The sequence below is a fragment of the Phytophthora cinnamomi genome, assembly GCF_018691715.1.
Source record: "Phytophthora cinnamomi strain GKB4 chromosome Unknown Contig3, whole genome shotgun sequence".
NCBI lineage: Eukaryota > Oomycota > Peronosporomycetes > Peronosporales > Peronosporaceae > Phytophthora > Phytophthora cinnamomi.
The window spans coordinates 983,943-1,122,238 of NW_027150936.1; the positions used below are offsets into that span (position 1 = coordinate 983,943).

Consider the following 138,296-nt stretch of genomic DNA (forward strand, 5'->3'; position numbering starts at 1 on the left):
AGAGCATCATGGGGAATCATCGCTTGGACTACCACTCGAGTCCCAGAGCTGGGGTCAGCACTCTTGGACTGGGCCACAGCTCCAAACTGATTTTCGAGCTCGTCCTGAGAAGAGTCACTTGAGCAGGAGTCGTCTGACTCAGATCCGCTATCATCTGGGCCATCTGGCGGCGACGTCCGAGATTTCTGACTTCGGCAAGCCACTGAGCCTGACTTCATCTCACACCTGGTCTCAGATTTAGCCTCAGAAGTCTTGGTTCTGGTTGAAGTCTGAGACTTCCCAGCTGAACTTGTCTTGCTTTGACTGGCTTTTACCAATTGTTGCACAATACTCGCCAGCTGAGCGAGCTGGGCCGTCACAGAGTCTCCAGGGGTCTGAGATGTGACCGGGATGGCTGGGATAATCTGAGCTGGGGTCTCAGACTGAGATCGACAAAGAGCAGTTTGGCGAAGTTGGTCTTGAGCCGCTTGGAAGCGGTGAATTTTCTCTTCTTGGATTGCCACTGCCTTCTTGTGTTCGATCTGAGCTTGGGCATATTTCTCATTCATCATTCTCAGCTCAGATTCGTATTCGGCTCGAATGCGGCTCGCTTCAGCTTCCTCAGCTTTCTTCCGCTCAGCCTGCCGAGCTCGATCCTCAGCTTCCCTAAGACTTTGTTGCACACCCAAGAGATACCGAGCTCGGGTTTCATCTTCCTTGCGTTTCTGAGATTCCTCCTCAGCCCTCTGCTTGGCCAACCGCTCAAGTGCTTCCAACTGAAGTTGTTGCTCTGACTTCTGAGATGTGGGAGCTGAGTTTAAACTTGTTCGGGGAATGTACTGCTGAGAGTGGGGATCAATCGTCTCAGCTCCTTGCTCCACCAGTAAAGTTCTCAGCTCAGCCTCGAGCTCAGCTCGTCTTGCCTGAGCCGCTGCAATTCTGGCTTCCGCCTCAGCTCGGACTCGGACTATCACTCGTTGATACAAATTTTCCAGTTCAGTGTCAGTCACAGGAGGCTGAGCAATTTCCGGAAAAGCATATTGCGCAGTCTGACGAATTTCCCAAGTCGGCTTCACGGTTGGGGTCACAGTTCTCTGAGGTTCCGCGTCATTCATGCCGCTGAGAGCGTTCTTCTCAGATTCTGGTGTGCCAGGCAAACACACTTGCGAGGGGTTCACGTCCCTGGCCGTCCCAGTCTCAGACCGAGCTGAGGCCGAAGTAGTCTGGGGTGTAACTGAGACCATTACAGCTGGGAAATCACTCCGCGCGGCTGAGGTCACAGATCCCATCATCACCGTTGCACTTGAAGTGGGTCCAAACGTTCCAGCTCCAACACCATAATCTGAGAAGGGCATCAGAGACGATCCCGAGGAACTTAATCCAGACATGTCCGTCCCTTGGTCATTCCCAGCCATGGAGGCATCAGAACCAGCTTTTGTACCAACCACACTTGGAACTGTGCCCGATCTTGCACTTCGCATAGCATCCGAATCACTCCCAGACCCGTGCCAGGATAGCAGAGATGTTGAGGGGATCGAAGAATCTGAGCGCGACGAGGGCAGTGGAGTCTCAGCCGGTTCATGGCTCAGCTGGGGTTTCTTGCGAATTGGTTCGTCATCCAAGCTCGAAGCTGGGCTTCTCGGCCGAAGACCAGTCAGCTGAAGACGCATTACCACTTCTGGGCTAAGGAAAAGCTGGACATCCTCACCCATAGCCACATCTCCATCTCGATCAACTGGGAATCCGAGTTGGGTCTCAGATCCCTGAGCGGCAGACTGGGTCTGAAGAGAATCTGAGGTTTGTCGAACATAGTATGCTGTAGTACCAACCACAGATTTCCAAGTCGCCAGCTCAATGCCGAGGAAATGAGCAATTCGCTCGATCTCAACTCGGACCCGAGAATCTGGGACCCCAGACACTTCATCCAAGCTGGGCCAAGCTGGGACTCGGTTCACAAATTCATACCCAGCTTCCCAGAGCATAGTCTGCAACAGCGCCACACAGGCAATCGGCGGAAGCAATTTCAGCGAAACTTTCACAGCTCTCAGGTCTGAGATGACTGGGAGTCGACGTCGCTCAGCTCGAAACACTTTCAGCCACCTAGCGGAGGGAGACCGGGTCACAAAAAACAAGTGTCGACCGGTCGACTCAGCAGCTTTGATGGATCCCCACAGGTCGTAACCACCGTGACACGGGTTGTACGCGATGTCGACCGGGTGAACAGTCTCAGCTGGGACTCCCATCCACATCTCAAACTGGGATCGCGCATAGCTCAGCATTTCTTCGTCAGTCATCTCTGGGAGTGGGGCCAAAGCCCAAGTCTCAGCTTCTCCCTCAGGCACACCTTACAATCTGCGAGTGATTCTCTGCTCAGGCCACAGAGTACTTGACCAAGCACCGCCACCACTTGCATGGCTGGGAAGTGTGACACCAGGCGCATAACTCAGCCTTGTAGGGGTCGTCCCAGCCCCAGAAACACTTTTCGTTCTCAGATGTAGCTCGCGCTTACCCAAAAGGCTGAGCGCACCACCATCGGCTTGGCCACTTGGATTACTCCCAGTAGTTGGCTCCGGGCTGGGACTCGACGCTTGAGCAGTGGTCATCTCAGCTGAGAAACCTCCTCGATGTGTCGAACTGTGACTCGCTAGGGGTAATCCCAGACCTGGACCATCATTTCTCGGAACATCTTCCCTTGGATCCGAATCTCGACCAGTCTTAGCTTACTTCTTCACAGGCGAGCTGGGCGGCGGCTCGGCATCCTCAGTTTTGGGCGCAACTTCAGGTTCAGCACTCATCTCAGCTTCTTTCTCAGCAGATACGCTCAGATCATCACTTCCTGGGACCCTTTCCGACTTCCTGGACCTGGGCGTCCCAGCATTTTCCGTCATCACTTCAGCCGGCAAACCAGCAACTCTGAGACGTCGCCGAAGCGAAGACTCAGGCATCGCACCACTTGTCTTGGAAACTTTCTAATCGGGAGCAGTCGACATGACTTGCACACGTTCGTCACCAAAGTCGTTTCCTGATCCGGGCACGCGCACCAGCTGTGGCGATGCGGGCTCCAAAATCAGGGAATAGCCTCGCGTCTAGACCTCGATCTCAGACCACTCAACTCAGAATCTGAGATTAGATCTCAGATCCCAAGCTGGGTGAGGCGTGTGTTCCTCACTGTTGCAATCCCTTGACTTGGTTCTTCCTAAGGCTACGCTGTGGCCCAGACTTGCGTCGGTCACATCAGCTGCCTCCGAACTCGACAGTTCCCAGATGCCCCCAGACGAAGCTTGCTCCTTGCTTGGAAGGCCCTTGTACGCACGTGCTGAGTCCGTTGTGCCCGTTTTCTTGAATATAAACACGTTCACTCCACACACACTTAGTCCACTTCTCTTCTCAGGCCCTTGGACTCTGGGCCTTAACAGCCTCCTCCTTGCTCAGCGACTCCGGCTTCGAGTCGCTTCCAGTCACGACACTTCCTCCGGCGGCTCAGACTGAGAGCCACACAACGGTCTTCACTCGCCCCTCAGACCAGAAGTGGCCCCGAGAGTTGGCTCGGTCTGAGCCTGCCTTGATCCAGGGTTCTTGCTCTGCACCCTGGGACTTCCGCGCACCACGCCTTGATGTAGGCGACACAGCGAAGCTGGGAACCACTATCCCAGACTATTCGCGCCACACGGATACCACTAGCAACCCCACAAACCACTATCCCAGGTGTTGCTCTGCCGAAACCTCAGAGCGGAGCACCTTCCGCCCGAAAATATGAAGCACCGCCAGGAAACCAGCCAACCAGCACGAAAACCCATCAAAACCAATGTCCCGCGTGTGGAAATACAACAACGAAGGCAAACCGGGCCGAAACACGAAAAGGCTTGGTTGTTGAACTTGAATTTATTTGGAGTTAGCTGAGCTTGACCGTAGAACACTCGTAGCGACTCCACTTGACCTTGCGCGCGCCGCCGGCGGCAGGGACTTGGTCCCTGTGTAGCAACACGCCCGTTGGCGCAAGACGAACTCCGCAGCTTGCGGTCTTCGGGGCAAAACAAACTCTGATTATTATCATGCACATGCACATACAAAGGGCCTATCAAGTAAGGTGCAAACATCTCCTGGGTACACCTTGAACAAGGGTGAGACACCCACTAAGTTACTGGCTTGGCGGCGCCCGTGAATGCGCGTCGCTGTCTTGGCGCCCTTCCATTGGCCTGTCTGTGTCAGTCATCACTTGATTACACTGATTACACCTGGGTGCAAATCAGTGATACCCTGATTACGCCAGGATCTTGTGGCCGGGATTGGGCGGACTTGGTCTGTCATCACCTGATTACACTGATTACTCTGGGTACAAATCAGGTGTAATCAGGATGACGCCAAGATTCTGTGGCTCCCGTTGGCCCAAATCCATTGGCGACTGGTCAGGCCGAATCTTGTGTGCCCGACACCACGGGCCGAAAAGCCACAACGGGGCGACCCTTCAGAGCGACCTTCCAAGCGGCAACCGCCAACTCCAAAGAGCAACTACCGCAGCTCCCAGACCGGCAATGTAGCCATCGCTTGTGTACCCACTTCATATGCGAGACCATGAAGTCGCACTTCAGGCCCTGCAGGCACGCCGTAGGCTTTTAGTCACGTCCTAGGCTCGGAGCGTCAGCTGTCTTTCACCAGTTGCCACTTATCCTCACGAACATCGTGCATCCAGACACCAACTTGCGCCCACAATCACCGTGTCTCAGTTTTGGCACAAGTTGAGGGACTGCCGGGCTGAAAACCTGAGCTGGGAGCAAAAATACGATGTTGATTCCATATCCCGGCTGTCCAACCGATTTGACATGTCTCAATTCTGGCTTGAATTCTGGGACTCTGAGGCTGGGAATCTGAGCTGGGGGCAAAATTACGATGTTGACTCCATATCTCAGCTGTGGCACCCCAGAGCCGAGATGAAATCAGACGCCGCACGCCACGCCCTCTTCCCAGACCCCAGACTGCACATCTCAGGGTCTGGTCCACAGGCAAACCTCAGACCGAACTCCAAATCACCAAGTCTCAGACTTTTGCCACCGCTCTCAGGTCTCAGAACTCCGGGCATTCCAAGCTGTGAGGTCACCAATCTGAGACCTGGGGTCTGAGCCTTAAGCAACCATGGGGCTTCAAATCACAGACCTAGAAGGCCAGGGCTCAGCTTTTCGCCCAGAGTCCGATTCAAGGCCTGGAACCTCAGATCTGTGGCCGCTAGAGCGATTCTCAGACCTCAGACTCCAGACCGAATTCAAATCTCAGACCTGGGGATCTGGGGTCGCCGCAACTCGATGTTCGCAGAGTTCAGTTTCCAGATGTAGCCAGCACAACTTGAAGTATGTGCAAAAACCAAACTTGGGTCAAGAAATATCCACGTTTCAAGTGACATGTGGCCGGTACGTGGTAGGGTTTGGGCTTCTGACTGATGTGTCCTGGCCAAGAATTGGATCGGACCTCGTCACATGTGCCAGGACACTGTCCTGGGGACAGCACGAGCAGTCGAAGAGCGCCGCGACACACGAGCACGACGACGAGCAGCGCCTCCTCCTGATCCATCAAACAGCGGTGCTTAAAGCAGCACCGACGACTCCAACATGAGCGCACGACTTGAACACCGACGACGGCCCGGAATTGACGATGGTGGCGATGACCCCATCAACGAGAGCTCCAGCAGTGACGAGCGTTCACAAAGTAGTGATGGCGAGAGGGCACAGTGACGACGAGCATCACGTCGAGATGAAGAACGTCGGCAACACCACCGGTGAGAGCGCAGAGCGAGGAAAAAGAGCGTAAAATATTTGGGACTGCCGGCTTTCACTCCATCGCCAAAGATTTCTGTTTACACATGGTTTGACCGGGTCGAGTTGACCTGGCTTTGAAATGTGCAGAGGAATCTTGACGAGACAAGTGGACTTATAAGTCATTCTATTTCATCTTGGGAAAAGTTGAAGGAAAGCGCAGCCAAGTAGTGGGTCGACATGGACTGCCGCTTGCCTGATCCCAAACGCACCTGGACGAATCTAAAGAACAATCTCCTCAGGCGCTACGGTACAAAACTAGATCCGTCTGCGGCGGGGAGGAGCAGTGCGGTGGGGCGGGGAACCAAAATTCTGCCGCGATCGCAATGCATTACTCAAGATAATACATCGGAAGAGTGTCCAGGTCACAAGAGTGGTGTCACAGAAGCCAGCGGCCCAATCCCTAGTATATTTGTTCAGGATCGACGATATCGATCTTCACAGGGATGACGCTAATCTTGAAGATGGACACCGAATCTCAGTCCCACTGATGACGCAAACACCATAGAGAGAGTCAGCAGACGGTCAGAGAGCCAGTAATAGCGCGACAAGATTAGCGGCGTAGGAGAACAAACAGGGCTAGTACTAAAACATGGTAACACATTAAACAGTGTTTATTTTTCCTTCTTCATCACAAGAGATCTTCGCCTTCGCGCTACCAGGCACGTGATATACTTTGGCCCACCCGACGTTCCGCCAAGTCAGCGACGCCTCCAAGATCGAATCACCCCGGACGCCAGGATTGCTTGGCCCAGCATCCGTCAACCCTCCCACCGCTAGGGGAAGCGGCAAGCCAGGAAAGGCAAGACAAGGTCACACACCGACCACAAGGCAACCCCAGGCCAAGATCAACATCGGCCTACGAGTCTCGATCCAGGCAACCCAAGATCAGCGACTCGACCCTACACCGGCACAGCGCGTAGAAGTATCCCCGCTGCTGCCACAAGTTCCCGCTGTCCGCCAGACAGTCCAAGACTCGACCGCAAGCGCGTCTTCCGAGATCACCCGAAGAGCGATCCAGTCCACCGACGGGTACACAAGGTGAGGATCAACAACTTCACGGAAGATCGGAGCACCCCTCCGTTTGTCGGTAGTTCGGACGCCGTGTGCAAGAGGAACCCGCGATCTGCAAATTTCGCGGAGACGTAGATCTGCGCAAACCCAAGCACGAGGTGGCGGTAACGATGAAAAACGTCGGGCAGATCCCAGAGAACGTCGGGCAAGTCGTGGAGAATGTGAGTCAGTCGGAGACTATGGTTCGGTCAGAGATTGTGGTCAGGAGGAAGCCGGAGGTGGGAACGTTGATGCAACAAATGCATACGAACGCGGCACGGCGAGGTGATATGAAAGCCGCGATCTCCGTGGCGACGGTGCGCCCAGCAATTGTAGCAGCAGGGTATGTGCATGCCAAGGACGCGACCGAGCCATCGCATGACGCGACAAAAAAAGTACGCGCAACTGGGGAAATGTGAGGACGACTGCGGGTGATGAACGGATCGCACTAGTACACCTAGCACAGAAGCAGGGGCAGCGGCAGCAAGTGATACGAGCCCTCGCGAAATGATGTGCGCAAGCTGAATAATCATAACGACAGTGTTGCGTAGCGATGGAGCTAGAAGAGCGGAGGCAGAAAGCTGATCAAGCCCTATAAGAGCTGGAAGAACGGCGACAGCAGCTTAGTGACCTGCAATGAAAATATGCGAGTAAGCCTGGTTCAGCGGCGTCATTACTGTGCTGATGAAGCATCGGCTGCTAGTGGTGATGTGGAGGAATGTGTGGAAGCCGATGATGGTTTACCGACTGCCACTGTGTTGGTGTCTAATGAGCGGAAGTGCATCGAGTTGGATAGTTGTGCCAGGTACGTGGTAGCAGGTACTGAGTGTATGCGATATGGCGACAGAGGCAGTCGTAGAGCACCCGTGGAGTTTGTGGAGGGCATCGGAGGATTTCAGCTTGACGTGATCGATGTTTGGCACTTTGCGTTCCGTAGTGTCTTTAATGAACTTATTGAGATATACGCGTGCATTGTGTCTGGATGTACGAATGATTTTCTAGTGGGTGTGGAATTCGTGTAGACGCTCGGCGCCATGGATTTTCACAAGAGTGAAGTACTCTGCAGAGAGGGCGACCGGTCTGTAATACCGTTCATCATATGAAACGGCGAGGGTAGTGTACGAATGGCAGCAGTAAGAATGGTTCGCAAAACGGAGCTTGAAGGTTGTACAGTGACGCCAATAGCACTGGTGGTCCCTGCTGCAGACGGCGAGAGAGGGGTGTTTGTGCCAACTAAATACACGGGAGCAATTATGATGGCGGCCATCATGACTACCTGTGGAGGTCGGACGCGTGGGTCCCAGCTGTCAATGCACATGATAATCCAGTGAAGCTACCGAGTACAACGGAGTTGGGCACATGGATTCCTATTGATAACGAAACAACAATTTTAAGTGTGAGTGATGACTTGGATTCTGATCGTCTACAATAGTGGCTCGATTATTTGGGTGACACCATGACGTCACTAGAGCACGAAAACGAGTTGCACGTAGGAGAGCCAAGTGCAAGAGCTATGATCATCGGACTACTGCAATGGTATTGCAAACTGACAATAGCCACAGGTGGCTGCCCTCCGGCAACTGCTTTAGATGTTCAGCACCATATTGATAGTGGCAATACGGCGCCGGTAATGATGAGTGACGACGCAACCCCGAGTCAGAGGATACGATCATTGAAGAGAATGCCGAGAAGATGTTGAGGGTAGGAGTCATCGAAGAGGGAGACGGAGCCTGGGGTTTCCCCGTGGTTTTGGCCAGGAAGAAAGATGGTGAAGTGCGCTTCTGTGTAGTTTATCGTGCCTTGAACAATGTCACCAAAATGGACGTGCGTCCGCTGCCCAGAATCGATGCGACAGTCGATGCGTTGGTTGGAGCACTATGGTTCACTACACTAGATTTGCGTGCAGGATATGTGCAGATCATGGTTGCGCCAGGCGATCGGGGTAAAACTTCGTTCTATACGAAGTGTGGTCTATATCGTTGTACTCGCATGTCTTTCGGTATTACAAATGCACCATCGACTTTTCAGCGCCTTATGAATTATTTACTACGTTGCCTAACTTGGAAGACATGCATCGTATATTTGGTTGACATCGTGGTGTTTGCGCGTGAGAGTATTGAAAATCACATATTGGAGTTAGCTAGTATGCTACAACGACTCGAGACCACTGGTTTCACTTTGAAACTTGCGAAGTGTTCTTTTGCAGCCAGAACCATTGAATATTTGGGTCATGGACTGAGTTGTGAAGAGGTCGGTTCATTGCAGAGATTCGTGATAGCCGTGCATAATTTCCCGAGACCTACGAATGCTACGGAAGTGAAGCGATTCACACATCTAGCTAGTTATTATCATAGATTTGTGAATGGCTTTGGATCCATCATGGAGCCTCTGACGAAATTGTTGCGTGAGAGTGCTGAGTGGATATGGAGCAACGAGAAGGAGACTGCACTCAATGAGATCACATATATTTTGATAACAAAACCACTACTGGCTTATCCCGACTTCTGATTATCTTTATGTGTTTTCACGGATGCTGGTAAGATTGGCCTAGAAGCATGTTTGATGCAGGACCAAGGGGAAGGGTTACGACCTACTGCGTATGCGAGCAAAGTGAACTCGGCGACAGAGACCAACTACAGCATTACGGGAGTGTTTCGCAGTTGTTTGGGCTATAAAATACTTCCGTCTTTATCTGTATGGTCGACGCTTTACGATAGCCACGGACCATTCTGCGCTACGATGGCTCATGCAAACTCCCAACTTAACTGGTAAATTACATCGATGGGCTTTTTAACGCTTCAGGAGTACGGGTGTGATGTCGAATATCATCCAGGATGTACCAATTATTACCGATGCTCTGTCAAGAGCGCCAGCCGTAGTTCTGACAGATGTGGGTTGACGTCGACGATGGAGGCGACAAGTAACTGCAGCGGCTGAGCGAAAGGAGGATGAAGGTGTTGCCCCAGCGCGTCCGCGCGTTGGAGGAGAGGCTACTCGTCGCCGAGGCCAAGGCTTCCGCTTTTGCCGAGGCTTCTGTCGAGGCTTCGGGTCAGCCGAGCTAGGTGGTTCGTGCTGCAGGTACGGCTTCAGCCGTCCGAAGTAAAAGGTCGGATGGAGGCGCATGCTAGACGGTATGTCTAGTGTGTAAGCGTTGCCGTGCCGTGCCAATATAGTGAACGGTCAGATAAAGAGCAGAGCAAGCCTACTTGCTCCGAGGTCCGAAACGGCATGTTTAGGCGGATTTTGAATAGCTAACAGAACCAATGAACTAACTTTGAATTCATTTGTGCTGCCTCTGCCCACATTGTCAGCGTTCAGCTTCTCTTGATCAACAGAAGTTGCTATTGCATCTTGGACAAACCGAATCACGGCTTGTCTTGTATTGATGAAGTCGATTGCATCCGAGCTGAAGTCATTCAGCTCGCTATCCGCTAGAGGACCGGCCTCGGCACGGTTCTTTGCGGTGTCGGCGCCCTGCGCCGACTCGTGGTCCTTGGTCTTGTTCCTTGTGGAGTCTGTGCCCTGCACAGATTCCTTCTCCTTGTTCTGGGTGTGGGCGCCCTGCGCTGACACTTGGTTCTTCATGCCAAGGTCTGTGCCCTGCGCAGACTCATGCGTTCTATTCTTTGTTGTTGCAGCTGACACTGTGCAAATGTCAGCGGCTTTGTGCGGCTGTTGCATTGCAGTCGTAGATCCTCCCCCACTTAAAGTGGGAGCCACCACTCCGAGTAAACTCGGCAGTCGTGGATGCCATATGGCATTCACATAAAACGGCGTGTGGCCGGTCGAGGCATGCACCGAGTTGTTGATGCGAATTCCGCCATCGACAAACAATCGTTCCAGTATTGGAACGAGTGAGCGTAGCTCTTCAGAATGTCGACGAGCACGTGATTCACGTGCTCGGTTTGGCCGTCCGTCTGCGGATGGTCCGCAGTCGACATTGAAAGCTGGCTCCCAAGATGTGTAAACACTTCTTGCCACAGGTGCGCTGTGAAGCGCGGGTCTCTGTCCGACACGATGTCGGTCGGCATACCATGGTGTTTGAACACCATGTCGACGAACAGACGGGCCGTCTGTTTCGCGGTTACTTCTGCCGGCACCGCAGCAAGATGTACCATCTTGCTGAAGCGGTCGACGAAGACCACAACACCGGTATTCCCTCCGCTGTCCGGGGGAAGACCAAAGATGAAGTCCAATGACATGGACTTCCAACACTCTGACGGAGTCGGTAGTGATTGCAATGGAGCCTGCGTGAATGGCGCAGGCTTCACGCGTTATCATACCTCGCAAGCACGGACGTACTTGCGCACCCACTTGTACTGGTGGTGCCAGTAGAAGTCACACGTGAGAAGAACGTATGTCTTCTCACGTCCGAGAAGTCCCGCAGTCGGGGCATCGTGGTACTCGTACATAATCCTGAGTCGCAGATCATGGTCACGGATCGCGTTGTCGTAGCCAACTGGACCTACATGTCAAAACACCGCTTCGACGCCATTCTTACTGACAGCGACTGCGAGAACGACAAGCGCATCACCCACGTCTACAATCCGGGTAATCAAGTCATGATCATAGTGCCAAAATCGTTTCGGTCGAAGACGAAACGTGTCGTCGACGGCCCTTATCCGATTCGCCATGTTCGCGAGAACAGGACCGTCACAGTGGACAAAGTCTCCACACAGCAGCAAGTCAGCATCCGCCGAATTTTCCCGTGCTAGCTAAAACAATTCATAGAGAGAGTATGACACGACTGCGAGTGGATGGTTGCCATCAACTGACCATCCACTAAGCCATCCACTGAGTAATGGCAACCCATGGACTACGTGAGGGAACCCCACGAATGATGCTAGGTAACGACTAGAAGAACTGGTTCTAGCAGCACGAGGATAAGTTAAATTCATTCTCACATTTACCTCTTTCCCCACAAGTCCCTCTCAAGCAAGGCATCGCGGACCAGATAAGCCCCTCTGCAAGCCACGGTCGTGTCAGACTGCACGTAGGCTCATCAACATACTGCCCAGACTCGTGATCACGATCAAGGCCATCTGACATCGTCGCCAAACTACTGGACGTCGGTGGTAGCGAGTCGACAAGAGCTACCGTCGTCTGTAACGCATCAGCTTGGTGGTCGTGGTCCACAGCAGACCTCAATACACTAGAGTCCTCAACTCGACCTGGATATTCGAGGCGGTCTGCGAGACCGCCGCGACTTGGGCCTTCTGGTTCGCCAGCTCCTGTTTCAGGGCGGCGAACTCAGCGCCCTGCAGACGCTCCACGACGGTCACCCGGTCGTGGAGAGGCGCATACTGATCAGCCCGGGGCTGATCATACCCGGGGCGTGTTCCCACCCCCGCCACCGCCGATCCGTGACGCCCGCGGCTCAACCCGCTGGATTGTTGAGCGGATTGTTGACCATAGTACCCCGAAAACGAACCCTCAAGGGGCTCGTTTTCGTATTCGTTGGAGAGGATTTCCTCCCCATCGAGATACATGGGAGCCGCGGAACGTATTACTGGAGGACGTTCCGGAAATGGTGAGGGCGTACGAAGAGCAGTACGCACTGGCGTGGCAGAAGTAGAAGGAACGCTGCGGTCATCACTAGCGCCCGAACCCTCACGTGCTAAGAATTTAGCACGGAGCTCTTTGAGACTCTCGGGCACACGGAATGACGTGTACCCGTTCAGGTCGCGGTCGCTCAAGCGGACCGCGCCTGGGAAGCACTTCGCGCACTGAAAGCCCTCGGGCACAGCGCACGGTACATTAGCCTCCTCCGCAGCAGCAACGTGGAGTTGCTCCAACTTTCCACGCTTCGAGTACGTCTCGAAGCGATCACGCGCTTGCTCAATCCGATCACGGTAAGCACTCGGCCTCTTGTTGAAATTATCAACAAAGGCGTTCCAACTTTGACAAAGTGCCTGCCATTCGGGCACTTTGCTGCGAGAAGAGGTCTTCTTGCTTTGAAACCATCGGAGCTCATGAAAGAGTCCGATGTAGTAATCGCGCCTTTGATGCGTTTCCGCATCAAAGTGCAGCTCGGCAGCCATGACGTCATCTTTGATGGCGCTGCATACGTACAGCGGCACCTCATTCGGAGGTGCCGAGTTCCCATACCGGTCCGTGATCTCGGACGCGGACGGCATCCGCGGATCGCGCGCTGCAGGCGCAGCGCGCGGAGAGCCTTGAGCTTTGAAATCACGCGCTGCAGCAGCAGCGCGCGGAGAACTGAGAGCCCCAGCGGAAGCGAGTGGGGTATCACTCTCAGTTCGCAAACGCTTCGAACTCGAAGCGTCCGATTCTTCCCCTTCACGCGGGCGAATGTTCTTAGCGTAGGGTCGAGCGACTCGCTCGACACTCTGAGTCTCTTGGCTTTGAGGACGAGTCCTTTTCGTCCTCCATGTCTTCATTGTCGTCGACTTCGACGACGACGTCGCCATACTTCGCTTTCTGGCGCTCGAAGTAGTCATCGATGGAGAGATGACTCTCCATCGCCTTCGGGTTCTTCTTCTCTTGGGCCGTGCTCATCGTTGAATGAGCGCGGATTTCTTCTCCAAACGCGGAGAATTGACGAATGGTCAATTCAGAGATTGACGTGCGGGACCCCGCGCGTCTAACCTTAAGGGGGGAGGGGGGGGGGGGGGGGTAACGGGGTTACACGCACAAGTGGCTACAAGCCACTTGTGAGTAAACAGTTTTAGCAGACTTAGGAGGAAGATCAATTTACAAATAATACAGTTCTCATTTTAACTAAACTAAAGTAACTTGGAGTCTTTATTTGATTTACATTATACTTGTGTACTCAAGTATAATTAAGGCAAGATATTACTAAGTACTTACGCTTCCTCATACACGTAGCGCAACGTGTAAGCAAAAGTATTGAGTCAAGTTACACCCACTACAATTTCCAATCGCTCTGCCGAAAGATTCAAGCTGCCATCCGTGACTTGCACTTGGCGTATTTGCGGTAGCTTTCTGGTTTCATTTTCGTTCACTCTTAAGCAGATCATTATGTGAGATCGAAGTCAGATAACCCGGTAAAAAACCTTTATCATGACACTATTTAATCATTACGCTATTTAACCGAAATGTCCTATATTATCTTGTGGGCAGGTTGAAAGACCTCGCGAGCGATGCGGCCTCGACAGAGGACTCGAGACGCGCTACTGTCTATTGAGCACGAGGTCGTTGAAGTTGCTGGGTTGACATTGTGCAGGTTGATGTGGCGCGAAGGTTGCGCCAACTGGAGTGACGCGTCACGCAGTTACGGTCACGCAATTAATCCCACGCCTAGAATAAACCAAACCATGTGGTTTGGTTCGGTAAACAAAACAAACCAAAATTACCAATGAACCAGGTTCGAAACGGTTTCGTGGTTTGGTTCGAAGTGGTTTGAACCGAGTGAGACACTGCAAACCAAAGCAAACCACTTGGGTAAAACCTCGATTTGAAACTGTTCACGATGCGGCTCTTATCGAGAAGTGCCGCGCTGCACAGCCGAAAGGCCAAGCGTCGTTGAAGACTGGAGCCGCTGTCAAAGACGAAAGCTGCATCAGGGTGAGATGCTCACCGCCTTCGGGAATGCAAATCCTGCCATCCAGGAGGTGCAAGCGAATAAGCCAACCTTGCTACCGATACCAACCGCAGGTTCTAATTCTTCGGGTATGCCACTTCCTTCGGCGCGGCCTTTGATTAGAGCCCGCCCGGAGTACAGAGAACCATATTGACCAACCAGACAGCGGAAAAGGCAAACTATCGGTTGCAGCTGAAGCTCAACTCCAAACCACGAAAATCCAAACCTCAGGAATGGTTCAAGAGCGTTGGTCTGGTAACGTTCAAACCAAAGTAACGGCTAGAATTGGTTCAAAGGTCGTGAAATATAACTTCGAACCAATAGTTTGCACTTTGGTTGGTTTGGTTTGTTCAAGGCGTGATTAATCCATCGGGACTGCCCCCCTCTCATTCTTCCCACTAGGGGCCCTCATTCTCCGGGTGTTCCCAGTATTAATACATGCGTTTTCTGTCACAATCGTGTACTGCAGACGGATGAAGTCGGCGTTTTCTCCGTGCCACGTCTTCAGTACACACACATGGAGAATAAAATAGTGACGAATACGATGCTCTCCCAACCAAACCAATCCGTTATTGCCAAACGCCGAGATCCCCGACTTGTCAGCCAAACATTGTTTTGTCTTGTAAGTAATAGTTGGGAAGACTTCGCTATTGGGAACAACCCTCCGCCGTTCCACGACTGCGCTACCAATTCGGTTCATCTCGACTTATTACGCTTTGCACATCTCTCTTCGTCGCTATATTACTTGAACCTGAGAAGTATACTTAGTATGCAGTCCTTTTTTCTTTCGCTCTAAACTCCAGGCAACATCACTTGGGTTTGCAAAAAGCAGCGAACTTTTGGTGGGCCACACTGTTGCAACTGAGTACCGCTTTTCATCAATTTACCTAACGCATCCATTCCTTCAGTAGCAAGAACGAAAGCCTTTTATCTGCCTCTACGATGGTATATCGACTGGTCCAGCAGCATATTTTCTACCGTCTCCACAATCAGCGTCATGTTGGCAGATACGGCACCAGCCACAAAGTCCACGAGAGATGTTGTTCTGGAGTCGTGCCGCAATTTTGAGCCAGTGGGTTTAGGTGCGATCATGTAGCATGTTGAGACACGCGTGAATGTGTCCTTTTCGCTGGCTGCTGCATCTTGGACGTGGTCGTGGGGCTTTATCAGGACATACCCCTTCTCCAGGAAATACATACCTCTTACAGGTCGTTTCTCAAACTCAAGTGGCTCGATAAATGCGCGCCATACGATAACGATCCGACCTTCCTCCACGTACCGACGTAGAATCTGCTGGTCGTAGAATGTCGCGGTTGCATTGGTCCTGGCGTCCCGCATTTCTAGTCCGAACTTCTCCGTGATCGTGTTGTTTCCCTCATTGTCGCTAGCGTTTTGACCCTTGTAGTTGTGCCATCGGCCCCACCACGAATCACCCACCGCAGTTATATCAAACGGCATGATTTTGCTGTAAGAGAGATTCACTTGCATGTCGCTCGCGTCGTCTCCCAGCCCGCGTGTCGGGAAAGAGGGACAATCCTTGCCAAGAACAGTCTCGATCTCGCGATAGGAGGCGTCCACGCCAGCCAGGAGCTCCTCGAAAATCCTGTTCGTCACCTGTGATTGAAACCCTGGTGGAATTTTGACACGCCGTGTGGGTCGATCGCAGTCCGATAACTCCATGCCTTGCTGTGCTAGACGCTTGCGAACCATTTTCTCAATACTCTTGGCCACTTGCTTCCCCTTCTCGCACTTTTTCTTCAGCAAAGCGTTGTCCCGTTCCGCCTTCAGTCGTCGCTCAAGTTGTCGATTGCAGATTTCTTCCCACACCATGGGTGTCTTCCTCGTTCGACCCCTCACCAGACTCAACTCTCGACCTGTTCGACAGTTCTCCCGCTCCTGCATCGACAACAACTGCTGCAGTTTCAGCTCCATCTCTGCTGCCTCTTTGCGTAGATGAATGATCTCGAACCTTCGCCCGTTGCGGGCCTTGTTTGGATCGTAGCCGAGCTGTTTCTTTACGTTCGTCTTGGTCGTCTTCCGCTTCTTGGAATTCCGAGAAATGGATACATTTCCCGCTCCCTCGCCGTCAAAATGGTCGGTTCCAAGCTGCAATTGGCGTGACAACGTAGCCAGCGTCGTGGCCGCACTGGGCGACAACGGCGTGACGGTCTCCATTGCGTCCTCGCCAAAGTCTCCGATATTCTCCAGCAGGAGACTAGGGTCCCACTCATCCTCCGTCAGCGCGGGCAGTGAGGAAGTGACGGCGGCCGATGGGGTGGCAGGTTGGCCCTGAGTGGAAGCGCTGGAGTCGTTCAGCGCCTCGTCCAGGAAGGCCAGCGCCGCTGCGAAGGACTCGTACGAGTCGCGGCCGTGGGGCTGCAGAGCCATGGGGAAACTGGCTGTGCAGGTCACTCACTACCTGATGACAACTTTTCCGTACTTAAGAGAGGTCAGAGCACGGATTGGATAGTCTATTCCGCATGTAATTTACCCAGGCTGCAAGTTGCAATGTGCATGAACACGCCACTTGAACGCAAAGCCTACTGAGTCGAAAGCGCTAACACTCGCAGTTGCAATCTGCCTAGTCCAGTCAACCTGTTGTCTAGGTAAAATGCAAACATATAATGCTGAATACAATGAAGTCAGTGGTTTTCCTCAACGTTGGAGCTGCGCAGTTTAAACTACAAGTAAGCTGATACAGCTAAATCGTGCTTGAGCAGTGATTTACTTGTCTAGGTACAACGATTCGTCAAACTACAACGACGAGTTATAAGACGGATAGAGCTCAGAATCTTTAAAAGCGTCAATACATTTATGTACAGATTTCGCCCTCACTTATGATAACCTTAGAGGTATTAGAGGCATTTATAATACTAGTAATAGAACATCTCAGTCGCGTTGCTCCGCTAAGTTGTTTAAAGGGCCGACGACCTACAGCGAAGGCTCTTCTACAGGCCAACATCCCCGTTTTTTTTATAATGATAAACGACTCCCGTCGACTCACAATAGAGAAGTCCTATTGTATAATTCTCGGATTTTATCCAGAGTCCTTAGGCGGATGCCCATTATTCTCAAATCGCAATACCTGATGAATATGATTCGTTCGGTTCGGTTCGACAGGCGCTTGACGGGACTGTGATGTTGAATTGCCTGTGCTCTAATCAAATTATGCTGGTGTGTTGACCCATCCAGTTATTATTAAGTTTAAAAAAACATTATTTCAAATAGCTTGTACTCAAGTATTGTACCTGTGACAGGTAATTTACCTGATCACCCAAGCGACATCCGCGGATTTTTTCCGCGTTCAGGCAACATGCAGTCCTCGTGGAGATGAGGGGTGGTCGCCTCCGTTCATTAAGATATTATACTGGGAACACCCGAAGAATGGGGGGGGGGAGTCCCAACGAATTAATTGTGTGATCGCAACTGCGTGACGCGTATCTTGGATCAACCTTCGTGCCACACTATCCAGGCTAGTGTGGAACGAAGGTTGAACCTCTTCAGAAATGTGGCACGCATGATTTTCGTGGGCGGCCATGGCGTTCTGGGAATTTCCCCATTGTTGTAGTATGGACACGATATGTGCATGTACCGGTAAAAATACCTTCAAAAGCACTTTAAGATTTTGGATCGGACATGGTAGAGGAAGGAATAGCAGAGAAATAGAACGGCGGGAGACTGCGTGGTGGTGTCGAAGAAGAGGTATTGGAGGAGGAAGGATACCCGGAGGTGCTTCTGTATTAGCTGTCAAAAGACGGAGTGAGGACTGATGGTCCCTGGTGGATGAGATAATCCACCTTATTCTGCAACTAAATACGTGGTCGACGTTGTACGGGACAGCTCTATGAGCGAGTCCCATGTTCTCTTGCTAGCGTTCGAGATGCTTAACTTTAACAGCCTCCAACATTGAGGAACGTTCGTTGCTTGCTAGGTTTGCAGATTGCTTAGCTTTAGGCAGTATTATTGCGACCTTAGCCCTTGGCGTGAGCAATTTGTACCTTCGCCGTTGGTGATCTTCTACCCTGTGGAGCTTATTTCGCCTGCAGGGTGATACTTAGTATGCCAAAAGTTGTTGTGCTAAATGTTTGGTCCTTTAGTGTGGGCTAGTCACGAATCCTTCTTGTGAAGGAGAAAACCTGTTCACCGATTATGTATGCTCTAAAGTGTTGTGCGTATTGCTCGAGATCGCAGATATTTGTTTTGCGAGTTTACCTGGCTAGCCAGGAAAACCTTTTTGTTCAATGACGAACTTTGTTCGCGGTTGTTAGCATGTACTATATTTTGTAGGTGTGTATTGCATGCATTCACCTTTTTGTTTGTATCGTTGCGGTTTTGAGTGGCTACTCAGGAAAACCCTTTTTTTCTCGTTGGGATAAAACCTGTTCGCTGGGCGTACTTTATTCGAACGTTTTGCTCGAGGTTAAAAAACTGTTTTGCTCCTGGCTTTGTTTGTGCCTCATCTCGGTAACTTATTTTACTATCGATTCTCTCCGTTGTTGAGAGGACTTGGCCATCTCAACAGGTAGCTTATGAGCCTACCAGTTTCCTCAATCTGGTCAAAGTGTTACATCTTCAAGGCTTTGAGCCTCCCAGTCTCTTTTGACTAACAATTGTAACATAGTATCGTTGACAATGTGATTTAATTTTCAGCGTATATACTCGGAGAAATGCGGGGTCAATACACAACGAAGTTGCTTTGCTTGAATATGTCGAAGAATAATTTTCAGCGGGAACGGCATTTCCTCTATCACGGTCCCTAGGTTGGCGAGCGTCATAGATTCTGTTACCACGAATGAAGCCACCGTTAATGACGCTGACATTAGCGTTAAGGTCACAGCGAAGTGCACCAGCAACCAAGTTTCCCATCTTACACTCGCCCGAACGTAGCGCGACTGATTTAATTGACTGCGGGAGCCCCAACAATGACAGCACGCGGTTATTATCTTCCTCGCTCTCGTCTGCCAGCATTCACATGTACTTGGAAACGATTTCCTGACACTCCAGCTTCGGGGGGACATCTTGATCTGCAATCATGCTCCACTTAGATGAGAATGCCACTGGATCTTGGAGGTTTGATTTCAACTTGGAGAGTCGAAACTCGTTCTGGCCAGACTTGTGGATTAGCGTGTTGCTTTCAAACAGAGTGAAGGGCTCGTGGTAATGGCCTCTGAGCACAAAGTTGATAGATTTGAGTTGGCGAGCCAGTTGTCGGTCCTGCTCGCCCGTCAAATGCGTCAGCGCAATTATACAATCAGCTCCATCCCGAATCAACTTGTCGACACAGCGTGTCGAGGTCCTGAATATGTCTTCAAACACCACTCTGTCTTCACGGTTGGAAATCTGCGCCATTTCCTGAGAACTCCGAAAATCCCGAGCTTGAGGCCACCGCTCAGCTCGATCACCTCCGAATCGACGACGCCACGAATTGGCTCGGTCGTTGTATGGTGAAGCAGATTAGACCCCAACCACTTGAAACTGGATTCCTTCATTCGTTCATGCAGCGGTGGACATGCCAAAATCAAACTCATGGTTGCCCAGTACCACGTACTCGATGCCGAGGTGGTTCATCAGCTCGATCATGTGCGCGCTACTATCATTCAGCCAGCAGAAGTAAATCAATATGTTAGCAGCAACAGGAAATCTTTGTGGAATAGCAATATAAAGCTGTTACCCTCTGCACCTCACACCAATCTGAGAGCCGACAAGGAGTCCCCATTCAGCGTAGCCAGAAGTGTCGAGTTGGGAGGAACGGCAGCTCGTTCACGCTCCAGAAGCGTTGCGAACTCGGCGATTCCTGTGAGCAGCAACATTAGCGGTGTAATTAACATTGGTTAAATCTTCAAACGGTTGTACTATCGCCCGTGTTTGTTAGGGTACATGTCGTAGATGTCGTTGACTGTGAGCACGACGACCGTAGCACCACGATATCCATCTTCTTCTGGCAACAGGTAAGGAAGGTATCCGACCGGACACTATGCGGCCACCGTGTATCCTTGATCTCAAAACCCGAAGTGGCTATTCACAGCCTTCAAAGCGAAATGATAGGATGAGTGCTGAGCTTCGCGAGTCTACCAGTAGACAAAAAACACAACAGCTCCTTCCTAACACCTTGAACCAAGCTCATGCACTGAACAATGGAATGCGATTTAACGTGTTTGTGAGATTAGCCTAAGACTCAGCGAAGCATCTATGGTGTCTACAGCTCCTTCAGCATCCAGCAGACCTTAATGTGCTCGTCCAGAAACACCTCATCGTCCATGCGGTGGTACCCGCATTTCTCGTAGAAGCCCTGCTTGCTGAGTTGCGCCAACAGAATGAACGAGTCCACTCTCCCGTCGACGGCATTCTCCACGACGTCCATCAGCACCTTACCGAAACCTTTGCCACGGCACTCTGGCAGCAACGCCACTCGTCCGATGCGAGCCTGGCGCGTTTTGTCGTCCACCATGCAGCGCGCGACGGCGACGACCTTGTCCTGGTCGTCCGTGTCGAATCCGATGAAGTGGATGGTGGAGTCTTCGTCGTCGTGTTGGTCGATCTGAAGGCTGTGGGTGTGACCTTCTTCGTCGCAGAAAACTCGAAGACGGAGAGCGTATGCAAGTTTCTTGTCTTCGGGCTTGGTAGCGATGGTGACTTTGAGCGGCATCGTTTGCATCTATGTAGTGTGAATTGAATTGGAAAATGGGAATGGGATCGAGTTAAAGAGAGTGACGTACATATACGCAGCGGTGGTGCCGTGGGGATAGAGCTGCACCACTGTGCGTCATAGCTCCAGTCTGGAGTCCAGTTGCCGCTCATCCTATCACACGTCGAGATTGACGCGAAACAAACCTCATCCTATCATCACACGTGTAGGGATAGTGCAAATGCCCGCATAATCCGTGCCTGTACGCAATGACTCGCTCCTCCATTGCTGCATCCCCTCTCACGATGGCCGCCAACAACAAGGGGCAGCAACGCAGAGCACCTCGAATGATCTTCAAAGACCCCGGTACGTAGACTAGCTGTAGTTGATGTGTGGACTGAAACGCTGATTTAGTTTGTTTGAGGTAGATGATTTCACTCGGAAGATAAAGAAGTTCGCTCGAGATGGAGCGGATCAACTGCTGGTGATCTCCGACTTCGATCGCACACTTACTCCATACTACAAACCGTGCGGCGATCCGAACGAGCCGCTAGTTCAGGAGAGCAGTAGTCACCAGGTGCTGCTTACCAGCAGCTTGTTGCCACCGACGGTCGCTGAAGAGGACGCGAAGTTGTTCGCACGCTACTACCCTGTGGAGATCTCTCCGACGCTATCGCTGGAGGAGAAGCTGCCGCTTATGGAGGAGTGGTGGACGAGCATAAATTATCTACTAGTTGAGAGCAAGGTCGCGCTGACACAAGTGAAGGAAGCTGTCGAGTCTAGCCATCTCAGCTTCCGACGCGGATTCAATCAACTGACCACCCTGCTACACGACCGTCAAGTACCTACGCTTGTCTTCTCCGCGGGACTCTACGACGTGATCCACGTTGCCCCCGAGAAAGAGTTTGCTGCTAAGCGAGGGTGTGGCGAAGGCATCCACACCGGCAGCCGAGTGTATACACCTGCCAACATCCACGTGGTGTCCAACATGATGCACTTCGACGCTCGAGGAACAGTCGAGAGCTTCCGCGGGAGGACTGTCCACCCACTCACCCAGGCGGCGTGTTCGCTCTTGGACTCGCCCTTTTGGACAGAACAGCACCTTGACCAACGCCGCAACATCTTGTTGCTCGGTGATTCTCGAGGCGACGTGCGCATGACGGAAGGCTTGGATGCTCACGAAATCATTAGAGTGGGCTTTCTCAATGTGCATGTGGAGGAAGCGCTGGACGAGTACCTCGATCTCTACGACGTTGTTCTCACTAACGATGCTAGCCTCATTCCTGTCGGGCTGTTGGTCGAGCAGATCATGAATGGACCAAAATCGGATAGCTAGCAGCAGACATATAACTACAATTTCCATGTTGTTTTGGAGTTTTCATTGCATTAGAGACCTTGTGCAACTAGTGAGGGCTAGGCTAGTCTTGTATCTCCCCGCAATAGCGGGGACGACCTTGCCGGACCTCCATCCGTGTGCTGAAGACAATACAGCCACTGGCTGCCAGTCGCCGAATTGCGTTTACCGGTAGTCAGAAGAAGCTTGGATGGAGGGGACTGAAGCAGCGGAGGAGGCCATATCGTGGGTTTGCTGCTACGCCATGGCCATGGGTGCGCGCGGAGCTCAAGTAGGACCGAGAGCTTAACCTGCTGCTGGTTGAAAGCCAATTTGATGCATGTTATCGAATGCCAGCCTCTGCTGTCGTGCGATTGGAGGTCTCGCTCGCCCCATTGCTCAGTTGCGGTCATGTTGCTGCGTGGCTGATAGGAGAGTTTGAGAATGTGCACGACAACTCCAGTATTGTCTCCAGTCGTTTGCAGCATTCAATCAGATTAGGGGTCAATGTGGTTCATTTGGTTAAGGTCAAAGGCATGAAGATGCCTTGCCTTGCTTGAGAGACAAGGTGCCGAGTGGCAACCCCTATAAGGGATGGTGGGTGGGTTGAATTCCTACAACTACGCCGATATGGCAGACGTGGTGCTGGACGCAACGCTGGTGAAACGCCCACAGCACTTGTACGGCGGCGCGGTCGTGAGGACTTGATTCCCGCGTCGACGTAACTCCAAATGAACCACGACAGGAAGGGGGGCCAAGATTCCTGGTCCAGGATCGGCATTGGCCAGCCCACCTACCCATTTTCTGCACAACTAGATGTTGGGTCTTCAATTTGAGGACTTGGTCGTAATGTCTTCATTCTGCTTCAAACATCTTTCCCAGCTTCGTCCGCTTGCTCATTCCGCCTTGCTTCAACACTGCACTCACTTCGCGTGGAAAACTACCTTTGCAGCATTCAATCAGATTAGGGGTCAATGTGGTTCATTTGGTTAAGGTCAAAGGCATGAAGATGCCTTGCCTTGCTTGAGAGGCAAGGTGCCGAGTGGCAACCCCCGAAATGGCCATACCCAAATGACCTACATTGACCTCGTTGAATCTGACCCAACTAAGTAGGTATACTGATTGTGCTCGTGGCCGATAGGCGTACCGAGTGCTCGACTGTATGGTCGAGCGGAGCGTAAGCTCGATGGCATTACGGCAGCGTCAGGGCCGCTCACCAGGTGTACCGAGTGCTCGACTGTATGGTCGGGCGGAGCGTATGCTCGAAGGCATTACCCGGCAGCGTCAGGGCCGCTCACCAGGTGTACCGAGTGCTCGACTGTATGGTCGAGCGGAGCGTAAGCTCGAAGGCATTACCCGGCAGCGTCAGGGCCGCTCACCAGGTGTACCGAGTGCTCGACTGTATGGTCGAGCGGAGCGTAAGCTCGAAGGCATTACCCGGCAGCGTCAGGGCCGCTCACCAGGTGTACCGAGTGCTCGACTGTATGGTCGGGCGGAGCGTATGCTCGAAGGCATTACCCGGCAGCGTCAGGGCCGCTCACCAGGCAAACCGAAAACTGGCTGTTGCGCACTTTGGTTGTCGTCGGTGGAGTGTTGCGGCTACGTATCCAATGGCTGGGTGCTTGTGTGGAGAAGTGAGAAGCCCCCGAAGAAATGTAAATCGAGCTTCGTAGTGGGTGTACCGCACCGTGCGCATAAATGACGGAGAAGGACTTCCCGACATTGTACTTGGTCATGGCGCCGACGTTCCAGTTTCCCGTCTCTCAGCTTGCTGGCGTCGCGGACCATGACATGGATCTGAGTCTTGTACTGCTTCTGGTGCTCCTGGTGCTTCTAGTGCTTCTTCTGGTGCTTCTTCCGGTGCGCTTTCTTGTGCGTCTTCTTGTGCTTCGTTTGGCGCTTCGTCTTGTGCTTGGTTTGCGAGTTGCCGCACGACCAGCCGACCGTGACGTGGTCCACGGAGCCCTCCTTGAGCGTGCAAGCCGAGACGTCATCCACACGGTCCGTCGTCACCTTGGGGACCAACATGGAGCCGCGCCGAAACCAGTGGCACGGCTCTATGCCGAGCTCCAAACGAAAGCATCCGTGCCTTGGGAACATCCACCAGGAAGCAGAGCGAGGGCGTAGCGGCCACCGCGGCGTCCACCACGAGCAGCTCGCTCCCGTGCCGTACGTGGTTCAGCAGGATAGACGAGAGCACGTAGCGATGGGCTCCGATTGCCTCCTACAACTACGCCGATATGGCAGACGTGGTGCTGGACGCAACGCTGGTGAAACGCCCACAGCACTTGTACGGCGGCGCGGTCGTGAGGACTTGATTCCCGCGTCGACGTAACTCCAAATGAACCACGACAGGAAGGGGGGCCAAGATTCCTGGTCCAGGATCGGCATTGGCCAGCCCACCTACCCATTTTCTGCACAACTAGATGTTGGGTCTTCAATTTGAGGACTTGGTCGTAATGTCTTCATTCTGCTTCAAAACATCTTTTCCCCAGCTTCGTCCGCTTGCTCATTCCGCCTTGCTTCAACACTGCACTCACTTCGCGTGGAAAACTACCATTTCTAGCTATTGTGTCCTCTCAATATGCAGTAAAGAGCTTTGTGTCGACACGTATTTTGTGTATCCCGTGCCTCTACCAGTATGTGGAATTGACTGTGAACAATTCGAGGTTTAGGTTAATTTTCGTCAAGTGCTCCCTCCCGCAAAAGATTAGAGCCGCCCGCCCAGACTCAATGTAACAGAATTTGGATTTGTTGAGGTGCACTGACTCATCTCATCATCGAGATTGCGCGTATTCGACTGTAAGTACCGTACGCGAAGATTCCGAAACCACTCGTTCACTTCCACTTTGGCGCATTCAACGAGAGGAACACTGGAATTTCGAGATGGTGTCTGCATTCATCACGACGATCAAGGTCCTGACGCTGATCGCGCAAATCGCACAACGACTCAGTCCAGTGCCGGATTTGTATCGAGTTCACAAGCAGCGCCATACCGGCGTCATGGCTTTCATGCCGCTTGTTGCACTGTTGCTGTGCAATCACGTCTGGTGCGTCCGCCTTGGAATCAGTCGTGTCTAAACTATCTTTCACTTACAGTACCTTCGCTGCCAGGTTGGTCTACGCCTACACGGTGAAGAACATTTTCCCGCTGTTCTCTGTGTGTATTTTCGGCGACGTCGTGTTGGCGATCTACATCGCCATCTACGCGAGATGGTGTCCAGACAGAAAATACGTAGTGAAGTGCATCGTAATGGGGGCGGTACCGTTTGTATTGGTCACTATATACGCCATTTTAGTCGCGTGCGGGACGATCCCCCAGTCGAGACACCAACTGGGCGTAGTGCTTGGTTACTTGGCCGACGTGACAACGCTCGCCTTGTTCATGTCGCCGTTCGAGAAGGTCAAGCTTGTAATCCAGACCAAATCATCAGCTGCGATCCCAGTGCTGCTCTGCGCCATTATCTTCGTCAATAGTTCGCTTTGGCTCATCAACGGAATCGTTGACGACGACCTGTTCATCGTGGTGCCGAATGTCGTGGGGGTCTTGCTGACTGCTATTCAACTTACGCTGTACTTCGTCTACCGTCCTGGAAGAACGGTGTCCTCAGCACATACAGGTGAGAGTGAGCTCGGCATTGTGGTGGAACTGGAATCAGACACCGCCAAACAGGTGCCCACACCGAACGACTCTGCGTTTGTGTCGTTGGTGTCGCCAAAAGCTCCTCTCAAACAATAATGCACGAGCTTAGCATACGGTAACACATGTATGACTTGAAATAATACTTTACTGGCTATTTGGTTCAGCTCTTGTTGGTGCGCACTTATCAGTCGTGTATAAAGACTGAAATGAAACTTCACCTTAAAACGAAACGATAAAGTCTTGTTCTGCAACGCCGCAGGATAACAATCGTTTTTTTCGCTCGTTTACTTGAAGTATAAAGTATCGCAGCGCATTCGTGGTTGTTTCTGATAGTCCTTGAATTCAATAGACCTAAGTCATCTCTGCGGTGTATCCGTGGATATTACATCAACTTCTCATAATAGAAAAGAGAGTGTTACTCTGTAATGAAACCTCACTCAAAAATGAAGGAAAGAAAGTCGCTGCAATTGACTACTAACTAAACCACGCAAACATTAAAACATATAATGAAATGCTGGTGCGGTTGAGATTGTAGGCTTCTTCCCCAACAACTTCCGTCATAAACTTTGCAGTTAGCTGGATGCCATATTTTATGGCTCCTGAAGCAGTCCACAAATTGATGCCAATACAGTCATCGTGCACTCGCACAGAATACAAAGGAAGTCGATCGCCACGACCAATACTCGCGGAGGCGGCTTTGCTTTCAGAAGCCGAGCAGCGAGCAAGAAGTATTTTCACAATCGAAATGTGATCCTTCTCCACAGCACACCTCAATGTATGACTAATATCACATTGCCACAAGTCAGTCGAGCGTAACAGTAGCTTTACAACGTCAATGTGTCCAGTTGCTGCAGCTTCCTGAAGTCCACGACCTAGATGCTCCAAACTGCGACGGTTTACGTATAAGCCGCTGCAGCGTTTCAATGTCTTCTCTTGAGACGACTCGTTGAATTCCAGTGCTCAGACGAGCATAGCATCAATGTGATTTGTTTGGGTACCAGAACTGGAATTGTCGAGCTGAGGATATTCTGTCGGCAGCAGTATAATACCTTCACAATTTCGATGTGGTCACGTGCTGCGGCATTACTTGCGACTCGGAGAATATCGCTGCGCTGGCAGTAGTTGCTTTTACGGAGGAGCTACATCCCTTCCTTGTGGCCTGCCCCAGCGGCTATGGACAGACCCAAAACCGAATGGAAGGCGTTCAGGCGCATCGCAGTTCAGCATCAATAGTACGATGGAGTACCGCCCCTCCACCACGTCGAAATGACCATTCTCTGTCGCGGTATCCACTGCGTCGTCCGAGCAACGTCCAAAGCCTTAGTTATCTTCGAGCGACATCACGACGTCAAAATATCCGTTTACCATAGCTCCATCCATTGCCGCAACCGTGCAGCCTTCACTGCGCGTATCGTGCAGCTACTCCACAATATCAAACCGGCCTCTCTCTGCGGCACCACCTATCGCTTTGTCGGTCCAGCGCCGAGTCTCTCCGTGCGTTTGAACAACAAGTTTCCAGTCGTTGTAAACTGCGGCATCGATCGTTTCAGGCATCAAATAGTCGTTGATTCCTTTACACACGTAGGAAAGTGCTCCAGCCCATTCCGGAAAGACTAAGCCAACGCACAGGAGCTGCGGCTCATCCATCCTAACTTCAGCTAGTTGTAGAACAGTGTGATTGTTCACATGGAATCGAAAGTTGTCGACCTTACGACGATATTCGCGTCAAACCACCAAAAGCCCTCGAGGTACTTCACAATGCCAAACCCATTCCTTCGCGGATGACTCACTCTGATCTTGTAATCCGCTGAAGCGAAAGTGGGGTAGGTGAGATGAGATCCGCCTGTCAAAATTAGGCAGTGTGTGAAGTGAAAGTGCAAAATGCCTAATCCTATTTTTTCAAAATGCCTAATTCCGGAGATGCCTGAAACCACCCCAGCTCGCAGTCTATTCGCGTCGCTGCCTGTTCATTTCGGCGCTCTACACCTCCTAGCACAAATGGGGAAGGCAAAAGGACCAAGGCGAGGGTCTAAGAAGGGTGTCCGTGGAGCTCACCACTAAAGTCACCGGTGCAAATCGCTGTGTCAATTGACACTGCCCTTCCGGGCTATTGACACTGCGACGCATTGCTTCTTCGAGTGTGACCCCGCCTAGGGGTTATGACAGAAGATTTGGGAACCATGGGCTCCAGCTTTTCGATGCTCCCTGGGGTGGAGGCTGTTGATATTCCCGTCCGACCGCAATGCGCATGACGACTAGCGCTATCTTCGTGAGGTTCTTCTCATTTTATGGTGCATCCACACAGCCATTGTATTCCACGCTCTATGATGTCCCGGGACGATATCTAGTTCCATGGTGTGCGTGCGATCAGCCCAATATTCCCCGTTTGAGCTGCCCGTTTCTGCAACACTACCTACACCTCTATCGCTGATCAACCGAGTTCAAGCTTGATAGTGATGAGATCAGGACAGTTTTGCGCCGCCTGGAGTTCCCTGATCCTGTTGATAATGACGTTCAAGTCGTAGTTATGCGTGGGTCGATACATCAGCCTTAGGTTTGATTTAGTTTTCTTTTAGCCAGCACTACGACAAGTCTACCTCCCAGTTAATCAACTTCATTCTTCTTTTTAAAACACTGCTCTTGTGCAAATATCACCCCTCTGGAGCAGCGACAAAAATGGATCCCCAAAGCGATTCTTATGGGCAACCGTGCCCAAACTGCATCGAATTACGCTGCCCTAGTACTAGATACGATGGAAAGCATTGGGGGAAAGTCGCTGTTGTGCAAGCTCATTGAGATCACAAGTGATTGCGCAGCCACAATGCTAGGCTGCCGACAGGAATTTGCTGTTCGGATTCGGCAGGCTTGTGAGTGCGATGTAGGCACGGGTATGTCGATAAATTTGTGCGGCAGCCACCAGCTCAATCTTTCTGTTGGCGCATTTTTAGACGGACTAGACGATCTGGTTGGATTTCGTTCCTGCCTCAGTTCTGAGATATCATTTACCAGGACTCAGTATTCTGTCAAGTCTACTGTTGGTCTTGGCCCTACTTACGCTACGTCACGCTGGGAATCGATCCACGACTCCTGTCAGTTTTTGAACGAGCACTACGAATCATTGCTAATGATGCAAACCGAGAAGAAGCGTCCTCACTCGTCTGAATCGTGGTTGCTGTGTTTGTTTATAGTGGCGGATATGACCCAGCATTTTCGTCATTTCCGCTCCATGTAGTACGAGGACATTACCATGCGGGGCCAATACTCTCAACTCTCCAACCTTGTAAATGCACTACAGCTCAAATATGAATCAGACGGCCGTCCCAGCCATTGACAAAGAACGAATCAAGATGCATCTACGCGGAGCATCGTTTTCCTCGCTACAGTTCTGTGATGTGCTGGAGGTGTCTGCACAACAAGCTCTAATTGATGGGATGAACTGAGCAATAGAGGCGTTTCTTGATGCGGACTGCGAGGGCAATTACAGTTTGCTGTTCGCATTTGTCGCTGGAGTGGCGGCGATATTGCCCGGCACTCACTCAGATGAGAGTGAATTCACCGTCTTGAAGTAAGTCAAGAACCCGCAGAGAACATCTCTAGCCAACTATTCAATGGAAGGCCAACTCCAGTCGCTGCAGTACTTCTTTTTGCTCGATCTAGACGGACGCGTCGCTAGGACTAAGACAATTCACTTGAATAATGTATACCATATGTATGTCTAATTTGGATTTTGAGCCGTTTGTATCCAACTACCTAATCAGACTTTTCCAGAATGCCTATTTGAGGTCAAATTAGGTAGGTAGATAGATATTTCTGCCTAGTTTTGAGAGGCCTGCTCATCCGATCTGGTGTTTGGACGAGGGGCTCATCTTGAAGTGGCTCTCAGATTCACATGGCCACTAGCAGATTCTCATCAGCGCCGATGCATCGCCAGTTCCTGCGCTCTAGTCTTCGTTCGCTGCTCGCCGGGCGCTTGCCACTCCATAATTCAATCGGCGCCGTCTCGACAAGATCCTTTTCATCTGCAATGGCCTCGAAACTGCGCTTCGACGGGACGTACACGGCTTTGGTGACGCCGTTCACAGCCGACGGGTCTGCTGTGGACTATGCGAGTCTGGAGAAGCTGGTGGAGTGGCAGATCCAGCAAGGCATCGACGGACTCGTGCCAGTGAGTTGCAAGCGATCAGTTCATTGACGGCCTCAATTGCTGACGGAGTTTGTGCTGGTTGAGTAGATGGGGTCCACGGGTGAGAACACGCTCGTGTCGGACGAGGAGCGCCTGAAGGTGATCGAGACCGTCGTCAAGTGCGCCAACGGCCGAGTGCCCGTGATCGCAGGCACCGGTGCATTGTCTACGGAGGCGGCCGTGAAGCTGGCACAAGAGGCGAAGCAGCTAGGCGCCGACGCTTGTCTGGTCATCGCGCCACCTTACGTGCGCGCTTCGCAGCGAGGACTGTATGAGCACTTCCGCCGAGTGGCGGGTGTGGGGCTGCCCGTCATGATCTACGACAATCCTGGTCGCGCTGGAGTGCCGCTGGAGCTGAAGACCATTGCGGAGCTGGCGAAGGTGCCGGGGATCGCAGCGTTGAAGGACGCCACGGACTCGGTGACGCATGCCGTGGATGTCATGGCACTGTGCGACTTGCCTGTTGTGTGTGGAGCTGACAACCTGGCGCTGCCTATGATGGCTTGTGGAGCGGTGGGTGTCATGAGCATTCTCTCGAATGCGGCGCCGTCCAGAGTGCTCGCGATAACCACGGCGGTTGCACAGGGAGACTTCGCAGCAGCCAGGAAGGCGCACGAGGCTAACGTAAGTCATTTCACATTGATAATTACTCGTTGGGAGGCATTGACGCTAATGTTTGATATGCTTTTGCGTGCTTGCGGCAGGTTCTTCTGGTGAATTCGCTGTCTGTGGAGCCGAACCCGATACCGATCAAGAAGGCGATGGAGTTGCTGGGCCACTGCTCGTCAACTGTGCGTGCACCTTTGACGGAGTGCTCCGCTGAGACGGAAGTGCTGCTCACTCAGCAGCTCAAGGCCAACAAACTGCTGTGATGTTCCACATGAGGTACGTTTTGAGAGGGTTAGCTCGAAGTGGAAAGCGTCTAGCCTTACTCTCCGTTAACAAATGATACGAAAAAGACGCAGTTGCCTGCTCAGCCATGCTACAGAGCGGCAATTTCACATCCGGCTTCGCTGCTGCAGAGCTTCGTCCACAAGCAGGCCTTCAATCATCTCGGCACTGGCCGCGATATTTGCGACGGTAGCGCTCAGCACAAATTCAGTCAGCGCTCCGGTCCTGGCGTCCTTCTTGAGCTTCTGCAGCGATAGATCGGGTTTGATGATATGACAGGTTTTCACGAGGGTGTAGGCTTCATCCTTGTCGGCTGGCGAGACCTCGTGGGGCTTGATGACCACGTACCCTTTCTCGCGGAAGCGAATGCCCGCCAGCTTTTTGTGCGAGAACTCGAGCGGCTCAATGTGCGATTGCCAGACAACGACAACGCGGTCCTCCTCGACGTACCGACGCAGAATCTGCTGCACGTAGAACTTGGCGCTCGTCTTGGCCTTTGAGTCGCTCATTTCCATGCCAAAGTGCTCGACGATGGTGTCGTCCGTACTCTCTAGGCGATAGCAGCTGCCTCGGTTGGGATTAAAGTGATTCCATCGGCGCCACCACGCCTCGCCCGTGGTGTGCATGCTAAAGGGCAGAACCTTGCTGTCAAAGATCTCCAGGAGCATACCGTCCTTGCCGTCACGCATCTGCGCCTTGCGTGAGGAGACGTTCGTGAGCTCGAGGCCGCTGGACTCGAAGACTCGCTCCACGTCGCGGTACGAAGCTTCCACGCCGTCCGCCAGCTCCTCAAAGACCGCAGCATCGACCACCTCACTCCCCGTCCTCGAGACTTGAATGCGTGTCGTGCGTTTGCTGCCAGAAGTCTCGGAGGAGTGCAGATTGGTGCGCGTGTTCAGCAGCTTCTCCAAGCTCCTCGCGACCTGAACCTGCCCCTCCAGCAGCATCTTCAGGTGCGCGTTCTCGCGCTCCGACCTCAATCTGCACTCCAATTGACGGGCACAGGCTTGCTCCCACACGAACGGCGTCCGGTTTTGGTTGCAGGTGATCTGTCTCGTCGAGGCACTGGAGCCGTCTGAGGTCTTGGCGACCTTGAGGCTCTGCAGCTGGTGCAGTTTGGTCTCCAGCTCCTCCGCCTCGCCTCGCAGATAAGTCAGTTCTCGCTTAAGGTCGTCGCGTGCCTTGTTCGGGTTGTAGTTGCGTCGCTTCTTGTGGTTCGGCGACTGGCCCGGAGTCGGAATGGGACTCGCGAGGAGAGGTTGAGTTGCTGAAGTTGTTGATGGGGTGACAGCGGAGATTGGGGGCGACAGAGTAAGCGGTTGCACTGCAACGGGGGCTATTAGATCTGCCGGAACTCGAGGCGAAGACGCGTCCGAGGACTCGTCGGTGAGGAACTCGTCCAGCAGGTGAGACGTCTCCCAGTCGTCGCATTCCAATCGGTGGTCATTGAATTGCTGCGAGTGGGTCGGACTTGAGTCGCCCAACGTCTCGTCGATGAAGGCCAGAGTGACCTGCAGAGATTCGGGTGACTCGGGCTCCAGCGCAAACTCCATGGTGACTTACTTGCTCGCTTCCGTGCCAAACGGAGAATGACAGATCAAGGGTCGTTAGCGCACGCACCTGTGGAAACTGAACACTGAAATAATATCTTCTTTTCCATTTTATTAATTTATCAAGATTATATAGTTGGTTTCAACAACTATTGTATAAACTGATATAATTGATTTACAGAATCGATTATATATATAGATTTTTAATGTCTTGAGGCAGCGTGAGGCACGGAAAACGCATGCTGATGCCACCGATTCATCCGAAGAAAACACGAGGAGAGCACGTCTCGATGCGATAGAAGCTTGTGACGATCCGGTGAATACGGGGTGCCATGCGCTGCTGTTCAGTCCAGCCAGACGAAGGAGGATAGGGTTCTCATCAGCTTTTGGTTTTGATGAGCTTTTTGTATCAATTTTGACTTCCTGGTTACTATCCCAGGAAGTCAAAAGCCCAATGTCGCTTCAAGATCAACAAGTATGACCAGCATTAGCTCCCTGCCACGTACTTGTCACTTTCAAATCTGCATTCGACTTGACACGTACACTTCAATTACAATAACTCACTGCGTTCGACGCGATGACTCTGCTGGTGACCTGCGTGAAGACCCCCGAGGACTGGGAGAAGGCCCGGGCCATCCGCCTGCAGGTGTTCATCCACGAGCAACACTTCGAGGAGGAGGGCGAGTTCGACGCGGATGACGTGCATCCGTCGGCGCTGCACTTCATCGGCACGGACGTGGAGCAGAACAAGGTGGTGGCTGTAGCCCGCGTGGTGGTCGACGACGCCAAGCGTAAAGCCAAGCTCAGCCGCGTGGCGGTGCTATCCGAGTGCCGGGGCAAGCGCTACGGCGTGGCGCTCATGGACGCCGTGGAGGACTACATCCGCGACCGCGTGGACCTATTCATCCTGGCAGCACTGATCGAGAAAAAGGGTTTCTACGAGAAGTGCGGCTACCGCTGCATCGACGATGAGATCTTCGTGGACGAGGGCGCCAAGCAGTGCTGGATGACCAAGGCCGCCCATCCGCTAGCCGAGTCCAACTCGGCGTAGCGAGAGAGAGAGAGGATAGAGTGAACCCAGTCAATATGAACTGCATGAAGAAATAAAAATCCTTACACTTGACTCCGTCGATTGTTGAGTGACGTAAGATTCAGGCACAGACCTCATCGCTGCAGGTGCCAATTCAAAATTCAGCAGTCGTGGACACTGGGGAATCAACAGCTCCAAGAGCTGATCATGGCCCAGCGTTGCGTTGGACATGAATGGAGAAAATGCAGGCCGTTGAACCTTTTACTTCCTTGCAGACGGCTCTCCGGTGCCTACACCTGTGCGTGGAGGATCCACCCCTGGATCGACTAAGCACCCTGCAACGCTGAAATGCGCAGCCATCGGTGCTCCCACATACTGTAACGACGTGAGGGTTGCAATCACTTCGTCACACTTCTCTGTGACTTGAGACCGTCGAACGGTACCCCTTGACCATTCTTGATCTCGCCACGCGCTACTCGTCGTGCACTTGGCCTGAAACAATGGCGCACCAACTTATGAAGAGGGTGCCGCCCAATTCTGGCGCTTCGCCATGCTCCAAGAGGCGAATGTGGCTGTGGGGCGGCTTGGTCTCCGCTATGGCGCTGGTGTCGTTCCTCAACGTGTTCGAGACGCTGGCCTCGTTCCAATTCGTATCCACGTCGAGTGCCAGCTCCAGCGACAGCGTGCAAGTCGATGGCACCGTCAAGTCTATTAAAGACGAGGCCCTGCAGATGTTCCCCTTTGGGATTCAACACTTCCAGCACGAGGTCCACCACCAAATTCGAGTCGAATACGAAGAGGACGACCAGGTCGACGAAGTTGTGGAGCGCATGGCGCCACCCGTGCAATGGCCGCCTAACAAAGGATCTAAGGACGAGTGTCTCTACGCGAGAGACTACGGGTTGGTGGAACGGTTGGGCAATTCCTCGCGATCATTTTGTGGTGGAGCGAGTGTGAATGGGTCGAGCAGCAACTCGACGTACACGTTCTACCACGTGCCTGAAGCGGGGGTGAGTGCGACCAAGCTGGAGAACTTCGCATTGGATCTACGAGGTGCGGAGATAGCGCAGGATATTGAGAACTTAGCGGATGACGGCGGCGGCCACGACCCAAGGTTCAGATACACGAAGAACTCTGCGTACTGCAGTTGCGCCGAGCCGCAAGACAGAGAACATGGAGCTCCGAATGTCTGGAAAGACTACTTCGCTGGCGGGCCAGGTGGCGAGGATCCGAATTGCGAGGCATCTCAGGACACTGTTGGTGACAAGCTGACATTGACGCGAGCTGTGGTGATGGTGCGCAAGGACGACCATAACCCCTTCTTTCAAATCTCGTCGATTCTCAACGCGTGGATCATGATGAAGACTGTCGGCTGGGAGGGGAATACAACGCAGCTTGTGACACTGGATCGAGCGCTGCCAAGTCCTGTTGATCAGCTGCGGCATGCTCTACTCGGACCTGAGAAACCTGTCATCGGCGGTGAGGTGTTCCAGGATCGTGTTGTGCACTTCAAATCAGCACTCCTGCCTCCGTACGAGGTCACTGGTCCGCTCATGAGCCACCTGAACGACCGCCAGCCGTGCCATGCCAACGCTATGATCGCAGATTTCCGGAATGCATCACTCAAAAGCATGGCGGTGGCTCCGCGCAATGCTAAAACCGATCCTCGGCGCTGCCTTGTCACCATCATATCGCGAAGACCTTACGGTGGGCGCCGGATACAACGTGTATGGCAGAACGAGGACGACATTGTAAACCGCATGCGCGAAGAATACCGTGACGCATATCGCTTCGGCGTGTGCGAGTTCCAGTCTCTCGAGTTCACGAACATGACAATGCACGACCAGATGCGCGTGATGGTGGACAGTGACGTCGTAATTGGGATGCACGGCGCAGGTATGGTCAACGTCATGTGGACTCGGCCCGAGACATTGGTAATCGAGATATTCCCGCGGCAGCGTTATCGATGGGGATATCGTAATTTGTGTCAGTATATTGGCTGCAAGTGGCATGAGTTCCGCGGTGGAAGAGACGTTCGTGTCCACACGTCCGATCCAAACGATATGGACAAGTTCATCACTTATATGCAGTGGAGGAGCTTTTTCGATCCACTTTTTCGCGCAGCCGTGGACAGGCTCGAGAAGAAGGTTGGTGGCACCTAAATCAATGTAGGCCGTAGGCCCTGATGGGGTAAATATGCTGACCGCATTCAAGACTTGCTGTAATATAGACAAAACATCATTTGACCATTACGATGGTGCTATGGTTGGGTATCTGCAGGAGACGTACATGGTACCATCACGGAAGTTGGTTCTCGTCGGTATCAGATTTAAGCCGCTTGCTAGCTGGAGATGATGCCGCGGGGATGCTGCCACCGTTTACCTCGTGCTCGGTGTCTGATTCGGGGAGCACTGTAAATGATCGTGAGTGACTTTTGTTAGGGAAGCTGCATGATACAGCAGGTTTACATACCTGGTAGCTTCCTCACTACTTTTCTTTTGGAAGCTTGCACGTGCTCCGAGACATGTTTGCCATAAATCTGGAGATACCACGAAGTAGATCTTTAGCACTATCGAGTTGACAAAAGGCTCAATACGAGCATAGCTTACTTTAGAAGACGGCGACGGAGGAGGAAGCGTAGTGCTGAATTGGCGGATGTAGCTACGGAAGGCATGCTGCAACAAATTAAAGTACGAGCGAAGTTAGATGGTGTCAGTCCTCGGCAACCAGTAGCGTGTATCAAGATGGCAGTGAATACGTACTTGGATTGCAGCATGAACTTGGGGCGACTTGTTTCGGCTGTACACGCGGATAATTCGCTCTTCGAACTGTTGAATCACAATAATACAACGTTAGTAAGGAGTGTGACGGGCATCGTTGTGGACAGGTAAATACCGTGCATACCTTTTCTGGGAAAAGCAGGCTGACTTCCTCCTTCGGAATGTGAAACTTCGCGTTGAGATCGCTGGACGCGTAGAAGGAGACGTTGTCCACCGGGTTGCGGTCCTTGAAGTTGTAGTTCAGTCGGCCATCAGAGACGATGATGTCTTCAGGGTCCAGAGTCACACCGTCGTACGAAGTTTGGGTAGCCAACTCCTCGCTTGTGAAACGCGGGATACGCGACATCAACTCAGGCGGCAAGAGGTACTCATCAATGAATTCGTACAGCTCGCGGCGGCGCATGCGCTTAAGAAGCGCCCGTGCATCCGCCAATGTGTCCGTCTTGGACGCCTCGATCGACTGAAAAAAAAACACAGGTTAGAAAACAGTTTTTGTGCGAGCACAACCTTCGTAAGTAAAGATACGTACGTGCACGATGTGATCCGTGAGGAATTGAAACTCCTCCGGCGTTTGTGTGGCAGCACAGATGCCCAGCTCCTTGTCGGCAAGAAGCATCGCATCACAAATCATGAACTCAACAGCCTTGCCCTTACGGTGGTTGTAAATCTGCTTGTGCATCTGATAACGCTGCTGGAACATATCGTAGATGTCCAGGTTCACGCTTGTGTGGTAGCAAATCTCGTTGCCGATCACGCGGTTGAACATCGTCAGTCGAGAGAAATCGAACACCTTGCGCAGTCCGAAGAGGTTCAGCATGTCACGCGCCAAGTAGTCGAACTTGTCGACATCAATGCAGTTGCGTCCGTTGGCCACGATCTCGTACAGATACCCACGAGAGTCAACACGCGAGCCCATGTGCGTTCTACAGTACAACCCACAACGATCCCAGTATCATGAGCTCTAAAACTTCCATCTCACCAACCTCCCAAACCTCCACGTACTCTTTCGCTCCGACAATGAGCTGCTGGATGAACCGCACGTCGTCTCTCTCCAGATCAATGTTGTTGTCGTCCACCATGTACTCAATCATCCGCAGCGACATGTCCTCGTGATGGTAAGTCGGCGCGTCCGCACTGCCATACCCGCGCGCCGCAGCCACCCGCGGCATAAATTCGTGCTCGAACACGTGCGAGAACGGCCCGTGGCCCAAGTCGTGCAGAAGTCCCGCCGCACTCTGCGGAACAACACCAAAGCTCCGTCAGCCCTCCGACTTCCCTCCTCCTCCTCTCAGGTGCACCAAGTCTCTCACCAAAAGCCGCGCGTCTCGCTGCGTGAGCTCGAGCTCCGGCTGCTGCTGCCGGAAGCGCTCGACCGTCTGGCCGGACAGGAAGCTCACGCCCAGCGAGTGCTCGAAGCGGTTGTGCGAGGCCCCCGGGAAGACGTAGTAGAGCGTGCCCAGCTGCTTCAGGTCGCGCAGCCGCTGGAACTGCGGCGTGTCCATGAGCGACACGCACAGGCCGTTCACCTTGATGTATCCGTGCACCTGGTCTGCAGCACGATGTGTCACAAGTCTTCAGTCGGCGATATCTCGGCGCCCACGCACTTTCTCCCAGCGTTCGACCCACCATTGAAGAGCTTGGCGCGCGGGTCGTCCGCTGCAGGCCACACGCTGCTCATACTCCACGCGCTCGGTCGGCGAAACCTCTCCTAATGCCACGCCCTTCCCACTGTGTCAATCGACGCGCGAATGGTCCTCGACGTCTACGTATTGAGCCGGTCAGGTCTATGTACGCCACACCACATTCACCCGTCACATGACGTGCACCACACCAGTGACCATCACTCCGATTCCGCAATCTTTCGTCCGACCGCCACAACCAGTATACAAACTTCAAGTCACAAGGCACAAGTCGACATGGCGGGGGGCGACGTCGCGTACGTGCAGCTCCCGGGCGCGACGCTGGGGCTGTACGCGGGCATGGCGCCGCAGGAGCTGCAGCAGCTGGTGCGTGCGGCGCTGCGGCATCGCGGGGGCGAGTGCGCGGGCTTCCAGGTGTCTCCGGAGGCCGCAGAGCCGGCCAAAGGCGCTCGATCCGGCAGGAAGAAGCGCGCGTCCGGCGCGCTGCAGCGGCTCGTGCCGCTCTCGCTGGCCTGCCAGGCGCCGGAGCTGCTGACGGGGCGTGTGGCGCCTCTGTTCGCGCCGGCCGCGGCCCCCGCGCGCGCCGTGGAGCCCCAGGACGACGCGAAGAGGCTGCAGCGGCTGCTGGACGCGCTGCTGAGCGAGCTGCAGCTGTCCGCCTTCGAGGCGGCCGTGCTGCGCGACCTGTGCGAGCAGCAGAGCGCGCGCGTGCTGCGGGAGATGCAGGGGCAGGCGTCGGTGGAGAGCAAGAGGGCGTTTCTGCTGCGGCTGCTGCGCCCCGAGGGCGCTGCGAGGCCCGAGAAGCAGCTGGAGACGCCCGAGAAGAGGGACAAGAAGGAGCAGGGGGAGGACGCGCTGCACGCCGAGCTGGCGGCCAAGAGAGTGGCGGCGATCGGCCGCAGAGTCTTCAGTCCGCAGGTGCAGACGCAGGTGCTGGCGCTGGCGGACGAGACCAGGGCCAACTGGAGGGCGGGGAGCGAGAGCGCGGCCGGGAGCAGGTTTGCAGACACCATGGAGCTGCTGGCGATGGTCGAGAGGCTGCTGGACAAGCACGTGCTGCCCGAGGAGCACGGCGCGCACCTGCTGGAGCTCGTGCTGGGCGAGAACCGCGTGCTGTGGAGCGCGCTGCAGAGCTACAAGAACGACGGAGGCAGCTTGACGGACCTGGAGACCACGGCCAAGCGGCTCGCGGCGCTGGGCTGCGACCCGCCCAAGCCCATCGCCAGCAAGGCGAGGAAGGGGAAGAGTCCGAGGCGGCTGGGGAAGCACAACTCGCCGGCGAAGAAGAGGGTGCGCGACGCAGCAAAGACCACGCCCTCGGCGGTGGCGGTGGTGCGCTCGCTGAACGCGCAGCACATGCTCACGAGCTTGGAGCTGGACATTGTGCAGGCGCTGGTGGCGCAGGAGGACTCGCAGGTGTTGCAGATCTTGAGCAAGTTCGAGCAGAGTGATCACCGTGATGTGGGTGTGCTGCGAGACGCTCTGGTGGGCATCGTCGAGGAGATTACAATGGAGCTGGGCGACGAGGAGAAGGCTGCAGCGGCGTTTGCCCGTGGCCTCGATGACGCTGTTCGTGAAGAGAGCTCGTTCGTTGACAGCGACGACGATAGCGAGTCGTTGGGATGGCAGCGACACGTGGGCTTCTTGCTTGGTCAGTGGCAGGCCCAGCACCACCTAACGCCGGCTGACGCTAATACTCTACGGAGGATGGTGGCGCAGAGACACAATTTGCTGGAGAGTGCGTACGAGGTGTTTGCAGGCGATGGCGACGCTAGTGAACTGCTGGACACGCTCCAGCGAGTGGCCAAGCTGCAGCGACAGATCGAACAAAGTCAGGCAGGCCAAAATGTTCAAAGTGGTGTACCTGTCAGTGATCTAAGCCTCGAGGATATCGTGCGGGAGATGCAGAGACGCGGGGTGCTGCAAGCCGGGGACGCTGCGGGTCTGTTGGTCCTATTCCATGGTGGCAACGAGGCTCTACAAGCTGCGAACGAGGCTTTCATGGCAGACGGAGACGTCCATGAGCTGGAAGAAACGCTGTTACTAGTGGTGAAGCATGCTCGTTTTGCGGGTGACACTGAGGAAGGCAAACCCGCTGATGAGAGCCAGGTGGTGTCGCGGCTTCTTGCGGAGTTTGGACGGAGCGGGCGTCTTGAGCTGTGGCAAATCCAGTTGTTGATGTCGTTGTGTAAGTCGCATGATGCACGCTTGTTCGCTGCAGTGGATGTCTATCACGATGACCAGAACGTGGACGAGCTGATCGATACTCTGGAGATTCTGGTCGAGTTGGCGGCCTGGGAGCGCCACCGCCGTGCGATGGTGCACGATTGGATCGCCCCGTTAGCTCGTAGTGGAAAACTTCCTCGCGGCGGAGCGGAGCGATTGGTGCAGCTCGTGAAAGCTCGTGATGACCGCGTTGTGGCGGCTCTCGTTGTGTTCTTGAGCGACAACAATAAGGAGGAGTTCGTGGACACGCTGGCACGAATCGCATGTCTGGAGGCCATGAAGTTGAAGAACGTCCAGGCGGACGCTGCGCAGGACGAATCGAAGGAGGGGCACTTGGTGTTGGTCATGCTGAAAGAGTTGGAGGAGAAGGGCGTCGTGTCTGAAGAGGAACGAAAAAAGATCGAGGATCTAGTTTGCGGTGGTGAGCCACGAATGTTGGCCGCTATGGACGTTCTGGCAGCGACTCACGACACTGAGGATTTTGTTGATACCGCTCGACGCATCTTGGCTAAGTCTAAAGACGATGCTGATGCAGAAAAGAGCGACAGTGTCGAGGCTCAGGAACCTACGGCAGCTCCATCGAGTATCATAAGGGCCAGTCCTGCGGTCACTACGGGGGAGGAAGAGGGTGTCCCGACTGCGATCGAGGTCGCACAGGATGCCAAATCGGTCTCCCAGAATCCAGAAAATAATGCCGGAGATGATTCCGCTGTGGTGGAGAAGGAGGTAGGAGAGAAGACCGACGAAATGGCCCCGGAGGAAAGGTCACAGATTGCTGAACAAAAGGGCCGCCCACCCGAGCTAGCTGAATCGGAGGAAGCGGGAGAAGAGAACGACGAAGCGGCAGCGGCGAAAGAAGAAGCGACGGAGGAGGAGACGAAGGTTGTTGACAAAGTAGACGTGAGCGAAGAGGAGCAGGAGGAGGATATGGGCAAGGCTGAAAACGAGCCGGCTGAAGAGCAAGAGGAAGAACAAAAGTAATGAATTCTAGTGTGGCACCATTATCTGCACATTTCCTGCACTTTACGGGCGCAGGTGAAGGTGAACAGTAATTCTTTGACGTAGTGCTATGGCTCAAAGACAACTACAGACTTTGAAAGCTGCTCGGGCGACGCGGTAGTTACGGGGATTGCAAGAGGCTACTTTGACGTGGTGAAGTGGCTGAAAGATGACTTGGAAGACGAGCAACAGCAGAGGGGATGTTACTGTCGATGGTAAACTGAGTTGGCCCGAACAATTTCGCGTCGGTTTTGGTCCGCATAAAGCTGCCGCAGCATGTAGCCACGTCGAATTGTAGAGCAACTAATTCTACAAGAAGATCTCCTCAGCTTGCCAATCTCAGAGTTGCGCTCAGGGAATTCGAAGCTCAGGGTGTGTTTAAATGACTCCATGAATTCTACAAGTTACGTCAAGAGGAGATCGAGATCTTGCGCCTACTTTTGAGTGAGCGATGCACTCGGGATCATCAGGAAGCTACGGCTACTGAACACGTTGCCGCTGCGAAGTCTCCCTGTGCAACCGCCTTGGTTATCGCGAGCACTCTGGACGGCGCCGCAATCGAGAGAGTGCTCATGACACCCACCGCTCCACAAGCCATCATAGGCAGCGCCAGGTTGTCAGCTCCGCACACAACAGGCAAGTCACACAGTGCCATGACATCCACGGCATGCGCCACCGAGTCCGTGGCGTCCTTCAACGCTGCGATCCCCGGCACCTTCGCCAATTCCGCAATGGTCTTCGACTCCAGCGGCGCTTCGCCTCTTGTGCCAGCTTCACGGCCGCCTGCGATCACGGGCACTCAGCCGTTGGTTGACGACTATTGTGCTTGACAAGTACCTCGTCGTAATCTGCAGGATTACGCCTTCGACACAAAGCCCCATCACTTTTCGATGAGCATACATGTATTCGTCGTCTTGTGGATTATGCAAAGCAGAGTACTGTAGACTCTGGTCGTTTACTCCGGCTTGGGGAAGATGTCCTTGTACTTGAGCAGGTACTCCTGGTAGCGGGCGGGCTTGCGGCCGGTGAGCTTCTCCACGGTGTCGGACACCGAGTTCATGGAGCCGTTGCCCAGCATCTCGCCGCAGCAAATGGCGTCGCCGATGCACAGCTTCATGGGCAGCTGAGAGAAGTCGCCTGTGGCCATGTCGGTGGGCAGGCCGCGGTCCAGCCACCACTTGGTGAGCTCCTCGTCGGGCATGTCGACGTACTCGCACTTGTAGCCGGACTGCTGGCACATCCACTCCATCAGGTCCTTCTGCTGTACGAGCTCGGGGCCAGTGACGTCGTACACCTTGTTGGGCTCACCGCAGCCGAGGATCAGAGCGGCGAACACGCGGCTGCAGTCCTCGCGAGCCACGTAGGCGCCGGGGACGCCGTGGCTGTTGGACAGCCACTTGTTGCCGCAGAACTTCCACGACGGCGCGAACAGGTTCGGGATGTTGTCCATGTACAACCAGTTACGCTGGATGTTGTACTGCAGACCGGACTCCTTGACGATTTTCTCCACGAAGTGGTGGTCACGCGGCAAGAACGGGATTTCCTCTTCAACATCGGTCTCGCAACCAGCACCGACGAACGACGTGTAACACACACGCTTGACGCCGACGGACTTGGCAGCAGCGCACACGTTGCGGGCCTGGTTACGGCGACCGTCACCGAACAGCCAAGTGGAGATGAAACCCACAGCCTCGGCACCTTCGAACACCTTCTTCATGCCCTCGATGTCGTCGTAGCTGGCAGCCACGACCTCCGCGCCCTTGGCACGCCAGCCAGCGACCACATCTTCGGGGATCGACTTGAGGTTGTAGCTGGTCAATACGAGGTGGTCCTCGGGCTTGAGGATCTCGATGGCGAAGTCGGCGGCGACGCGGCCGAGGTTGCCATCGGAACCGGTGAGGACGAACTTGGTCATGGTGGATAGAGAGAGTGGGGACTCGGAGATTGCTTGCGATGCTTGAAGCAAATTGCAAAGTGAGCGAATGTGGGGTGCACACCGACAGAGACCTCGAAGACCGAGAAGATCGGCGACCAGCGTGGGCTCTCTTCAATCTTCTGGAGACCAATTGAAAGCGTATCGCGAGCATTTCCACGTGGCCGGAGTTGATCAACCGGAATAGATACATATAGTGTGACATTAGCGCGCATAGGCATGGCTGTGCAGGCAAGTCGAGCGCACCCATCAGCGTATTGCACTCGAGCTTTCCAGTGCTTTAGGCCCCTCTTGGTGCGTGTCTAGTCCAAGCGATGCTTCAAGCAGTGCTGGCCTGCAATAGCATCTCGGCAAAGTTCTGTAACAGTTTAAAGGACACTGCTTGTTAGCGTGTCGAGCGATCCAGCCTTAGTTTTCCAAGTCGAAGCTTGTAGCGTCGACGGCTGAGGAGCAGAAGTTGTCGGCACGCTTCGGACTCGCAGGTGTTGCCGTGCAAGAGTGGCACTTGAGACCCAAGCACCAAAAGTTCTGATCAGCAAAGACACGCTCTTCCCACCTGTAGAAATTCTACTAGAATCAACATGAAACCCAGAGTCGCAGTCTAGCTGGAAGACTGGCGCATCAAGGCATAGCGGTGGCTATTGTACCGAGCCTAAACTCGAATCGATCCCTTGCTTCGACTGGAAAATGAGTCTCGGATATGTTCACCTTGACATGCAAACTGGAGGGTATGGCTGGCGACGAGTTCATGAGCTCTGGTGTGTGCTGAAGCGATGGGTAGTCAGGCGGGCGACTGCAACGAGTTGACGCGCCACGGGGTCTCTGACTACGCGCAGCGCCAGATACGGTGCCGATGGCCTATGGTGTCCCTCGCTCAAGAACTACTTTTCTTTGGTCCGCCCTACGGACTCGGAGTCCGGGACTCCATAGCGTGGAGCCCTCGGTTCGACTTGGCTCGTCACCTCAGAGTGACAACTGCTGCAACACCAAGCAGCCAGAAACTCAAGTGCACTCATCAAAACTGAAGACAACGCCGCAAAAACTCGACTGTACTCGGCCGATGAGTGCCACGCACTGTCACATCCCCGGGTTAACCGCCAAGGTGCGCGTGGCACCTATCTAGTCGAGCCAGCAAGGATCCCGCATAACCGACCGACATTAGCATCTCCAAAGCTGCAATGCTGTAGTTCTCTCTTCTCGCTGCGCCATCGGGTCATTTCGTGTTTTGATCTCGAAAGCTCATTCGCGTCAAGTAACTTTCGTGTCTGCCATCGCTATGCGACGTGCCATCTCGCAACTACAACGCCCCACGATGCAACGAGCCTTCTCTCAACTCGCCAAGGGCAAGACTAAAAAGTTCGTGCTCACCGGCGCCGACGGGAACCTTGGCCGCGTGGCCGCCGACTTCATGGTGGATATTGCCAAGCCTGAGGAGCAGGTGGTGATCACCAGCTACGATCTGAATACGCTGCCGGCTGAGTCCATCATATCTGGGCGGATGCTGATGATCCTAGGCCGCCTCTACGCGGAAGCCCTCCGTGATGCAGCAACGCGTGGAATGCGCTGGACGCCGACACCATCAAATCTTGTTGGCGCCACGCCGGATTATGCGTGGACCGGACACAGATTATTGACATAATTAACGAAATCAAGTATTTTGTTCCATCAATGGCAATTTATGCCCTCGAATTGGCTCATACCACTTGAAAGTTGTTATATATCAGGCGTTCCTTATTCACGCCCTCGTCTGTACTCTTTGCTGTCGCGATTTGCCTAATTCACGAATTGGTCATAATCACTCGCGACGAAACGGCACTGCCGTGACGGCAGAAATGGCCGTCGCAGCGAAATGCACAGGTGTTTGCTGGAGTGCAAGGTTACCTTGAAGGTGCTGTGACGTCAGGCGGTGCTTGCTGCCTGTGGGTACGAGTACATGTACTGGTCGGCGGTCATTAGGCCACTTTGCCATTTGCATCCAAGACCTCACCCAACCTACCAAATCCAAGCAACTATGCCCAAGTTCGTCCTGACCGGTGCCGATGGCAACCTTGGCGGCGTCGCCGCTGACTTCGCCGTCGAGATCGCAAAGCCTGAAGACGAGCTTGTGTTCACGAGCTACACTCTGGATAGCATCCCAGCCGATAAGCTGAAGCGCTGGCAGGACAAGGGCGTGAAGGTCGTCGCTGCTAACTACGACGAGCCGGAGACCCTCAAGCCCGTGTTTCAGGGCGCTGAGGCCGTGTCGTTCATTTCGACCTGGTTGATCGGCGACCGCCGTCGCAGCCAAGCCAAGAATGTGATCGATACTGCGAAGGCGTGCGGCGTGAAGCGCATCTGTTATACTTCGTTCGTCGGTGCCGGTTCCACTGCCGAGAACGAGGAGGACATCCCGTTCCTGCCGCGTGACCATCACTTCGTGGAGCAGCAGATCTACGCCTCGGGGCTGCAGTACAGCATCCAGCGCAACTACCTGTACGCCGACAACATCCCCAACTTCTTCGCTCCGTCCTGGAAATTCACAGAGAACCGCTGGCTGACCAACACGAACGGTGCTCGCGGAGCTTACGTGGCTCGGGATGACTGCGGTCGTGTGCAGGCTGCGCTTCTGTTGGGCCGCGGTGAGCCCAACCACGTGTACGACGTGACGGGCCCGGAGGCTGTCTCCCACGAAGAAATCTTCGACTTCATGTGCAACGAGACCGGCTACAAGGCCGAGTTCGTCGACCTGTCGGACGAGGAGCTCAAGAAGTACTGGCTGGGCCGAGGCCTGCCCGTCAACGTCTACGGCGACTTCTCTCAATTGCCCATGAAGCTCTGCATCGGCGACCTGTTGTGTTCCGGCGAGACCGTAGCAAACGGATCCATGAGTCAGACTTCGGATACCGTTGAGAAGCTTACGGGTCGCAAACCTACGCACTGGAAGGACGCCATGCTCAAGTACCGCGACATCTTCCCCAAGCCGGAGTAACTGAGTGGTGCTTACGTATCACCCTGTGTCCGAGCCGCTCGAATGCAAGGTGATACGTGTGAACTCGCTTACGATCCGATTGATGTTCTTCGTGCAAGAAATACACATTAGCATATTGTGGTTGAAATCTGCTCCTTCCAGGTGAAACCCGGTATTCTTTTAAAATGATGTTATCACGAAACTTTTCATAAAGATCACTGGAGTTGTTTTTGTTTGTTTTTGAGTAAGGTACATTGTTGTCACTTAAGGTTCGGCTAACGGCATCCTACAAGATCACTGGAGTTGGCTGGCGGCTCAAGGCTCCTCAAGTAGTCCGCAGAAAATCGATGCCACTAGGTTCACCACGCAGTCATCAGATGCAGAAAAAATCGACCGCCTCGAGCGTCTTCATTTCGTTACGAATCTTCGCTTCTTCATTCCTTTTCTCAAGCGCCATGTTGCGAAGCAGAGACGCGATCTCAGCACCATAATCACCATTGTCAACAACCCTCGCGATGGCAGCGTTGATCCCAGAAGCCGAGCAGACGTCGACAAGTAGTTTCACAATACAAACGTGATCATTCTCCAAAGCACGCCCCAAATCATGACTGAAGTCATATCGCCACAACTCAGCTCGACGCAGTAGTAGCTTCACAACGTGAGTATGTTCACCTGCCGCTGTTTCCTCAAGCCCACGGCCGGGATGATGCAGACTGCACGGCTCGTGCAGAAATAGCCGCAAGGTCTATGAATTGAACTCCAGATGTCATATAACCGACGTCTGAGTTGCCAATTTCTTGAGCGCGAACGCTAACCTGCGTGTGGAGTTGACAAAATGATAACGAGAGGTTATCTACCTAGGGTTAGGTGTTGCTGTATTTAAATGCACTATGGTACGAGGACGCCGTCCCTGGTGTGTGACTGGCCATCGCAGATAGCGGAAAACTTCAAAAGTAATCAAAAATAGTCTACATTCCTGTTTGTGTTGCAAGGGTGCAATGGAGTCACCGAGCCTGCAAGTGGAGCTCGAAGAGAGCGCTAATGCAACTCTAGATCGTTGCCGCGTGGCGAGGCCAACGAACACGGCACGCGCGTACGTGTCGAAGCAGCAAGAGTTTAAAACCTGATGCGATCGAAAGGTTTCCATGAAACTACACGCTATCAAGTTACAGCAGAATAACTACATGTATTTCTACAAGAAGAAGTAGTCGATCGCGACGTTCGAGTAAAAACCTCGACGCGTAAGGTTGGCGTTGCTACGGTGGAGATGTATGTAAACGAAATTTCGGACTTGTATAGTGATCAGCAAAGCCGTGGTGGGAATGCACACTCTCATCCTCGAAACAGTCTTATCAAGGCACTACTGGCTACGCTAAAGCGCGAAAAGCACGGGAAAAACAAGCGTGAGTATGTAGATCGGGGGGTTGGCTCGTTGTTGAACGGGTACTGCACCACAGATGACCTGGTTGCAATTTCGCGTTATTACATGAATCTAAACACTGGAGGTGATTTACGCAACCGAATGAGCCACTTTTTGTGTCATGCATGTTTTTTGAGGGGGGAGTCAGCACGTAATCTCGAGCTACCCGATCTATTCGGCGTGATTCTGGAGCATGAAGGATATACCGACTGCCGCGCACTTGTAATGGATATGGAACAGGGTAAGACAAATCAGTACGGCCGTCGTGAGTTTGGCTCGTGCATCCGGCACCGCAACGTCGAAATTTGTCCGGTTGGTGCACTCGGTCTGTATTTCGTCTTTAGGTGGAATATTCAAAACGAAGCTGTACCAAATTTTCTTGATCCTAAACAATGGTATGACATCAAAGTACTCAAGTCAGGGAAAAGTGTAACAACAGCGCTAATATACCGGGCTCATTATGACGCAACTGTTAAGCTTTCACGGCTCTTGGGATGCACTCGGAGGCCAAGACGCACGCCGCACGAGGATCGTGGTCCAGGATGGCCGAATCAGCTGGAGCAACAGAGTCATAAATTCGAAAGTTAGGGCGTTGGAATGCTGGTGCCATGGAGGGATGCTACCTCACCGCCTTGCCGCGAGATGCAATGCGTTCGCTTGCTGGGTTCTCACTGTTGTCAAGGGATCGCCTCGACCAGCTGCGGTGTACCAGTAAGGTACCGGTGTGACCTTCACTCAGTGGTGCCGCCATCATTCGTGTGATGATGGGACGAGGATTACGGGACGCTGATGATGGGACGAGGATTACGGGACGCTGATGATGGGACGCGTGGGTACAAGATTGTGGGTACAGGATGGGCATCTACGTGGCACTCGCTGATTGGCTGAAGGACCTTCTATCCAGTTAGGAATCCAGTAGAGTGTATCCAGCAGGAATATCCAGTAGGCTTAGAGGCAGCACGCAGTTCGCGAACTAAGGACCTAAATCAATCACTTTGCATTCTGACATCTAGTGCTCAAACGACCTTCCTTTTGGTTATGAGCCCAAGCCCCGTTTTCCCTGCTGAAGACTCCGACTACGCTTTCGCCATGGACGCCGCCTCGACCACGACCTCTCGCATCAACAAGTTCGACGGAACCAACTTCCACACGTGGAAGTTCAAGATGGCGATGGTGCTCGAGGAACGAGACCTGTGGGAAGTGACAAGTGGAGAGATCAAGCTGGAGCACTGCGCCACTACGCTGGACCAAACGACGTTCAAGAGGAAGTCTCGCAAGGCGCTGGCGATCATCTGTCTCGCGATGGAAGATTCGCAGCTGCCGCTAGTCCGGTCGGCGAAGGATGCGTACGATGCATGGTCAAGACTGGAAGGACACTTCGAGAAGAAGAGTTTGGCCAACAAGCTCTTCCTTCGTCGATGTTTCTTCACGACGATGATGGCGGAAGGTGATGATGTGCTGGAGCACATCAACAAGATCAAGACTCTGGCGGAGCAGCTCGACGCAGTAGGCGCTCCGGTCAGCGAGGATGACTTGGTGATCACGCTTCTTGGGAGTCTCAGCGAGTCGTACCAGTTCCTCATCACGGCGTTGGAGTCGAGAGCCGACTCGCTGTCGTGGGAACTCGTGACGGCTCGGCTGCTGCATGAGGACATGAAGCGCAAGGAGCAAGGTGGCGGCGTCGACGGAGCCGCGCACGGTCAGGGCCAAGCGTTCATGACAAGCGACAACGGCAAGCGCAAGGGACGGCAGGCGACCGCCAACAAGGCCAGCGCCTGCCACTACTGTGGGGAGCAAGGACATTGGATCGCCAAGTGTCCTGTGCGAATCCGCGAGAACGCGGAGCGGCAGAGGCCGCAGCGAGCGAACGTCGCGCAGAGTGAGGACGACTCTGGCGACTTCCTCTTCTCGGTTGGTGGTGGGAGCAACACCACCAAGTCGAATGAGGTGTGGCTGGTCGACTCTGGTGCGACGCAGCACATGACCAGTTCCAAGAAGTTCATGAGGAACTACAAGAAGATCTCGCCGGTGGACGTGCATCTCGCGGACGACGGTGTGGTGCAAGCGATCGGGAGAGGCGACATCGTGATGAAGATGCAGACCCCGCGCAGCGTCAAGAAGGGTGTGCTCACGAATGTGTGGCACATTCCCAAGTTGTCGCGCAACCTGTTCTCCGTCGGCAGATTCACCAAGGACATCGGGCCTGTGACGTTCGAGAGCGACGGGTGCTTCACGGAGACGAAGGGTCTCAAGTGGAAGCTCGGCGCTCGCGAAGACAAAGGGCTGTTCAAGATGAGCATGACACCGGTGATGCCTGACGAGGCCAATGTGGCAAGCTCGAAGGATCGCAAAGGGGACACCACGTCGTACCTCTGGCACCTTCGACTTGGTCACATTGGCCATGGCGGTCTAGACGCCATCGTCAAGAAGGGCTGCGGCTCTGGCATCGACATGACGTCGGTGAAGCAGTGGGAGCTGTGCGACGGATGTTCACTCGGCAAGCAAACGCGAGTGAGCTACATGAAGTCGTCTCCAAACCGTGCGAAGCAAGTGCTGGAAGTGGTTCACAGCGATGTGTGCGGCCCCATGCAGACGTCTACGTTTGGTGGCAAGCGCTACTTCGTCACGTTCATCGACGACAAGTCGCACTTCTGTGTGGTGTACTTGATGCGGAACAAGTCGGAGGTGGCCGCCAAGTTCGCTGAGTTCGTTGCGTTGGCTGAAACGCAGACCGGCAAGCGTGTGAAAACGCTCCGGAGCGACAACGGTGGCGAGTACACTTCGCGCGAGATGGCCAAGTTCTGCAGCGACCGTGGTATCGTGCAGAAGTTCACGCCGCCGTACACGTCACAACTGAACGGCGTGGCGGAACGGATGAACCGGACGTTGGTGGAGTGTGCGCGCTGCATGTTGGAGCATGCCGGGTTGTCGAAGGGTTACTGGGGTGAAGCGGTGGTGACAGCCACGTTCCTCCGGAACCGGTGTCCGACACGCGCCATTAGCCACGACAAGTCGCCGCACCAAGTTTGGACGGGAAAGAAGCCACTGCTGGCGAACCTCAAGGTGTTTGGTTGCCACGCGTACGTGCTGGTCCCGAAGGCGAAGCGGTCCAAGTTTGACGCCCGGTCGGTGCGTTGCCGGTTCCTGGGGTACTCGGAGCACGAGAAAGCGTATCGGTTTGAAGAGATCGAGAGCGGTCGCGTGTTGGTGAGCCGCGACGCGCAGTTCATGGAAGACGTCTTCGACGGTGGGAGACGCAAGTATGCTACGAAGGAGGTGGTGATTGGTCTTCCAGATGAAGACGATGAAGATGCCACGGATGAAGAGACTCCGTCCGAATCGGATGAGGACGGCAGTGAGGATGAGGCTGCGCGGAATGAAGACTTCGAACCCGGCAGCAAGCGACACCCGCGGACGCAATCACTAGAAGAAGCCGTGGAGGTGCCGAGGGCCAAGCGATATGCGCCGCAGAATGGACGTTCCACGCTGGATGAGATGTCTGCGGCGGCCCAAGAGAGTCAAGATTTTGAGGCTGCGTACGTCGTGGATTCAGTGGGAGAGATGCCGACTACGTTCAAGTCGGCGATGGAATCCAGCGACGCAGCCAAGTGGAAGGAAGCATGCGACTCGGAGTACGACTCGCTGCTCAAGAACAAGACGTGGGAAGTGGTGCCACTGCCGAAGGGACGCAAGGCCATCGGCAACAGATGGGTGTTTCGCGTGAAGGAGAACCAGGCTGGAGAGGTCGAACGGTTCAAGGCGCGTCTGGTGGCCAAGGGGTTCTCGCAGAAGTACGGCATCGACTACGACGAGACCTTCGCTCCAGTGGCCAAGTTCACGTCGATCCGGGCCGTGCTGAGTTTGGCCGCCAAGTATGGTCTCAAGTTGCATCAGATGGATGTGAAGACGGCGTTCCTGAATGGCGGCTTGGACGAAGAGATCTACATGGTGCAACCGGACGGCTACGTCGATGAAGACCACCCGGACTACGTGTGCAAGCTGAAGCAGTCACTGTACGGGTTGAAACAGTCGCCGCGCATGTGGAACAAGACCATCGACGAGTTCATGCTGAAGCTGGGGTTCACCAAGTGCGAGTCCGACCATTGCGTCTACGTGAAACGCGACGGACACAGCATGATCTTCGTGGTCATCTACGTGGACGACCTGATCCTGGCCAGCAACGACGACGAGCTGATGGAGTCGACCAAGCGCGCACTCAGCAAACGGTTCGAAATGACAGACCTCGGCGAGCTTACGTACTTCCTCGGCATGGAGATCAAGAACGACTTGGAGTCCGGCAAGGTGACGATGCGGCAGACCAAGTCTCTCAAGTCGATCCTGAGCAAGTTCGGCATGCAGGACAGCAAACCCGTGAAGGCGCCGCAGGATCCAGGACTCAAGTTGACCAAGAACATGTGCGAGGGTGGCTGCAAGCATGAAGACACGATGAAGAACGTGCCGTATCTGAGTGCTGTCGGCGCGTTGATGTACCTGATGGTGGCGACGCGTCCGGACCTGGCTGCTGCAGTAGGCGTGCTGAGTCAGTTCGCCGCCGACCCGTGTCCCACACACTGGCAAGCCCTCAAGCGTGTGCTCCGGTATCTGCAAGCCACGCCCACGCATGGCATCGAGTTCTCGAAGGGCGGAGTTGTGTGTGGCTACTCGGACGCAGCCTGGGCTGGTGACATCGAATCGAGAAGAAGTACAAGCGGCTACGCGTTCATGATGAACGGCGGGTGCATCAGCTGGAGGAGCAAGAAGCAGCGGACGGTGGCGCTGTCATCTACAGAGGCGGAGTACATGGCGCTGTCAGAGGCGACGCAGGAGGCGGTGTGGCTCAAGGTGTTTCTGCGCGAGCTCGGCGAAATGGCAAGCGATGAAGCAATCAAGATCTACGAGGACAACCAAGGCTCCATCGCGTTGGTCAAGAACCCGGAGTTCCACAAGCGCACCAAGCACATCGACATTCGCTACCACTTCGTGCGTGAGAAGGTGGAAGACGGTCAGGTGGTGTTGGAGTACTGCTCGACGAAGGACATGCTGCCAACATCATGACGAAGGCGATCACTTCTGTGCAGTTCGAAGTTCTGCGACACAAGCTGGGGATCCAAGGCGCAGCCGACGTCGAGTCGCGTGGGAGTGTTGTCAAGGGATCGCCTCGACCAGCTGCGGTGTACCAGTAAGGTACCGGTGTGACCTTCACTCAGTGGTGCCGCCATCATTCGTGTGATGATGGGACGAGGATTACGGGACGCTGATGATGGGACGCGTGGGTACAAGATTGTGGGTACAGGATGGGCATCTACGTGGCACTCGCTGATTGGCTGAAGGACCTTCTATCCAGTTAGGAATCCAGTAGAGTGTATCCAGCAGGAATATCCAGTAGGCTTAGAGGCAGCACGCAGTTCGCGAACTAAGGACCTAAATCAATCACTTTGCATTCTGACATCTAGTGCTCAAACGACCTTCCTTTTCTCACCAGATCGACGAGCTTTTTCCTGAATCGTGCTTCGCTCGACCCGACAGATATTCTGCGACGAGAGGTCTTTCCGTTCGTAGGGAACTACATGGATGGGTACATCAAACAGTCAGCACCTCATGTTGCAACGGGTGGCTTCTTAGAGCTATTACTGTACCTTCGCACTGTCGTTTTGCAAGACGCCGTGCTGCTTCGTGATGTGCACCCTGCGCACAAGCTGTGGAGTCACCCCTTGTTTCAATCCCGAGATTTCGATGAATTTGCTTCAAAACGGAAGGAGAAGATGATAAAGGAGAAATCGCCCCAGGCAATACATGAGATTGCTTCTGACTTGATGGACTACCTAAATCAACAGCATCAGCAAACGCTAGAACATATTTACAACAAGACAAACGCAATTGGGACATCAATTCGTAGTTTGGCAGGTGAATTCAAGCAACTTACATCAGGCGCCGCTGCCGTTCGACTCACCGTTAACTGGGGAGACACTGACGCATCAAATCCGGTGTCTCAGCCGCCCACCAGTCGACCTCTTCTCCCCGCATCGTATATAATGGTGCGGGCTTTAAAAACGGTTCACCAGGTCTGACAGGAATGGTCGCTTGGAATACAGGGCGGTCTTGCCGGGAGGGAACTCGTAGTACAGCATGGTTCTTCCTGGCGAAACACCGCAGCTGAGAAACGCTTTTACTTTCGACGCAAGCGAATTATTGATCGGGTCCTTGCTATCGTGCAACATCAGAGCGTTAGTCACGAAGAAGCCGTTTGTATGCTTGAAGCACTACGAAATCAATCACAGCTTACCCTGAATGCATTGAGTGATAGCCTAAAGAAAAGTACATAGTCTGTGAAACAAGTTAAATGCCATACATCACAGTGTTAGTAAATGCCCACCCCGCGAATGTCCAACTTACTGGTGCATAATTTACCATGTTGTCGTCGTGGCGCCGCCTCGCACAGGTTGCCGCACTCGCCCGCCGCCTACGCGGGGTCATCACCTCCCTGACGCGGCACCGCCTCGCGCGTCTCACGTGACTTGAGGGCTCCCCAGCCGCTGTCGGATTGCTGAATGCGAGTGGACGATAAGCGCCCCACGGATGGGCTCCAATACCGAGGGGGTATCTCCGGTCCCGACCGGACGCCGTCCTATAGTGAAATCCAGGCAAAGCCAGACGAGCCGACGCAGCTGATATACTTGATTTTGCAATTCGACGAGGTTTTATATAAATAGTTTTTTTTTGTTTTTTGCATGCCATTTGCGAGCACAGGACAACATGGCCAATATGTCACCCTTTCGCTGCTGGGGATCAAATGCTTGGTATCGCGCAGCAGCACTCGAAGGCAGCAGTGCAAGGACATTTGGAAGTACGGGTTCAGCTCGCAGGCGGGGTAGCCGCGAGCCTCGAGTCGCGTTGAGTCGAGTCAGAGTCTCAGCAGCTGATGGATGCCCCGTGCTACAGCGGTATCTGCAGTACGTCCTGGCGGTGGTGCTGGTCTTCTAGAAGAAGAACCCGTGGGAGCAGTGGAGCTTGGTGGCACCATTTGCCGGCAGCATCTCGCTGTTGCTAGTCAGCTTCAGTGTGCGAGGCCGACATCAAGGAGATCGCTCGCACCGGAGTGCTTAACAGTGGGTGCTTGCCTGTAGGCCACAAAATAGACTGACCGGTCAAGCTATTGTAAAATAATCTGACCAGTCAGACTATTGTAAAACAATCTGACCAGTCAGACTAATCTGTATAAGTGGTTACACAAAATAGACTGACCGGTCAGGCTATTGTAAAACAATCTGACCAGTCAGACTAATCTGTATAAGTAGTTACACAAAATAGATTGACCGGTCAGGCTATTGCTATCTGGGACCTGTGCATACTAAAACACCGTGTGCAACGTGCGTGTATTGGTTTACAGATCCTGTGGTATTGAGTAAGTCTGCAGTGTTGTGCTAAACGCCCAGTATGCACCCCGGCGGGTCTGTTCTTATCTGCCGCAGCCGTTCATACTCATACCAGATACCACTATCATCTTGTCAAATCAGGTAGTCTTTTCGTAAAGGCGTTCAACGACATGCCAGACTTGATGAGTTCTAGCTCGAGCTTCTCTCCTGCGATTCATGGGTAATGCTATCACTAGCGGCTATAGCCTTATAATATCGCTTTCAACGTAGGTAGAATCTTGATTCGGTGGGGTTCTGCCGCCAATTAGTGCCTAGGCGCTTGTCGGCTTCAGCTATTGACATCTGACCTCCTATCCCGTCAGTATACTCTCGCCACAATTCTACCACAGGTCGTACAGATCTGCTCAATTTCACAGGTGTACTGCTAGTTTCGCCACAGCGCGCCACACTGCTAGACGGTTGAGTATTAGTACAGATCTCAATATCCGAAGTATCACCACCCTCAATATTTTCCCAACGAAGAACAAGTCGTTTTTTAGAGGTCTCTGATCGAGCCAACTCCAGCCGCCAATGCATCAATTTTTCCGCTCAATGCTTCAAAGTTTTCTTTCAGCACCGCTGCTAGCTGAGGTACGACCGATTCCAGAGTATGAAGTTCAGGTGTAACCATTGAAGATGTTGTTGTTGTCACTTCCCTCCGAAACGAAGCATACTCCACTGAGCTGAACAGGGGATGTTTCCACAAGCGATGGTTCGGATACTTTTCATGTAAGCTAACAGAGTCCAGCAGAAAAATAACCCGCATATGTCTGAGCATCTTGAGGAAAGCACCGGCGGCAATTTCAGTTTTGTCACTGGCAGCAATCAACTCCTCCGACTTTCGACATCAGGAAACACAAGGCGTTGTAGCTCATTACTGGGAACGACACATGCACATGCAGCCAATACGATCCACCTTTCGTAGGGAACCCCGCCAAAGCTCGCATTGCCTTTTTAGGCAACGACGTCAAGTAGCAGCCCTCCATGCGAGTTGCGTTCCATCTGCCAAGGCGGCGAATCTGCTCCTCACTTGCTCCGTAAGTCTCGGCTAGCCTTGCCCCCGACCCACGATTTGCATGCGTCCAAACAGTTGAATTGATACCACAGGCGTCACAGGCTCGTTTAATTCGATTCAGTTGTGTGTTGTACGGCATATCTTTAGTTGTGTTAGATCCATTAATTAGACGAATGTCATACCACTTTTTCCGACACGACACATCTGGAAAGGGCTCCAAATCGATCTGCCACCTCCAAAAAAGATGACACGCCACAGCATTAAGAGGGCATATCAATTCCGTTTTGCATCGCAGTGCTGCACCATACTCGATCCTGCCGTGCTGATTCGTCTCGCCACGATTCAATAGAATAACTAGAGGCGTGCACAGCTGAGGCCCTTCGTCCGGTCGTTCCACTCTTAACATGTCAGGTAGCTCGATAAACCGTCGCGTTTCTACTACGAATGGCCAAGAAAAAAATCTGCTCTGTCGCGAAGGGCATCTCCATCATTGTCCGACATCCAAAAGTCACTTTATTGATTCATATCCTCCACGTTGTAGCCGTCCAAAATGGTTCCCAGACCCCGATCTACATACTGCGTGCGCTTTCGCTCTGTTTCGTTCCGCTTTAAGGTGTCAAATAAATCATGATACGCTTTACCACGCGGGTGAGGATGTGAGTTAGTTTTCAAAGACTGCTGCAGTTTGTACATATCGATCACAGCTTTGGCATACGCTTCAATACTCGCTATTCCCTTGACCATTTTCTCCTTTCTTCCGCTTATTCCCACGAGGAATAATATATGTTTTGAGGAAAGTCACTAGCTTGCCTTCGTAAACCAAAACTACCATCATCATAGTTTTTCATTACGCGCCATTGCTTGATCTCAGATTGCTTAGGCGCATACTGCTTCGTTGTGTTTGACGGACGCGATGCTACATGCTCCAGCACAATGTCAGAAACAACATTCGTAATTTCCTGCGCGTTGGACACCGAGACTCGAGTATGAGCATCCATGAGGTTGACTTGCTTGTTGCGCGTGGTTGGCGTTGAGCGAAAGTGGAAGGGGGAGATTTTGTTTGACAGGAGCGACTATCATTTGAACACGACGCCGATGCAAATACAGAAGGTATTTTGCACGGCTACGCTAAAATCCCCCACAGATCATTGGCCCGGTCGCTGGACGCGGTCCGCCTCGTCGGGAGATACCGTGTGTTATCCGAAGGTACCCACTTCAGATAATCCAATTATCTGAGAGACGGTCCAGAGACGTTATAGAGACAGCAAAATGACGGCGTCCCTCATCCACTTCCGATAATGTTTTGCTGGCAGCAGTAGCTTCGCAATACGTATCGATTTGGCCATTTTCTGTCGCATCATTTGCAGGTCCAATAAGAGCGTCTCATCGCATGGCAGCAAATCTAGCAGCAAAAGTGAAAAATATAACCGTCGAATGCTCAGTTGCTACCAGCGCCAAATAGTTGCAACTCCACCGCACAAACAGCAAACAGTGACTCTTTAGCGCCCGCATCCAGCCCAGAGCCAAAATGGAGGTTAGCGACGAGGAGTTGTAGGCGTGTGGCACCAGCGACGATGATGAGGTCAGGTGCGAATGCTTTATTCTACTCCAAGCACCATCTTACTTGTATTGCCTTCTACGTTCATAGGCTTTCAAGAACTTGCTGGTTGCCCACGCGAAATAGTGCTCTTGCCATCTGAAGCTTTCCAACCCACTTCAAAGTTTCATCCAGCATGGAGGTGCCCCGCCAGTATCGAGCGGCATGGAACTGTGGGCCGTGGTGGACGTCGCGCATTGTGTCCTGTGCTGCTTCGACCTGTCGGCGCTCGATGCCGTCCTGCGCTTCGTCCAGGCGACGCCGGAGCTACACGGCTATCTGCAGGACAGCTCCCTCTGGTCAGAGCTGCTGGCTCTGCACTTCAAAGCCCAGCGCGTCCTGGAGCTGCGCTTCCTGGCGCTGCCTACCCGAGGCTGGGACTGGACTAGAGGCGGCGCGCGTGCGTCGAGGAGGAGTTCCTGTAGTCAAAGGGCGCAGTTTGACCGGGCCGTCAGGTGTTGGAGGGCGACATCGGATACATCAACGACGTGGACGGCCGGCCGATGAACGACATCGCCTTCCCGACTTGACAAACCACTACGTGGGCGCAGCGCAGGGAGTTTTCCGTCACGCGGGCCGCAGTCTTGACGTCCCGTCGTTTCACGGCCGGTAACCCACGGGGTCCGCGGCGGCGACGCCGGCCTTTGACGCCGGCGTGAAGTAGCTCATCCACTGTGTCGGCCCGAGGATCACGGCGCCCAACTGCTTCGAGCTACTGGCCACGACGTACGAGAACGCCATGAGTGCGGTGCTGCACGAGGAGTTAACGTGTGTTGATATCGCCTCGCCATCGAGTCCTGACTCGCGAATTCGAAGTGGATACTGAAAAGTCGCAATCGTTGTTCGAAGATAAGGCGCCCGCGAGTCTAAAGCAATCATTTCATCTGGGACGTTTGTGTCAGGACTCTTGCAAGAAGTGCTGGCAGCAAATGCGGGAGCAAATCGGCTTCGTTTGCTCCCACGAAACGTTTTCGTTTGCTCCTGGACTAGTTAGCTCCTTGCAGTGGAAAGAGTTGGAGGTATTCGAAAATTCTCTGCTGCGGCAGCAATTTGCTCCCGCGGTGGAGATGCTCTAATATCGCAGTGCGGGTAAGCATCGCACAGTAGCTGCACTACTTCTGTGTCACCCGCTTCGGCTGCAGCGCATAGACCCAAACCCAGCGGAATCTGCTCAGTCGCATCGCAGTTTAACATCAGTAGAAGCATGGACAAATCTCCGATTTCTGCTGCTTCGACCAACTCGTCTTCCAGTCATCATCCGGCAAAGCATCCACTCCGCCACTTCGTGATAACCATACGCTATCGCCACATCAACTGTGTGGTTCGACCAAAGTTCAAAGTCACAGTTCTCTTCGAATCACTGCACTACGTCCAAGTGTCCGTTCACCACACCACAGCCCCATCCATCGCCGCATTCGTGCAGCCTTCGCTGCGGGTATCGCCAAACCACTGTAAAATACCAAGTCGACCTCGCCCCGCTGCGCCATCCATCTCTTTCTCAGTCCAGCGGCGAGTCTCACCATGCACTTGATTCAGTCGTTGAAACTGCAGCATAGATCGTCTCCGGCATTAAAAAGTTGCTGACTGTTTTGCACACGTGCCGATAGTGCCTTGATGCGTTCAAGAAAGATGAACTCAATGCACAACAGCTCATCCTAACGTGGACAAAGCCAAAATTGTTGTCCGTGAAAATGTTATCTGTCGCCGTGATGTGATCTCTAAAACTTCAATTCACGGAATACCATCGACGAAATGTCAGCGACGAGTTTTGTATATCAGATAGAATCATAGAGCTTCTACGAATGATAGCCTTCCGCGCCGAAGCCGTAGAGCGAGCAGGGCGCAGCGGCGCCATCGGCCACGCCGGTGGTCAACGTTCGTACCCGTCATTTGGTACATTTAGTGATAGCACGACTCTTCGTTTTTCTATGACTTCGTTAACATCGGATCTTTAATTTAAAAAAATATGACCCGTCCATAGGAATTACCGCTGGAAGCCTTAAAGAGTCTCAATAGCGCTACTTTTAAGATAAAACCGCCCTTGACCCCCAGTACGGATATGCGGTAAATGTGAGTGCACATCGAGCCGCAGCAGGTTAATCACCATGAGAACGACCTTGGCCGTGTAGTGATGCATGTGTGGTGATTTCTTTGCCTACGCGAAGCGAATCAGGTGACCTGATTCAGGTCAAAGAAACGAATGAAAGCAGGAAGCGTTTTCAAGTGCGTGCCTGGCCAGACGTGTCGCCGCTACACATCTGGGATCCTGGGCCAGGAAAATCACGTTGAACCCCGCATCATTTGCAGAGACTGGGACGAAGGGACATTGGACATTTGATCGCCCAAACATGCGGTGCTAACCTAGATTCCCTGTCAGAGTACAGGATCATGTGTGCAGCTGAATTTGCAACTCTATAAAAGTACTAAGCGCATGAACCATGGATAAGCCTCGCTGATCACTCTCATACGCATCGTCAATTGCCCCCTGTGTTACCAGCCTCTGCCATCCACGACACCAGAACGATCTTTTCCCGGAGAGGGAATGGGATTTGAAATGACAAACACGACATGCCTCGTACGCGTGGCCCACGCGCGAGTCTCACTGAATCCCCCACTTTCCAATTTCATTGCCAAGCACCAGCTTCAACTTCGTATCGCACAACCAACACAATGGTCAAGTTCGTTCTCATGGGAGCCGGGGGCAACGTCGGTGGCGCTGCGGCCGATTTCGCCGTCGAAATCGCCAACCCCGAGGACCAGCTCGTGTTCGCGAGCAGCACCCTCGACAAGATTCCAGTTGAGAAGGTTGCGAACTGGCGCAACAAAGGCGTCGAGGTCGTGTCCGCCAGCTACGACGACCTCGACAGCATGCGCAAAGTGTTCGAGGGCGCGGAGGTTGTGGCCACCATCTCGACGTGGCTGATCGGAGACCGTCGCCGCAACCAGATCAAGAACGCGCTCGACGTGGCCAAAAAGATGGGTGTGAAGCGCTTCTGCTACACGTCGGGCGCAGGTGCCGGTGTGGACGCAAAGACCGAGGAGGACATTCCGTACCTGCTGCGCGACCACCACTACATCGAGCAGCTCGTGTACGCGTCGGGACTGCAGTACAACATCCAGCGCAATTGCCTGTACGCCGACAACATCCCCATGTACTTCGCTCCGTCCTGGAAGTTCTGTGGTGACAAGTGGCTGACCAACAGCCACGGCCAGAAGGGCTGCTACGTGTCTCGTGATGACTGCGGCCGCGTCCTGGGTGCTCTGCTGCTTGGCAAGGGCGAACCGAATACGGTGTACGAGATCACTGGCCCCGACGCTGTCTCGCACGAGGAGATCTTCGAGTTCATGAGCACCGAGGTCGGCTACAAGGGCGAGATGGTGGATATGCCGGACGAGGAGCTCCAGAAGTGGTGGCTGGACCGCGGGCTGCCGAAGGACGTGTACGGCGATTTCTCGCAGCTGCCCATGAAGCTCTGCATCGGTGACCTGTTGTGCTCCGGTGAAATGGTTGCAAACGGTTGCATGACTCCAGCATCGGATGCAGTGGAGAAGCTCACGGGTCGTAAGCCCACGAACTGGAAGGACGCCATCATCAAGTACAAGGACATCTTCCCGAGGTCGGACTAAGCGCGGCGAGAGAAGCACGAAGTGTGTATCACGTTTTGTAGTGTCCAAATAAACAGGTCACTCTCCCTTTTACGCGTTGAGCGGGCTTCTGGTAGATTTGATCGATAGCTTACATTCAAACTCACGGTTGGTAGTTGACGTGCAGAGAATCACTGCCAGTTATGAAATCTACATGTAGTTCACCTGACAAAATCCTAACCATTCCGTGATCGCAAGCTTCTCTAGCGCCCTAGAAGTATTGTGGAGTCATACGATCGGACTGAAAGTAAAAAATAAACTGGGAATGCATTCAGTACTAGCAGTTCGAGATGCGCCAGCGACAGCCACCGCTGTAGATGCGCAGGTGAGGGAGATCTGCACCCTTACGGCATGTTTCACCCAACCGAAGGTAAACGGTTGCGCCAACGCAGCTATAGGATACTACGAAGGGTGAGGCAGGGTAAAGGTCAAGTTCGAAATTGATCCAGCAATTCTTCGAATGCCTGCACCAGGACAAGTTCTTGACTCGTTTGCCCCAGATACCAAACACTGTGAACGTTATTGTTGCAATTGCTTGCCTTCCACTGCTGAAAGTAAGAGTTGCGCTTAAGTCTTATGAGTCCAAAAAAACAAGAACTTCCGTTGATGTCCAGAAGCGCACCGCGACCGATGATGGCAGAATCAAACTCAGCAAGCAAGGAATGCCCCCCGAACGTGTGATCCTTCAAGATGATCGCGGTGGACTCTGAAGTTGAAGCACGCTCCACCCGAACGCATTGGGTGGACCTGCCACCGTTCGCATCAGCATTGATGTCGGAAACGGCGCATCAAGTCTAACGCTGGACAAGAATTGCAGCGGATCTTCCTATCCACCTTCTTTCCGAGGTGAAAGGCGCGTTGCGATGGCACTTTTGGGTTCCACCCCGTTATGGGGCGACTCCCCTGGATTGTTAAACGACGCTCCGGTCGAAGAGGTTCCGCCAAAGGCGCTCGTCAGCGGGGCCAAACGCCACCCCAGCTGAGCTCTCTGCAGCTACGTCAATAACGGATTGAACGGATCCGCTGGTCACAACTCGGCCGTGGATATTCTAGAGCGTTCTCCGACGTTTTGGCATGCGCGTAGACCCGCTGACACGACAAAGGACAATGATCTTCTCACGTATCACCCCCTTGAACCCAGCGAGTTCTTAGTGCAGCTACTATGGACACTCGGACATCAGTGCTATCTCCACCACTATCCTTCTTTTTCGTTTGTGCCCACTAAAATCCCAAGCAACGGAGCCATCCGTGGGTGGTTCCCAAGCGATTCATTATGAGATCTGATCAGAACTCACACGTGGAGTGTGATATGCTTGTCAGACGAGTTCAGCCCGAGCTCATGTGCCCCGTTGCGCCGCTTCGGTTGTCGACGTCGGAGCGAGTATCCGGGCATTCTTCGATTTTCGACTGGAGATATCGTCGACAGGCGATCTGTGCCGCTTCCTGGCCCGATATCTCATTCACCACGGGCGCACATAACGGAGTGTAGATCTCGGCCGCAGCTTTCTGGCACCGCTCTGCAATGCAATGCATTGAGTCGTACGGAAGCAAAGACTCTCTTGGGTTCTGGAATGTACTTGCACGAATACGCGCCGCGTGCGTTGCTGTGCCGAGTGTGCGCACGGCAGTCTCCGGATTTTTAAACAATACTACGACTGTGACAAGCAGCAGGGTTTTACTTTTCGCTCGTGTGCAATGTTGACCGCCGAAACGATCTCCGAGGCTGAACGCCTGTCTGGTTGGTCCGCCCTTCAAGTCCTTCGCTGAACTCTTGGAAACCACCGCCGAGTTACTAGTCGACGCGTCAGAAACTGCCCTCACGCGGCTCGAGGAAAGGTCAGCGCGCCTCGACGAAATCAGCGGCTCGGTTGTGGGTCCTGCACCCTCCGCTCTGCGGTTGAAGCCTCGGCCGAAAAGATCGTTTCTCGTCGGCGTGACAGCCGAAACCCGAGAAAAATCCGACAGGGTTCGCCCTTTGCAGGACGCGAGCACTGCGCTCCTCGAGCTGCTTGACTCCGACAGCCTCTATAGCGCTTGACTTATCCAAGCAATCGTTAAATTTGGATGCGCCTTCGGTGCGAGTTGGATGATACCATGAGGACACGGGATCATGGGGGTCTTGCGCTGCGACTATGGTGGTGTGGTATGGTACGCTCGTCTTATTCCGGTCGCGGTTGTTTGCCACCTGATACCGAAGCCATTCCTGCAAAGACTGCGAGCAGATCTCATGGGTAGGAAATGTGACTTACATGACTTGTGCGTCAGCTTTTACAAAGCTGTTCGTGCGGTCGACAATGCGGGGGAACTATTCTTCGTTTTTCGACTGGAGATATTGCACAGAAAGGGTCGCGGATAACAGCGACTCGCCCTCTCTCTCAGCTGCACGTGGCAGCAGCGCAAGCCCTCGAAAGTAATCTCAGAGTGCGCGAAGGAATGCGCGCTCGCGCGTCTTCATCGACACGTGGTGCTCACGGGTGCCGCGTCCGTGTGGCAAAGGCGACGTGCCCATTGAGAGTCCCTAGTAGCTAGGATCCTCCACCCCACGTGTCGTTTAGAGCTTCACCACCAGCGTCAATCGGACGACCACAGTTGCACCTGACTTCAAGTTCAGTTTCGTGCCCCTTCGTGCGCAATGCGCAGTTAATAGCAAAACGGCGCACCTTGGTCCTTCCTGCGCCTTGCGTCGGCCCCAGGCAGCCTGGTCCGCCCTGCAACCGCGCCTTCGTCTTGCAGACTGACCACCGCTCTCGTGTTGCATGGGGATAACGGTCCAGGAGCGCACCAGTCGGCGCGTCAGAAACTGCTCCCTCTGAAAGGGAGGAAGGGCTCCTCTGGGGCGCGGTGGCTGCAGTCCACGCGTTTGGCTGACGAGGGGGATGTTTCTGGGGAGATCCCGCCTGAAAGAGATCGTGTCCACGCTCCTTGCATCGCGCAGTGCCAGCTCGAAAAGCTATCGGACATGGGGCATCGTTTTCTGAGTCCAGGTGGAGAGTGGCTGCACATCGGGTAGGCTGCCTCGTTCTCGCGATTGCCGCCGTGGTGCTGACCCTCTGACGCCACCTAGGCCTGGCGTCGGCAAAAAAGGCCGGCGGCAACGGATGACGCATGTCAAGTGGAATATTCCGTGCTCAGCAACGCCTCTTGAGCCTGTTCGGCCACAAGACAGGCACTAACGCGATGGTAACCTTCCAAGGGGGCAGGAAGCTCTCGGTGAACGCTCGAGTCCCGGGCTCACCCAGCTCACATCCCAATTTCCCCACTCTCCACCAGGAGTACAAACCCCCTACATCACCACCATGATGTCCTTCCGCACATTCCTCCCTCTGTCCCAGCCCAGCTTCGTCGAGATGCCGCAGTTGCTTGGTCTCAAGCCGATCACCAACCCGGGGCTGTCCAAGCCGGTCAACAAGTGCTCTCTCAACTTCATCCTCTCGAGCGAAAAGACCATTGCGAAGCCAGCGATGCTTCCTTCGTTCCCTTGGACGTCGCCGCAGCGAGGGTCTTCAAACAAGACGTTCGCGCCGGTCCTGGCCCCTCCATCGGGTCCGTCCAAGATCGCAAAGCGCCGCCGTCTCCAGAATGTCAGCGTGTCCAACGGCAGCACGAAAGTCTCCGGCAAATCTGAAGTGGTGCTCGCCAACGGCACCGTCGTCAAGAAGGGCAGCAAGTACTGCATGGTCGAAGGCTGCACCAGCCGTGCCAAGCACGCCCGTCGCTGCTGGCGCCACGGCGGCTCTGTCAAGTGCAAAGTCCCGGACTGCGCCAACCGCGCCAAGACCAAGGGTGTGTGCTGGTCGCACGGCGGCGGCACCCTCTGCTCGTTCAGCGGCTGCACCACCATCTCGGTCTCCAACGGCGTCTGCTGGGCTCACGGCGGCGGCAAGCGCTGCGCGATGGAGGGCTGCGCACGTCCGGCATACGAGCGCACCGAGCACCTGTGCACGCTACACTTCGAGGAGAAGCAGTACATCGCCCAGGTGCACAGCAACAACGTTCAATGCCACCAGCACAAGTGCTAATACCCCGAGTCCTTCATGACCGTATCCTGCGGCCGATTTTTGAGGCAGCCCCAAGCTGCTGCCGACAATTTTCAGAACTTGCTTCGAAGCACCTGCATACGTTTTGAACAATTGCACACACACACAGAACTCCGTCGTGAGTACACCCAGAAATTCCACACGTAAACCCCACAGAGCTAAATAATCCAGAGGGATGAATCAATAAAAGTGTGATCGAGTTCAGAGAAATCGTGAATGGCCATTTGGTACTTGTACACACGAGCAGACTGGGTAGCCTTCCACGCGAGCTGGTTAGCGGAGAGCCGCAATCCTCACTTTTAACACGAATAATCTTCCATGAACTCGTGTTCCTTGATGAGCTGAGGTCGCATGCGTATCATTTGCACTCCTCTATTGCTGCATCTCTAAAGTAGACCGTGTGCTCTGGTACTCAGCTGCAGCATTCTGTCGGCAACTTGAAACGAAGACGCAACAGAGCACGTGGGTCACGCAAATAACTGACTGAGACTTACTACGCCTCTCCACGTAAAATTGCTTGCTGCTCCTCAAAAGTGCCAAAGGTTTGGCGGAAAAGTGGGTGGAAGAAGGCCATCCACTCGTCATACGGAATACGCTTGTTCTTGGTGTTTGGCTCCGGGTGGTCGCCGATATCCTCCCCACCACGGAATTCATGCCAGTCGCAGCCAACAAACTGGCACATGTTTCGGTATCCCCAGCGGAATCGCTCCTTGGGGAAGATCTCCAGTATTACCGTCATCGGGCGCGCCCACAGCACGTTGACGAGGCCAGCGCCGTGCATACTAATGATCATGTCGCTTTCGATAGTAGTCTTCATCTGTTCCACCAGCGTCAGGTTCACGTAGTCGATGGATTGGAACTTCACATTCAGGCCCTTGTACTCGAGCCGCATGTTGCTCATCACCTCGTCCTCGTTCACCCACACGCGACTAAGCGTGCGACCGCCGTACGGCCGACGGGTAATCACCGTCACGATCATGGGGCGAATGGTCGTCAATCCGATCTCGCGCTCCACCTCCGGGGTCACGTTCAGCGTCAAAAGCGACTTGGAGCGGAACGTCTTCATCAGCTGCGACTCAAAGCACGGCTCGTCATTATCCAGGTGCTGCATCATCGGGCCGGAAAACTCGTAAGGAGAAACCAACACATCTCCGCGGAAGTGCAAGCGCTTGCCGATAAGCGTCGATCCGTCGATGATCTCGTGGTGCGGCGCCAGAATTTCCTGGTGCAGCGCGTCGATCGGCGACGGGTATCCTCCGTCCAGGTGGATTACGCGGGTCTTGGTGACGTCCCATCCGAGCGCCTGGAGCATAATCCATGCGTTCAGTGCGTTCGAGATCTGGAAGAACGGATTATGGTCGTCACGGCGTGCAATGAGCACCACCGGGTCCTCGAACACGACGGTCTCATTGCCATCGGGGGCCACGAGCGGGTTCTGGACGAAGTCCCAGGGCGAGCGCTTGTTGTTCTCCGGCTTCCGCGGCGAGCAGATGGAGGTCATGGGGATGCCTTCGCCGGGCAGCCCCATGAGCGTCGGGTACCAGATCTGCTCGGCCCTGCGCTCCTTGTCGCCCGGCAGCTTGCGGTAGTGGTTGGCCAGCTCCTCGCACGCGCAGTTGATGAGCCGCGGGTTGAAGTTGAACCGGGGGTCGTGTCTGCCGCCGTCCTCGGCCATGCTCTTGATGGGCGCGTTCACGGCCACGTCCACCAGGTCCAGCATGAGGTTCTGGAAGGTGGTGGCCTTGAGGCCGCCGCCCACGCGGTACGTGGAGACTCTGGTGGCCTGCTGGGCGCTGACGGGGCCCTGCTTCCGCCGGTCCCAGCCGCCCTTGGGGCAGAAGTGCCTGGCAGCCTTCTGCACGGCCGAGATGATGCCCACGTCTCTCTCTGCGTAGCACTTGTTCTTGGTCTCGACGTTGCTGTAGTCGTGCGGGGGCTTGGTGCGCTGCACGACGCGGCGTTTCAGTTGCTCCTGCTTCTTGAGTTGCTCCAGTGTCTGCTGCGCCACCACGGGCGCCGTAGTGGGGGTAGCACTTGGCGCGGAAGTTGCCGTTGCCGCGGCAGTTGCCTTCAAGTTGCCCGAGTTGCCCTCGACGTCATTCGCCGCTGCCTTCGTGTAGCCATTGTGACGCGCGGGCCCGCGCACGCTGAGTCCTGATTGGCTCTTGGCGCTGGTGCCGAAGCTGCTGGTGGCCGCCGACAGGTCCACGACCCGCGCCACCATCGAGAGCGCGCCCAGCAGCAGCAGCACGAGCGCCAGCGTCTGGATCTGGCGCCGGCGAGCGCCGCACGGCGCGGAGGGGGACACGGACACGTCCGTGGAGGGCACCGCGTCGGCCTTGGGCATGGCGGGGGGCGGGGAGAGCGACGGAATGCTGCGCTGCTGGCCGGTCCAAGCCGATGTGTGTGCGTTGGCTCGGAATAGAGGAGGCTGGAATGTGGCGACCGGCGATTGGACGAAAAGGCTTTCGGCGAATCGCCAACGGTGACATGATTAAACGCGACATGACGACGGGTTGATGTGTTCTGCACTGATCCAGCTGGGCCCCTCCCTTCTGGCCGCACCTTGGACCCGGACGTGGTTGGCTGGCGGCCTCGACCTGTTTCTTAGGTAAGTGCGTGTAATACGTAGCGCAGGCTGTTACATGCATTGGCCCGCTGGTTTTGGGAGGCTTGTGTTGGGCGACTTTCGCCGTCGTCGGACGATGGGACGGCTGGCGTCGAGCAGCGAGACGAGAACTGCACTGGGATTTGCACAAATTTTTTGACGGCCGACTTCTTGAGGCTGAGAAGCTTCAGGTGGTCTACGGTTCATAGGTGGATATATTGCATCGTGTGTTGTGCATTGAGCGTCGTCTGTTGAGGCCGTCGTGACGAACTGCAGCTAACATGTACGTACACGTAGCCTAGAATAGCTCGAAGACGAACTCGAGACCGGGTGGTTTAACTTCAACAATCCTGGCATGATGCACACCCTGCTCTAGCGCTGGAGACGCGCTTATATAAGCCAGCAAACGTGTCTTATGTATCCTAACGTTAGTCAGGTCAGAAAGATGACCACAAGCAGACTGCTTGAAGCAGTGCGAATGTCCAAGCAATATATATTATCGGCGAACAACCTACTCGCCGCGCAGTACCGCCTGCTGCTCCTGGAACGCGTCGTACGTGCTGTTGAAAAGCGGCTCGAAAAACACCATCCACTCGTCGTACGGAATCATCTTGCTCTTGGTGTTTGGTATCGGGTTCTCTCCGATGTCCTCACCGCCTCGAAATTGGTGCCAGTCGCAGCCCACAAATTGGCACAAGTTCCGGTACCCCCACCGGAATCGCTCCTTGGGGAAGATCTCTAGTATTACCGTCATCGGGCGCGCCCACAGCACGTTGACGAGGCCAGCGCCGTGCATGCTGATGATCATGTCGCTCTCGACGGTGGTTCTCATCTGCTCGGCCAGCGTCAGGTTCACGTACTCGACAGAGCGGAACTCCACGTTCAAGTGCTGGTACTCGAGCCGGATCCTGTCCATGACCTCGTCTTCGTTCACCCACACGCGCTGCAGAACTCGGCCCCCGTAGGGCCGGCGGGTGATCACTGTCACGATCATCGGACGAATAGCGATAATTCCGATCTCGCGCTCCATTTCCGGGGTGATACCAAGCGTCATTAACGATCGAGATCGAAAAGTCTTGAACAGCTCCGAATCAAAACACGGCTCATCATTATCGAGATGCTGCATCATAGGACCGGATAGCTCAAAAGGAGCGAGCAGTACATCGCCACGGAAGTGAACGCGCTTGCCGATAAGTGTAGAGGCTTCAATGAGCTCGCGGTTTGGTCCCAATAGTCCCTGGTGGAGTGCGTCGATCGGAGACGGGTATCCACTGTCAAAGTGGATAACTTGAGTCTTAGTGATATCCCACCCCAAAGCTTGAAGCATGATCCACGAGTTTAGCGCGTACGAAATTTGAAAGAATGGGTTATGGTCATCTCGACGGGCGATGAGCACCACGGGGTTCTCGAAAACAACAGTCTCGCTGCCGTCAGGTGCCATCGTCGGATTCTTCACAAAGTCCCAGGCCGAGAGAGTGGCGCTGGGGGGCCTATTAGGTGAGCAAATCGAGGTCATGTGAATTGGAACCGAAAAAAGCGATGACTTCCAGATTTGCTCGTCGCGGCGTTCCTTGTCACCCGGCAACTTGCGGTAAAACTCCGCTAGCTCATCGCATGCACAGTTAATAAGCCGCGGGTTAAAGTTGAACCGCGGGTCGTGCTTGCCGCCGTCCTGCGCCATATTCGCGATGGGGGCATGAATCTTCGCGCCGATGAAGTCCAGCATTAGGTTCTGGAACGTGGCGCTCGTGATGCCTCCTCCAACACGAAAAGTCGACACCTTTGTAGCCTTGTTGGGGCTCACGGGCTGCTGCTTGTCGTGGAGCCAACCTCCATTCGCGCAAAACGTTTTGGCAGCATGCTGCACTGCGCCAATAATCCCAATGTCCCGCTCCATGTAGCATTTACCCTTGATGTCTGTGTCGTTGTAGATGTGAGGCGGACGAGTACGCTGCGTGACCCGGGCCTTGAGCTCTTGCTGCCGCTGCAGCCAAAGCGTGTGCTGGGCGTTGATCTGGCGCACGGGGACGTTGAGCTCCTTTGGGGTAACGATGTCAGCGGTGCCTTTGGATAGGTCAACCACGCGTGACACCATGGACAGCGCGGTAACCAGCAGCAACACGAGACCCACCGTCTCCTGCAGGCGTCGGCGGGAGCCGCAGAGCATGACGGTCGGCACTTTGTCCTTGATCATGGTGGTGGCGCAATTGAGACTGGCGTTGAGGTTGTCGGTTCCCGTCGAAACCAACGGGGGGTTGTCGGCGGTTGCTAACCATCCCACAGCGACTAATGCGATCATGCAAAAGTATCAACCGCTCACCAAACTATCCTTGTTGCTTCGCAGAACGGAGGAGACAATGACTTCACATTGCACAATAGCTTTTCCAGGATTCCTGATCGTATCGTGTACTTATAGCACCAAAAACACCCAAGCGGGAACTCGGCCAAGCTTTGACGTCCGTACAGTAGCCCTTGTCTTACACACAATGTGGCAACGCACGATAAGGAGGACTTGCACGCGTACGACAACGATGGCAGCGCGGGGGCAAGCACCAAAGATACTTTTCTGCTTGGTTTCCAGCTAGAGAGATGTATGGCAACGCAGTGCCTACCTAGTACGTACAAGTACCTCATGAAATAGGTGACGGTAACGGTGGGAGCAAAGCTATCAAGCTGCAGCCTTCACTTGATCACATATTGGAAATTGATTTCATACCGCAGTGCGCCGACACAAATTAACTGCGGTGGACGGACAACACATATCAACAAAACAACCGACACTCACGCACTCTAGCAGCAGGTTTTGTCTTCGTGCAGCTCGCCCCGAGCGAACGAAGCAGCATTGACAAGGCCATTGTCGAACCTAACTACTGTACTTGCTATATCCTGACACGTTGCCATCATGGCCTGCACAACAATACCGCCGCTGCATAGGCGTTCACAAATGTTGCATTTGCTAGTTAGGCGCCTATGGCGATGGCAGCTACATATCCAGCAAATTCGAGCCCAGTGGCCGATGTCCATCGTCTGCAACTGCACTTCCCATGCACCCGACGATTTTGCAGCATACCGACTGAAAGCTGATGTTACGCCTTTATTTACGTTCAGCACATGCAAGAGCATTTTAGTTTACTTAATATTTGTATCTTGTAGGTGCTCTTAATTCGGAAGAGTAATAACATTGAATGATGGTTAACCCACAAACGTTCTACCGCAACTTAAACTCGTCATTCGGCAACTTAGGCGCAAGATTACATCTAGAAACGTCGTGTGTTCGCACACAGTTTTTACCGCAAAGAGGCACGAAGAGCTCACAATCGAAACTCTCGCCTTGTGCACACCCCACTTCCACTTGGGCAAGATGCAGCGCACTTCCGCTCTCCTGACACTCTTCCAGCTTCTCCTGGTGGCTGCAACAGTCTCTGCAGTCGTCACCCCCTCGGACATTGCTTCGTCATCGGACTCCTCATCACCTGAGCTGCTGGAGAAGACGTGGACGGTCTCAGGTGCCAACCTCGACAAGCTCCAGCTCCAAGTGGCCGGCAACGTGTTCGTGGACTACGACAGCTCCCTGCAATCCGCCGACGGAGTGGCCGCCAAGGTCGTGATGCGTGCCAGCACGCCGAAGCTGCTGGAAGCAGTGGACGTCACGGACATCGGAGGGGGCAGCGCTGCCGTCGGCGTGGACAGCGGCGTCCGCCTGCACTACAAGAACCAGCGCGCACACGTCGAGGGTCTCGTCACGACGCAGATTTTACTGGGCAAGCCCAACGCACTTCGCTCCATTAGCGCCACTAACACACAGAACGTCGTGCTCGGAGAGAGCGTCGTTGTGAACGACGACAAGGCGGCAATCCTGCATTTCTCCAACCATGGAAGTGGACACATCTTCGTCGAGTCTGCTGCCGACAATGCAATTGACGTGCAGTCGGTCGGCATCGCTGTCTCCGGCGACGGTGGCGTCCAGTTCCAGGCCACGTCGCTGAAGGTTGCTGAAGAGTTGGTGGTTTCGTTGGTCGGATCGGGCCACGTTGCTGTGCTAGCGGAAGAGAGCTTCATTGCCGGCAAGGTCGAGTCTGCTGTCGCAGGGACCGGTAAGGTCTTTGTGCAGACACCGAGTCTTCAGGTCGAGACGCTCGCAACTGAAATTGTGGGAAATGGCAAGGTTTCGTATGCTAGCTCTGGTTCTTGCGGCACTGAAAAGATCCGTCTCGCTGCTGAAGGATCCGTGAACTCGGCGTTCATTGTGTGCAAGAACGCCGATGTGAGTATTCTCGGAACTGGTGAAGTCGTGCTTCAAGCTACAGAACGGCTATCGACGACACTGCTGCTCACCGGATCGGTCAAGTACGTGAACGGACGTCCCAAGTCGATCCAGACATCGGGCCTCGTGCTCGAGAACAGCGTTCAGCCGGCTGAGGCCATCCCTTCTACCCAGTATGCACCTCTCAGTCCGCCCAGCCGAGCTGCCACGAGCGTCTTCCTGACCGTTGAGCCTGCCGCTAATAACGACAGCCCCTACATCCACGTGCGGCCGGTGCTCGAGCCATCCATGACGCTTCAGAGCCTGAGTGCATCGCTGCCTGAGAGCATGAGCGCTCTCGTGCTCTTCGAGGTGGCTCTCGCAGCCATGGCCTTCGTCGCCTTCTCCGCCTTCAAGTTCAAGCAGCGCCGGATCCGCAGCAAGTACCAGTCGCTACTCCCGTGATCAAGCAGAAACGTCCACACACACGCGCTCTACGAATTGTATCGATATGAAGTTTAGCACAAATATAACATGATTTTTTATAATTCTCTCTCAACGTGCTTAGTTTTTGCAGGATTCCTTGCAAGATTCCTTCGCTTTCGTAAGTTGTATATAGCTTTTCCGGCCAAGTCGGCGTAGATATTTTGCTATATCTTGCCAAGCGGGACAACTTCAACTTTTTTAATTCAGGTAGATTTGAAAAATGAGTTGCCTATCAAGCCAGTTCCCTTTTGCACCAATGAAACACCACGATGAACTTGGCGTGGCACACTTTTGGATGAGTGTATCCATAGTTGCATAGACTCTTGTGACTAGAGTCTAGTCTTCATCCTGGACTGCATGGGTCTTTGCAATGGAGATTCTGTCCTCCACGAGTGCGTCGGGCTTGGAGATCAACGCCACCATTGCAGCCAAGTCGAGGGTGCCCCACTGGGCCGTGGTGCAATGCGAGGCCGGCAGCAGCCCATCCTGTGATGCCCAACGGGTGGACGCCGTGCGCGTCCAGGGCAGTCGCGACGTGTTCATCCGCTACGAGGCTCCCGAGGACGATCGCAATGGCAGCAATGATGTCGCGAGAGTGCGAGTCATCAAGGGGAATGTCCACGACCCAAAGGACGTTCTGGTGCGGCTGAGTACCACGGGCGGTCTCCTCACGCTGGACATCACAGCGTCCAAGAAGACGATAGAAGTGGTGCTGCTACAGAAGGACCAATTGCAGCGCGTGGAGAGTCGAGGGTCGGGCGACGTTGTCGTTGAGGGCAATTTATTGGCGACAATGGGCCCGGGATTGTCCATCGCTGTTCTGGGCACTGGCAACTTGTATGCTACGACCACGGAGACCGTGCTGGTGGACACTTTGACGCTGAATTCCAAGGGCGGTGGACTATTGCAAGCGTCCTTCGCAGAGCTCCGAGTGTCCAAGTTGATAGTGGAGTATTACGGGTCCGGGGACGTTGCACTGTTCATTGATTCGGACAGCGATGTGGACAACTTGTCGGTCGTAGCGGAGGGATCGGGCGATGCGTGTCTGAATTGGGCCGCAGCGATGTCAGTGAACCAGTTTGTGGTCGAACAAGTTGGAGCGGGCGACTTGTCGGTCGGGCCACGAGGATCTTGCCAGGCTGCGAAGTATTCGATGCGAGGTTCGGGTCAACTTGATGTGGGAGCTGTGCAGTGCGACAGCGTAGATGTCGATCTGATGAGCAGTGGTGACGTTATCGTGCAAGCTGCCAACTCGCTGGCTGTCGAAGGTTATGGCAATGGAGATGTGAAGTTTGCTGGCCAGCCGCCACATGCGTTCGCTAGCACGGGCTACAGACAATTGAAGCTGATGCCTGTCGAGAGCTCGTATCTTCCGGCAAGTTGCAAGCGCCATAAAACTCCGGCGATCAAGGCTAAATACGCTTCTCTTTCGAGTGGTGTTTTGACGTCGACGAGTCCTCGGAACGTTGGTGTTGAGCTGGACTCGGCCGAGAGCAGCTCATCTATTGCCGTGGGGACCGATGCAGTCGGCTTCGTGTGGAGTGGCATGAATCGAGACAAGGACAGCATCGTCCCGTTGGCTGCAGTTGTGTTTCTCGTGGCGATGGTGCTCCGTTGGTTTAACAACTCTCGCCGTCGAGCACGAGAGGAACAACGCCAGCCCCTACTTCGTGCACAACGGCGCGTATATGTATGAAAAGTGTCGTTGTTATCAAGAAAGCATGCAGCCAGGCGGTCTAGTATGCGAAGAATTATCAATGAATTGAATAAGGCGGACAACTCGCCATGCTTCAGAACTTGCGGTACAGTGCCAAAAATGCAGCAGGCACGGTAAATGCCCTGATCGCACATCAAATCGCAGCTGTTCCTCACAAGTTATTCAGCGGAGACCGTGTCAAGTCTGACTCGTCGAGACGTGCAGCCGCCTCGCTCCACCCCAGTTCGACAATGGACGACATGATTTCCGGCGGCGTAGCTCCGTATTGGACGGTGCATTGCACCCCTGGTTCGAGTCTGTGTGACCAGGACCAAGCTTTCGATATTACTATCACGGGCAGCAACGATGTCGCGCTTCGGTACGAGGCCCTGGACACCGTCGGCGATGGCGACGTGGCTCGAGTCAAGGTCAGAGGCAGCAGCTCTTCGGAACCGCAGAGTGTTGCGGCTCAATTACTGGTAGTCGATGGTCTGCCGGTGCTGCAGATTTCAGCTACGGAAGAGAAGCTCGACGTGGTGCTACTGCGCAAGGAACGCGTGCAGCGTGTGGTCAACCAAGGCTCTGGGGACGTATCAATCGAAGACAGCGTGCTGGTAACAAGTGGGCCGAGCTTGACGATCGGTGCGGTTGGTAGTGGGGATGTCTATCTAACGACTTCGTCGCCAGTCACGGTGGACGAACTTACGCTCAGTTCTCAAGGCAGTGGCCATCTTCAAGGCCTGTTCTCGGAGTTCGACGTCAAGACGCTGACTCTGAAGGTTGTTTCTTCAGGTGGCGCTACTATTCTGGCTGAATCCACAGGTACTGCAGACTCGCTGACGATGACAGTCCAAGGCTCTGGGTCTTTATGCCTCAGTGCAGATGCCTCGTTGGAGACCAACCACGTCAAAATCGACAAGATCGGCAACGGAGGCATCTCGTTGGGACCACGGGGGTCATGTCAGGATGCCGAAGTGTCTATTGGCGGGTCTGGCACCATCGATGCTGGTGGAATCCAATGCCACAAAGTTAACGTTGATCTGCTGGGAAGTGGAAGCGTTATTGTGCAAGCTACTGGTTCGTTGTCGGGTGACGTCTACGGGAGCGGCCACCTGCGTTACTTCGGTGGTGCGCCACGCTCCATCGACAACGTGAACTACATGGGCCTAGTGGTTGCAGCGCCGACATCGCCTTCGTACCACCCATCAGGGTGCAAGGCGAAGTCGTTTCCGTTCCTCGTGTCGGCTACAACTAGCTCTTCGAATCAAGCGGATCGATCTGTGGCCGGCGATGAGTTCGACTATGACTTGACGATCGACCAGAGCAACATTATCTACCTCGCAGGCATTGTTTTCGTCGCGGCGCTGGTTTTGCGATGGTTTAACGAGTCTCGCCGTCGCGCGCGGGAGGAACAACGCCAGCCGCTCATCGGTGCTCAGCGCAGAGTATACGTATAGGTGTAAGCAGCAAGTACTGCAGTTGTTGTTGAGGATAACACTAGGTACTGTGCAGCTTGAACCTCGCTGGCAATTGCTCGTTATCTCGATGTCGCTGGCTTGCTTCCAAGCATTTTCCGGTCGCACTTCCGCCTAGAAAAGCAGGACCGTGTCATTGATCGCGCGATGGCAAGCAGAGCTTGGAAGCACTGGCCTGCGCGTGCTAGACGTGCGTTTGTGGATCAGCACTGCAGGAATGATGGTGTTACCGGCGCTAAAAGCCTGTTTCGAATTGATAAAAGCAGCCATCTCATGTATAAATATGGTTGCTTTACGCTCTTACTTACTTCTTAATTTAGTATCCTCTGAAACTCATTACGGTACCATGTAACTAGCACCGATTCAGGAATGTGTGTACTTCAACTTGCTCCCCTCTTGGCACGCGCAGCACGCTTCACTCGCCACTCACAACGCAATTTACCGCCAGTAGCGCACTCCACCGCCCCCAAGCTCCTGACCCCGCTGTACACCGCTGTGTCGACATGAAACGCGCCTCGCTTTTCACTGCCCTCGCCTTCGCGCTGGCCCAGACTGTCGCTGACGGAGCTTTCTCCGTCACCTCCACGGAGCCGTCGCGTTCCAACGACCTCAACGGAGCCTTCATCGAGAAGGTTTGGACTGTGAGCGGCGAAGACGGTGACGTGCTTGACGACCTCAAGGTCCAAGTCGCAGGCAACGTCTTCGTGGACTACGACGCCTCGCTTCGTGCTGCCGACGGCGGCGTTGCCGCCAAGGTTATCTTGCGCAGCAGCTCACCCGACATGCTTGACCTTGTGGACGTGAGTATCCATGACGCGGAAGGCAGTGGATTCCGCGTCCACTACAAGAACACGAATGCCCGTGTGGTCGGCGGTGTTGTCACGCAGATCATCGTGAGCGACTCGAGTGTGGTTTCGAGCGTGAGTGCCATCCACGCGGACAGTGTCGTGGTGGGCGAGGGAGTTATGGTATTCAATGACCCATCGGCTAGCCTTAACCTCGACGTTAGCAGCGACGCCGAAATCTTCGTGGGATCCCTGACCCAGAACCAGGTTGCGCTGAAGTCCATTGCAATCGCCAGCTCCGGCGATGGCCACATACAGTTCCTGGCCTCTTCGATCCAAGCGGACAATATCGCCGTCAATCTTTCAGGGGACAGCAAGGCGGTCATTGAGGCTACGGACAAGATCACAGTCAACTCGTTGCTCTCATCCATCTCTGGTGATGGCAAGATTTTCGTGGAGACGGCTAATCTCCAGGCCCAGACGCTCTCTGCGACTTTGTCTGGCGATGGAAAGGTGTCGTACTCGTCCGCGGGATCATGTGTGAACGAGGTTATTCGTCTGAGCGGAGACGCCTCTGTCTACGCTGGGTCCATTGTCTGCAAGACCTCGACAGTGCAGACGTCTGGAGACGGCAAAGCCATTGTTCAAACCACGGACACGCTGACGTCGGTGGGCGGCGGATCCGTCAAGTATGTGAACGCGCCACCGCAGCGTATCGTGTCCAGCTCGATTTTCAGGAAGCACAGCAACGTCAAGCCGGCCAAGTACAACAAGGTGAAGACGCGTCGCCCGTCGATCCCGCCCACCAGAGCGCCAACGGACCTCACCATCGTGCTGAAGGCGGCCTGGTTCGGCGATTCCCCTCACGTCAACGTGTACTCTGGTTTTGGAAACACGATTGTCATCGACGGAACGGGGTTCGCGGTCACCGATATTCCAGCGCACCACCACAGTGTCGGACCCTTTGGCGTTTTTGTCGCTGCAGCGTTTGTGGCTGCCATCGCCGCTGTAGCCTTCAAGCTCCGCGAACGCCAGATCCGCGATCAGTACAGCCCGCTGGTGTAAGAATTCAAAATCGAGTCCTAGTTGCATGCAGGTTGTTGCAGCTCAAATACAAATCTCCAGTTATATCGCCTTGTACGGGAAGAATGGCCGATTACCGATTAGTGGTCTTCTCAATTTGCTAAGTAGTAGTGCTATCTTCTTGTCGTTTATTCTATCAGTGTCTGGAATACGATGCTTGTCCGTTGGGCTGAACATGACGCACTCGGAATATATCGTGGTTTCTTCGTTGGAACATATATCGCCTTGTACGAGGTTTCGGTTAATATTAAATTTGCATTGGGATGTGGTCCTAATCGTGTCGCCCTTGCACTAACAGTTTCTTGCATTCGAGCCACGATAAAGTAAAATAAAAAACGCGAGTGTTATGATATACAAACAAACAATTATTGCAATCTCAACAATCGTAAATAGAAAAGGTTGTACATGAAATCTATACCCTCGCTTACGTTTCCTCTGGCGATGCGCATTTCTATTTGTTTGGTCTTGTAATCGCCCTATCTACTTGCTCCATCACAGAGCTGCTAAGCCTAAAAAATGTTGAAAATTTGAATGTGTTGGTCTTATATTCATCATGTCCGATTGTCCTCCAACAAATAAGCCAAAATTTCCCTCGTCTCGCATTGTAAAGCAGCCAGAAAATCAAGAAAAGCTAGCTGATAGCTAACATCGGTTCTCTGGACTTGCGGCTGCTTATTTCTCTGCCAGATAGCAACTGAAGCCGTTCGCAGGGGTCAAAACGTAGCCTGAGGACACTGTTGCCGATTGAGATCTCCGCACAATCAATTATTGTGATTGACAATCTTGGCAATATTACAATAGCAATTATTTTTCCACTGTTGTCCGCAGACACATCTCTGAAAACCAACTACCTCGAAAATTAGAAGGTTGGCAATGGAAATGTTTCGATAAGACCACGAGGTTCGTGACAACACGCTGTGTCGAGTGTTGGTGCGTCTAGCACTATTGACATTGGCGGAATTCCATGCCGGAATCTCAGTGCTGGGATTTTGGCAGCAGAAACATTATCGTGCAAGCTACTAGTTCACTGTCGGGAGTCCCCACCTACGGGGGGGGGGGGGGGGCACCGTTTGGTATCACAGCGTCACTTCATCGTGAAGTCGTAGTTCACGAGGTGCTTGATCCTGAGTTTTCAATCGCTCGACGAAGTATTTTTCTATCCTGCCCAGCTACACGCCTTGAGTACTGGCTGGTTGGTTCCGGTTAAACTCAACACAGTGCCACCACGATTGCCTGTGTCAGACCGCGACACGCCAGCCGTGCGGTCCTTCGGTATACAAAGCCGGTAAACTCGCAGTTCAGTGAAGTTGCACAACTCGCTGCTGAAACGATGCAAACGCCGGCAATCACGCGGCCCGCAATAGTTCACTGGAGACAGCCGACACTCGAAATCTCCGCATTCGCGTCGGCTGCGGACACACAGCATGCCATTGCACCCTCAGTAGCCGCATTCTCTAGGGAGGAGGCCAGCTTACGACCATCGATATGATGGAAGTTGCGTTGACTCATCGTCGCAGTAAATGCCCAAAATTTGAGCATTGCACTAAGCCAGACGGTTTGCCAGCACCAACATTTTGACTATCACCACCACACATGGACGTGCTTCAACACCTCAGCAATCGACAGTAAATTTCCGCCCGACCAGGAGTTGCTACACGGAAGCTGCGAACTCGGCGCTTTGTGCGTCGGCGCCGACTCGGCGGCGAGTTTGAAACCTCAAGATTTGCGCGCAAGTCGAACATGCACCGTCGTCGCTGCGTGGACTTCGGGCTCAGTTGTGGGCATGGAAAACTCGGATTTGAGCGCTGGCTGGCTACAGACAAGTGTGTTTGTGCAGTTCCTCCTCAAGGGACGGTTGGCTGCGGGGGGGGGGCTCTCTAAAACTAAAACTCTATCTCCTGACATGTACATGGTTGATGAGTCAGACTCATCGCGCGTATGAGCCGAGAACGCAACGCGGACGTTCCCATTCCAGACGCGTTCGTTCCACTATCCGAGATCCGCGTCAGGATTCGGAGCTTGCCTGCCTGCCGCAATCGACGATGCTTTCTGCCGAGCAAGCTGTTCTGCTCGCTATGGGTTGTGCGTGGTCGTCTCCGGGGCTCTTCGAGGCGGCATGCCAATGCTTGCATGACCAATCCGGCACTGCGTGGGCTGCAGGTTACTAACGGATACTTTGGCGCGGCTGGCAGCCGAGGGTGCCACGCCGAGCTGTTGTCCACCAAAAAGCCTCTTGCACGGCATACAGAGCCCGAGAATGTTCGCAAACTTTAGTTCGTCCGAGACGACTTGTATGCATCCAGAACTTGGATATGGCATGGTCTAGCGTAGCCAGGGCGAACTCTTGCTGTCGTGCCTCTCATCCTCGCCGAGCCTCGGCTTCAACGCAGATGCAGCTGGTTCTCGCAATTGTACGGTGTGTGCAAGTGCAAGCGTTGGTCATCGCCGTTCAATTGACCGTCTCCACCAAAAACCCTCGAGCCACCCCACAAACTCGGCCACGCCACAGCTCTGCGGGTTGGACTTGATCGCCTCGCACGGTCTCTACCGCGAGTCGCGGTGGCATTCCAGCGGCGCGTGGAGTTCTGTTTCGCTTTTGCGTCTTGCTGCGGACATCATCTGCGCACCAGGGACAGAAGAGAGCATTTTGGTGGAACAGCGTTTTCCACCGAGAACCATGTGTGGCGTCGAGGACACCGAAAACGAAGGTCAGAACTCGGCGGCGAGCTCGCCGCACTCGATCAAAGGCTCGCTGGCCTTCATCCTGGACGACGAAGACTCAACTGGTAAGCGCAGCGCCAGCACAGCCCAATTGGATGCGGTCGAGCCGGCCGACGTCAAACCCAAGAGACCGTCGATCACCGGTCATGCAATCAGCAGTTTGTTGACTCCGACCAACTCGGTCGATGACGAGAACGAAGCCCGTGACGCCACCACACCAACCGCCCCACTTGCTAGAAAGGTATGTATCTTTCTAATGGTTGTGGGGATTTGATGCGATGATATGTTAACGAGTGTTCATGCAATTCACATGTTTGCAGGGGAGCAAGTACTGCATCGTTGAGGGCTGTGTGAGCCGAGCCAAACACGCGCGACGGTGCTGGAAGCATGGTAGGCAAATCGGGTTAAGAGAATCTACAGGTTATGGCGAATTGGCCTCGATGCTGACCCTTGTGTCGTTACTATCCATTACAGGCGGCTCGGTGAAGTGTAAGGTGGCCGGATGTCGGAATCGGGCCAAGACGAAAGGGGTGTGCTGGTCACATGGCGGCGGCACCATCTGCAGCGCCGATCAGTGCACGACTATCGCGGTGTCGAACGGAGTTTGCTGGGCTCACGGTGGAGGTGTGTTACGCCTGACAAGATTCGAAGCGCTGTTCTGGCCAGCCTCGCTAACTAACCACCCCCCTTCCTTTTCTTCTGGTGTCCTGCAGGGAAGCGCTGCGTGACACCGGGGTGCTCTCGACCTGCCTACGAGCGAACAAGGAATATGTGCTCCATGCACTACAACGTGGGCTCGGTAGCTAGTCTCCCCGCAGTGAAGCGGAAGGTATAAATCGACGGAAGTTCGCCACGCAAAAGTGCTTTTAGACTACCTTCGCCTTGCCAGTGCCCAACCACCGGCGCCTAATGTTAAATAACCAGTATTCTACCTCAAGACGTTGCCCGATATGCAGCGATAGCTTCCCGCAAGCACTTCTCTGACTGACGTGAGGTCAAGATGGGCTTGAGTTGTAGTTGATGGATAGTGTGCAAGCTTTCGAGGATGAGAAGTATGCAATCCACGCTTTGCTCGGGCTGGACGCAACATGGAGTGGTGCTGTGTTGCAATGGACTCGACGGCCAAGGACATTATAATCCTTGCTACGACTCGTACAATACATGTACATATTAGATCATGCATTCTCCATCATTGAACGAATCTTCACATTCTGGCAATGCAGCCATTAACCCTGGCTCACCACGAAAGCGATCTGATCTGTTGGATGGTGCGGACGAAGTTGCGCGTTCATCACCTATAAATCCGGTGGTGTGAAGCGCAGCACATCAGCTTCAACAGGTCAAAGCGCACATCTTGGCTGTAACTGGGACCATCGTCACCGAGAAAGATCAATCAAGATGCTCAACTTCAAACAGAGCATCCAACCTAACGTGCGGACCGAGTGAAAGATGGCCGTGAAGTTATCGAGATCTCGTCGTCAAGGCTACGGGGATCCCTACTTCGACGGGTACGGCTTGAGCTTGATCATCTGGTCGATGCTGGCCTCGTCCGCGTTCTCCAAGTGGCCTTGCTGCACCATCTCGTCCAGCGCCACCACCACCTTGGCGTAGTTCGCCAGCAAGCTGGCCTCGGTGAGCTTCTTGTCCAGTTGGGTCGTCAGCACCGCCTGCAATACCGCCATGATCTCGTCCACTACAACACTCCAAAATCACTTTAAGTACCTCAACTTCCACCTTCAACTCAACCTACAGAACGTACAGATGAGTTCGTCGTACTCCTCATTACCCGAGAGCATCAGCCGCAGCTCCCCAACCTGTCGGGCAACCACGAACTGCGACTCGCACACGAGCAATTGGCTCTGCGTCGGGTCCGCGTCTTTTCTGGCTTGTCGGTCGCCCCAGAGGTCCGGCATTTGCTTGCAAATTTGCGCGAGCTGGGCTTCATACGTCTGTCGAGCTTCCAGCGTCAGCTCCGGTTGGAAATACCGCGACAGCAACACGTAGTTGGCCTCGTTACAGCAGATCAAGCTGTGTAGCATGCTAGCAGGAAGGGCTTGCGCTCAGAGGATACTTGAAGTGGCTCGAGGTCTAGTTTCGACCAATGATAAGGAGTAAAATCGATTTTCCAGCCAATGAGTGATCGTGGATCTTGAAACGACGCAACCTTTCGTGTCCACTTTGCGATCTTCCAGCACTCAAGCGCCGGACGACATGGAAGGTGAATATGCTGCGGTGGACTCGACTCACCACCTTCATTGGCGATATTCAAGGCTGAAATATTGATTTCATGTGTGCGGGGTGCATTGATATCGCCCAGAACCGATCAAGCGCCTGGCGCCCAGCGTCACAATCAGCGACTGCGCGTCGGAGGTCTTCTGCACGAGGTTTTCACCCGACGGAAGGCTGCTAGCCGCTGGCTGTGGCGATGGAGCCATTCGAGTCTTCAACGTGCACGATGGCAAGCTGTCGTATACGTTGATGCAACCTCAGAGCAGTTTTGGCTTCGGTCTACCATGCACGGCCATCAGATTCCGCCCGCTCACAAGCGCCACCAAGACCAAGAACGTGCTGCTCGCTGCGAGTACGTAGCTTTGCTGTATAGAATTTGAGTTGGGACTGTTGGTTTCAAGTGTTTGGTTTGTGGTAATTAGATTCGAACGGGTCGGTGGAGCATTGGCACATCACGTCGGGCAAGTGTCTGAACGCCATCAGCAACAACCAGAACCAGTTGTACGCTCTGGACTACCGCGCCGATGGAGCGATGTTCGCCACAGGTGGGAAAGATCATGCCATTCGAGTGTACGACGAAGCTACGAAAGCGGAGGTGGCGTGTATGGACAGCGGCCACGGAACGCTCACTGCAGGCCACTCGAACCGCGTGTTTTCCATCAAGTTCGTCCCTGAGGACGACAACACCATCATCACCGGCGGGTGGGACAACACGCTGCAGATCTGGGACTTGCGCGTCGGCTACTCAGTGCGTGGAATCTACGGCCCTCACGTGGCTGGAGATGCCGTCGACATGAACATGCGCGGAGAAATCCTCACAGGATCCTGGCGCCCTGAAAACCCGCTCGAGATCTGGGATTTCGGATCGGGCAAGCGTATGCTGACTGTGCCCTGGAACCAGAGTGCTCTTCGATCTGAGCCCTGCTTTATATACGCAGCTCAATTCTCAAAGTCGAAGACTGGCCAGCAGCTCATAGCTGCCGGGGGAAGTGGCTCCAACGAGGCCAAGGTTTTCAACCACGACTCTAATAACAGGCTTGTCGGCACGATTGCAGGTCTGAGTCGTGGTGTCTTCTCGCTAGACTTCGCGGCGTTCAACGACAAAATGGTGGTCGCTGGTGCTGATGCGGCCATTCGTATCATCGACATCTACGACCATATTCCAGGAGAAAAGGGCCGTGAACGGCCCACAACACCATCCATCAGGTTCGTTCTCGAGTAATTTCTTGCTACGTTTCGTGTTCTAACTACTTCATGCCTGTTTATCACAACAGAAATGCGTTGATGCCGAACGAAAGCCTGACTCGTTTGGCATCGCCGACTGCGAGCACTGAGATGTTGAAGGGCCCGTCCTCACCGCTACACAAGATGGCAGTAGACGACGACTAAGCCTACAATTTCACGAAGACTGGAACACATTCAAACAGAATAGCCAACAAAGGGAAGATTCAGGACTCGGATGAATTTATCAACAACGCAGTGAACATGTTTCAAAAAGTACATAAGTACAGATCTTCAATTTCAATTGTTCACATGCGTCTTGTAGTTGTCCAAGCACCTTCAGCAACGACGCTCCATCCTACTTCTATTCTTTTTTTGCTAGTATATGCAAGCACCCTGCCTCCATCACTCGCGGCCTTGGGGCTAGTTTCGTTAGATAGATCCGCTGTACAACCGCTGCTCTTCGAGGTCGTCGCCGTGGTGCCTCCGGCCTTGGGGGCCATGCCAGTGGCCAACAGGGTGGCCATTTCGATGGCCGTGGTCGTGGCCATTAGTGAAGCCATTCGTGTGGCCGTTCGTGTAGTTCGTGTATCCGTTGGTGTACCCGGTGACGAGTCCGCTGTGGTCGCTAACTCGGCCGTTCGACGGCGTGTACCGCAGCGGTGTGTGCTCGTTTTCTCGGTCATCGAAGCTTTTCCGGCTGTACGAGTGTCCCTGTGGCGAAAGCGGCATGAGCGCGCCGAAATGACCTGTCAGGTGAGCACGGTGGCCCGGCGTGGTGTGTTCAGGGTCTTCCAGGTCGTCACCATCGCTTTCGCCGTGCTTTGCCAACAGGTAAATGCCCATAATAATAACTGAATCCCACAATCCCACAGATATGCCATTAGTTTCAGGAGTCGGCATGATGCACCACCACCACACACAAGAAAAGCGCAAACTCACAGGCAAGCGCGATAGGCAAGCAAATCCAGTCGAAGAACGAGAAGCGCGTGTACTTTTCGTAGAATACCACGCCGCCAATAACGCTTGACTATAACCGTCAACATAAACAACAAAAACAAGATGTCAGTTTCTGGTTGAAGTGGATCCTTGTCAAAGTCGCAGCCTTGAAGAGAAAAAAAAACGCACCCCGATCCAGAAGCACTGGAACATGGGGAACACACTCAGCGTGTCCCCGGCCATAATGGCGCGGTTCAGCAGGTCCGTCTGCAGCACCAGCGTGCACATCATGCCGCCCATGAACAGGTACGTCGTGAAGTACACGAACTGGTTCTCGCCGCTGAACGTCAGGATCAGCAGAATCGACGCGCACTGCAGCAAAAAGAAAAAATAATAAAAAATAAAACATCAGAGACCCTCTCTACCTGAATAAAAATTCCACCCAACAATACATACCTTGGCCAGCAGCACCGAGAAGGAGCCGAAGATGCCCGAGGCCGTGGCGTACATGAAGGGCAGCAGGCGGTACTTGGACTCGTTGAGCGCCCGGGGCAGCCGCGAGATGGCCTCGATCTGGCCGAAGATGCCGCCCAGCACGGCCGTCATGACGCCCAGGTACACGAGGAAGCCGAGCTGGAAGAACTGCTTCTCCAGCTCCAGCAGCGACATCTGCTCGTCCGGCTCGTTGGCCACCGTGCTGAGCACGACGCCGATGATGATGAGCAGCGTGCCCAGCACGTCCGACCTGGTCAGCACCTGGCCCAGCCACAGGTGCGCGAAGAACACGTTGGCCAGCACCGTGAAGCCGCCGCCCACGGACGCCACCAGCGCCTGCGGGGCGAACCCCAGCGCCTCGAAGTCGCCGATGGCGCCCAGCACCACGAGCACGAGGCCCGTGAGCCACAGCGGCCGCGTGTAGTACGTCTGGCGCTCGAACACGGGCTTGTCCTCCTCCTGCGCCAGATAGAGTATCAGTTATCTCGAGTGCGCACTCTGCGCGATTATAAGCATAGAGAGGGTCAAGACGCACCCGCACGTGCGACAGCTTCTGCACGTTCACGCCCAGGTTCGAGAGCACCGCGGACGCGATGACGATGGCCAGCCCGATCCACTTGCCCTGCACGTTGTCCGCGTCGTCGTCGGCGCCCAGCAGGACGCGCGCCACGCCCGTCATGACCCGCACTGAGGAGAGAGAGGAGAGCTGCGCTCAGGTCTGATGCCGCGGTTTTAGTTATTTATAGGCGAGGGGATCTGAGGCCGGAGGAGGGCCAACGTGATATTTGCGGGAGAGATCGGCGCGCTGATTGGGCGCCGAAGCGGCGTCAAATATCAAAGTGCCTGGTGCCGGCGCTTAGAAGTGGCTTTTAGGCCGTCGAGTTGTGACTTTTGAGCGGCAGATAGTACTCGGGCGATGGTGCTGCTGGTTCTGGGGCTAATACAGTATCCAGGCGCGCGAATTGCTGCTTTGCTACATACGTGGCGCGTAGCGACGAGTGACGACACCAAATCCATAATCAGCCCAGCGGCTCGGCCAATGGGAGCAGAATGTTGCAGTGCGATTGTGCTGGGATGGCCACCATCCCGCCATCATGGCGTGCTGGTGCCTTGCAGACTCTTGTCGAGAGGAAACTGTACATGTATTGCGTCCAACGAGTCCAAGTCGGCGGGGATTGGCGCGGAATTGCAACGTTAGACGCGAAACACGCAAATTTCGCGGTTGGAACACGCGGTTCAGCGTGCGTTGAATTCTTGCGCGGTTTGTTACGGCTAAGTGCACAGATAAGCCCGACGCTTCTTCCATGAGAAATGCTCCGTTGCCACACCATGCGGGGCTGTCGGAATTTCCGACTCGGAAATGAGTGTCGTGGCGTCGCCGTTTACGCCGCTAGAGGGCGGAAGTACACATGCAGAAGATGTTGTCGATTGATCGAAGGCAACTTTCCGCTCTGTCGGCTCGTAGTTGAAGTGGAGAAAGCAACAGTTGCTTTCGGCGAGGAAGTCAGTCAAGGAAAACCGCGTCGTTCAGCCGCCTTCTTCTCGTGCGGCTCTGACTCGCGCTGGTCTTTTTTAAAAGCGAAAAACGAAGAGAAGACTGATCGTCCCCACGACGCTGTCCACTTCAACTTGTTGCCGCGGGTTTAGAAAAACGCGTCTGCTAATTCTATTTTCTGACTTGAGCTGTAAATATTCGTCGAACTTGGCTTTGTTACGTCCGATTATTGTAAATTGGCTGTTCGCTGCAGTAGAATGCACCAAGCGCATTGCCGTACGTACCGCAGTACTTTTCATCAGTAGCGAAGCAAGTGCATGCATTGTGGCCTCCACGTTTGTGTGCTTGCTTCGTGGTGTCGCGTGAGTAACAGACCCAAACTAATCCAGCCGCTTTAACCTTTTTCAGTCTTTCAGCAGTGCTCGAAGCGCCCCACCAATCTCCCAACGCGTCCAGATCAATCTCCAATAAGTATTTGGGAGGTGGAACAAGGAATTAGCCGGTGCTATGACAAGATTTGGTGGGACGCATGCAGCGTCATCCCGACTCAACTCTGGATCCACAGGATCCGAGCAGTGCGTGAGAATGACATCACGGACGAGTACGTCCAAGAAGCCGCTATCTGGAGCAGCGCTCTTAGACAACTCCAAGCCATATCACGACGAGATAAATCACGGTATATCTACAAGTATGCACCGAAAGCTTCGCGGACGAGACACAGATACCATCTCATCAACAGATCGTATCACTGATACGGTCTGTTGATGTTCCTGCGGCGCTGATACCGTATCAGCGCCGCAGGAACTAACGTTGCCCGATCTAGGATTAGTGCAGCGCATGAGAGCTTACCAACTCTGTATCCTCTAGAGTGACAAAGTGAATAGACGCACATTCTCTCTAACTTGTTCAGTCTGAGCGTGTTGAAGTGCAGGGGTATACTTCAATGACACAGACAACAACGCTTATATGTATTGCTGGCTTCAAAACCATGGCCGATATTTCCTTTTACAATAAAGCTCACGCGCGTCCTTGGGTTTGAGCAGTCTCACTTGATGCACTGGCTTGGGTTGTCGACTGCTGCGTTGCCGTGTCAGCTGACGTCGTCACGGGCCAACCACTGGAGAAGTCGAGCTTGTTCCATCCGAATTGCTTCTGGCCGTCCGCGTAGCCGATAGTGGTGTTGACGTAGTGGTAGTACAGGATCGGACCATACGTCGGGTCGTCGTACACACCCTGGCCACCAGGACCGTACACATCGTCGTGCGTCCCCATAACAATGGTGCCGCCTCCTTCAGTGCACAACTTATCGTCCGCATCACGGAAGTCCATGACGCCGGGTTTGGACCGACACACCTTGATCTTGTACTCCTCTCCGTCCGCCGGCTTCTTCGTATCGAACCCACAGCAAACGCCGTTGGAGTAAAACAGGTAATTGTAGTCGCCGTACCTGAACATATTCGCACCTTCGTCGGCGTGGATGCCAGCAGGTTCGTACGCGAGCTTAGCGTACGTGTTGGGGGTCGCAGACGTGGGCGGGTCATCCATCGCCACTTGGAAAATACCTTCCTCGTAGCTACCGAAGATCATGTAGTTTCGGCCGTCTTCCACGAACAAGTTGGGGTCAATGGCATTGTACTCGCTCGAATCGTTGCTCTGCACGCCGGTGGACCCCAGGTCCTCCCACGTGCCAATGTCCATCGTCGTGGAAGTGGCAACACCAACTGCAGCCAGGTTGTGCCCGTCGAAGGCCACAGCGCGAACAGCAGAATAGTACACGTAGTACGTGTCCCCCACGAGGTGCACGTCGGGAGCCCAGGCATCCATCTTGCCGTCCCAGAGTTTGATGCTCGTTCCATCGGGCAGGACGGCACCCTTGTACTCCCACGGACCGGTGATGTCCGGCGCCGAGTGAACCGCGATGCCTCCACCCGTCGAGAAGCGAAAGTACGTGCCGTCGGCGCGGCGGATAATGCTCGGGTCGTGTGTGTTCACGCAGACGCCTGAACACGGTTCCGGGTTGACGTACGCGCCAGTGGCTGCACCGATCAAGGCAAGACCCAGCGTTGCAATAGGGAGGAATTTCGTCATGGAGCCTTTGTGTGGGCGACGGCGAGATTGGAAATGAACTGGACTGGTCGAACAGCAACGAGATGGTGAAGATGGGAAGTTCCGGCGCGGCAAAATGGTAAAGGAGCTGCATTTGCTTCCAGAGAGAGAGTCATCATCATGGTTGTGTTGAGTCAAAAAATTACATCAAAATCGTGCAGCAGCCTGAAGTCTTCAGGCTTGTGTTTTCAAAACACAGTTTTGATACTGTACAAGTTGAACCAAAACACAATTAATCTCAGCTGGAAGATCCGCCTCAAGGACTTGGCACCTTAGTGATCTTGACCAAGACCTCAACTGGTGTTCCTGCATTGAGGTATCAGTGCAGTGAGGTGATAGTTACACCAGGGCTGAATTATAGCACACGGGGAACTGCCGCAGGTGTTTCGTAGCGATATGATGGATAGTCAATGTATCATTTTCTACTTGTAGACGCTTGGTTAAGTAGGGTTTGATACGCTAGGCAACACCGCAATCGCTGGAGATGAGTGCATTTGCTGCATTTGGCTGTATTTCTGAGCAACCTGCAGCTTCTTAAGCCACTCGCGGAGTTGTTCATTGTGCTCGCACTGAAACAAGTACAGGCGAGTAAGGTGGTGCACAGCCAAGCAGCAGTGCGCCGCCAGCCTGGCGTGGGTCTTGATGCCGCGTATTCTAGTCACGGTAGTCCCTGCAACGCTCTCTTCTCCGTCCTCGGAGGAACTGTAGACGGACCCCAGCTTCTTTGCAGCGGCAGCTCGATGAACCGAAGATGTAAGGGGAGCAACTCGAACATCCGTCGCATGTGCCATGTCGACAACATCCGAAGCCAAAGTGACTCCATAATGGCGGTATATCCGTAGGATTCCATCGGCCAGCACACACCAGCGAGCACTTGTATGAAAACTTTCCAAAGTCGACTTCATGTTGAGATACCCGCAATGCGAATGCTGCTCTCCGAACGGGCGAATATGGACATTTACAAGCCATCGAGGCCTTCCTCTACTACGAGCCGTGCCTTCGTGTAGGTCCTTTTCGTCGAGCTCGTCAATGAATCTGGCCGCATTTCCCCCTGCGTCAGCTAGCGACAGTGGTTGATGCTGCGCTGTCTTGGGGAATATTTCAACATGATCCACGAGCTCCAATTCAGTTGCAAGACCTGTTCGCCAGCTATCGCCTGTTTCAAGTAAGCGCAGCACCGCTTGGCCGAGGAAAAATGTATTGGGTCCGTTCTTACTTAGTAAAGTGAAACAAAAGGTGGCGTTGCCGTCCGCTCCAGGCACAAACATCTTCTCGGGCCACACGATTTCGAGTTCCGCTGGCCCAGTTGTTCCCAATGATCCGCCGAGAGCTGTCGGTTTTCGCACGCTGGTTTCAAAACAGAAGAGCTGGGTGTCCTCGTCGTTGCCCGAGACCACAGTGATGTACAAGAAGGGGTTACAAGAAAACCCATTGCCCAGCCGCAGCTCTTCCAGAGAAGAGGAACTACTAATTCCCAGACCGAGGCCTTGCCCAGTGCCAGACGAAAAAATTCCCCGCACACGAAGAGCATCCATAACGTAAGGCTTAAGTCGCATTCGCTGCAGCCGCTCGAAATGTTGACGAGCTTGTCGTCCTCGCAGCATGGCTTGGATTTTGATGATAGAGGCTTTCTTTGTTGCAAATGTAGCGGCATCTCTCATCATTCGCACATATGCAGTTAGAGCATTCGCCAAAACCTGTCGCTGAGCGGCAAGATGTACTGCTCGTGCCTCAGCTGATCGCTCGTCATACTCGACCATTAGATCGTTGTTGCAATGCGAACAAAGCCACGATGAGAACGGCGTACTGGTCGTGCTCGTAGTGGGCACGACGAATGTGAGTTTGGTCTTTTTGTCTTCTCGATCGTACGCAGCTAGATAGCAACGAGCGTGGGCCACAACGTTGCATGTGGCGCACTCGAGCTCACCTCCAGCAAAATTACAGTAGTCACAGCGTGAGGCACGCTGACATCGAGTGGCGTCGAAGGGGAACCGAGTCGGCACAACTTTTGGAGGGGGTTCCAACGCCGATGCCTTGATTTTATCGTGGTAGCTCTTCCTTATGGCCGACTTCGTGGTGTCGGCGAAACTATTTTGTCTGTATTGACGATGGAAAACAATGAGATCGCTGGCCTGACGGCGCAGTAGAGATAAGTTCGAGCCCTCACGAGTCTTTTGAGGAGGCTTCGACCTTCCTTGAGGGTCCATGCTCATCTCGTCCAGTACGGTTTGCAATGACTTGCGTTGCGGGTGTCGGTAAAGCGCCGTGTCTTCAAAGCGTTCGAGCAGCGGTTCGATATCTCCCCGTACTAAGTCACCCTTGGATTCATCTTGAAACTTGGTCGCCCAGTACGACGAGGAGCGTAGCATTCTATCGTGACCAGAAGTAGTGTGGGGCGATTCCAGGGCATCCGATTCATTTTTTGCTGGATTGGATAGCGCTGGTGTCGAAAAAGGCGAGACGGATATTCGTTGCTTGGGCTGAGGGTTGATCGCACTCGTTGGGGTGTTTCCACCGACCTTCACTGGGGGCAGGCGTGGCAGCGAGCTCGACTCACGCATGGCAGCAAAGCGTTCAACGCTTATTGGAAGAGATGGACATGGTACGTATTTAGTGCATCGACTTTAAACCAGCAAATTTCCAAGGATGCAGCACTTGCGAACACCAACGCAGCAGTCTTATCGCTCTAAAAAGAGCGCCATTGCGCTGCATCTTATGCCCTCCTGTCGTTGTTCGAGGAACGGCGTTGGTTGGGATGGAACACCGTGTTTTTCGTATTTCTCTTTTCGTCACACCAAGCACCAAAGCAACCTGTACGCGTTTATTTAGTTCAGCTACCAATACTTACTTGAAGCTTCAAAAGAAGATAACTGTGATCGTCAGATTATTAAATTACATCGCTGTGGCAAGATGTTGCACGCTCCCGTACTACCGGCTCAATCTCACCCGTCTTGTCACAGCACAAGATGCCTCGGAACGGGAAATTAGGCCTCACTCCGCAATTGTACACGTGCTTCTCTAGAGGTTGTCGGAATGCCTGGCCTCCCTGTTTCTAGGAGAAATACTGTCAAGGCTGCCAAACGACTGGTTTCAACATTCAGGAATCGATGGTGGATTTGGGGCGGAATTATGGCATCGGTAGTGCTGATGCTTCTGGGCAATTTCCTTGTCATTAAGGCGAGTTTGAGCTCCTTCGAGCTGGCAAAGACCAAGGGGAAGGCGCGCAGCATCATGCACGGCGACGTCGAAGCCGCTATTGCAAACGTTATTCTGCGGAGTGAAAATTATAGTGACACCGTGACGAACACCACAGTGGAAGCCGACGACCAAGTTGCAACGACCTCCAGCTCGGACCTAGGCACTGCCAGCGCTGTCGCGACAAGAAGTCCGAGGACGATTTACAGGGCAATGCAGGGTGATGTTGATATCGTCATACCAAGCGAGAAGACAACTACACAGACCAGCACAGAGATAAGTTTTGGTCAAGCTACGACAATCCGCGCAGAAGAAAGCAATGATGCACCTACGGTGAAAGCTGTCGGTGTGCCGATAGTTACAAGCGAATCCGGACGAAAGAATTTGTTCATGGCTACGAACGAATCCCGTACGACTTCGCCACCAACCACTACAAATGGGCTTCAGAACGAGGTTTTCGAGGACAAGGACGTCCCAGGACTAAGCAGTGTTTCGTCGCGATCACCTAAGCAGATGTTGCTTGACAAGTGTTTCAACTTGCAGGACTATGGCCTACCGGAAGCTTTGCGTTCCTCATCGAATTCATTTTGCACCACTGGCTCGAACGGCTCTCCATACACGCTTTACCACGTACCTGACACAGAATTTAGGGCCACACAGCTCAAACATTTTATGCTTGACATGCGAGGCGCACAAGTATCTCGAGACATTAACTCTGTGGCGCAAGATGGTGGCGCGCATGACCCAAGATTCAGATACAAGCCGAACGCGGTTTTTTGTAGTTGCGATGATCCTCAAGACGCACCCCATAAAGCGCCAGACATCTGGATGCAACTCCTCGCTGACACCCCTACCAGCAACTACGTTGTGTGCCAGCCTTTTTCGTCGGACGTGCGTGATGACACGCTGATCCTGAACCGCGCGGTGATCTTGACGCGGAAGGACGACCACAATCCATTTTTTCAGATTTCGGGGATTCTCAACGCATGGATCATGATCAAAGTCCTCGGGTGGGAAAGTAGCTCCACACAGCTCGTTACTCTTGATCGAGCACTGCCATCGCCCGTCGACGATCTACGACACGCCATGCTAGCTCCCAATCGCGTCGTTATCGGTGGTGATGAACTTCAAAAACGCGTTTTGCACCTGGAGTCGGCGTTGTTGGCTCCGTATGAAGCGCGAGGGCCGATGATGAGTCACTTGAACGACGTCCAACCCTGCTACGCCAACGAAATGATCAAGGATTTCCGAGATGAGGCTCTCAAAAACATGAATGTCGCTCCACAAAAGACCGACCCCAAGCGATGTTTGATCACCATCATCTCACGAAGACCCTACGGCGGACGAACTGTACAGCGTGTGTGGCAAAATGAGGGAGAAATATTGCACCACATGCGCTCGGAGTACAAAGGCGTCTATCGCTTTGGGGAGTGCGAGTTTCAGTCGCTCGACTTCGTGAACATGACGATGCGTGACCAAATGCAAGTGATGGTGGACAGTGATATTGTGATCGGCATGCACGGCGCCGGAATGGTCAATGTCATGTGGACTCGACCCGAGACTCTTGTTATCGAGATCTTTCCTCGACAACGGTGGCGTTGGGGGTATCGGAATCTGTGCCAATATCTTGGGTGCGCGTGGCGCGAATTTCGCGGCGGGCAGGATATGTTCGTCCGCACAACAGATCCGAACGACATGGACAAGCGTGTTCAGTACAACGAATGGAAGCGGTTTTTTGATCCACTCTTTCGTGCTGCTATTGCAAAACTGGAGCAGAAGGTTGAAGCTGCATAGACCTACTAAGATAGATGACTGAATAGACTTGGGTAGCCCGAAAACTATCAAAGCTGTACATGGGGGTAGGTGTCCACTTTAGATAACAGTCTTCGAGACTTATCGTCAAAATCCTTAGCAAAGCTGAATCTCGATAGAAACACTAGGATCCGACGGCCCGCGATCAGCACAAGTCGCAGTTCCACCAAGGCCGACCACGCTACAAGATACAGCGCCAGCTACCACGATAAATGATAACTTTCTGGTGAAGCTGGTCAACCTTGTCTGGACCGCTCTACATGGTCAGTACGCGCTGAAATCGAACAACGCCGATCCCACTTACCGTTGCTGTAGCCACCGGAGCAATGGATAGACCAATATTACTAGGAATTAGTTCAATCGACTCTTGATTGATTGAAGAGACCAAATGCTTTTTGATCCTTTAGAAGCGTTTCAGACAAATGTTGCTTCCGTGTTCTTCATATTCCTGCTTGGTCACGACTCGTCCAGAAAGCGCGTCAGACTCCACTAGTGAGCAGCAGCCTCTCCATGCAGCGAGTATTGGACTGGAAAATTAAACAACAAGTCGCAAACATTAGCACCATAACATCGGAGACCCAGCTTTAACTAACAGGACAACTGCAACCACCATCAACTTACTCCGATGGCTCGTTCAGTTCGATGTCATAGTCGTCAGGCACCAAGGACCGCAGATCGCGCTCCAGTCGCCGCTTGAAGTTCTTGAACTTTGTGTTGCCACCGACCAGCAAAATATTAGCGTAGAATGCGTCGGAGAGTTCTTCGGGGCACGCCTCAACAGCCTGAACGATCGTCTCCGCGATTCCTGCTTGGTTAAGACCAATATCCGATGGATTGAACAACACCTCCGGCACCGTGATCATCTCGACACCCATTTCCAGAGCCTGTTCATCGTCCGTCGGTCTCGTGGGTTGCTGCTGATCAGCTGATGCTTCTTCTTCCGCCGCTTCTTCCTCCTCCTCCTCCTCCTCCGTGACAACCTCCTCCTCGTCTTCCCGGCAGCGTCCTTCAAATCTACGCACAAAATCGGGTAGAATCCAATGCTTGCGCTCCTGTCGATCGGAGTGATACCGCTTGAGGTCGTTGTCAAAATCCAAGGAGCAGTAGCACAGCGCCTCCTTCAGCTCGTTGATCACCGGCGTGTCGTCCATGACATTCCACTGACGGTACGACACAATCTCCTTCAAATAGTTGGTCAGCAGCTTGCCACCGACATTGATTCGCCTCACGCCGGGCAAATAAACCTTCCTGTCAATGACCGGCACCACATGAGTGAACGAGAAGCCCGAGTCCACCACCAAATGGCAGGACGAGGTCGAAAACCGAAGCGGGTCTTCGTCTACCACCGGTGGAGGCGTCGGCGGGTCTGTCTTGCCCTTCTCGCGTTTCTTCCTTCCAGGACTCCGCTTCACAGGCTTCTTCAGACTCTCCTGGAACTCCCGCTCACTGAACTCCGAGTACGACAACACACAGCTCTCCGCCGCGCTCACTCGTGCGTAGGCCTGGAAGCCCAGCTCCTCGAATACCACCTGGTCCATGCTCTCGTTCACGACTGTAGGCGCCAGCAACGGCGCTGTAACCACGAGCGCGTGCTCGGACGGGTCCACCTTGAGCATCTACAATGGGGCAATGACAAATAACCTCGCGGTTATAGTTTGTAACCCGTTCATATTACAGAGTGTCACTTCAACTTCAACTGTCTTACCTCGGTGGACGTAAACAGGTGCGTCCATAGCTCGGACTCGACGTTCCAGTTGACACAGTACCCCCTGCTCACATGTCGCAGATGTCCGTAACCCGTCAGCGTACCCATATGCGTACCCCTAGTGTAACGTCTGTGTGTAACCTTTGCACTGGTCGAAGGTAGCGTAACTTGGCGCGCTGCCGCTCGAGCTCGCGCAGCTTCTGGCCCATGAAGACCGCCGTCGGGTTGGCAGACGTCGACGCCACATAGTTGGCGAGGATTGACACGGTCGGATCCACGCCCGGAGCCACCACAGACGCCTTGAGCGTCGCGCCGCCGGCGTCCAGTGCCACCACCTTCATTGTGTAACTGAGGGGGTACGCTCATAGGTTACGGATACAGTTACATAATCAGGTGGGGGTACAATGGGGGTACAGTATCCCAATCAAACGGAGACGAGGACGCACAGGACCTGCGGCGGAGACCATGACCGAGCTGGAGGCGCCCGCCACGCGCCATGCCGGCGCCGGCGCGCCGCCAGCTGTCGACCGGGAGAAGGAGTTGTACGTGGCGGTCACATCGCGCCCGCTCTCGCTCTCCAGCTCGCTCTGTAGCGCTCACAACCTTCGTGTCTTGTAGCTTCACCACCTGGCTGCGGCTCATGGAGCGCCTCAAGGACGCGCAGGACCTGACGCAGGCGCTGCAGAGCGTGCTGAGCGCCGCAGACGGCGCCGACGCCAAGCTGCAGGACGCGCGGCACCAGACCAAGTTGCTGAGCGCCAACGACAAGACGCTGTCGGAGCTGGTGGCGCTGCTCAACGACTTCTTCTTCCGGGACATCGCGCCGGCGCTCAAGCGAGCCAAGAGGGCGGGGCAGCAAGTGCAGCAGCAACAGCAGCAGGTGCAGGACCCACTGGACCAGTACCTGGAGCACGGGGAGGAGGGGGCGGCCATGCCGCAGACCTTCGTGGACGACATGAGCGGCTGGGCGGCGCTCGACGCCCCGCAGTCAGAGGAGAATACGCCGGCGCCGACGTCGACGCAGGTGGAGAGCAGGGCTGACGACGTGGCGTCGGACGACGAGATCCCGAGCGACAGGTTCCACGACTTGTTGATCGCCAACAACCTCAAGGTGACGGCCATGCAGGCGCGGGATTACTCGGCGATGGTGCCGCAGCGTGTCGCTCAGCAGCCAGCACCGCCGTTGCCGGCAGATCCCCAGAGGAATGGCGTTGACGCTCGGACGAATGCAAGCCCACTGGCTGCTATGGCGAGGAAAAGCGGCAGGGGGAGCAAGATGGGCAAGCGCGGTCGAGTGGCGCCCCCGCCCATCGTGACTGACCTGCCTCCCCGGTCCGCGTCTGCGCGGTCTACGCCGCGCACGCAGTCGCGGAGCCCGGAAGGAGCAATGAAGAAAGATCGCATTGGAAAACGAGCGGCTGCAGATCTGGTGGCTAAGCAAGTACTGAAGACGCGCATATATGGAAGTGCGAGGGAGTACCTCGTTAGGTGGAAAGGAGTGGCGCAGCCGCTATGGATCTCGCGGCGGAAGGCGCCTCAGCAGGCAAAGCCATTGATTGATCAGTTCGGGGCGCAGTTACGCACTCGGGAAGCTGAGTTGGCACGACGTGCCGCTGCGGACCAGACCCAGGCCCGCAGTGGAAATGCGAAGAGGAAAGCAGCGAGAACGGGGACAAGTCTGCGGCAGCAGACGTCCGGTACTCCCGTCGCTTCGAAGGCGCCGGAGGCTGAGTTCTACACTGTCGACCACATCGTCAACCACCGGACGCATTACAACAAACGCCAATACCTTGTGCGGTGGGAGAACTACGACGCGAGCGATGACACGTGGGAAAACGGCGATAAGTTGCGCGTGGATGTGCCAGACATCGTCGACGCTTACGAAGCGCAACTTGAACATGATCAGACTCACGCTGAGGCACTCCAGTCGGCCATATCGGAGCTAAATCGCGATACCGCTGTGAGATCCAAATCCACATCAAAGAAGCGGGGTCTTGCCGGGGTCTCCGTTGAAGATGCAGCCAAAGACAAGACACAGTCCCTAGACCAAGGAGATGATGACCAAGCCAACGAGAAGCGACGACGTATTGCTACCGAGAAAGAAGTCCAGGGCAACGGTGGTGTTGCTCGTGTGTCCAACCAATTCGACTTGGAGGAGGCGGAACTGGAAGAGTTCAGCGAGGACGAGTTTGCGGACATATTGAAAACTCGACGACGGGTCTGATGTGTCAGCAGTTTTGAGAGGAAGGAGGCTTTGTGTGCGTCGAAATGCTACGTATAATTCTCTGTAAGCTTATCTTCGTTCACAGCGCATGTTGAAGTGTCCATAAAAGGCTACGTTGGTCTGCTTCTCGCGCGAACCTTACGTACAATCGCGTCACTATGCTGTATAGGGTGGAAGCGTCATGCTCCGCTTCGGATTAACCGTCGTTGTCGAAGGGAGCTCACGTTGTGCTGATGAACGGTATCCTGTGATGGTACAACCTGCTGACACCCCAAGAAACGGAACACAATCGTCTGCTTCCTACCCGGAAGCGGCAATTTTTGCTTGAACTCCCCATCGGGGGCAACACCCTCAACTCTTATCGAGGACAACGTTCCTTATAAATATGCTCCCCGAAGCAGAGCAGGTAATTAATTCGCGAGCTATTATTGGCTGGAGCACTTCAACGTCATGTCTTTTCGCGGTAGATGGCTACACTTGAGGCGTGTCACCATGGGCAACGCGGCAGCGGTCCAAAACGTGGCCGAGAGCTCGCGACGACGCTTGATGTTACAGCAATACAACCGCCAGCCGAAGAACGTGCTCATCAGCCACTCGCTAGTCCAGGCCTTTGAGCATCGTCGCCTCCAGAGCCTGCAGCCTCATGTACGCCGCGGCAAACGGTCCCCAGCAGAAATCCACCAAGCCGTGAGCAGTAAGGAGCCGCTGAAGTCACTGCCACTGCACGAGATTTACGACGTGTTGACGTGCGATTTTGGGGTCCAGCTGTCGTTGGAAGAGCTGCCCGTAGTGCTTCGACATTTCGGCTGTCGGCTAGTGGAGTCGCCAACGGCAGCTTCGAGCTCTGGTTCCGGTGAGGACTGGTACTCTGTACAGGAGTTGGTGCGCTATGTAGCACCTCGTCGGATACTTCGGCAAGTCAAACGACCACTTGAATGTCCCCGCAGCGTCGAGTTCTCGTACAATGGCGTGACAATTTGGCAGGCGGCAAAGATGGGCGACTTAACGGCGATTGAAGCTGTTTGCGACGTTCACTTTGATGCCTACCGCGCTCTCGACGACTTTGACAACTCGCCGCTGTACTATGCCAGTTTGTGTGGTCGAGAAGTCGTGGTAGACTTTGTGCTGAGAGCCTACGAGAGGGAAGGCCGCCAGGCCCCTCCGGACGAATTGCTGCGTTGTGTTACCAATGCACTGAACCAGCAAATACGCGGGTTGCTCCAGCAGAAAATAACGCTGGAAGAGGTGCTTCTGGCAAAGGAGGAAGATTCCGACAGCGGTGAGAACGGTGATGATAATGATGCGGCAGGCGGGACATGGTTCGGTCTCATAACTGGCGACGACGAAGAATGAGAAGAAGCGCAGTAGATCAGTATCAGAAGATTGTAACATTTGATTGCATTTTCATTTTTTTGTTCCAGCGATTTTTGGTGTTGCATTGTGCGGGGGATTTCGGGGTGTCTGCGATATATCGACATACAGTATTCAGCCGGCAAGCTGTAGAATCTTTGGTGTTCCTGCTTGTACAGTAGGTGCGATCACGGTGTCCGTGATGTCTGTAGTTCCTTTCCGGATCCCCTTTTCGGGATGTGGTTTCCTTCGTGCACGACGGTTTTCACCTTCATTGTGGTGCACATTATCCATCCTGCTGCGATGATAGCGGTGGCTGCATGTGTCTTGACGGCATCCTGCAGAACATGTGTACATGTAGCCCAGCATCTGTCCCGAGTGTGTAGCCACTCGGGACAGCCGTACAGCTCGAATCACGTTTGCGTAGCTTATCGGTGAGTCCAGACTCCAGACTCAACGAAAGACACAACATGTGGGACACAAACAAATGGCACACATGTGTGACTGTTTACGCGAAACACGTAAATCACCATCACCCCCATCGTGACAAAAGGCACCACGCTTCACCATAAACGCACCGTAAACGAACTGTACATTATCAGGAGGAAAACTGGGCCTATACCTTTTCCAGCAAAACAGCAAAACAATTGAGAGTCCGCCAGACCCAAGCTCATTTCGCATTTTGATCGGGAGGAGCCCAATACCAAAAATTGCTGCTGTCATACGTACGTTCAAGTTGACCACGATGACGTTCTTCACTGTTGCAACGATCAGTTTCATTTTGATCGGTACTGCCACTGGTGCGTTCGTCAGCCCGGGAGCGTGTTCAGGCGTCTGCGTGAACACGCACGACCCGAGCATCATCCGCCGCGCCGACGGTACGTACTTCCGCTTCTCGACGGGTGGAGGCATTGCAGTTCACTCGGCACCGAATATCACGGGCCCGTGGGAGTACAAGGGCGCTGTTCTGCCCGATGGAACGAGCATCAAACTCTGGGACGGCAAGATGGATGCCTGGGCTCCCGACGTGCACCTCGTGGGGGACACGTACTACGTGTACTATTCTGCTGTTCGCGCTGTGGCCTTCGACGGGCACAACCTGGCTGCAGTTGGTGTTGCCACTTCCACGACGATGGACATTGGCACGTGGGAGGACCTGGGGTCCACCGGCGTGCAGAGCAACGATTCGAGCGAGTACAATGCCATTGACCCCAACTTGTTCGTGGAAGACGGCCGAAACTACATGATCTTCGGTAGCTACGAGGAAGGCATTTTCCAAGTAGCAATGGATGACCCGCCCACGTCTGCGACCCCCAACACGTACGCTAAGCTCGCGTACGAACCTGCTGGCATCCACGCCGACGAAGGTGCGAATATGTTCAAGTACGGCGACTTCAATTACCTGTTCTTCTCCCACGGTGTTTGCTGCGGGTTCGATACGAAGAAGCCGGCGGACGGAGAGGAGTACAAGATCAAGGTGTGTCGGTCCAAGCCCGGCGTCATGGACTTCCGTGATGCGGACGACAAGTTGTGCACTGAAGGAGGCGGCACCATTGTTATGGGGACGCACGACGATGTGTACGGTCCTGGTGGCCAGGGTGTGTACGACGACCCGACGTATGGTCCGATCCTGTACTACCACTACGTCAACACCACTATCGGCTACGCGGACGGCCAGAAGCAATTCGGATGGAACAAGCTCGACTTCTCCAGTGGTTGGCCCGTGGCGACTGCGTAACACCACAAAGTGGAAAATTGCCGTAGTTTTATTGCTATGATCACCTGCATGATACATGTATATCTTCACGATACGATGCAGCACTTTCGCACAAATATGAAAACCGAGGATTGATACTTTCACACTTCGAAGAAAAACAACTACTGTACAGTAATAAAACTTTTTAACACTGTCAGCACGGCCCATGATTCAGGGATGGCAAAAAAATACTTGGGAATCTACGACCGAGTATCTTTTGGTCATATTGTCAAGAGTACGCAGTGCGGTTCCGACTCGCATCAACTCCATGAATAATCTCCTTCAGAAGAAATTGTATCGATGGCGACATATTCTTTAGAGGTGATCGATGCCTAGACGTGGTACAAGCGCAATGTCTTGTTCGTTAACGATCTGGATGCAGCATTCGTCAAAAAGGCAAGCTTGCGAAGAGAGCCTGCAGCGTTTACCTTTTATTGACCGGTTCCGTTAGGTAGAACACTTCACAATGTTACCCCTACCTTGCGAGCTGAAGACGAAAACTTCCATTCAAGACCAGCACGGCGATCACGGCACCTGATGATCTATATCATCGTATAATCTGGATAATTCCTGTTCACTTTGCAAGTGCGTCACGACATGTTACTGAAGATTACCTTTTACGGTCTGCATAACGTCTCAACAAAATTAGCCGTGGAATTTTTCTTTGCATTAAACATTAGACGGACGTTTGAGGTGGTTCTTCAACATCGTACATTATTGAGCAAGCAGGTAGCGCTTTGCCAGCTGATTACGCTCAAGTTCTGACCTGTCTACGAGCGTCATTCCGGCTTCAGTCGACAGCTCGAGCCAGTAGAAGTGGCTGCGTGTCGACCCGAGCCAGTGGATGCTCCGCGAGCACGTAGCCTGGAGATAGTTAGCCCGCGGCTCTCATCCCGAGCAGGCAGAGGACGCTGGCACGCGTCTACAGTTACATGGAGGACATTGGAATAGAAGCAAGAGCAAAGAACTTCAGGAGTAGTTTGCATATTGTTTAGTTTTTCTCATTAATCAACTTACCTCTTCGAGAACACCTCGGGTTTCGCTACATAGCAAGTTTTGCGCTTTTCGAAGCGGAAGATTATTAAACGGGTCTTTTGCGGGTCTGGCCCGATATCAGGCAAGGTATGTGCATTTGGCTGGTCTGGTGCTGGTCAGGCAGACCCGCACCAGACCGGAAAAATAGAACACAGTGTATAGCAGAGGTCCGCCAATACAGTATGATATTGAATTGGATCCACTAATAAAAACTGCAATTTTTAGCTAAACAATAATAAAAATTGCCGCAATTTATATTGTATTGGTACAGAAACGGTACAACTCATATCACTTTACAAAGGAATATAGCAGTCGAGATCGCAATTTTCAAGAGACTAGGCTCAATCTAATGGTGCTAGCTGGAAGTTGAACGGCGCCATCAACAGGTTCAGGGAACCCCAGGCGCAAAACTGTCCTGATCCCGTCACTATTAAGATTAAACTCGGTTGATCGGCGATAGAGGTGCTGGTAGTGGTGTCAAGTGAGCAGCTCAAACGGGGAATGTATGGGCTGATCGCCCGCACACGTGGAAATAAATATCGTTCCGGAGGCGCATGGGTGTGTAGATGCGCCATAGAAGGATCTCACCAAAATGGCGCCATTCGTCATGGACATCGCGGTCGTACGGGAAGATCAGCAGCTTCCACCCCAGGGAGCATCGAAAATCTGGAGCCTATGGTTCTGTCACAACACCTGGACGGGGTCACACTCGAAGAAGCAATACGTAGCAGCCTCTATAGCCCGGCAGCCAGGGCGCACACAGTGTTGCGCCAGCGGTGATACTGCACTCAAGTGACCCTGGCCTATAGACTGGAGGTTTATTGGCTAGACTTTCGGTATTTGCCAGTGGGGGCACTTTTTACAAATTTATTGCCAATAATTGGGTCAATTTTATATTGTATTGAGGTGAGTGTAGTCCAGTAATAAAAAAATATATTAAAAAACTGATTATTTATTGTATTGCACTATTTTTTTCGACCTCTGGTGTATAGTACGTAAATACTATTTAAAGGATTAATAATTCTTGATAGTACTCTGGATGATATCACAAGAACCTGTGATAATAAGTGCGTCTTTTCGCAATACAGTATAAGGGGTAAGCGTCGTACTTGTCTTTCGTGGTAAGTATCCAGGCTGGTTTTTGGAGCCGCCATCTCTGTGCAAACTCGTGGTTTGGGTGCATTGAAAGACCAAGAAATCAGGCACGTACTGCACGAGCGATGACCGACGTAGAGGTTGGCTAGCGATCGCCCATTAACGTGGATGAACCGTAGCCGGCGGAGCTTAACAACCGAGAAAACAGTGATCGTTCATTAAAAAATGAGCGACGTCCAAGAACTCTGCCGCTTGAAGACAACCGTATACTGGGGAGGCTACGTGTAGTGGGTCTAACTTGACTCACTACTTCAGCTTACACGTCGCGCGACGTGTATGAGGAAGCGTAAGTACTTAGTAATTACTTAGGTTAATTATATTTGAATACACAAATATAAGTTAACTTTAGACAAGACTCCAAGTAGCTAGTTTAAGGTAAAATGAGAACTGTATTGTTTGTAAATTGATCTTCCTCCTAAATCTGCTAAAACTGTTTATCATCTATGAAAGGGGTTGGCAGCGGCTGGCTGTCAGAGCCCCGCTAATATGCATGTCTCTGATTGGTAGAAAGATGCTGCTTTCTACCAATAGGATCTTTGGGTAAGTGTGGACCACTCATTGTGGTGGCCCACTTCAATGTATCCATAGGTGTGTCTTACACCAAGGTGCGGAAGTATCTAAAACTTTAACAGATATTTATCTGTTAAACCATAAGTGACAAATGTCATGCACAAGTGACAGTTGTCGTGCACAAGTGACTGTTGCCACTTGTGTGTGTAACCCCGTTACACCATCCCCCCTTTAAGGTTAGACGCGCGGGGTCTCCGCACGTCAATTGTAACGGGGTTACACGTACAAGTGGCTGCAAGCCACTTGTGAATTTAACTGATAGGTTATCTGTTAAACGTTTTGGATACTTCCTCACATTGGTGTAAGACACACCGATGGATACATTGAAGTGGACCACCACAGTGAGGTCCACACATACTAAAGATCTATTGGTGAAAGCAGCATCTTCTACCAATCAGAGACATGCATACTCTGAGCCAGCCGCTGTCAACCCTTTCATAGATGATAAACAGTTTACGATTTAGAGAAGATCAATACAAGCAATACAGTTCACTAAACTAGCTACTTGAGTCTTGTCTGCTAACTTATATTTCATACACGTTGCGCAACGTGTAAGCTAAAGTAGTGAGTCAAGTTAGACCCACTACATCAATCTTCTGAATTGACCATTCGTCAATTCTCCGCGTTTGGAGAAGAAATCCGCGCTCATTCAACGATGAGCGCGCCTCAAGAGAAGAAGACTTCTAAGTCGGTGGGGAGTCATCTCTCCATCGAAGATTACTTCGAACGCCAGAAGGCGAAGTATAGCGACGTCGTCGACCTCGGCGACGACGATGAAGACATGGAGGACGAGAAGGACTCGTCCTCAAGGCGCAAAGACTCAGTGTCGAGCGAGTCGCTCGATCCCCACGCTAAAAACATTCGCCCGCGTGAAGGGGATGAATCGGACGCTTCGAGCTCGAAGAGTTCGCGAACTGAGAGTGATACCCCACTCGCTTCCGCTGGGGCTCTCAGTACTCCGCGCGTTGCTGCTGCAGCGCGCGATCCGTGGATGCCGTCCGCGTCCGAGATCACGGACCGGTATGGGAACTCGGTACCTCCGAATGAGGTGCCGCTGTACGTATGCAGCGCCATCAAAGATGACGCTGTGGCTGCCGAGCTGCACTTTGATGCGGAAACGCATCAAAGGCGCGATTATTACATCGGACTCTTTCATGAGCTCCGATGGTTTCAAAGCAAGAAGACATCTTCTCGCAGCAAAGTGCCCGAATGGCAGGCACTTTGTCAAAGTTGGAACGCCTTTGTTGAAAACTTCAACAAGAGGCCGAGTGCTTACCGTGATCGGATTAAGCAAGCGCGTGATCGCTTCGAGACGTACTCGAAGCGTGGAAAGCTGGAGCAACTTCATGTTGCTGCGGAGGAGGCAAATGTGCCGTGCGCTGTGCCCGAGGGCTTTCAGTCCACGAAGTGCTTCTCAGGCGCGGTCCGCTTGAGCGACCGCGACCTGAACGGGTACACGTCGTTCCGTGTGCCCGAGAGTCTCAAAGAGCTCCGTGCTAAGTTCTTAGCACGTGAGGGTTCAAGCGCTAGCGATGACCGCAGCGCTCGTATTACTTCTGCTGCGCCAGCGCGTACTGCTCCTCGTACGCCCTCACCATTTCCGGAACGTCCTCCAGCAAGACGTTCCGCGGCTCCCATGTATCTTGATGGGGAGGAAATCCTCTCCAACAAATACGAAAACGAGCCCCTTGAGGGTTCATTTTCGGGATACTATGGCCAACAATCCGCTCAACAATCCAGCGGGTTGAGCCGCGGGCGTCACGGATCGGCGGTAGCGGGGGTGGGAACACGCCCCGGGTATGATCAGCCCCGGGCTGATCAGTATGCGCCTCTCCACGATCGGATGACCGCCGTGGAGCGTCTGCAGTGCGCTGAGTTCGCCGCCCTGAAGCAGGAGCTGGCGAACCAGAAGGCCCAAGTCGCGGCGGTCTCGCAGACCGCCTCGAATATCCAGGTCGAGCTGGGGACCCAGTTGAAGGGGTTGCTCCAGCACGTCCGCGCGCTGGAGGAGAGGCTGCTCGTCGCCGAGGCCAAGTCCTCCGCTTCTGCCTCGGCTCCTGCCGAGGCTTCGGGTCAGCCGAGCTAGATTGCTCGTGTTGTAGGTATGGCTTCAGCCGTCCGACGTAAAAGGTCGGATGGAGGCGCATGCTAGACGGTATGTCTAGCGTGTATGCGTTACCGTGCCGTGCCAATACAGTGAACGGCCCGATGAAGCGCGGAGCCAGCTTGCTTGCTCCGACATCCGAAACTGCATGTTTAGGCAGGTTTTGTGTAGCTAACAAAACTAATGAACCAACTTAAAATTCATTTGTGTTGCCTCTGCCCACATTGTCTGCGTTCAGCTTCTGTTGGTCAACAGAAGCTGCTATTGTGTCTTGGACAAACCGAATTACGGCTTGTCTTTTGGTGATGAAACTGATTGCATCCGAGCTGAAGTCATTCAGCTCGCTCTCCGCTAGAGGCCCGGCCTCTGCGTGGTTCTTTGCGGTGTCTGCGCCCTGCGCAGACCCGTGGTCGTTGTCCTTGTTGGTGGAGGAGTCTGCGCCCTGCGCAGACTCATGTGGTTTGTCCATTGTTGCAGCTGACACTGTGCAAGTGTCAGCGGTTTTCTGCGGCTGCTGTATTGCAGTCGTAGATCCCCCCCCCACTTAAAGTGGGAGCCATCACTCCGAGTAAACTCGGTAGACGTGGATGCCGCATGGCATTCACGTAGAACGGTGCATGCCCGGTCGAGGCATGTACTGAGTTGTTGATGGCAAACTCTGCCATCGATAAGCACTCGCTCCAGTATTGGAACGAGTGAGCGTAGCTCTTTAAGATGTCGACGAGCACGCGATTCACGCGCTCGGTTTGACCGTCCGTCTGCGGATGAGCCGCAGTCGACATTGAAAGTTGGCTCCCAAGAAGTGTAAACACTTCTTGCCACAGGTGCGCTGTGAAGCGCGGGTCTCTGTCCGACACGATGTCGGACGGCATGCCATGGTGTTTGAACACCATGTCGACGAACAGACGGGCCGTCTGCTTCGCGGTCACCTCTGCCGGCACCGCAGCAAGATGTACCGTCTTGCTGAAGCGGTCTACGAAGACCACAACACCGGTGTTCCCTCCGCTATCCGGGGGAAGACCAAAGATAAAGTCCAAAGACATGGACTTCCAACACTCCGACGGAGTCGGTAGTGATTGTAAAGGAGCCTGCGCGAATGGCGCAGGCTTTACGCGTTGGCATACCTCGCAAGCACGGATGTACTTGCGCACCCACTTATACTGGTGGTGCCAATAGAAGTCTCGCGTGAGAAGGACATATGTCTTCTCACGTCCGAGATGTCACGCAGACGGGACATCGTGATACTCGTACATGATCCTGAGTCGCAGGTCATGGTCGTTTGGCACGACAACGCGATCCGCGTTGTCGTCGACTGCATTGTAAAGAAGCAGTCCGTCGTGCACCCGATATCGGTGTGCACGCGCTCGAAGGTGCTTGGGCAGCTTCTGACGGGACTTGTCAGAAGGCGCTGTGCCATAGGCCAGCAGGAGCTTCGCGTCCGCGTCGTGCGCGTACGCGGCCTTCACATCATCCAACAGAGATGATGCGGGTTTGCTCGATCGCATGGCGTCAATGGCATTGACGTCAGCAGCTTCTGCGTAGTCCGGCCGACGTGATAACGCGTCGGCCACTACATTCAATCTTCCGGGTTTGTATTCGACCCGAAAGTTATACTCCGCAAAGAATGAGAGCCATCTCGCCATTCTTTGTGGTATGTGTGGCGACTTCACTGCGGTGCGCAGTGATGCATGGTCGGTGTAGACCACAAATGGTCTAGTTCCAAGTAGATACACTCGGAACTTTGCGAGTGCGTACTTCATGGCAAGGGGTTCCTTGTCATGTACTGTAACGGTGTTACACGTACAAGTGGCTACAAGCCACTTGTGAATTTAACGGATAGGATATCTGTTAAAGTTTTAGATACTTCCTCACCTTGGTGTAAGACACACCAATGGATACATTGAAGTGGGCCACCACAATGAGTGGTTCACACATACCCAAAAGATCCTATTGGTAGAAAGCAGCATCTTTCTACCAATCAGAGACATGCATATTAGCGGGGCTGTGACAGCCAGCCGCTGTCAACCCCTTTCATAGATGATAAACAGTTTTTAGCGGATTTTAGAGGAAGATCAATTTACAAACAATACAGTTCTCAATTTACCTTAAACTAGCTACTTGGAGTCTTGTCTAAGTTAACTTATATTTGTGTATTCAAATATAATTAACCTAAGTAATTAATAAGTACTTACGCTTCCTCATACACGTTGCGCAACGTGTAAGCTAAAGTATTGAGTCAAGTTAGACCCACTACACCTGGTAGCACTTGTAGTCCGTCCAACGACCGACTGCTTGACGTTCGTACGAGGTGTACGAACGCGGAGCCGAGAACCCCATGAGCACGGAGATGCACATGGAGAGCTCCAACACGCCTGCAACGCATGTTGCACGCGCTGACTGCCCCCACCTGTCTGACCCAGAGTGGGAAGCCCTCCAACGACTGTCAACAGTCATTGGAGAAGCGGCGATAGCTACGATGCTGCGTACGCTATCGCCGACGGAGCAACATGGTGTTGCTCTGGGGTTCATCATGAAGGAGCAGCGTGATGCTGCTTCCTCAGTGACGGCGTCGTCAGGGACGACACCGCGTGCTCAATCATTGAAATTGAGCGTAAGCAATTACGTGGGAAGAGAGGGCGAGCCTCTCCTCCGATGGCTTGTCGAGCTCGACACAGCCATAGCGGCTCGACGCATCGTCGACCCGCTGTCGAAGGTCGCGTTCGCCATGTCCTGCCTTGGCGGACGCGCAAGGAGTTGGGCGTATGGACGCCGACTCTCCGATCCTACGTGCTTCAGCACGTACGAAGTGTTCAAGAGGAGCTCAAACAAGCGTTTGAGCCCCCGCAAAACGAGTTCCGGTCGAGGGCGGAATTCATCGACCTTCAGCAGGGTAAGCATGACGTCCATGCTTACGCGCAGCGTGCACGGTACGTGGTCTCAAATATCGTGACCAATCCATTGACGAGGCGACCAAGGTCGTCACGTTCATGAAAGGACTTAGAGATGGGCCCGTGAAGACCTATCTCTTCCGAGAGTACCCGAGTACTCTCGAAGCTGCAATCACCCTTGCCATGCAAGAAGAGTTTAGCCTGCGGCAGGCTAAACTCCATGTGAACGTACCGAGGCCGCAACCGCGCCCGGTAGTGAGGACGGGAGGTCCGGAGCCAATGGACCTCTCGAACGCAACAACTGCTGGTTACCAGCAGCAGGGAGGTAACGTGCGATGCTTCCGTTGCGGAAGGATCGGTCACTTTGCACGGGAGTGCACAGCTCCCATGCCCCCTGGAGGTGGCCGTCGTGGCGATGCTGGGCATCGCTGCGGACCATCGAAAAACGCGAACATCCAGTAGGCGCGGGGCGCCCTACTGGTAATGCAGTCGCGCGTGCCGACATCAGGCACGCGACACAGAGGACTGCAGCCCCCAGTGAGACCAGCTCTCACTGCAAGAAACAAGATGACAGGCCGAACCTAGTCATCTTGAAGGTTTACTCGAAGAGAGCGAGTGACTCTCTTCGAGCTTTGGTAGATTCAGGCGCGTCGAACAACTTTGTTCGACTACGAAGCCTGTCGAGACTTGACTTCGAGGAAGTAAATGTACCTCGAAGTCTTCTGGAAGTTCGATTGGCAACAGGTACCATCGTGAAGACCGAGAAGCGCGACGTGAACGTGCGCTTCTCGTACAAACAACGAGTGTTTGTCGAACACTTTATCGTCCTGGACCTGGACGATAAGTTCGACGTAGTAATGGGCATGCCGTGGCTTGCACGGCATGATCCGGTGATAGACTGGAAGAAGCGCACGCTCGTGCGCTTCGGCCGCGACAGTGGAACAGAGAGCGATGGCCCTGTTACCGCAGCGCACGCACCAGCAGGTGCGCGCGGCTCACCAGTCGAGCCAGCGCTTAACGCTGCTGTCCCGGAGTGCCCAGGAAGTGCGCGAGGGCGCGCACAAGTGAGATCAACGTCGGCAAGGTTGCCGACGTCAGAAGAAAAAGACGTACTGGTTCCGGGAACCGATACCCAAGTTCAAGCGTGTAAGGGACAGTCCCTGACCCGAAGCGGTCAGGTCGACAACGACGCGTCGGCTCCGGGAGCCAACGCACCCTCGGTCATGAGGGGCTCCGCCAATGAATGGTGTCGAGGTGACGAAGGCGTGTCAACTCCGGGAGTTGACGCTGCAAACAGTGCGGACGGTTGCAAACGTACCGCACTGACGCAATTTGCATGCTGTCGTGCAGCCGGGCTGCACGACGAAGCACCACGCGATCAAGCCGGGCTTGATATCGCGCGCCCGGAGACAGGGTCTGCCGGCGAACAACTGTCCACGGCCGGGCCTGGACCAGAAGAACAACTGTGCGGAGCCGGGCTCCGCACAACAAGAAGACGGCGCAAGCGGAGAACGCTGCGCAAGTCTCGGTCCGGGACCGAGACACAACAAGAGCACTCTGCTGGGCAGACTGCGGCGGTGACGCCGAATGTCAAGACGCTAAGCGTCTTGACGCGCACCGATACTGGATTCCAGTATCGTGAGATGGAACTCGCTAGTCCTCCGACGACGGCGTCGGAGTTGATTTCGCTTCCAGCCATGAGCTGGAAGCGCTTCACACGCGACTTGCACGATGGACGCGTCGAGCAAGTCTGCGTTCTTTCGAACAGCGAAAGAACGGAGAGCGAGAGCGAAGAGCTGAGGCAGCTCTTCATGGGAAGTACCACTGAGCGTGAAGACACTGTCAGTGCGAAGACGAAGCGAGAGCGCTTCGAGGAACAAGGTTGGGACTCGCTGAAGTCGAGTCCCTATTACGAACTGTTGAGGGAGTACAAAGACGTACTCCCGGAAGAGATTCCTGCGGAGCTTCCGCAGGATAAGGGTATTCAGCATGAGATTGATCTCGTGCCGGGCACGAAGTACTGTGTCACGCGGCAGTGGCCACTGCCGCGAGAGCAAGTGAAAGCGATCGACGACTTCTTTGAAAGTCGTCGCAAAGCAGGACAAGTGCGGGAATCGAAGTCCCCGCACAGTGCTCCGACGTTCTGTGTCAAGAAGCCACAGGGCGGATGGCGCATCGTTCATGCCTACAACAAGCTGAACGATGCGACGGTACCGGCGCAGACGCCGATACCGCGAAAAGATGTTATCATCGATTCGATGGCCGGGAGCACCGTTTACAGTGCTCTCGACTTGCGAGATGGATTTTATCAAATCCTAATGCGTGAGAGCGATATCCCTCTCACGGCAGTGAGCACGCCAAGCGGCATGCTCTGGGAATGGCTAGTAATGCCACAGGGGCTTAAGAATGCCCCTGCGACTTTCAACAGGTGCGTGACGCACTTGTTGCGCTCGGTGCGCGACTTCGCACCGAGCTACTTCGATGATGTATTCATCCACAGCCGGGCTGTGGACGGGAAGACCGACGTAGAGATGCACAGGGTGCATCTCCGGAAGCTACTTGAGCTTATGCGAAAGCATAAGCTCTACGCGAACCTGAAGAAGTGTATCTTCGGGGCGAGCGAGATACCCGTCCTCGGGTGTCTCGTAGGGAAGAATGGTGTTCGCCCTGACCCGGAAAAGGTCAGAGTGATCAATGAATGGCCAACGCCTTCAAGTGTCAAGGAACTGAGGCAGTTCCTTGGCTTGGCCACGTACTTGTGCAAGTACGTGGAGGACTACGCGGGCAAGATCCGCCCGCTGTCACAGCTTCTTAAGAAAGAAGCTGTGTGGAATTGGACACCCGATTGCCAAAAGGCATTCGATGCAGTCAAGCGGGGCTTGACTGAGGCGCCGATCTTGGCAGTGGCTGACCAAGATCGCCCATTTCACGTAGTGGGTGACGCATCCGACTTCGCGATCGGATGTGCGTTGATGCAGCACGATCACGAGGGCCGTGATCGTGTCGTCTACTACCAATCGCGTCAGCTGAAGCCAGCTGAGCGCAACTATCCGGTGCATGACAAGGAACTCCTTGCCATGAAGTACGCACTCGCAAAGTTCCGAGTGTATTTGCTTGGGAGTAAACCATTCGTGGTCTACACCGACCATGCATCACTGCGCACCGCAGTGAAGTCGCCACACATACCACAAAGAATGGCGAGATGGCTCTCATTCTTTGCGGAGTATAACTTCCGGGTCGAATACAAACCCGGAAGATTGAATGTAGTGGCCGACGCGTTATCACGTCGGCCGGACTACGCAGAAGCTGTTGACGTCAATGCCATTGATGCCATGCGATCGAGCAAATCCACATCATCTCTGTTGGATGATGTGAAGGCCGCGTACGCGCACGACGCGGACGCGAAGCTCTTGCTGGCCTATGGCACGGCGCCTTCTGACAAGTCCCGTCAGAAGCTGCCCAAGCACCTTCGAGCGCGTGCACACCGATATCGGGTGCACGACGGACTGCTTCTTTACAATGCAGTCGACGACAACGCGGATCGCGTTGTCGTGCCAAACGACCATGACCTGCGACTCAGGATCATGTACGAGTATCATGATGCCCCGACCGCGGGACATCTCGGACGTGAGAAGACATATGTCCTTCTCACGCGAGACTTCTACTGGCACCACCAGTATAAGTGGGTGCGCAAGTACATCCGTGCTTGCGAGGTATGCCAACGCGTAAAGCCTGCGCCATTCGCGCAGGCTCCTTTACAATCACTACCGACTCCGTCGGAGTGTTGGAAGTCCATGTCTTTGGACTTTATCTTTGGTCTTCCCCCGGATAGCGGAGGGAACACCGGTGTTGTGGTCTTCGTAGACCGCTTCAGCAAGACGGTACATCTTGCTGCGGTGCCGGCAGAGGTGACCGCGAAGCAGACGGCCCGTCTGTTCGTCGACATGGTGTTCAAACACCATGGCATGCCGTCCGACATCGTGTCGGACAGAGACCCGCGCTTCACAGCGCACCTGTGGCAAGAAGTGTTTACACTTCTTGGGAGCCAACTTTCAATGTCGACTGCGGATCATCCGCAGACGGACGGTCAAACCGAGCGCGTGAATCGCGTGCTCGTCGACATCTTAAAGAGCTACGCTCACTCGTTCCAATACTGGAGCGAGTGCTTATCGATGGCAGAGTTTGCCATCAACAACTCAGTGCATGCCTCGACCGGGCATACACCGTTCTACGTGAATGCCATGCGGCATCCACGTCTACCGAGTTTACTCGGAGTGATGGCTCCCACTTTAAGTGGGGGAGGATCTACGACTGCAATACAGCAGCCGCAGAAAACCGCTGACACTTGCACAGTGTCAGCTGCAACAATGGACAAACCACATGAGTCTGCGCAGGGCGCAGACTCCTCCACCGACAAGGACAACGACAACGGGTCTGGGCAGGGCGCAGACACCGCAAAGAACCACGCAGAGGCCGGGCCTCTAGCGGAGAGCGAGCTGAATGACTTCAGCTCGGATGCAATCAGTTTCATCACCAAAAGACAAGCCGTGATTCGGTTTGTCCAAGACACAATAGCAGCTTCTGTTGATCAACAGAAGCTGAACGCAGACAATGCGGGCAGAGGCAACACAAATGAATTTAAAGTTGGTTCATTAGTTTTGTTAGCTACACAAAACCTGCCTAGACATGCAGTTTCGGATGTCGGAGCAAGCAAGCTGGCTCCGCGCTTCATCGGGCCGTTCACTGTATTGGCACGGCACGGTAACGCATACACGCTAGACATACCGTCTAGCATGCGCCTCCATCCGACCTTTTACGTCGGACGGCTGAAGCCATACCGGCAGCACGAGCCATCTAGCTCGGCTGACCCGAAGCCTCGGCAGGAGCCGAGGCAGAAGCGGAGGACTTGGCCTCGGCGACGAGCAGCCTCTCCTCCAGCGCGCGGACGTGCTGGAGCAACCCCTTCAACTGGGTCCCCAGCTCGACCTGGATATTCGAGGCGGTCTGCGAGACCGCCGCGACTTAAGCCTTCTGGTTCGCCAGCTCCTGCTTCAGGGCGGCGAACTCAGCGCCTACAGACGCTCCACGGCGGTCATCCGGTCGTGGAGAGGCGCATACTGATCAGCCCGGGGCTGATCATACCCGGGGCGTGTTCCCACCCCCGCTACCGCCGATCCGTGACGCCCGCGGCTCAACCCGCTGGATTGTTGAGCGGATTGTTGGCCATAGTATCCCGAAAATGAACCCTCAAGGGGCTCGTTTTCGTATTTGTTGGAGAGGATTTCCTCCCCATCAAGATACATGGGAGCCGCGGAACGTCTTGCTGGAGGACGTTCCGGAAATGGTGAGGGCGTACGAGGAGCAGTACGCGCTGGCGCAGCAGAAGTAATACGAGCGCTGCGGTCATCGCTAGTGCCTGAACTCTCACGTGCTAAGAACTTAGCACGGAGCTCTTTGAGACTCTCGGGCACACGGAACGACGTGTACCCGTTCAGGTCGCGGTCGCTCAAGCGGACCGCGCCTGGGAAGCACTTCGTGGACTGAAAGCCCTCGGGCACAGCGCACGGCACATTTGCCTCCTCCGCAGCAACATGAAGTTGCTCCAGCTTTCCACGCTTCGAGTACGTCTCGAAGCGATCACGCGCTTGCTTAATCCGATCACGATAAGCACTCGGCCTCTTGTTGAAGTTCTCAACAAAGGCGTTCCAACTTTGACAAAGTGCCTGCCATTTGGGCACTTTGCTGCGAGAAGATGTCTTCTTGCTTTGAAACCATCGGAGCTCATGAAAGAGTCCGATGTAATAATCGCGCCTTTGATGCGTTTCCGCATCAAAGTGCAGCTCGGCAGCCACAGCGTCATCTTTGATGGCGCTGCATACGTACAGCGGCACCTCATTCGGAGGTACCGAGTTCCCATACCGGTCCGTGATCTCGGACGCGGACGGCATCCACGGATCGCGCGCTGCAGGCGCAGCGCGCGGAGAGCCTTGTGCTTTGAAATCACGCGCTGCAGCAGCAACGCGCGGAGTACTGAGAGCCCCAGCGGAAGCGAGTGGGGTATCACTCTCAGTTCGCGAACTCTTCGAGCTCGAAGCGTCCGATTCGTCCCCTTCACGCGGGCGAATGTTTTTAGCGTGGGGATCGAGCGACTCGCTCGACACTGAGTCTTTGCGCCTTGAGGACGAGTCCTTCTCGTCCTCCATGTCTTCATCGTCGTCGCCGAGGTCGACGACGTCGCTATACTTCGCCTTCTAGCGTTCGAAGTAATCATCGATGGAGAGATGACTCCCCACCGACTTAGAAGTCTTCTTCTCTTGAGGCGCGCTCATCGTTGAATGAGCGCGGATTTCTTCTCCAAACGCGGAGAATTGACGAATGGTCAATTCAGAAGATTGACGTGCGGAGACCCCGCGCGTCTAACCTTAAAGGGGGGATGGTGTAACGGGGTTACATGTACAAGTGGCAACAGTCACTTGTGCACGACAACGGTCACAAGTGACAACTGTCACTTGTGCATGACATTTGTCACTTATGGTTTAACAGATAAATATCTGTTAAAAGTTTTAGATACTTCCTCACCTTGGTGTAAGACACACCTATGGATACATTGAAGTAGGCCACCACAATGAGTGGTCCACACCTACCCAAAAGATCCTATTGGTAGAAAGCAGCATCTTTCTACCAATCAGAGACATGCATATTAGCGGGGCTGTGACAGCCAGCCGCTGTTAACCCTTTCATAGATGATAAACAGTTTTTAGCAGATTTTAGAGGAAGATCAATTTACAAGCAATACAGTTCTCATTTTACCTAATCGAAGTCACTTGGAATCCCTTCTTATTTAACTTATATTTGTGTATTCAAATATAATTAACCTAAGTACTTACTAAGTACTTACGCTTCCTCATACACATCGCGCGACGTGTAAGCTAAAGTAGTGAGTCAAGTTAGACCCACTACAACTGGAGTTGACTAGGGATTGGCTTGACACCTGTGAAGTTTGGATTGCGGTCACCCCGCTGAGGTACGCTGAGCTCAGACGTCCCTGATAGTCACCTGTTGATGGCTGGATGCGCGGCAAACAGAGCCGACCTGGTCTCAGCTGAACTCGCTGCGGCTCGGCTGAGAGTCGGCCAGCTTTGGTGGTGGAGGCGCTGAAGTCTCCAAGTCTCAGCTGGAAGAACTGAAGTCCCCGGGTCTCAGCTTGGATCACCGAGACTAGCTGGTCTCAGCTGAAGTCAGTTGGTTTCAGATCTCACTACGCTGAGCTTGGGTGGTCTCAGCAGGAACAGCTGGAATCTGTATGTCTTGGCTCAGATGTTTCAGCGGGATGCGCTTGGGCTCAGCGGACGCTCCGGAGTCTCAGTTTGGCGACCCAGGTCTCAGCTGATGTGGACACTGGTGGACATTTATGATGGGTGTCTCAGTTGGAATCTCGCCTGAGACTATGGGGGCTCAGAGTGACTGATGGGTACACGGTGAATGCGCGCTACTGGAGGGTCGCGTCATCAATGATGACGGACTCATATATCAGCCGGGATGGGACCAGCTGTACCCAGGTTACGACACACTTTCGGCCATTGAGTCACCGGGGATCAGCTACTCATCACTGAAGCTTCGTTGAAGATCTGCTGAACCCATGCCTGACCACGTTGGATTTTGCTGAGTTCGGCCCATTATTGGCTAAAACTCAGGTTGAAGCGCCGAATGCCTTAGGCACACTGGCAGCTCTCAAGATGGTCTGAGCACCCTTGTGGGTGATCTCCGAACGGCCCTGTGCGCCCCCACTTGATAGGTCTTTGTTTGCATGTGTAATAATTGAGTCAGAATCGAATTTGCCCCGAAGGACGCAAGAGGGAGTGTTTCCTTGTGTAAAAGGGTGCTGAGGACCGGTTCCATCAAAACTCAACCCCATATAGTCTTTTTGGGTGTGCCTCGGTGTGAGGAGGAGCTTAATTAGCTATTTTATATTATTACGTGATCTGGACGACATTACCGACACGTATTGCGTATTTTCGGGGAGTAAGTGACTCTCCTGAGGTTTCGGCGGACCACTACGCGGGGACTGAGATAGGCTCAAGTCTTCAGTGTGGTTGCTGAATTTCGCTCATTTTGGAGAGTGGTGCGCGGGCGTCCCTGGGTGCAGAGCGAGAACCCAGACTACGGTCAGGCTCAAACCGAGCCAATTTCTCGGGGCCACTCTAGGTCTGAGGGGCGAGTGAAGACCTGTGGAAGCGGCTCTCAGCTGGGGCCGCCGGAGGAAGTGAAGAAGCTACGGAGACCAGGTCCAAGGTCTCGGAAGAGGTGGACAAGTTACGTGTGGAGTGTCGTGTTTTGTATTAGAGAAAACCTGGGGCAGATTGGGTTGGACACGTGCGAGCTGAGACCTGTTGAGTGGGGAGCAGGTTTCGTTTGGAGAGCGCTGGAGACATCTGAAGTGGGAGCAAGATTGCTGTGGCTGGCTGACGTCTGGGCCCAAAGCGTAGCCCTAGGAAGAACCGTCAAGGGGATCGCAAGGGAGGTGCACACGCTGCGCCTGACCAAGGACCAGAGCTGGGAAGTTTCATCCGAGCCGTTGTTGGGCTCAGCTGAGGTATTTCAGCTGAGACCCCAAGACTCTGAGCCTTCTGAGCTCTAGTCCGACGTTCGGCGGTCTACGTTTATTCAAGGTTCGATCTGGAAAGCCGGGAATTTGCCCGCACCTCGCCACAATACGCGGGGGTGGAATCAGGAGGAAGGGAGCACACCGTCGAAAAACATTCGTTAGCTACTAGTTCTTGTCCTTCAGCAGAGATGTGGGAGTCGAAGTTGCAACAGTACTGCGGATGGGCCTTACGGTTCGTTCCGCTGCAGATGTTTACGTAGAGCTCCCAGACTCGAGCGTCCATCCTGCCGTTTTCCTGTCCAATGCAGACGTGACCACATGTGTACTTCTTGAGCTCCTTTGTCGCGATCGATCACCCTGCCAAAACAACGTTTAATTCTGAATTACACGCCATTAGTCGGATTGTTCAGATAAAATACGTTTTACAAAAGCAAAAGAAAAACCTAACCATCGGACCGGACAGCAATCAACGCTGTTAGCCGGCCGGAATGGCTCTTCAGATTCTTAACCTTGGTAGATCTCCGCCAACCTACCTCGGCCCACGCTCGGCGCCTCGTTCGTCTTGTCTGTCACATAACCCGTGAGGCGTGGTGACCCTTGATGTAGTGGAGCATGTGTGCAATTGATAGCACCTACCAAGCAATATATATATATATATATATATATGTAAGTAAATGAGAAATACACAGCAGTCGAGAATCATTACGTCCTCGGCGCGGCGAGTATCTTTCATGTAGGTCAGCTCTCTTGAAAAGGGATCGATTCGCGCTGGTCCTGGCAGCGCCCTTGCACCCGCGAATAGCCTTCTTGTTCGCATCCCTATCCCGTATTGTTGATCGTGGCACCCCACGCCGGAGTGCAGCCAAAAACGTTGTATTGCATTGGATTGGATACAAATATTTCTCGTCTCGTCTTTTTGCCACATCGGATAGCCCACTTCTAGATATGTTTTCTTTTCTTTTTTTGCGTGGCATGGCGCAATATCAAACACCAGTCGGACCGTATCAAGAGTAAGTTTTGTAGTAGTGTGGTCCACCGTATATCGGGTTGCGATCCCAATTTTGTTCAGAAATACACAATAAAACGATTAGCCACAATTCATCGACTTGCAGTCATCAGGAGCAGACGAGGCTGTAAGCCCAAGTTCTCCTCAGCTGTCCATCAACTAGAGCTACGAAGCGATGCACGAAGATAGACTCGCAACAAAAGAGAGAACTGTGTGGGAAATCATCGCTACTGGACAAACTAACGAACGCTCTGCGAAAGAACGGCTCAAGCGAATGTGGTGCTCCGGTGCATACGTAAGGCGGACTCAACTGTGTCAGATTTGCCCGGGCGACCACGACATGGTTGAAAGACGAGTGTGATGCTCAAGTGTTACATGCGTTGCGTCAACCATACCCAAACGAAACAACAAGCCCAGGTGCGAGAAACAATGGAAGGTCTGGCAGTGCTCAAACCCGGACAGCTGGAGAATCACAACCACAGCAGTAGTACATGCTCGCGGAAGTGCTGGTTGTGGTGGAATCCATTGTGCGGTGATCACTCCGGCAATGCGAATATACTTCGGAGACATGAATGAAACAGGCTTAGCGCCGCTACTGAACGAAGTGCCTATGTGTTAGTATGTTGCTCGTTGCGTCAAGAGCTTGCGGGCTAAGCATGGAGAGAGAAACTCTGTGGACTCGCTAAAAGTGACTAGTGTGCGAATTTCCTTTACAGTCTAGAATAGATGCTAACACAGCGTTTATGTTTGAGACGCTTTAGATGACGACGGATTCCATCGCGTTAGGAACGGGGAAGACGACAATGCGTCGGTGTTAAGCGTATCGACGGTGGGCGTTATCGAAAGGTTGAAAGATTCCCATCAACCGAATATTTTTGCCTTGTTTCATCTCGATCCCACCTTCAAACGCAGCGAGATTGGATATCCTGTTATTACGTGTGGATTTAGCGACTGCTCCCGAAAGTATTATTTGGCAGCAGTGTTTATCGTCAGTCGTTTGACGCACATCGAGGATTCTTCGGTTCTATCTGCTGTACTGAAAGTATATCGAAAACTGTTTTCGCAGTATCCCAAAATTGATGCGATTCTTGCGCGATGCTGAAGATGCTCAGTTCAATGCACTGCAGAATTCCCATCAATTTCAACGCGCCGTATTCTTGATGGGTCTCTTTCGTGTACTATACAACGTGAGGAAGCGAATGTGTCAACAGGATAATGCCGCTGGTGCAATGGTTTACAAGGGCATTATTGCAACGCATTTTCCTGGAAGCCTCTTGGGTTTTATCAAATTCGTGACACTATACTATTTCAGTGGAGGAAAGTTTGGGTTCTCCATGCCTTTGTGAATTACTTCGAGAGGCAGTGGCTGAATGGTCGTTACTGGTGGTGGCAGGTCTTTCACACGCCCACCGGCTACGCGACAACAAATAATCCTTATGAAACATTAACGCTAGCGTTAAAAGACATTTGATGCGGAAGATGTTCGACACCAAGTGGCTACCACGAAAACTTACCGTGGTAAGTGACGATGTAACGTCAGATAACTTCAACCCCACGTCGTCTATCGGCAATCCGCCCTCGACACTGCACACTGCCACCCCAACGCCTCCTATCCTGCGTGTAGCAGGCTGGGGAAACCCGCATACTATGAACATTCAACACGCTGTAGCCCAAGTAAGAACAACACCGCTCCGATTAGGCAGGGTAACCAAACTGGTCAGGTCGCCTTCCTCTAGCCGTCGCTGACTCTCCTCGTTGCTGATGTTCTCTCGGTCTTCCTCATTGTTCACATCGTTGTTCCCCTCAGTATCGCCGCCCTCACTCACGTCGTGTCCCCCGCGATCGCTTCGTTTCGGTTTCTTGGGATGACGGCGATGGTTGTGCTGATGCAGCGCACTTCTTTTCTTGAATGTGATATTAAATATGCCGCAAGCTCCACCTCGGTCAGCCGCTTCCTTCCTCTACGCTTTTGACTTCTCCCTGTCCGGGTTGTTTCTACAGAAGCGGCGGTGGTTGCTCAGATGACGGCGCGAATTGCATACCATCGTACAATATTCGATCATGTACGAGCTAAACACGCCGCTTCTGTAGCATCCAGCATCTGCTGGATGCCGCGGACGCGCACGTAGCAATGCAGCCTAATTTTTCCTTGATAAATTCAGTCACGGCATGCACTTGGTCGCCACGAAAGAGCAAGAAATTGCCTGCATCGATATTCACCGCAACGCATTTGTCCCGATAAATGTATGTGCCGAAGCAGCCGGGGTAGATATAAAAATGGGTGTTTGGTATTAATGATATATAAGCATTGACGCCTTTCTCTAGATGTCTTTGCTCGTCTCGAAGGACAGATAGTCCCGGTGAATTCCTTGCCGCAAACCACCAGGCAGTGACTTAAGGGCTTCCCACAACTTGCGCTTCGTGTACCACTCTTTGTCAAAAATTCCTACTATTTCATTAATGCGCTTGTACACTGTCTCGGTTGAGGTACCGAACGTAGCTTGGAGTCGGTAAGGGTCACGCTCTTGCTCGTATCCTTCTCCGAAAATTGGGCTGAACGCTAGCTCATTCACCTCTGCAAAAGTAGCTTTCAATGTTGCATCATGCAAGTGTAGGTTACTAATTTAGTATCCGTCATTCCAGAAGCTTGTGGCGATGCGGGCTCCAAAATCAGGGAATAGTCTCTCGGCATGACCTCGATCTCAGACGACTCAACTCAGAACCCGAGATTAGATCTTAGATTTCAAGCTGGGTGAGGCGTGTGTTCCTCATTCTTGCAATCCCTTGTCTTGGTTCTTCCTAAGGCTACGCTGTGGCCCAGACTTGCGTCGGCCACACCAGCTGCCTCCGAACTCGAACGTTCCCAGATGCCCCCCAGACGAAGCTTGCTCCTTGCTTGGAAGGCCCGTGTAAGCACGTGCGAAGTCCGCTGTGCCTCGTTTTCTTGAATATAAACACGCCCACTTCACACACACTTAGTCCACGTCCCTTCTCAGGCCCTTCGACTCTGGGCCTTAACAGCCTCCTCCTTGCTCAGCAACTCCGGCTTCGAGTCGCTTCCAGTCACGACACTTCCTCCGGCGGCTCAGACTGAGAGCCGCACAACGGTCTTCACTCGTCCCTCAGACCAAAGTGGCCCCGATAGTTGGATCGGCTTGAGCCTGTCTTTATCCAGGGTTCTCGCTCTGCACCCTGGGACTTCCGCGCACCACGCCTTGATGTAGGCGACACAACGAAGCTGGAAACCACTATCCCAGGCTATACGCGCCACACGGATACCACTAGCAACCCCAGAAACCACTATCCGGGTGTTGCTCTGCCAAAACCTCAGAGCGGAGCACCTTCCGCCCGAAAATATGAAGCACCGCCAGGAAACCAGCCAGCCAGCAAGCAAAACCAGCAAAACCAATGTCCCGCGTGTGGGGATACAACAACGAAGGCAAACCGGGCCGAAACACGAAAAGGCTTGGTTGTTGAACTTAAATTTATTTGGAGTTAGCTGAGCTTGACCGTAGAACACTCGTAGCGACTCCATTTGACCTTGCGCGCGCCACCAGGGGCAGGGACTCGGTCCCTGTGAAGCAACACGCCCGTCGGCGCAAAACGAATTCCGCAGCGTGCGGTCTTCGGGGCAACACAAACTCTAATTGATTATCATGCACATGCACATACAAAGGGCCTATCAAGTAAGGGTGCAAACATCCCCTGGGTACACCTTGAACAAGAGTGAAATACCCACTAAGCTACTGGCTTGGCGGTCCTCGTGAATGCGCATCACTGCTTTGGCGTCCTTCCATTGGCCTGTCTGAGTCGGTCATCACTTGATTACACTGATTACACCTGGGTGCAAATCAGTGATAACCTGATTACGCCAGGACCTTGTGGCCGGGATTGGCCGGACTTGGTCTGTCATCTCTTGATTACACTGATTACTCTGGGTACAAATCAGGTGTAATCCAGATGACGCCAAGATCCTGTGGCTCCAATTGGTCCATATCCAATGGCGACTGGTCAGGCCGAATCTTGTGTGCCAGACACCAGGCATCAAAAAGTCACAACGAGGCGACCCTTCAGAGCGACCCTCCAAACAGCAACCGCCAACATCAAAGAGCAACTACCGCAGATCCCAGACCGACAATGTAGCCACCTCCATGTAGCCACTTCATATACGAGGCCACGAAGTCACACTTCAGGTCCTGCGGCACACCGCAGACTCTTAGTCACGTCCTAAGCTCGGAGCGGCAGCTGTCTTTCACCAGTCTCCACGTGGCAGCTGTCTTTCACCAGTCTCCACGCGGCAGCTGTCTTTCGCCAGTAACCTCCCAAACTCCGTGTATCCAGATCCCAAATTTTGCCCACAATTGCCGAATCGCAGTTTTGGCCCAAGTTGAGGGACTGCCAGGCTGAAAACCTGAGCTGGGGGAAAAATTACGATACTGATTCCATATCCCAGCTGTGGCACCCCAGAGCCGAGGTAAAATCGGACGCCGCACGCCACTCTCTCTTCCCAAACCCCAGATTGACCATCTCAGGGTCTGACGCACAGACAAACATCAGACCGAACTCTAAATCTCAAAGTCTCTACCTTTTGACATCACGCTCAGGTCCCAGAACCCCAGGCGTTCCAAACTGTTAGGTCTCCAATCTGACATCTGGAATCTGAGACTTAAGCAACCATGTGACTCCAAATCACAGATCCAAAAGACCGAAGCTCAGATCTCTGCCCAGGGTCCGATTCAAGGCCTAGAACCCAGATATGGGGCCTCTAGAGCGAACCTCAGACCTCAGCCCCCAGACCGAATTCAAATCTCAGAGCTGGGGTCCGGGGTCGCTGCATCTTGGCGTCCACAGAGCCCAGTTTCAAGATGTAGCCAGTCCAACTTGACGTCTGTACAAAGACCAGACTTGGGTCAACAAATATCTAGTGCTGTCGTCTCAGTTAAGTTAACGTACCTAAACTAACCTCCAGCTAAACTGCCTCCAGAAACTTGCGTAACCTACTTTAACCTCCGTTAGCGTCTGAAAACCTATCATACAATTTCCAAGTTAAATCAGGGCAGGATCTTGCGGAGGCGCCTCACTTTGAAGAACGTGATGGACAAGCTCCGAGCTCCGGGTCCGGCCCGCCAAACAACCAACTCCAATCTGGAACGAGAACGCAGTGATATGCTGCAGGCTGTGGACTATGGGCCAAGGACGCCTAACAGATGGCTGCCCAGTCGTGGCCGTTGTTCAAGTGGTCAGACTCACTATGAGACTCCGTTGCGTGACCGCTCCCCGAGCTGCTATCAGCTCCGCAGCGCGTCCAAGACGCCGCCCAGGACTCTCGACGAACACCCATCCCAAGCTACAAGGACCCCGAAATATTTCCAACGATCGAGAAGAGGGACAACATCCAGCCCAAAGTCTGCACCAGCTCGACCGCGTAAGATTCAGCGCTCAAGTGGTGACATCCGCACAAATACGCGCCGTCAGCGCAGAATTGTGGAGTTCCAATCACATGACAGCCCCGCACCAAGTTATGACGCCAATTCTGATAAGAGCACAAACCTGACTGGCCCTCCTCCTCATCGTGACCCAAGATCACAGCTAGCTGCAACTTATCGCGACTTGTGCGCACCTGGATTACACTTCACGGTAAATCCACCTCGACTGGTTACTGCTCAACGTCAACACAAGCCAGTACTGTGGCAGTTTGTCACTTTGTTTCTTCATCCAGATCACCGGGACATGGCCGATTCAGAAGCTCAAAATCGCTATGCAGCGTTCGCTTTGTGCAACAAGTGTATGGTGTCGATATACTATGCACCCTCAAACCACAAGGTTTCTGCGCACATGTCGAAGTTTCACCGTGCCGAGATGGCCGATTATGAACAGAAACAACAAGAAAACACGGAACTCTTGCCACGCACAGTCACCCGGGGATTAGAAGCCGTGACAGATGTTCGAAGTATCACCCCAGCGCAGCAGGAACGTGTGAATATGCTGCTTGCGCAATGAATTGCAGCGCATTTTCGGCCGCTTGTCATAGTTGAAGACGAGGGATTTTTGGAGTTTGTTTCCTACGTTACTCTTGAGCTTGGCCGTGCCTGCGTGGATACCCCTAAACGGAATCAATTGCGAGGCTATATCGTGCGTTTTGCTGGTGACCTCAGAATCACAGTTCGCCATGACATTGAAGCATCATGTTTCTATTTCTCAATCAATAGTGATATCTGGACAGCTCGAACGGCTCACAGCTATATCTCCTTCACGATTCATTATGTGACAGAACACTTTGAGCTTCGCAATTGGACACTGGAGGTGACGAAGATCCCTGGGATTCATACAGGTGGAGTTATCGCAGCAAAACTGACGGCGATGATCGATATGTGGAATCTGAACCGGAATGAATACACACGATTCGTTCACGATTCAGGAAGCAATATTGTAGTGTGGTGTTGCAGAACACACAAATATCGTCAGATGTGGATCTCCAGCACAAACCACAACAATCGCCGAGTTAGGTCGGCGCTTGTTGGCCTGCGCAGGGGTTGTCCCCTCGCGGTTCGGCCCAACCGGGACAGCGGGTGTCTCGCCTCTCGCCGACACCTGCCAACCAAGGTCCACTCTTCCGGAGATCCGCCGAGCTAGCGGACTCCGTTCACAAGCTCCTGTGCCCTCCACCAAAGGATGGACGGCGGCGCGCTAGCGCTTTTACAGGCCGCCGGGGCAGAAGCAACCCGACTTGAAGAGTAACGGCACCCGGGCTGTCCGGCGTACCGGCTCGCTGAGCTAGCGAGACTTTTCCTTCGCACTTGGCGAGCACCCAACGCCCAATCCCGGGCCAACCTAATCTCTTGGCGCTGCCAGTCGAGTACCCTACAAGCTATGCCTCTCGGGTACCGACGGCAGGCATAATCCGACCCCGTGCAGGGACTTACCGGAAAGTGTGCACGTGTTGTGGGCCTAGAAAATTCTGCTCTGTTTGTTCTTAAGTCTCCTGGGCGCCCTGAAAGGGCGCCTCCACTATTCCTAAGGTCCTATACAAATATCAAGTGAAATGGAGTGGTTTCGGATCTCGGCCGACCCTTCACCCTCTCAGCGACGCTTCGAACTCGGCGGAGCCGGATAAGTTGTCCGGATAACCCGGCGAGCTCGACGGGGAGGTCTCGCCGACTCGGTTGAGTGCTGCTGGGCTCGCCGGGCTCACGCTTGGTCCTCTTGTGCGCCTTCTGGCCGTGCACCGCGTCGTCTGGGCGGCCAGCGGCTCTGTTTAGCCGAGCTCAAGGCCTGGAAACTACCTTGAACTCGGCTGAGCGTCTCCTAGCGTCCCTGCACTCGGCCCGCTGTACGTGCGTCTTCTCCTTGCGTGGTGCCACCCGTCCTTGGTCTCCGGTGCTCTTGATTCCCAGTCAGTCGGCCGCAGTGCGCTCGTGAAGCCTGCGAGCTCGGCGGACTGGCACAGTGTACCCATCCAGTCGAGTAGTACCGTCGGTTCCGCTATTAGGCGGATTTGGTACACTGTTCCACTTGGGTGCTCCACAAAACTGATGTTTCCTACACCACAACTGCCCCAGCCATGTTACGAGCCGGAGTGGTGAGTGACGTGGCTCATCTGGTGTGTCTCACACGAACTTCTCCCGTCCAGTCAAATTTGTTGCTCACATTCCCCAAATCGAAGCTCGTCGGAGCAACTGGAGCGCGACCTCGGCTCCCTCGCTCCGTGAAGGTGAAGCCTTCGAATGACTCGACTCTTGGCTCACACCTTGTCTGACATGTGGTCTCTGTTCCCCACTATGTCTGTGCGGGTATAGATGCCTCTGTCGATGAGACCAGGCACCGCCGTCCGGCCAAATCAGTGTTCGGTTGGCAGCTCCTTCGCAGTCCGTGACGGTCCCGGCTGGACGAGGTGATGTCGGCTGGCACCCCCGCAAATCCGCTAAGCTCGCCCGGGGTCGCCTTGGACACATCCAATCGAGATTGGACTCGGCGACGCTCGGCCGAGACGACTTCGACACATCCAGTCGAGTTGGAACTCGGCAACGCTCAGATCCAGCACGTTCCAGCCGACGTGGAACTCGGCGATGCTCGGCCGAGACGACTTCACACGTCCAGTCGAGTTGGAACTCGGCGGTGCGAGGCTCCAGTATGCCCCAGCCGACGTGGAACTCGGCGACGTTCGGCCGAGACGACTTCGACACGACCAGTCGAGATGGAGCTCGGCGGCGCTCGGCTCCAGTATGCCCTCGCCGACGTGGAACTCGGCGACCCACTGCTGAGCCGACTTCGATACGTCCCGATGAGATCAAGCTCGGCGACGCTCGGTCGAGCCGATTTCGACACGCCCAGTCGAGTTGGAACTCGGCGACGCTCGGTCAAGCTGACTTCGACACGTCCAGCCGCGATTGAGCTCGGCGGCACGAGGCTCCACAACGCTCTGGCCGACGTGGAACTCGGCAACACCCGGCCGTGACGTCCAGCCGAGATTGAGCACGGCGGCGCGAGGCTCCACCACGCTCTGGCCGACGTGGAACTCGGCGTCACCCGGCCGTGACGTCCAGCCGAGATTGAGCACGGCGGCGCGAGGCTCCACCACGCTCTGGCCGACGTGGAACTCGGCAACACCCGGCCGTGACGTCCAGCCGAGATTGAGCACGGCGGCGCGAGGCTCCACCACGCTCTGGCCGACGTGGAACTCGGCGTCACCCGGCCGTGACGACTTTGACACGTCCTGCCGAGATTGGACTCGGCGGCGCGAGGCTCCACCACGCTCTGGCCGACGTGGAACTCGGCGACGCTCGGCCGACACGACTTCAACACGTCCAGTCGAGTTGGAGCTCGGCGACGCTCAGATCCAGCACGTTCCAGCCGACGTGGAACTCGGCGATGCTCGGACGACACGACTTCACACGTCCAGTCGAGTTGGAGCTCGGCGACGCTCAGATCCAGCACGTTCCAGCCGACGTGGAACTCGGCGATGCTCGGCCGACACGACTTCACACGTCCAGTCGTGTTGGAACTCGGCGACGCTCTGCTGAGCCGACTTCGATACGTCCCGATGAGATCAAGCTCGGCGACGCTCGGTCGAGCCGATTTCGACACGCCCAGTCAAGTTGGAACTCGGCGACGCTCGGTCAAGCTGACTTCGACACGTCCAGCCGAGATTGAGCACGGCGGCGCGAGGCTCCACAACGCTCTGGCCGACGTGGAACTCGGCGACGGTCGGTCGTGACGACTTCAACACGTCCAGCCGAGATTGGACTCGGCGGTGCGAGGCTCCAGCATACCCCAGCCGACGTGGAACTCGGCGACGCTGGGCCGACACGACTTCACACGTCCAGTCGAGTTGGAGCTCGGCGACGCTCAGATCCAGCACGTTCCAGCCGACGTGGAACTCGGCGATGCTCGGACGACACGACTTCACACGTCCAGTCGTGTTGGAACTCGGCGACGTTCTGCTGAGCTGACTTCGATACGTCCCGATGAGATCAAGCTCGGCGACGCTCGGTCGAGCCGATTTCGACACGCCCAGTCAAGTTGGAACTCGGCGACGCTCGGTCAAGCTGACTTCGACACGTCCAGCCGCGATTGAGCTCGGCGGCACGAGGCTCCACCACGCTCTGGCCGACGTGGAACTCGGCAACACCCGGCCGTGACGTCCAGCCGAGATTGAGCACGGCGGCGCGAGGCTCCACAACGCTCTGGCCGACGTGGAACTCGGCGACGGTCGGCCGTGACGACTTCAACACGTCCAGCCGAGATTGGACTCGTCGATGCGAGGCTCCAGCATACCCCAGCCGACGTGGAACTCGGCGACGCTCGGCCGACACGACTTCACACGTCCAGTCGAGTTGGAGCTCGGCGACGCTCAGATCCAGCACGTTCCAGCCGACGTGGAACTCGGCGATGCTCGGCCGACACGACTTCGGCACGGCTAGTCGAGATCGAGCTTGGCGACGCTCGGCGGAGGCGACTTCAACACGTCCTGTCGAGTTGGAACTCGGCGGTGCGAGGCTCCAGCATGGCCCAGCCGACGTGGAACTCGGCGACCCTCTGCTGAGCCGACTTCGATACGTCCCGATGAGATCAAGCTCGGCGACGCTCGGTCGAGCCGATTTCGACACGCCCAGTCAAGTTGGAACTCGGCGACGCTCGGTCAAGCTGACTTCGACACGTCCAGCCGAGATTGAGCACGGCGGCGCGAGGCTCCACAACGCTCTGGCCGACGTGGAACTCGGCGACGGTCGGCCGTGACGACTTCAACACGTCCAGCCGAGATTGGACTCGGCGGTGCGAGGCTCCAGCATACCCCAGCCGACGTGGAACTCGGCGACGCTCGGACGACACGACTTCACACGTCCCGTCGAGTTGGAGCTCGGCGACGCTCAGATCCAGCACGTTCCAGCCGACGTGGAACTCGGCGATGCTCGGCCGACACGACTTCACACGTCCAGTCGAGTTGGAGCTCGGCAACGCTCAGATCCAGCACGTTCCAGCCGACGTGGAACTCGGCGATGCTCGGCCGACACGACTTCACACGTCCAGTCGAGTTGGAGCTCGGCGACGCTCAGATCCAGCACGTTCCAGCCGACGTGGAACTCGGCGATGCTCGGACGACACGACTTCGGCACGGCTAGTCGAGATCGAGCTTGGCGACGCTCGGCGGAGGCGACTTCAACACGTCCTGTCGAGTTGGAACTCGGCGGTGCGAGGCTCCAGCATGCCCCAGCCGACGTGGAACTCGGCGACGCTCTGCTGAGCCGACTTCGATACGTCCCGATGAGATCAAGCTCGGCGACGCTCGGTCGAGCCGATTTCGACACGCCCAGTCAAGTTGGAACTCGGCGACGCTCGGTCAAGCTGACTTCGACACGTCCAGCCGAGATTGAGCACGGCGGCGCGAGGCTCCACAACGCTCTGGCCGACGTGGAACTCGGCGACGGTCGGCCGTGACGACTTCAACACGTCCAGCCGAGATTGGACTCGGCGGTGCGAGGCTCCAGCATACCCCAGCCGACGTGGAACTCGGCGACGCTCGGCCGATACGACTTCACACGTCCTGCCGAGATTGGACTCGGCGGCGCGAGGCTCCACCACGTTCCAGCCGACGTGGAACTCGGCGATGCTCGGCCGACACGACTTCACACGTCCAGTCGAGTTGGAGCTCGGCAACGCTCAGATCCAGCACGTTCCAGCCGACGTGGAACTCGGCGATGCTCGGCCGACACGACTTCACACGTCCAGTCGAGTTGGAGCTCGGCGACGCTCAGATCCAGCACGTTCCAGCCGACGTGGAACTCGGCGATGCTCGGACGACACGACTTCGGCACGGCTAGTCGAGATCGAGCTCGGCGACGCTCGGCGGAGGCGACTTCAACACGTCCTGTCGAGTTGGAACTCGGCGGTGCGAGGCTCCAGCATGCCCCAGCCGACGTGGAACTCGGCGACGCTCTGCTGAGCCGACTTCGATACGTCCCGATGAGATCAAGCTCGGCGACGCTCGGTCGAGCCGATTTCGACACGCCCAGTCAAGTTGGAACTCGGCGACGCTCGGTCAAGCTGACTTCGACACGTCCAGCCGAGATTGAGCACGGCGGCACGAGGCTCCACAACGCTCTGGCCGACGTGGAACTCGGCGACGGTCGGCCGTGACGACTTCAACACGTCCAGCCGAGATTGGAACTCGGCGGTGCGAGGCTCCAGCATGCCCCAGCCGACGTGGAACTCGGCGACGCTCTGCTGAGCCGACTTCGATACGTCCCGATGAGATCAAGCTCGGCGACGCTCGGTCGAGCCGATTTCGACACGCCCAGTCAAGTTGGAACTCGGCGACGCTCGGTCAAGCTGACTTCGACACGTCCAGCCGAGATTGAGCACGGCGGCGCGAGGCTCCACAACGCTCTGGCCGACGTGGAACTCGGCGACGGTCGGCCGTGACGACTTCAACACGTCCAGCCGAGATTGGAACTCGGCGGTGCGAGGCTCCAGCATGCCCCAGCCGACGTGGAACTCGGCGACGCTCTGCTGAGCCGACTTCGATACGTCCCGATGAGATCAAGCTCGGCGACGCTCGGTCGAGCCGATTTCGACACGCCCAGTCAAGTTGGAACTCGGCGACGCTCGGTCAAGCTGACTTCGACACGTCCAGCCGAGATTGAGCACGGCGGCGCGAGGCTCCACCACGCTCTGGCCGACGTGGAACTCGGCGACGGTCGGCCGTGACGACTTCAACACGTCCAGCCGAGATTGGACTCGGCGGTGCGAGGCTCCAGCATACCCCAGCCGACGTGGAACTCGGCGACGCTCGGCCGATACGACTTCACACGTCCTGCCGAGATTGGAGCTCGGCAACGCTCAGATCCAGCACGTTCCAGCCGACGTGGAACTCGGCGATGCTCGGCCGACACGACTTCACACGTCCAGTCGTGTTGGAGCTCGGCGACGCTCAGATCCAGCACGTTCCAGCCGACGTGGAACTCGGCGATGCTCGGCCGACACGACTTCGGCACGGCTAGTCGAGATCGAGCTCGGCGACGCTCGGCGGAGGCGACTTCAACACGTCCTGTCGAGTTGGAACTCGGCGGTGCGAGGCTCCAGCATGGCCCAGCCGACGTGGAACTCGGCGACGCTCTGCTGAGCCGACTTCGATACGTCCCGATGAGATCAAGCTCGGCGACGCTCGGTCGAGCCGATTTCGACACGCCCAGTCAAGTTGGAACTCGGCGACGCTCGGTCAAGCTGACTTCGACACGTCCAGCCGCGATTGAGCTCGGCGGCACGAGGCTCCACCACGCTCTGGCCGACGTGGAACTCGGCGACGGTCGGCCGTGACGACTTCAACACGTCCAGCCGAGATTGGACTCGGCGGTGCGAGGCTCCAGCATACCCCAGCCGACGTGGAACTCGGCGACGCTCGGCCGACACGACTTCACACGTCCAGTCGTGTTGGAACTCGGCGACGCTCTGCTGAGCCGACTTCGATACGTCCCGATGAGATCAAGCTCGGCGACGCTCGGTCGAGCCGATTTCGACACGCCCAGTCAAGTTGGAACTCGGCGACGCTCGGTCAAGCTGACTTCGACACGTCCAGCCGCGATTGAGCTCGGCGACACGAGGCTCCACCACGCTCTGGCCGACGTGGAACTCGGCAACACCCGGCCGTGACGACTTCAACACGTCCAGCCGAGATTGGACTCGGCGGTGCGAGGCTCCAGCATACCCCAGCCGACGTGGAACTCGGCGACGCTCGGCCGACACGACTTCACACGTCCAGTCGTGTTGGAACTCGGCGACGCTCTGCTGAGCCGACTTCGATACGTCCCGATGATATCAAGCTCGGCGACGCTCGGTCGAGCCGATTTCGACACGCCCAGTCAAGTTGGAACTCGGCGACGCTCGGTCAAGCTGACTTCGACACGTCCAGCCGCGATTGAGCTCGGCGGCACGAGGCTCCACCACGCTCTGGCCGACGTGGAACTCGGCGTCACCCGGCCGTGACGACTTTGACACGTCCTGCCGAGATTGGACTCGGCGGCGCGAGGCTCCACCACGCTCTGGCCGACGTGGAACTCGGCGACGCTCGGCCGTGACGACTTCAACACGTCCAGCCGAGATTGGACTCGGCGGTGCGAGGCTCCAGCACGTTCTAGCCGACGTGGAACTCGGCGACGCTCGGCCGACACGACTTCACACGTCCAGTCGAGTTGGAGCTCGGCGACGCTCAGATCCAGCACGTTCCAGCCGACGTGGAACTCGGCGATGCTCGGACGACACGACTTCACACGTCCATTCGAGTTGGAGCTCGGCGACGCTCAGATCCAGCACGTTCCAGCCGACGTGGAACTCGGCGATGCTCGGACGACACGACTTCACACGTCCAGTCGAGTTGGAGCTCGGCGACGCTCAGATCCAGCACGTTCCAGCCGACGTGGAACTCGGCGATGCTCGGCCGACACGACTTCACACGTCCAGTCGTGTTGGAGCTCGGCGACGCTCAGATCCAGCACGTTCCAGCCGACGTGGAACTCGGCGATGCTCGGCCGACACGACTTCACACGTCCAGTCGAGTTGGAGCTCGGCAACGCTCAGATCCAGCACGTTCCAGCCGACGTGGAACTCGGCGATGCTCGGACGACACGACTTCACACGTCCAGTCGAGTTGGAGCTCGGCGACGCTCAGATCCAGCACGTTCCAGCCGACGTGGAACTCGGCGATGCTCGGACGACACGACTTCACACGTCCAGTCGAGTTGGAGCTCGGCGACGCTCAGATCCAGCACGTTCCAGCCGACGTGGAACTCGGCGATGCTCGGACGACACGACTTCGGCACGGCTAGTCGAGATCGAGCTCGGCGACGCTCGGCGGAGGCGACTTCAACACGTCCTGTCGAGTTGGAACTCGGCGGTGCGAGGCTCCAGCATGGCCCAGCCGACGTGGAACTCGGCGACCCTCTGCTGAGCCGACTTCGATACGTCCCGATGAGATCAAGCTCGGCGACGCTCGGTCGAGCCGATTTCGACACGCCCAGTCAAGTTGGAACTCGGCGACGCTCGGTCAAGCTGACTTCGACACGTCCAGCCGAGATTGAGCACGGCGGCGCGAGGCTCCACAACGCTCTGGCCGACGTGGAACTCGGCGACGGTCGGCCGACACGACTTCACATGTCCAGTCGTGTTGGAGCTCGGCGACGCTCAGATCCAGCACGTTCCAGCCGACGTGGAACTCGGCGATGCTCGGCCGACACGACTTCACACGTCCAGTCGAGTTGGAGCTCGGCAACGCTCAGATCCAGCACGTTCCAGCCGACGTGGAACTCGGCGATGCTCGGACGACACGACTTCACACGTCCAGTCGAGTTGGAGCTCGGCGACGCTCAGATCCAGCACGTTCCAGCCGACGTGGAACTCGGCGATGCTCGGACGACACGACTTCGGCACGGCTAGTCGAGATCGAGCTCGGCGACGCTCGGCGGAGGCGACTTCAACACGTCCTGTCGAGTTAGAACTCGGCGGTGCGAGGCTCCAGCATGGCCCAGCCGACGTGGAACTCGGCGACCCTCTGCTGAGCCGACTTCGATACGTCCCGATGAGATCAAGCTCGGCGACGCTCGGTCGAGCCGATTTCGACACGCCCAGTCAAGTTGGAACTCGGCGACGCTCGGTCAAGCTGACTTCGACACGTCCAGCCGAGATTGAGCACGGCGGCGCGAGGCTCCACAACGCTCTGGCCGACGTGGAACTCGGCGACGGTCGGCCGTGACGACTTCAACACGTCCAGCCGAGATTGGACTCGGCGGTGCGAGGCTCCAGCATACCCCAGCCGACGTGGAACTCGGCGATGCTCGGACGACACGACTTCACACGTCCAGTCGAGTTGGAGCTCGGCGACGCTCAGATCCAGCACGTTCCAGCCGACGTGGAACTCGGCGATGCTCGGACGACACGACTTCACACGTCCAGTCGTGTTGGAGCTCGGCGACGCTCAGATCCAGCACGTTCCAGCCGACGTGGAACTCGGCGATGCTCGGACGACACGACTTCACGTCCAGTCGTGTTGGAGCTCGGCGACGCTCAGATCCAGCACGTTCCAGCCGACGTGGAACTCGGCGATGCTCGGACGACACGACTTCGGCACGGCTAGTCGAGATCGAGCTCGGCGACGCTCGGCGGAGGCGACTTCAACACGTCCTGTCGAGTTGGAACTCGGCGGTGCGAGGCTCCAGCATGGCCCAGCCGACGTGGAACTCGGCGACCCTCTGCTGAGCCGACTTCGATACGTCCCGATGAGATCAAGCTCGGCGACGCTCGGTCGAGCCGATTTCGACACGCCCAGTCGAGTTGGAACTCGGCGACGCTCGGTCAAGCTGACTTCGACACGTCCAGCCGCGATTGAGCTCGGCGGCACGAGGCTCCACCACGCTCTGGCCGACGTGGAACTCGGCAACACCCGGCCGTGACGTCCAGCCGAGATTGAGCACGGCGGCGCGAGGCTCCACCACGCTCTGGCCGACGTGGAACTCGGCGTCACCCGGCCGTGACGACTTTGACACGTCCTGCCGAGATTGGACTCGGCGGCGCGAGGCTCCACCACGCTCTGGCCGACGTGGAACTCGGCGACGCTCGGCCGTGACGTCCAGCCGAGATTGAGCACGGCGGCGCGAGGCTCCACCACGCTCTGGCCGACGTGGAACTCGGCGTCACCCGGCCGTGACGACTTTGACACGTCCTGCCGAGATTGGACTCGGCGGCGCGAGGCTCCACCACGCTCTGGCCGACGTGGAACTCGGCGATGCTCGGCCGTGACGACTTCAACACGTCCAGCCGAGATTGGAGCTCGGCGACGCTCAGATCCAGCACGTTCCAGCCGACGTGGAACTCGGCGATGCTCGGACGACACGACTTCACACGTCCAGTCGAGTTGGAGCTCGGCGACGCTCAGATCCAGCACGTTCCAGCCGACGTGGAACTCGGCGATGCTCGGACGACACGACTTCACACGTCCAGTCGTGTTGGAGCTCGGCGACGCTCAGATCCAGCACGTTCCAGCCGACGTGGAACTCGGCGATGCTCGGACGACACGACTTCGGCACGGCTAGTCGAGATCGAGCTCGGCGACGCTCGGCGGAGGCGACTTCAACACGTCCTGTCGAGTTGGAACTCGGCGGTGCGAGGCTCCAGCATGGCCCAGCCGACGTGGAACTCGGCGACCCTCTGCTGAGCCGACTTCGATACGTCCCGATGAGATCAAGCTCGGCGACGCTCGGTCGAGCCGATTTCGACACGCCCAGTCGAGTTGGAACTCGGCGACGCTCGGTCAAGCTGACTTCGACACGTCCAGCCGCGATTGAGCTCGGCGGCACGAGGCTCCACCACGCTCTGGCCGACGTGGAACTCGGCAACACCCGGCCGTGACGTCCAGCCGAGATTGAGCACGGCGGCGCGAGGCTCCACCACGCTCTGGCCGACGTGGAACTCGGCGTCACCCGGCCGTGACGACTTTGACACGTCCTGCCGAGATTGGACTCGCCGGCGCGAGGCTCCACCACGCTCTGGCCGACGTGGAACTCGGCGTCACCCGGCCGTGACGACTTTGACACGTCCTGCCGAGATTGGACTCGGCGGCGCGAGGCTCCACCACGCTCTGGCCGACGTGGAACTCGGCGTCACCCGGCCGTGACGACTTTGACACGTCCTGCCGAGATTGGACTCGGCGGCGCGAGGCTCCACCACGCTCTGGCCGACGTGGAACTCGGCGTCACCCGGCCGTGACGACTTTGACACGTCCTGCCGAGATTGGACTCGCCGGCGCGAGGCTCCACCACGCTCTGGCCGACGTGGAACTCGGCGACGCTCGGCCGTGACGACTTCAACACGTCCAGCCGAGATTGGACTCGGCGGTGCGAGGCTCCAGCATACCCCAGCCGACGTGGAACTCGGCGATGCTCGGACGACACGACTTCACACGTCCAGTCGAGTTGGAGCTCGGCGACGCTCAGATCCAGCACGTTCCAGCCGACGTGGAACTCGGCGATGCTCGGACGACACGACTTCACACGTCCAGTCGAGTTGGAGCTCGGCGACGCTCAGATCCAGCACGTTCCAGCCGACGTGGAACTCGGCGATGCTCGGACGACACGACTTCACACGTCCAGTCGAGTTGGAGCCTCGGCGACGCTCAGATCCAGCACGTTCCAGCCGACGTGGAACTCGGCGATGCTCGGACGACGACTTCACGTCCAGTCGTGTTGGAGCTCGGCGACGCTCAGATCCAGCACGTTCCAGCCGACGTGGAACTCGGCGATGCTCGGACGACACGACTTCGGCACGGCTAGTCGAGATCGAGCTCGGCGACGCTCGGCGGAGGCGACTTCAACACGTCCTGTCGAGTTGGAACTCGGCGGTGCGAGGCTCCAGCATGGCCCAGCCGACGTGGAACTCGGCGACGCTCTGAGCCGACCGACGTGTCCGATGGTCAAGCTCGGCGACGCGGTCGAGCTGCGATTTCCACCACGCCCAGTCGAGTTGGAACTCGGCGACGCTCGGTCAAGCTGACTTCGACACGTCAGCCGCGATTGAGCTCGGCGGCACGAGGCTCCACCACGCTCTGGCCGACGTGGAACTCGGCAACACCCGGCCGTGACGTCCAGCCGAGATTGACGTCGGGCAGCTCGGCCGACTGGAACTCGGCGATAGCCGACGTGGAACTCGGCGACGCTCGGCCGTGACGACTTCAACACGTCCAGTCGAGTTGGAGCTCGGCGACGCTCAGATCCAGCACGTTCCAGCCGACGTGGAACTCGGCGATGCTCGGACGACACGACTTCACACGTCCAGTCGAGTTGGAGCTCGGCGACGCTCAGATCCAGCACGTTCCAGCCGACGTGGAACTCGGCGATGCTCGGCCGACACGACTTCACGTCCACGTCGTGTTGGAGCTCGGCGACGCTCAGATCCAGCACGTTCCAGCCGACGTGGAACTCGGCGATGCTCGGACGACACGACTTCGGCACGGCTAGTCGAGATCGAGCTCGGTGACGCTCGGCGGAGGCGACTTCAACACGTCCTGTCGAGTTGGAACTCGGCGGTGCGAGGCTCCAGCATGGCCCAGCCGACGTGGAACTCGGCGACCCTCTGCTGAGCCGACTTCGATACGTCCCGATGAGATCAAGCTCGGCGACGCTCGGTCGAGCCGATTTCGACACGCCCAGTCGAGTTGGAACTCGGCGACGCTCGGTCAAGCTGACTTCGACACGTCCAGCCGCGATTGAGCTCGGCGGCACGAGGCTCCACCACGCTCTGGCCGACGTGGAACACGTCCACACGATTGAGCTCGGCGACGAGGCTGACCTCCACGCTCTGGCCGACGTGGAACTCGGCGACACCGACGACTTCACACGTCCTGCCGAGATTGGACTCGGCGGCGCGAGGCTCCACCACGCTCTGGCCGACGTGGAACTCGGCGACGCTCGGCCGTGACGACTTCAACACGTCCAGTCGAGTTGGAGCTCGGCGACGCTCAGATCCAGCACGTTCCAGCCGACGTGGAACTCGGCGATGCTCGGACGACACGACTTCACACGTCCAGTCGAGTTGGAGCTCGGCGACGCTCAGATCCAGCACGTTCCAGCCGACGTGGAACTCGGCGATGCTCGGCCGACACGACTTCACACGTCCAGTCGTGTTGGAGCTCGGCGACGCTCAGATCCAGCACGTTCCAGCCGACGTGGAACTCGGCGATGCTCGGACGACACGACTTCGGCACGGCTAGTCGAGATCGAGCTCGGTGACGCTCGGCGGAGGCGACTTCAACACGTCCTGTCGAGTTGGAACTCGGCGGTGCGAGGCTCCAGCATGGCCCAGCCGACGTGGAACTCGGCGACCCTCTGCTGAGCCGACTTCGATACGTCCCGATGAGATCAAGCTCGGCGACGCTCGGTCGAGCCGATTTCGACACGCCCAGTCGAGTTGGAACTCGGCGACGCTCGGTCGGAGCTCGGCGGCACGAGGCTCCACCGCGCTCTACTGGGCATCTCTGCCAGCCGCGATTGGACTCGGCGGCGCGAGGCTCCACCACGCTCTCGGCCGACGTGGAACTCCACCGACGCTCTCGACTTCCGACGTCGAGGAGTTGGAACTCGGCGATGCTCGGACGACACGACTTCACGTCCAGTCGAGTTGGAGCTCGGCGACGCTCAGATCCAGCACGTTCCAGCCGACGTGGAACTCGGCGACTTCACGTCCCACGGCTAGTCGAGACGACTCGGCGACGCTCGGAGGCGACGTCCTGTCGAGTCGGCGGTGCGCTCCAGATGGCTTGACTGCTGAGCCGACTTCGATACGTCCCGATCAAGCTCGGCGACGCTCGGTCGAGCCGATTTCGACACGCCCAGTCGTTGGAACTCGGCGACGCTACGACTTCGACACGTCCAGCCGCGATTGAGCTCGGCGGCACGAGGCTCCACCACGCTCTGGCCGACGTGGAACTCGGCACCGTGACGTCCAGCCGAGATTGAGCACGGCGG

General features: G+C 54.7%; 30 protein-coding genes across 31 annotated transcripts; 19 read left to right on the forward strand and 11 right to left on the reverse strand.

Annotated features, from left to right (window-relative positions):
* Positions 1–15,602: 15,602 nt before the first annotated feature.
* IUM83_09218 (M96 mating-specific protein) lies at positions 15,603–16,788 on the reverse strand (the record flags this gene model as incomplete). The annotated part of the gene is made up of 2 exons (XM_067933644.1): positions 15,603–15,615; positions 15,680–16,788. The coding sequence occupies 2 exons, from the start codon at positions 16,786–16,788 to the stop codon at positions 15,603–15,605; spliced, it is 1,122 nt and encodes a 373-aa protein (XP_067799957.1).
* A 3,808-nt stretch (positions 16,789–20,596) lies between these two features.
* On the reverse strand, positions 20,597–21,055 carry IUM83_09219 (Equilibrative Nucleoside Transporter (ENT) Family; the record flags this gene model as incomplete). The annotated part of the gene is made up of 1 exon (XM_067933645.1): positions 20,597–21,055. The coding sequence occupies one exon, from the start codon at positions 21,053–21,055 to the stop codon at positions 20,597–20,599; it is 459 nt and encodes a 152-aa protein (XP_067799838.1).
* Positions 21,056–21,330: 275 nt separating this feature from the next.
* IUM83_09220 (HAD hydrolase, family IE) lies at positions 21,331–22,361 on the forward strand (the record flags this gene model as incomplete). The annotated part of the gene is made up of 2 exons (XM_067933646.1): positions 21,331–21,391; positions 21,454–22,361. 2 exons carry the CDS (start codon positions 21,331–21,333, stop codon positions 22,359–22,361), a joined length of 969 nt encoding a protein of 322 aa, XP_067799850.1.
* Positions 22,362–25,244: 2,883 nt separating this feature from the next.
* IUM83_09221 (MtN3-like protein) lies at positions 25,245–26,097 on the forward strand (the record flags this gene model as incomplete). Its single annotated transcript, XM_067933647.1, has 2 exons — positions 25,245–25,408; positions 25,473–26,097. 2 exons carry the CDS (start codon positions 25,245–25,247, stop codon positions 26,095–26,097), a joined length of 789 nt encoding a protein of 262 aa, XP_067799849.1.
* Positions 26,098–30,025: 3,928 nt separating this feature from the next.
* On the forward strand, positions 30,026–31,056 carry IUM83_09222 (dihydrodipicolinate synthase; the record flags this gene model as incomplete). Its single annotated transcript, XM_067933648.1, has 3 exons — positions 30,026–30,166; positions 30,233–30,808; positions 30,889–31,056. 3 exons carry the CDS (start codon positions 30,026–30,028, stop codon positions 31,054–31,056), a joined length of 885 nt encoding a protein of 294 aa, XP_067799853.1.
* A 126-nt stretch (positions 31,057–31,182) lies between these two features.
* IUM83_09223 (M96 mating-specific protein family) lies at positions 31,183–32,481 on the reverse strand (the record flags this gene model as incomplete). 2 transcript variants are annotated; one of them, XM_067933650.1, is made up of 1 exon in its annotated part: positions 31,183–32,481. In XM_067933650.1, one exon carries the CDS (start codon positions 32,479–32,481, stop codon positions 31,183–31,185), a length of 1,299 nt encoding a protein of 432 aa, XP_067799851.1. The 2 variants fall into 2 exon arrangements, with proteins under 2 accessions (XP_067799851.1, XP_067799852.1); XM_067933649.1 differs by having other exon boundaries at positions 31,183–31,584.
* A 721-nt stretch (positions 32,482–33,202) lies between these two features.
* On the forward strand, positions 33,203–33,676 carry IUM83_09224 (putative acetyltransferase (GNAT) family; the record flags this gene model as incomplete). Its single annotated transcript, XM_067933651.1, has 1 exon — positions 33,203–33,676. The coding sequence occupies one exon, from the start codon at positions 33,203–33,205 to the stop codon at positions 33,674–33,676; it is 474 nt and encodes a 157-aa protein (XP_067799885.1).
* A 545-nt stretch (positions 33,677–34,221) lies between these two features.
* IUM83_09225 (uncharacterized protein) lies at positions 34,222–35,817 on the forward strand (the record flags this gene model as incomplete). The annotated part of the gene is made up of 1 exon (XM_067933652.1): positions 34,222–35,817. One exon carries the CDS (start codon positions 34,222–34,224, stop codon positions 35,815–35,817), a length of 1,596 nt encoding a protein of 531 aa, XP_067799884.1.
* A 136-nt stretch (positions 35,818–35,953) lies between these two features.
* Positions 35,954–38,113, reverse strand: IUM83_09226 (Deoxynucleoside triphosphate triphosphohydrolase; the record flags this gene model as incomplete). Its single annotated transcript, XM_067933653.1, has 9 exons — positions 35,954–36,066; positions 36,128–36,194; positions 36,265–36,330; positions 36,418–36,483; positions 36,560–36,895; positions 36,965–37,358; positions 37,438–37,670; positions 37,746–37,984; positions 38,062–38,113. The coding sequence occupies 9 exons, from the start codon at positions 38,111–38,113 to the stop codon at positions 35,954–35,956; spliced, it is 1,566 nt and encodes a 521-aa protein (XP_067799855.1).
* A 238-nt stretch (positions 38,114–38,351) lies between these two features.
* Positions 38,352–41,282, forward strand: IUM83_09227 (Ankyrin repeat domain-containing protein 50; the record flags this gene model as incomplete). Its single annotated transcript, XM_067933654.1, has 1 exon — positions 38,352–41,282. One exon carries the CDS (start codon positions 38,352–38,354, stop codon positions 41,280–41,282), a length of 2,931 nt encoding a protein of 976 aa, XP_067799854.1.
* Positions 41,283–42,255: 973 nt separating this feature from the next.
* On the reverse strand, positions 42,256–43,215 carry IUM83_09228 (Quinone oxidoreductase 2; the record flags this gene model as incomplete). The annotated part of the gene is made up of 1 exon (XM_067933655.1): positions 42,256–43,215. One exon carries the CDS (start codon positions 43,213–43,215, stop codon positions 42,256–42,258), a length of 960 nt encoding a protein of 319 aa, XP_067799857.1.
* Positions 43,216–45,244: 2,029 nt separating this feature from the next.
* IUM83_09229 (Nucleotide binding protein) lies at positions 45,245–46,201 on the forward strand (the record flags this gene model as incomplete). Its single annotated transcript, XM_067933656.1, has 1 exon — positions 45,245–46,201. One exon carries the CDS (start codon positions 45,245–45,247, stop codon positions 46,199–46,201), a length of 957 nt encoding a protein of 318 aa, XP_067799856.1.
* Positions 46,202–57,789: 11,588 nt separating this feature from the next.
* On the forward strand, positions 57,790–61,251 carry IUM83_09230 (Nucleotide binding protein; the record flags this gene model as incomplete). The annotated part of the gene is made up of 2 exons (XM_067933657.1): positions 57,790–58,024; positions 60,266–61,251. 2 exons carry the CDS (start codon positions 57,790–57,792, stop codon positions 61,249–61,251), a joined length of 1,221 nt encoding a protein of 406 aa, XP_067799901.1.
* Positions 61,252–64,565: 3,314 nt separating this feature from the next.
* On the forward strand, positions 64,566–65,288 carry IUM83_09231 (WRKY transcription factor 19; the record flags this gene model as incomplete). Its single annotated transcript, XM_067933658.1, has 1 exon — positions 64,566–65,288. One exon carries the CDS (start codon positions 64,566–64,568, stop codon positions 65,286–65,288), a length of 723 nt encoding a protein of 240 aa, XP_067799977.1.
* A 511-nt stretch (positions 65,289–65,799) lies between these two features.
* Positions 65,800–67,653, reverse strand: IUM83_09232 (uncharacterized protein; the record flags this gene model as incomplete). The annotated part of the gene is made up of 1 exon (XM_067933659.1): positions 65,800–67,653. One exon carries the CDS (start codon positions 67,651–67,653, stop codon positions 65,800–65,802), a length of 1,854 nt encoding a protein of 617 aa, XP_067799975.1.
* Positions 67,654–68,425: 772 nt separating this feature from the next.
* IUM83_09233 (uncharacterized protein) lies at positions 68,426–70,108 on the reverse strand (the record flags this gene model as incomplete). Its single annotated transcript, XM_067933660.1, has 1 exon — positions 68,426–70,108. One exon carries the CDS (start codon positions 70,106–70,108, stop codon positions 68,426–68,428), a length of 1,683 nt encoding a protein of 560 aa, XP_067799976.1.
* Positions 70,109–71,275: 1,167 nt separating this feature from the next.
* IUM83_09234 (Phosphatidate cytidylyltransferase) lies at positions 71,276–72,622 on the forward strand (the record flags this gene model as incomplete). The annotated part of the gene is made up of 1 exon (XM_067933661.1): positions 71,276–72,622. One exon carries the CDS (start codon positions 71,276–71,278, stop codon positions 72,620–72,622), a length of 1,347 nt encoding a protein of 448 aa, XP_067799974.1.
* A 391-nt stretch (positions 72,623–73,013) lies between these two features.
* Positions 73,014–74,339, forward strand: IUM83_09235 (uncharacterized protein; the record flags this gene model as incomplete). Its single annotated transcript, XM_067933662.1, has 1 exon — positions 73,014–74,339. The coding sequence occupies one exon, from the start codon at positions 73,014–73,016 to the stop codon at positions 74,337–74,339; it is 1,326 nt and encodes a 441-aa protein (XP_067799956.1).
* Positions 74,340–74,830: 491 nt separating this feature from the next.
* IUM83_09236 (uncharacterized protein) lies at positions 74,831–75,796 on the forward strand (the record flags this gene model as incomplete). The annotated part of the gene is made up of 1 exon (XM_067933663.1): positions 74,831–75,796. The coding sequence occupies one exon, from the start codon at positions 74,831–74,833 to the stop codon at positions 75,794–75,796; it is 966 nt and encodes a 321-aa protein (XP_067799972.1).
* Positions 75,797–76,317: 521 nt separating this feature from the next.
* On the forward strand, positions 76,318–77,664 carry IUM83_09237 (uncharacterized protein; the record flags this gene model as incomplete). Its single annotated transcript, XM_067933664.1, has 1 exon — positions 76,318–77,664. The coding sequence occupies one exon, from the start codon at positions 76,318–76,320 to the stop codon at positions 77,662–77,664; it is 1,347 nt and encodes a 448-aa protein (XP_067799973.1).
* A 2,695-nt stretch (positions 77,665–80,359) lies between these two features.
* On the forward strand, positions 80,360–81,238 carry IUM83_09238 (putative WD repeat-containing protein; the record flags this gene model as incomplete). Its single annotated transcript, XM_067933665.1, has 4 exons — positions 80,360–80,644; positions 80,724–80,793; positions 80,878–81,027; positions 81,117–81,238. 4 exons carry the CDS (start codon positions 80,360–80,362, stop codon positions 81,236–81,238), a joined length of 627 nt encoding a protein of 208 aa, XP_067799978.1.
* Positions 81,239–81,899: 661 nt separating this feature from the next.
* Positions 81,900–82,442, reverse strand: IUM83_09239 (coatomer subunit zeta-1-like; the record flags this gene model as incomplete). Its single annotated transcript, XM_067933666.1, has 2 exons — positions 81,900–82,096; positions 82,163–82,442. The coding sequence occupies 2 exons, from the start codon at positions 82,440–82,442 to the stop codon at positions 81,900–81,902; spliced, it is 477 nt and encodes a 158-aa protein (XP_067799965.1).
* Positions 82,443–82,614: 172 nt separating this feature from the next.
* On the forward strand, positions 82,615–84,021 carry IUM83_09240 (WD40 repeat-containing protein; the record flags this gene model as incomplete). Its single annotated transcript, XM_067933667.1, has 4 exons — positions 82,615–82,621; positions 82,721–82,984; positions 83,055–83,838; positions 83,907–84,021. 4 exons carry the CDS (start codon positions 82,615–82,617, stop codon positions 84,019–84,021), a joined length of 1,170 nt encoding a protein of 389 aa, XP_067799990.1.
* Positions 84,022–84,285: 264 nt separating this feature from the next.
* On the reverse strand, positions 84,286–85,966 carry IUM83_09241 (NIPA protein 2; the record flags this gene model as incomplete). Its single annotated transcript, XM_067933668.1, has 5 exons — positions 84,286–84,707; positions 84,796–84,883; positions 84,982–85,164; positions 85,249–85,746; positions 85,823–85,966. The coding sequence occupies 5 exons, from the start codon at positions 85,964–85,966 to the stop codon at positions 84,286–84,288; spliced, it is 1,335 nt and encodes a 444-aa protein (XP_067799813.1).
* Positions 85,967–87,799: 1,833 nt separating this feature from the next.
* IUM83_09242 (Glycoside hydrolase family 43 protein) lies at positions 87,800–88,870 on the reverse strand (the record flags this gene model as incomplete). Its single annotated transcript, XM_067933669.1, has 1 exon — positions 87,800–88,870. The coding sequence occupies one exon, from the start codon at positions 88,868–88,870 to the stop codon at positions 87,800–87,802; it is 1,071 nt and encodes a 356-aa protein (XP_067799904.1).
* Positions 88,871–92,911: 4,041 nt separating this feature from the next.
* On the forward strand, positions 92,912–93,877 carry IUM83_09243 (uncharacterized protein; the record flags this gene model as incomplete). Its single annotated transcript, XM_067933670.1, has 1 exon — positions 92,912–93,877. One exon carries the CDS (start codon positions 92,912–92,914, stop codon positions 93,875–93,877), a length of 966 nt encoding a protein of 321 aa, XP_067799812.1.
* A 421-nt stretch (positions 93,878–94,298) lies between these two features.
* IUM83_09244 (actin-like protein) lies at positions 94,299–95,941 on the reverse strand (the record flags this gene model as incomplete). Its single annotated transcript, XM_067933671.1, has 4 exons — positions 94,299–94,422; positions 94,517–95,511; positions 95,601–95,664; positions 95,742–95,941. 4 exons carry the CDS (start codon positions 95,939–95,941, stop codon positions 94,299–94,301), a joined length of 1,383 nt encoding a protein of 460 aa, XP_067799817.1.
* A 124-nt stretch (positions 95,942–96,065) lies between these two features.
* IUM83_09245 (Heterochromatin-associated protein HP-1) lies at positions 96,066–97,824 on the forward strand (the record flags this gene model as incomplete). Its single annotated transcript, XM_067933672.1, has 2 exons — positions 96,066–96,142; positions 96,219–97,824. The coding sequence occupies 2 exons, from the start codon at positions 96,066–96,068 to the stop codon at positions 97,822–97,824; spliced, it is 1,683 nt and encodes a 560-aa protein (XP_067799816.1).
* Positions 97,825–98,316: 492 nt separating this feature from the next.
* On the forward strand, positions 98,317–99,177 carry IUM83_09246 (Histone H2A; the record flags this gene model as incomplete). Its single annotated transcript, XM_067933673.1, has 1 exon — positions 98,317–99,177. The coding sequence occupies one exon, from the start codon at positions 98,317–98,319 to the stop codon at positions 99,175–99,177; it is 861 nt and encodes a 286-aa protein (XP_067799815.1).
* Positions 99,178–99,919: 742 nt separating this feature from the next.
* On the forward strand, positions 99,920–100,912 carry IUM83_09247 (Glycoside hydrolase family 43 protein; the record flags this gene model as incomplete). The annotated part of the gene is made up of 1 exon (XM_067933674.1): positions 99,920–100,912. The coding sequence occupies one exon, from the start codon at positions 99,920–99,922 to the stop codon at positions 100,910–100,912; it is 993 nt and encodes a 330-aa protein (XP_067799814.1).
* Between the last annotated feature and the right edge of the window lie 37,384 nt (positions 100,913–138,296).